Below are 142,047 nucleotides of genomic sequence, written 5' to 3' on the forward strand. Positions count from 1 at the left end.
GGCCTGGAAACAAAGAATAGGGGAGGGGGCCAAGTCCCTGCTTGCGTCTCCCGGGATCGGCTGCCTCAGGTCCCGTCCCCTCACAGGTGAGTCTCTGCTATCAGTGGGCAGAGCAGGGCAGGCTCAAACAACCAGACTTGTTAGGGTTGTCAGGGTTGGAAGACGGAGTCCAACCCCATGGCAAGGCAGTGTCACCTCGAGCAGGTGACACAAGAACACGTCCAGGTGGGTTTTTAATGTCCCCAGATAGCGAAAATCCACGACCTCGTTGGGCAGCTTGTTCCAGTGCTCTGCCACCCTCAACGTAAAGTTCTTTCTCACACTGAGAAGGAAATTCTCATGCTTTCAGTTACGGCCACTGCTCCTCGCTGTCTCACCGAGCACCACTGAAAAGAGTCTGGCACCATCCTCTTGGCACCTGCCTTTGAGATACATTTACACGCATTAACGAGATCCCCTCTGTCTCCTCGGGCGCCATTTCGGCAGGCCCAGGCCCCCTCCTGTCCCTTCCCCGGGCCGGGCGGCGGCAGAGGGCGCTGGCCGGGGCGGCCGGGAGGAGGCCGACAGCCACAGCCTTATCAGCGCGCCGCAGGCCGGGCCGGGCCCGCTCGGCCGCGGCTTCCCGGCCGCCGGCCCATGGGCGGCGGCGGCTGCTCGGAGGCGCCTCCTCCTCCTCCTCCTCCTCCCGCCGTAGACCCGTGCAGCGCGGACCTGCGACCGCAGCAGCAGCAGCAGCAGCAGCAGCAGCTCGGGTGCCGCGCCGGCTGCATGGCGGGCTACGCGCCGCGCCTGCCCTGGCTGCTGCCGCTGCTGCGCCGGGCGGCGCCGCCCCCCTGGGCTCGGGGCGCCGCCGCGGCCGGCGGGCTCCGCGCCCCCCCGCGCCCGCCCGGCAGGTGCGGGGCGCAGCCGCAGCCGCCGGGCTCCCCGTCCTCCCCGTCCTACCGCCGCCTCCTCCCCGCCGCGGCGGTGGCGGGCGGCTCCCCGCGCTCTCTGAGCACCGCGGCGGGCGCGGAGCCGCCTCGCAGGGCTGCGGACGCTCCGCCGCGCTTCGAGGCTCGGAGGCTGCTGGCCCTGGCGCACCCCGAGCGCCGGAGACTGACAGGTACCGGGGCCGCCCCGGGGCTTTGCCCGAGCGGGAGGGGGCGGCGGGCGCCCCGCAAGGAGGGGGTGCGCGGCCGGGATGCGCCCCCGGACGCCGGGGCGAAGGAGAAGGTCGTGTTTCCCGGGAGAACCGGCCCTGCTGGCAGCATCCCAGCGCAGCGCGGAATCTTGGAGCGAGCCTTCCATACGTGTGAAAACCTAAAAACATACATTCTCCCCACTCTTCTCACTTTTCCATCTCTTAATCTGTTGGTTTTTGAAGGGAAGGCAAAAGTTTTGGAAGTTAACAGAACTCGAGAACTCGGTTCCGTTTGTTTAATATCTCTGTGCATGTTCAGCGCTGGCTTCACAATCTGCCTGCAATAAATTTGGGCCCAAGACTATATGAAATTAAGTAAAAAGGGGAACCTGATGCGTTTACTTTTTAAAAATAAACTGGAATTCTGTCCCTAAGTAACTTTCTTGCTTGAAACTTTCATAAGATGTTTTGAAAATTGTTTATTTTCTAGTGTCTATACGGTGAAACCAAAACACTGTGGTTGTATAAATTATACCCTTAACGCTGGTATTTTCGACAGTATAAACTGAATTTTCTTGACATTGCTTCTCATGGGTTAGTATGATAATAGCTGTTGGTAAGAAAACAATGTGAAATTATTATGTGCTTTGGGTTTTCAAGGCATCTTTATTGGTAGACAGCATGTGCATTGTCTCATGAGTAAGAAGCCTGTAGTCCTCTGTAAAAGTTTAGGTTAGTTCCCATGGAATGGGTAAATGGTGTTTGAGAGGAGAGGTGGGGTAGTTAGACATATAAAGAGGTGGTTTGTAGAATACAAAACACTGCACAAGATTTTATTCACAGTGGATATTTACAGAGTTTCATTACATGTTGGTGTTATATAGCCAGCATAATTTGGATCCAAATGAATGTTTATAGATTTTAGACTACCTCCTGGTTTTACAATGAAGTTTTAAAAGTCTGTGGTTTTCCCATTTAAATTTCATCAAGTAAATAAATCAGTTATTTTAAGTCTGACTTTTAGGACCCAAGGCTTCTAAATAACTGAAAATTTAATTTAGTTCACTTTACTGGGCACTTGCTGCCAGCTTGTTTATCACAGGCAGGGTATGTTATTCTTGTTCGTAATTATGTTTTGAAATAGAGCAAAGTATCCTTAATCTGTGCAGTCTGCTGATGGTTTTATCTAAGTAATTGGCTATCACAGTTACTAAAAAACAGCTACATGCAGTTTTGTCTTTTGAGATAACAAAATGGCCTGAATTAAAGTTTGGAAAAACCCTAACACAACAACTTGATGATATCAAATCATGAGGATGGAAAAAATATGGAAATATAATAAGTGCTTTTCAGTGTTCAGTTAGTCCTCATTCTGGGAGAGGTGTGAATTTATGTAAGATTCTTCTTTATTAGCACCCTGCTTAAGGGAAAAGTTGTAGTTAAGTTGTAATTAGGTGGGTTGATGGAAAAGCTAACGGGAAAATGCTTTTGGACATTATAGGGTGCAGGGATAACAAATATGGGTAAAATGCATTGTAGGTGGTTGTAGGGAAATTGCATCTAAAATATGTCGCATTTTGTTCCTGTTGCAGCTTTGTACCGAGAAACTAGTCCTTAAAAAAACTAGTATGTTTGGGTTTGCTCCATTCAAAAAAAAAGAGGAAGGTTAATGGTTTTGAAACAATGAAGCCAGGGTAAAACATTTAATTTCCTTTTCAAGTCCATATAACCAATAAGCAAATGACGTGAGATCTCTTCAGAGGTCTACAGGTGCTGTTTAGTTCTGCAGGAAGGTTGAGTTCTTCCAGATTTTTTGTATTTTATAGAACAGGTGTCTGGTAAGATAGGAGTGTAGCAGTACCAGTGTGGAGTGCTGTGTACCTTTTCTGGCATTCCACCTGGCCCATGAGTTGTGATGGTCTCTGTCTGCTCCTTGCAGCTGAGAGTTGAAATTCGCAGTCACAGAAGGTGAAGCAGTTGCCGTGAGGACAGTGGAAGACACTGGGAGGATGATTTATGGGGAAGTTGAGCAAGACAAACTTCACCCATCTTGGTGCACTGGGGAAGTGGTGTCAGCTGATGGGGTGCAAGTACAGAGGTGAAGGTGACCTGGTCCCCTGGTGATTGGCACCAGAGGAGAAGGTCCCATCTTGCTCTGTGCAGGGACTCTCCACCATCCAATGGCTCAGGAAGAAGCAATGTGCTCTGGCTCGGACTTCCCGTGTGCTGGCACACAGCACCTGTTGCAGAAGGAGCTTCTGACTCTCTGGAGGCTCCTGGGAATGAAAATAATTGTATCAAATGTCACACTGTCAAAAAAAAAAAAAAAGTATGAGTGTAATATGTTTCCTGTCCAGTTACTTCTACAGCAGGGTAGAGCTATGAATATATTTGAAATGAGGCGTGTGTTAAATTTTGTTGTTTGCTATTAAAGTGGTAAAAGGAAGCCCAAATACTATGGTGGGAATTCAATCTATTAGTGACCATGGTTCTGTGTAGTGATTAGGAGTTTGTAAATCCCATAATACCTCCCAAGTTTAACAAAGGAGAGGAGTAGTTGCAGGAGTTCTTTGGCCAGTCTGGTGTAGTCAGATAAAGTAAACCTGCATCTTCAGTTAAATTCAGTCCCTGGGGAAGAGGACAGGGCCATTGTTGGGATTATTAAATCCTGTTCTGTGTGTGAGACCACAAAAATGCCTTTTGAAAATTATCCTTTTTGCATCCTCCTGCCTCCTTGTTTCTCCCCGTGAGAATCTGTCTGTTGCACTTTATCCAAAGCACACTCGAAGGAAACAATATTGTATTGAATTGTAAAGTAAGCACAAGGAACTCTGAAATTTTTAATCCCATAGGAAAGTGTGCCCTATCCCTCTATTAAACTTTCTGTGTACCGCATAAGGTTTGTTTTGTCCTCTTTAGAGGCATTCAAGAAATGTTATTTCATACGTTTTATTTGGTAATTTTTGGCAAGTTTGTAATAGCTGCTTTCCTAAGGATTAAAATTTCAATTAAGTCAGAAAAGCACTGCCTTATTCATAATCAGATTTTTTTTTACTTTAAAATTACACCAGGTGATACATTTTGATTTTTTTACAAGGCAATTCTTGTGGTTTCAAAATCGTAATTCATGCATATATATATACATATATATATATATAGAGGTATCTTACTGAGTGTTTTCTCATATGTGGCACACCAATAAAATATAGGCTAGGTGCTTTTTGTTGTTTCTCCCCCTAGTTTTTCTTCTGATTTTGTCAACGTTTGGTATGAAACGCACAAAAGGTCCAAGGAGCTTTGTAGCTTTATCGCAGAAAGTTTGTTTTTCTGTGCCTAATTGGTGATGGTTGTTTATTTTAAACTGGTGGTGAACTGTTAACGAAGCTACTTAAGTAAGACATTACAGAAACTGTAGCTGCTTATCACTGTGATCAGTTAGGTGCTTGGACCTTAATTTCCTTGGGGGATGTTGTTGCTGCATTATTTGTGTGAGCTGTGGACATGGAAGGAGTAATAGCTAGGTTGCTCTGACATAAAGACTCTCCTATATAAGGTAAATATGAACAAGTTAATGCTTTACTGTTAAATGCACGATAGGAAAAAGAAGCCATACTCTCTCCTCTAAACCTAGAGTTATTCTGTTACTTTCTAGCATTTTGTGAACTGTATTTTTTTTTCTGAGCACAGTTACACAGTTGTTCTAAACAGTGTAAGGAGGGTGGTTCTAAAAGGTTCTTGCATAATAATAGATGCAGTGCAGATGCCATGTATGAATTTACTTTAACACAGAAAGAAAAGCACTGCACACAGTGAACTCTGGAAGAAGATTTTTATCTTGCAGTAAGTGTTTGCAGAGCTGACTCTTAGCAGAGTTGATACCCAAAAATATTGTGGACCAGGGTCCACCGAAAGGAAATGAACTTTATTTAACCAACAAATATAAAATTTACCAGTGCATCTTTCTCCCATAAAAGAACAGCTGAAGAGCCCAATCTTCCTGAATGCACATGATAATGTGGTAGGTTTCATTCATCATTCCAAATGCCCTTGTGGAAAGCCAGTCAGTGTTAAGCTTAAAAGTTCTCTACATATGAAATAAAACTGCACAGATAAGAGGTAAAAGACAGACATTCATTGTTACTGATAGAAGGATATTTCTCACAAATCCAAAGCTTGCTTCTGACCTGCCAGCCCCCCATATTTAAATGAAACCAGTACAATACCTAAACGTTTTCAGGAGGTAACATTCATAGCTTATGGAATAGTAAAAACTAGCTACTGTGACCTGTTTCTGGGTTACTGTGCTCTGCTAGATCTCGTCAATACCTCATTTTTTTTTTTTTGTCTTTTATCCCTGATTGGCTTAGATGATCTTAATTCATCTGAGGTAAGATCCTTACGTATTTGTCTTCAAAGCAGCCTCTCACCAAACAGACTTGCAAGTATTCTGTCTTCATACAGTTCCATATACTATACTGCATGAAAAGGGTGCTCTGGTAAGAACCAGCAAAATTAGAAACATTCACTGCCTTGGTGGTGTTTTTATGTGTAGAAAATTAATTTATGACTCTTTGGAGTCACTTAGTCTATGCTCTGAAGAGAGGTTTCTGATAGCTCTGCCTAGTTATTGCTTGTAAACATAGTGGTTTATCAGTTGGCAGCCTTGTCCTCCAAGGAAGTTGCAAGGAGTCAAGAAGCAAGCCCATGTCAGCCTTAACAGAGAGTCTGTTGATCTTAATAGTGATAAAGGCATCACTTTGTGCAGTAATCTGGATTTCTGTGCAAGTAGACAAGCAAAATGTTTTCCAAGAGGGGTTGCTCAGCTGCTGCTGCAGCCGCCTTTCCTTGTCGTTGCTCCTGTTGCCACTTTGAAGTCCTGGTTTTTTATATGTTCCACTGATCTGCCTCACATTTTCTTTATTGTCATCTCATAGTCTACCAAAAAAAAATTACTTCAAAAAGTAAAAGGGTTTGTTTGATGTAATTTTCTGGGTAACAGAGTAAGCCACGTGAAACTAATACTATAGAGTTTACTCTGACTTTTTTTTTCTATCAGCAACAGCCTTCAGTGTCACTGGAGTGTCTTCATATCTGGTTGCTGAACACATTGAACTCCTCCCTTCAGCCAGTTATCACCATGACAGCTCCTTTGAAGGAGGCGATGCAATGAGTGTTTGCTGGTTCTTATTTTTTCAACTAGTCAGCATTTTAAAAGAAACAAAAAATAGCAGCCACTTGGCAACTGCTATTTTTAGTGGGTTTGCTGGCACAATCAGCGTGAGAGTTTCAATTTGGGAACCTTATTTTGCATGTGATTTGTGATTAAATTAACGAAGACACGTATGTTGCTTAGTTCAGTAGTTTTCAGTTTGCTTTAGGTACTAGTATTTGCTCTTCATTCAATTAAGGCTGTTGGAAGTAATTACAGTGAAACCCATGCTAGTTTCAATGAGGAAGAGCTGAAGATAAAGTCAAGCTACTAGACAGAAACATATGGGGGGTTTAGCTATACAGTCCTCTTCCTTCTGTGAATATTTATATCTGAAGTTCATATGTACTGTTCCATCCATAACTGAGAAATTGTCTGGTCTAATGGCGATTGAGTTGCCATGCAGTACTGTGCTTATAATCAATGCTTTTGTCCATCTCCAGCTGCCTTGGAGACCAACCAGCTTTTCCTGACAGGAAATATCCTGGATTTTGCTGGATTTTTCCCTGCTACTTCAGAGGTTGAATATTCCAATGCTGCCAGCCTGTTAGTAAGGTCATTCATTAATTTTTAGCTAATAAGTAATATCCTCATGAGAGGTGCCTATGGCATAGATCAATTAGTTTACACCAGATAGTTTTTCACTTTCTCCTCTGGTTTCTTGTAGTTTCTATAGCTTCAAGTTGAAGATCCAAATCCTGTATCTTTCACATGCTTCCTGGCCTGACTGTAACACAAGGCAAAGATTGCAAACAAGTCTTGACTAAGAAGCACAGGCTGCAGCTGTGCATTTTTGTACTCTGAATTCTTCCTTATAAATGCACAGCTGTATTTACACTTCAAGTAAAAACTGAAACAAAGCTTTCCACGTGTGTGAAGGTGGTAAGAGGCATCAAACCATCTGTGTCAGGTGCTAGAAATACTGCTTACACCAGTGTGCAAAAGGGAGGCTGGCTGCTGTCTTTGTCATAGAAGCGATATAAGGAGCTCAGTAGAATGGAACGGATCTTCAGGACTTTCAGCACAGTATATTTTTGTCTTCAAAGGCATTATTTGTTAGTAGTTTTGCAGCAATGCTATGAATGGTTGCTTTAAGTGTGTAGTTGATTCTTGGAAAATGATGCTATATAAATGTCATTGTTTTTGTGGTTCAGTGGTTTTCATATCAAGTTTGTTCGCTTTTCAGTTAAGATGTGGTTTATTCTAGCTCTCAGCCATCCAAGCTTGGCTTGCCTTTTTAGAAATAAATTGTGGTTTTGGCTCAAGAAATTTCTTTGCAGATTTAAGCTCAAAAGACTAAGTTTTGGTCCAATGTGAGTTTCATACTTTGTGATATACCTTCAAAAAGCTACACAGGCTGTTCCATGGGTGGTCCTACAACTGGAATTCAAGAGCTCAGTTCATCAGCAAATGTACTTCTAATTAAGACATACACTATTTATCTTTTAGACCAACAATACTAAAGAGTAAAACAAAATGAATGTTTATAAAATTTATCACTTAAGAGAAAATCAAATTTGGGTAGTTTTTTTTGTTTGTTTGTTTGTTTCTGGTTTGTTTGGGGTTTTTTTTCCCAATAAAATTGCATGGCTAATTGATTCTCAGATCAGATCTTTACTTCAGTCCATTGTTATCTCAAAAACAGGCAACTGGAAGCTTCCATACAGTGACAACCATGAATAATAAAACCCAAACCAAACAGGAGTTGAAGGATTGTGTGTGAGAGTTTGGTAACTGTCAATGCTCTCTAAGGGTGACACCTGTGAAAAGTTTTTTTTGGATGCTGCTGTTGAAGATTAGACAAGAGAAGCGATTCCAGGACTGTGATTGTATACAGAGGCTTTTCAGAGTTTTAAAATGTGCCTTGCCTAAGTTAATTTATACAGTGGCTTAAAATACCCCTTTCAGAACTGGGTGCAAAAGAGTGCTGATTATTTCAATTGGCACTTGCCAGCTTAATAGAAGTTTCAAGTGAAAAATCATTTAATTTGTACTATTAACGATCTTGTAGGTGCAGAATAACTTTCCTTTTTCTTGTTGATTTGCAGCTGCTGTTGGCTTTCTGGCAGTTTCCAGTGTCATTACCATGTCAGCTCCTTTCTTTATGGGGAAAGTTATTGACATTATTTATACAAATCCCAGTGAGGATTTCACTGACAGCCTGACCAGCCTGTGTGCCTTGCTGAGTGGAATCTTTGTATGTGGTGCTGCTGCCAATGCTACACGTGTCTACCTCATGCAGACTGCAGGTAAAAACAGAAGCAAAAGTGGTACTTAGAGTCATCTTGTTTATCACAGCCAGGATATCTAATAATCTTAAACAAATTCTTGGCAATGGCCAAGAGATGATTTTGGAATTGGTAGCTTATTTTAACCAGAGCAGAGGTAAATCAGTAGTGCAAAGATAAGTCTGCTGGAATGGTTGCTCATTTTTATTTGCTCTTAGGTGATCTTAAAGGAGATCTTAAAGATCTCATCTAACACATCTTACCAAACTCTCTTCCCTGTAGTGTGCCTTGTTCAGTGCTGTGCAAGCCTGTGATTTTTATATTGTTGATGTCTGTGTGAAGCCCCTTGTGTCATGCTTGACTGACTTATGTTTTTGACAGGACAAAGAATTGTGAAGCGTTTGAGAGCAACCATGTTCTCCTCTATTGTGAAGCAAGAAATAGCTTTCTTTGACAAGACCAGAACAGGAGAGCTGATAAACCGCTTATCTTCAGATACAGCCCTTTTGGGCCGCTCAGTGACTGAAAACCTTTCAGATGGGCTCAGGGCAGGAGCACAAGCATCTGTGGGGATTGGAATGATGGTATGGTGGTCTCTTGCTTGATGCTTCTTGTAGTTTCACATTTGTTTCAATTCTATTAGGTGAGTGTGAATCAGTCCAGGAACAATTGTGTGCTCTTGGGTATGAATATATTTCATTGATTGTCTACAACAGATGCAGAGTATTGCAAGAGGTGATATGCCTGTAGTCAGCCACTTGATGTTTACTCACAAGCAAAATTTGGAGGATGATGGATTGACATTAACGACTGTTGCTACCCAAAGTTATCAAGCAAAATGTAGTAGGCTAATTGCTGAATTCCCTTCTTACTGAAGATACTAAAAAAAAAAAGATAACATTCCCATGGTTGTAGGTAAAATACGGTATGAAATTGGTAGGTTCTGTTAAAGCCTGGGTGAGCAAAGGCAGCACTGCACATCTAATTAATGCCGAGGATTTTTACAAGCATTTGTCTTTCTGCTTTAGTCTGTCAGTGAAAAATATGTTTATGTAGGAACCTTGTTAATGAAGGCTTCAGTGCAGGGCATCAGTTAATATTCCTTGGTGGTCAGTTGGATTACACGAACATCTGACTTCTCTTGAGGGTTTTTTTGTGGCATTAATTTTTTTATGTTTTGCATTGGATGCAGTTATCTTAAATGAAGGTGTAGTATTTCTGCTGTCTACCTGGAGTTAAACACGGATAGCAAATAGTCTCCTCATAAAAATAAGCATCCAATATTGTCATTATTAGAAAGTGTTAAGAATTTCCACTATGAAACTTTAAAGCTTTACTGTTTTGTCACTGATAAGAATTGCTGATAAGAATGGCTTTCTGTACTGTCTTACAAAGGGAGTCTGAGGTTTTATCTTACCACAGATAAAATGAGATAACTTTATATAATGCATTCTGCTCCAAAACACTGCCATGAGATGGCTGTAAGAGGTGAACTATAAAAGCTTGCCAAGAAAAGAAAGAAGATATTATGAAATAATTGTAAAGCCTGTCAATTATGTTGATTTCGAATCTTTCTAGAGATTTTTGTTTTCAATACAGAAAGCCAGTTGAAATGAAAACACATTAGATCTAATGTCAGTAAATCTTAATAATAGAACCTCTTTAGGTGCTTTGATGATGATCATTACAAGCAATAAGTTGTGCAGCAATAAATCAAATAGCTGTTCCACCCATTTGTGGGTGCTAGACAGTACTGGTGACTCCATCTGTTTGTTCCTCAGTTACCCAGAAGTACTGTATGATATTTCTCTACTCAGAGTTTCTGTATTACACAATCCATTTAATAGTTGTGAAAGCACTTTGAAACTGTGTAATAGCTTATAGCTTTCAGCATCCCCAAGAGATTTCCTGGTAGGCCTGTTTAATGGCAGGTTAAGATGCTTGACTAAGACCACACAGTGAACCAGTAAGAAAACTAGAAATTAAATCCAGACAGCTTTGTTTATAGTCCTTTGTTCTAACCTCCCAAATGCTGTGGAAGAATGGATATTTTGCCTGGAAAAAAAAATTAAAACATGATAAAGCATGGCAACACTAAATCCCTACTAGTTTTAGAAAAGTAGCAAGGGAAGTTGCACTTCAGTACTCCAGGGATTATTTTTAATCTGAATGCTAAACTCTGACAATACCTTTTTCTTCTAGTTTTTTGTTTCCCCTAGCCTTGCTGCATTTGTTCTGAGCGTTGTGCCACCGTTGGCTGTCGTGGCTGTGATTTATGGCAGATACTTGCGAAAGCTTACTAAAATGACTCAAGATTCTCTTGCAGAAGCAACACAGGTAACCCTTCTAGTTAACTTTAACCTAAATGTATCAGAGCAACTTTGGTATCTCTAAAAGTTATACATCTTCTGAAGACAATTGTACTGTTAGTTCTGACCCTGTAGTTTTGTAGGTGAGTAGTATGAAAGGTGAATGTCAGTAACACTTATTCACAGATCTCAAAAACAACCATGCTTCCTTTGTCCATAACAGTATAATACAGAGATACTAGACCTTGAGAATCTGGAAATATAAGAAATGACAAGGAGCTTAGGCTTTAGCTTTGTGAGAGCATAAAAAAAATCAGCCTATGAAGTCCTGTGTAAGTTGGTACCTAGATTTGAAAGTCACTTTTCTTGGATTACAGTTTTGAGCTTGAAGCTTTCAGGAGCAGCCCAGATGAATGCTTCCTTTGCTAGCAAGCCTGTTTCTGAAATGCACCCCTGATGTTTGACCTAACTGTCAGCTCTTAAAAGTTTATGGGGCCTGTTTCTTAAACATTTTCCTCAAAGGCTTAGGGTGGGGAAACATTATTATAAAGCATAGAAATATAATTAGGAAAGCTCTAGTTAAAATAGTCACAGATGTTAGCTGTTATAAACATGGCATGTCCTTTTTAGAACTGTGCGAAAGGAATATTATCCCTCTTCTGTTTGTCCTCCTTAGACTGTATTGGTGGGAAGCTCATGCCTTTGTAAACCAGGTGTGGGACTTCATGTGAACAAGCAATTGTTGTATTCCATTCAAATTTTCAGGTTGAAAGGGAGATGGAAGAAGGAGAATTATATTTTTGTATTATACTTTTACTTACAAAAGCAGAACTTGTGTTTTCTAAGACCATCACAATGTCCATTAACAACTTAGTGTAATTGATAAAAATTAAGGTATTTTAGAATTAATACTTTTCTGTTTAAAAGTTGAAATATTGAGTTGAAATGAGACATTAGTATTTGGACTAAATTAATTTCCAGCATTGCTTTGATAAATGAGTGGAACTGTTTTAGGAAATAACTGCGGGCTTTTTTGCATGGCTTAGTATGAAACAGAATATTCTTTATTTTTTCCCTTCCCACGTTGTTATTGCATATTGTGAATAGTAACTTCCCTATGGGTGTTGTTCACACCAAATTTTTTAACCCTACTTTTATATTTTTCTGTCTCTGCTAGCACTTAAGACAATCTTGAGGTTTTTTTTAAAACTGCCTGGGCATGCAGCTTGCTTTTAACTTAATAAAATTTTAAAAAAGGGGGTTGGGGTGGGGAGAGGAAGGAATGAGAAAATTTCTAGTGCTATCCAAAGATATGTAGATTAGTGATTAGGTTTAACTTTCAAATGTTCTGTAATGTGAGCATTTCAAATTGCGTGTCTCTGTGGATCTGTTTTATGCTTTGCTTCAACGCAGTTAGCTGAAGAACGTATTGGAAACATCAGAACAGTTCGAGCTTTTGGGCAAGAAGTGGCTGAAATGGAGAAGTATACAAATAAAGTTGATTATGTGCTACAGCTGGCTAAAAAAGAGGCAGTAGCTCGGGCAGGCTTCTTTGGAGCAGTAAGTATATTTAATGAAAGTAAGCCAACCATGTTATGCAAAGTGTCAATTATTTTTAAACTCCCAAAGATACTTAAAAATCTGCAAGTAAATGATTGAGAATAAATTGAAGCTACATAAAACTGTGGGAAGACTGGACTTAAATCAGTCTGAATTGCTGTGAAACTGCATCTCAAGATAAAACAATATGATAAAGTCATCTTAAGCCTCTATTTCTGCACCATGCCCCATAGCTGGGGACTACTTAGCTGAGGTCATACCTTCTATTTAAGGAATTAAACCAGTGGAAACCTTCCCCTACCCTTAGCATGTAGAGGTTTGGCTCCCCAGTGAGAGGAGCATCAATGCATAGGAAGGTGGGGAGTGCACAGGTATGGGAGGGAGGCTTGGATTTTTCCATAACTGTTTGTCTAATTGAATTCTAAAACTGGACCGTAACTTCAGACTATCAATTCTTCCTTGATAAAGATGGCTGAGAATAATGTTTAATGTTCCTTTCCACCTTGGGGGAAAACAAAAAAGCCAAAAAAGAGTTGCTTGCTTTTTGAACACTTGTTGGATAGCACAGTGCCACTGGATGTCTGGCTGGCTGTTGGCTGACTTTATATTAGAATTGTTGAATTTACTACAGTCCTCCAAAAGCCTAGACACCTATAATGTGAGAGTTCTTTTCATTACAAGGAAAGTTCTGAAACAACATTTTAGGGGATGAAATTCAAGATGTATGTGACATTTAAGATGCCTTTTCCTTTTTCCTTAGACTGGCCTTTCTGGGAACTTAATTGTCCTGTCAGTGTTATACAAAGGAGGATTACTAATGGGCAGTGCCTACATGACAGTTGGTGAACTCTCATCTTTCCTAATGTATGCTTTCTGGGTTGGCATAAGCATTGGAGGTATGGAACTGGAAATTAGATTTTCTTCACTTCAAAGCTTTACAGTCATTATAGGGATGGGAGGGAAGAAATACTTAAAAAATCTGACTTTCTTAAAAAGTCTTCCAAATGAACTTCTCAAGAAATCATAATTATTTTTTTTTTCTGAAGAATTAATGAAAATATTCCTCTATAATTTAATATAAACCTTCTTTTTCTCCAAAAGAAAGGTTGTTTTTTTTCAATGTGTGCATGTGACAGTATATATTACTTTAATTTTCTTTAGGTCTAATTAAGATACTTGCTGTATTGTGTAAAGCAAAAAAAAAAAAAATATGTGCGTCTATGTTAAGCATACTCTTTTTAGAAAGGCACGTAACATTTAGCTGTAATTCAGTATAGAGTGTCCTCAGCTGGAAGAGTAAACAAAGTGCCACCAAAATACTGCACTTGGTGCTAACCTTCTGGGTTTCCTTACTCACTGACTTCTCCTAGAAGCTCACAGTCTGTAATCTACTGCCCCAGCAACAAGCTGTTCATCTTTTTGACAGAGCTGTCTTCATGGCTGCATACAGGCAAAAATGAAGATAAGTTGCTCTGAAACTCTACAGCTTATTTGAAGTATTCTTCTTTAATATGAGTCTGTTACTTCTGATAAACTAGGAGGGCGATGCAGCCTTTTAAGACTAGGCCTGATATCCCAGGGAGCACAAAGATGTGCTTGAGGGCAAAATTTAACAAACCTGCTTCCTTGTATACCAAAATTCCAGTGGCACCCATTCCAACTATCAGCCCCCTTTCTTCTTTGCTTAAGTCATTGAAGTTTGGTCAACAGAGATACCTGGCACTTTGAAAACATGGGACAAGCTAATATTAAATAAATGAAGATTAGAAGCACTGCTAAAAATATAATTGAATTAACTTTTATTTGCCATAAAAAGATATTTTTAAGTTCTAGTTCATATTACTGTAGAATGTAGTTCTGCACAGAGCTCGTTCTCATGGGGGCTCTGAAGCAGAGGTGTCTTGCCACAAGAAGCCTTCCTGGATGCCTGTAAGGCATATAAATCTTCCAAGTGCTAAGTCTTCTCTGTGTATGTCATCAATACATATAGGAGTTGATGCAACAATGGTGAATTTCACTACATAATCTGTGACTTTGCCCCTCTTTGTTGTGCTTTCTTCCAAACACAGAACATGGGTTATGAAAAATAAAAACATTTTCTAATTTGTATTTGCTGTCCCTATTATATAATGTTTTTTTAATGAGTGAATTTGCACACCTCAGTGTTTGAGTTTGAAGTTGCTCTGTGAGGCTTATGCCTTCCCCTACTATGCCCTGCTCTAGGATGTGATGCTTTGGCTCTTTTTTCCAAACAGACAGCTTCTCACCATGGCTAGTGTTGCAAACTTTCAGATAGTCCTCAGCAGCAGCATGATGAAATACTCTGCCTACACTTATAGACTTGTGACCTTGAGCTGAACTTCTTGCTTTTCAAAAATAAACCAGTAAATCCATAGATAGATAGGTAGGTAGATAGATAGATGTACATATTTTTATATGCACCTTGGTTTTTCTGCCCTCCTGAAACAACTCTTAACACTGTAAGCACTTTGAAGTGTGTGTTTATTCTGTTGGATTTAAAGATCATTAAATTGGTGTCTTTCTTTTGAAAGGCAGACAAAAATTTAAGAAATTGGACATTTTATATCCATGTACTACTCAATTTTTAGTTCTGTGTTGGTTTTTGTGTTTCTATTAGCTGAAAAGCCCTTCGGCCAAGCTACCTTCAAGATGATCCACGCAGTGCCAAGAGCTGGGACCCAGTATTGTGTGCAGGCCGTGTCCCTAGCTTTTGCTTTCTCAAGTACTGTTTGACGTATTCTGGCATGGGAGAATTTATTTTCCATTGTCCCCTCTCCACATACCTTCTCAAGCATCACTTCAGCCTTAGGTTTTGTGCCCTCTTTCCTCTTTGGCTGACTCAGTCATGCTCCCCTGTATTAGTGTGAACCTATCTGACAAAGAAGAGCATTCAAAATGCTCTGTTCTGTTGAATGATCTGGGAATATAGCTGGTTGAATGCAAAGCCATTTTCCTAAATTTGAATGCTGTTCTTCCTGACAGGTGAATGAAAAAGGGCATACCTAAGCTGAAGTGTATTAACATTTTCTTTCTTCAGAGTCATTTGTTTTGCAGATATAAATAAGAACGGTGAATAAGGGTTATTGGCAGCTCTCAAATGAGACTAGATAGGATTTAACACATTTAACAGTTTGTTGGAATAAAAGATCCCCTACACATCTGATTCTTCAGCTCTGCTGCTGAAAAGTATAATGCTAATTTTATCTCTTCTATGTCTTCCATTGCATATAGATGCATAATACTGTTCTGCTTTCTGTTTAGGTCTAAGTTCCTTTTATTCTGAGCTGATGAAAGGATTAGGTGCTGGTGGACGTCTTTGGGAACTTATTGAAAGGAAGCCCGAACTTCCATTTAATGGTGGGTTCTTGGTTTGTTACTGTTTAAAGGTTGATTTTCTCTTTTGGGTCAGCAATACTTTAGAAGGATGTGTGTAACACTTAAAGGTAGTACTGACTTAGATTCTCCTCAAAAAAACTAGATATAGTCATAATCCTTCTGACTTTACCAAATTGCGAAACAGATGATGAAAAATTCCTTTAATAAAAAATTTTAGAACCCAGAAGTTTGGCTTAATTAAGTACTTTTGGTTTAATTATTTTTTATTTATTTAATTCATAATATGATTTTGAATCATATTATTTTCTAATTTACATGACTGAGGACATGGTCATTTCTAGCTTTTTGGAATTTTTTGTTGATGTCATCACTAGTTCCTCTTGATTCAGCTTTAGAGAGAAAAGAGTGGAAAGAAGAAAAAGGAGAGAGGAGGGAGGAGCTCTGATAAGGCAGTATCTCATATTTCCACTGAAAGGTTTACTGTGCTCATCTCTAATGGCTAAGAAATGATAAGAGAAGCTTTCAAAACCAGGTGCTGTTCATTAAAGAATATTGCACGCTTAAACATTTCATACTAAGCCAGTGAAATCAGCCCATAGTAAGACACGTTGATATGAATCCTATCTTGCAAATACACAGTTTGAGGCCTTTCAGCAACACATACTAAACTGAGTTTTTGAGTTGTTTTGCCATAGGAGTGGGCTGAGCCATGACTGGGGAATAAAAGGAAGTAAAGGGTAGGACTGATAGGGGGACTTCTGATTCTTGGGATAGTGTGGATGTGCAGCTACAGCAGGTGTTGCTTTTGGAATGATTTGCACCTTTCTCCTCACAGTAATACTACCCACATTTCTTCCTTATTTGGGGGGAAAAGATTTTATTTTTGCAGAACTCTGGTTGTTGCTGGTGACAACAAATATCTCAGGAACAAATAATAGTGTCTTTTTTCTCATATCTAGAATCCAAACAAAGAGAAAAGTATGTAGCTTTTAGATATTTTTACAGTGATATATAGAGGAAGGACTTGTGGTAGCAGACTTCCTGTATTGCAGTAGATTCAGTGTTTCAAGCCATGGATAGACTGTGCAATAACTGGAACTGATACTTAAGATAAGTAATTACTTGTTACCATGGTAATAATAAGGATTATGCTGTTAACACAGGATTTAGCAAATATATTTCTTTTCCCAAAAGGAGGTTTACAGGCTATTGTGGAAACATTAGAATGTGTATGTCCATAAGTTAAAGGAAGGAATCTGGAATTGTATCCTCTTGCCTTTTCAATTCTAAAGCTACCATCATTAAACTGAAAGTCTGAAGAAATGGAAACATGATTAAAAAAAGAGCAGAACTAGTGAAATCTTGATTGCTACTGATGGGTGTCTTTGTTTCTTATCCACAGTTACCGTTTAACCAAACATTGGCATGTGCTACCATGTGCTGTGGCTGGTTGGGAGTTACTTTAGTGCTGCATCTGAAAAGAATTAAGGGTTTGAGCTGTGCTTCTCCAGCACAAACAAACATGACTCGGGTATTGCTGTAGTACTGCCAGTTTTCACAAATTCAATGGGAACTTCATCTTTTGGGAATGCAGCCCCACTGTCAAATTAATTTGCTCTGTATGGATATGTGTCACTGGGTTTTAACAGGGCTTGAAGAAATTTTTTTTCTTTGTCTTAGCTATTTATCAGCTTTTTATAGTAATGATATTAAGATACATGTTTAAGTCAAGTGCTGTGTTCCAGAAAGAAGCTGGTTTTATTTAACTTTGGTAGTTTTTCATTCATGGAAAATTTCTCAAACTGAAATTTTCATTTCAGTGACCTGTTGCCTAAGAGGTAGGCCTCTTGATTAGTATTTGAATTTATTAAATATGCTTTCCACTGAAAGGAGATAATAAAACCAAAAATTGTCTGTTAGTGCAACAAACCTACCAGCAGCTTTATTCCAGTGACAGGATCTGCTCTTGTTCAGAGGAGAGTGCTTCAGGTGACTTTTGTGGCTTGGTGAAAGGGCAGTAAATGATTTGCAATGTTTACCTTTTTGTGTTCTGTGGTAACGGGACTTTGGCCTTCACCAATGTCTTTTTATTTCATTGCTCCTAATTGACAAAGCTTAAATTGTTCATAGTATGTTCATTAGTTCAGATAATTCTATGAGATGTGATTGTTGTTAGTGGTTAGGTATTAGCAAGATGCAAATTCTCCCTCTTGCTGTAGGCAGCCTACAGGTTCATTGCTGGTGAGCAACCTTAAATTGACATTCGGGAATGATTGGTATACCACACTGATTCACTTATGGCTGAAACATAACCACTGTGGTCCTGAATTGTGGCTTGCAGTTACCCATAGATTGAATGTGGAGATAGATACTTCTATTTAGTGTCTGTAAAGCAAGTTCTAGGCAGGCTGAGCTAATTTTTGTTTCTGTTCACATTTCTGTATTTTATTCTTTGTTATATAGAGGGAATCACATTAGACAAAGACGTATTCAGAGGCGCTTTGGAATTCAAAGATGTTGAATTTGCATATCCAACACGTCCAGAAACATCAATTTTCAAAGATTTCAGCCTTTCCATTCCAGCTGGCTCTGTTATGGCTCTCGTTGGCTCAAGTGGTACAGGGAAATCAACAATTGTATCCCTTCTGCTGCGGCTGTATGATCCTGTCTCAGGTATGGTTTGTGCGTTGCTGTCATTTGCAACAATTAGGCCTTTGCATCTCAGATATACCTTATAAACAGTTTGGGTTCCTGTGCTTGAGGTCCATGTTTCCTTCTGGGGGTGTATGGCTACACTGTGGTGGTGCCTGCATAGCTTTGCATTTCTGATCCACCACTACATTGCGTGATTCCCCAGGGGCTGTCATTAGCTGTTCATTCAGATTCTTTTCAATATGTGTCAAACACAATGGACTTCCCTGTTTCCTAACTTAAGGTACTATCACCGTTGATGGCTTTGATATCCGTCAGTTAAATCCACTGTGGTTCAGGACAAAGATTGGAACAGTAAGTCAGGTAAGGAAATAAAAAAATATCCAGGTGGATGAGATAATTTTGTGATCAACTAGTTTTGCTTACTTTCCTTCTTTTTAAAAAGACATAATCTTGCTTCTCAGTGAAATCCTTCCATCTCACTATAACTGCTGTTGCACATGTTTTTTCTAAAAGTATTTAGAACTAGTTCTAGTATTCTTGTATCTGTTTTTACATAATCACAGACATCCAAAATGTTAGTTTAGAAAAGTGTTCATGTGGAGACTGGAAGGTAAATTACTGGAAATCTTGTAGATATAGCAAGCAACCTAATGCTTGCTATAATTTGTTTAACAAAGATCTTAACTCTTAATTTTTGTATTGATGGAAGTCACACCATCATATTTTACACAGCCATTTAAAAAACTGACCATCTGTGCTTTGAGTAGTTTCCAGGAAAACATAATTCCATTAGGAAAGCATGAAAATACACCACAGTTGGCACTTACTTTTATAGCGCCACCTTCCTAGCAACCTCTAGATTCTGGAAGTCAAAGGTGTTTTAAAAATAAACTATTTCATCAATTAAAATGTTCATTCCCTCGTCTCTCCAAATACTTCACAGTGCAATCAACTGTTGGGCTGATGTTCTGGTTAAAAGCATAAGAGTAACTGAGTATTTGTTGCATTTCAAAACAACTTCTTTATGTAATAATGCCACCAAAAGCTTTTCAGTAGAAAATATTTTCCTGCTGGCACATTAGCACTTTTCTTTTTGAAAGATTCTATTCCATTTAAATTACCAGTAGGAGGTCAATACTGGTATTCAAAGAACGTGACTCTACTTTTTAAACAGAGCTCACTTACCTTGTTTCAGACATTTTCCCTTTGTACATCACTTGTCCTATCTCACAGTTCTCTGTTGCAAGCTTGAGTACAAATTAAATGTACATAATGCCATAAAATCTGTGTAGAGATTAAGAAAAGAATCATCATTGTTGCAAATCATAGAATAATTTGGGTTGGAAGGGACCTTTAAATGCCATCTAATGCAATCCCCCTGCATTGAGGAGGGACATCTTCAACTAGATGTGGTTGCTCAGAGCCCCATCCTTGAATGAGCCTGACTTAGAATGTTTCCAAGATTGGGGCATCCACCACCTCTTTGGGCAACCTCTTCCAGTGTTTAACCACCTGCACTGTTAAGAAGTCTTCCTTATATCTAAACTGACCCTCCTTTAGTTTAAAACCATCACCCCTTGTCCTATCACAACAGGCCCTGCTAAAAGTTCTGTTTCCATCTTTCATAGAGCCCCTTTAAGTCCTGAAACACCACAGTCAGGTCCCTTTGGAGCTTTTTCTTCTCCAGGCTGAACAGCCCCATCTCTCTCAGTCTTCCCTCACAGGACAGGTGCTCCATCCCTTCCATTATGATGATATGTGGCCAAGCACAAAGGAAGGGCTTTTGATGTTTGAATGTATAGCTCTTCCTAAAATATTAGGAATTGAGAGCTAGTTTTTTTCAGTTAAAAAAGCAACTTAATTTTTAATTGGTTTTCACTGTTCATTTTGTTGTTAGGGGATGAGGTTTTTTATTAGTCTTTAATTCAATTAACTCTAGCTTGTATATTCTTTGTATGGATATTGTAAGTAAGGTCTTGTAAGTAGGATTTATGTTATCTGACATAATAGAGAACACATGCATACAATTAGAGATCTACCATATTAGTTATGTGTTTGCATTTGTCAGGAACCAATTCTCTTCTCCTGTTCCATTGCTGAAAATATTGCCTACGGTGCTGAGGATCCTTCTACTGTGACTGCAGAGGAGATTCAGAAAGTTGCTGAAATAGCTAATGCTGCTAGTTTTATCAGAGATTTTCCAAAAGGGTTTGACACTGTAGTTGGAGAAAAAGGCATTTTGCTTTCAGGTATGTCTTTATGTTGCTTACGTTAAAAATCTTGATGCTACTGAGTGATGTAAAAATTCATTTTTTGTTACCACTTTTTCCTCCAAGCTATAGCCTGCCATAAGTATTAAAAGAATCCACCCTTCACCTCCATTCCCCACTAAAGTATATGGGTCTAACTCTGCTCAGCCCAGGCATTCAGTTAAAATTACCTGACATCTGTTTTCCTATTTCAATTTACTGATTCTTTTTCCCCAGGTGGACAGAAGCAACGAATTGCAATTGCTCGAGCTCTGCTCAAGGTAAGCCAGCACCCAAACAGCTATTTAACTACTTGGGGGAAGGCAGGAAGGATTAACAAGGAGGAGGTATTTCAATGGGAGAAGTAGGAAAATATTTTAAAAAGGGAAAACTGTATCTTCTATGTTAATGAATTTGAAAAGGCTGAGTGGCTTACCTAGTGACAATTTTACTTAATGTCAGTGCTTCTTCCTATCTTTCTGCCATGTCCTTTGGTAGTTCTTGACAAGACTGATGTTAAATCATTGTATGATGGCCCACTTCCATAAGATGAGGTCAAGGATGAAGGAAGACATTAAGAATGTGGTGCTATTAAAATACGCATATGACATGTCTGTGATCAGATCTCTATCATTCATGGGTTAATTTTTCTCGGTTGCAGTTTGCTAGTACTTCAGATGCCTTATCTTGGTTTTGAGGAGAGGAGGTCTAGATTTGGGACAAGGTGTTATTTCAGGCACAATATAGTGTCATGTTTTTCTTCAAAGATGTGTATGGGTCAAGCTTCAGGGCAGGCTCTGTGCTGCACCAATATGAGTGGCTTTCTGAGGATCAGAACAACAGAGAGTTTGGTTCAGGGACAGCCTCTGGGCATTGCAGGGAGGCAGTTTGGTGCTGATGCTGGAAGTTTTGATCCTTGCTGAACGCAGTTTACACTCATGTTAAGCCACACAGGTGTCTGTAGCATCCTGGCATGCCCAGTTCTGCTAGATTAGTAGGAATTCCATTATACCAGTTCTCTTTTACCACAAATGCTGAAAAGCTGAGTTTGTTCCAAGTCATGCATTTTATACGGTTCATGGGATTAAGACTTTATTTAGTGGAAGTAAAAAGGTTGAAAAAAATAAATGAGTAGTTGATATACTGGAATAGCTGGTGGTACAGGGGAGTCCCATCTGTCCCAGATGAAGTTTAAAGCTTTTTCTCTCAACTTTGTCAAGGAAGTTTGGGTTATTTTCTGTAATTCAGTAGTGAATTCTTCTAAAGGATTTGAGTGCTGGCAATTTATTTTTTTTAATAATCTAACTGGGAGAAGTTCTTAAATTCTAGCTCTTAAGTACTCTTGTGTTCTACCTGAGAGTGAAATACTGCTTGTTGGTAGGGCTTTGTTACTTTCAGTTACTAAGACAGTTTTATATAGCACACTGTCTGCAAGCAGAGGGGACCTGAGCCTCTGTGAAAGAGCTCCATAAGAATGTAGAACTTTTGATCACAGTGCTGCTAAGAATGCCTTGGCAAAATCATCTCCCCCTATTAGTTAATATCTCTCAAATGGTTATCCAGGAATAGTATTCTGCTATTTCAGTTTGGAAAATTTGAAAATGGAGGAAAGTTTTTTTCTGTTTTGTCCTCTTAGCATTTAGATTTCTTAGAAGTAATGCTTTAAATGACACTCAGTTCTTTTGATGGAGTAGGTACTCTAACTTGGAGTTTTAAGCTATATGAATCTTGTTCTCTATTGATACTAATACTCAGATCTTGTTTAATTGTTACTATAATCAATTTTACTTTCTTTTTCAGAATCCTAAAATTCTTCTGTTAGATGAAGCAACAAGGTAAGAAATAGAAACATAGAAATTATGTACCTGTAAAACTCAGATTTGGAACTGTTCTCTCTTCTTTCTTTCTCTCCATGTTGTTATACATTATCTAGCCCCTTACTGCTTTCTACTCACAAAAAAGAATGTGCCTTCAAGAATGTGTGACTTGGTTAGGAGACCTATAATAAAAGCTGTTCATGCAAAGCAGAAAGGATAGCTGGTACATTGTGATTTTTTAATTTTTCAATAAAAAGTTAATTTTTTAGGATTATTCTGCAGTAATTGATTTTCTTTTTTCTGCTGACTTCATTTGGTTTTTTTTCTCCATGCTTATTTTTGCATATGGGAATGTGTAATACTTGTTACTTGGATGTGAGCACTGAGCACATTCACAAAACTTTTCCTGCAGTTCCAGAGGTTCTTCTTCACCACAAATAGAGAGGGTATGCAGTTTTGGCAAAATAAGCCTCGTGCATACAAAACAAACCTTTCCTACAATAAATAACAAATATTCCCCTCTCTCCCATCCCTACCCCATTTGTTACTAGTGCTTTGGATGCTGAAAATGAGTATCTAGTGCAAGAAGCTCTGGACCGGCTGATGGAAGGGAGGACAGTCCTAATAATTGCTCATCGTCTGTCTACTATTCAAAATGCTGATTGCGTTGCAGTCCTTGGCCAGGGTAAAATTCTTGAATGTGGGAAACATGAGGAACTACTTGCAAATCCAAATGGACTTTTCAGGAAACTAATGCAGAAACAAGCTTTTCTTCAAAATAATGATACTTTTGCATTAGATTTACAATCCAGAGAAAAGGATGTATTAAAAGAAAATGTATGAGACAATGTATGAATGATGGAAACTTATAAACGACAAAGACTATAACTTATGTTTCAGTTATGTAAAGTAAATGTTATATTTTTCCAAAATGTACAAAATATTCTTTTGAAATTTAAATGTGTTTAAACTTTTTATTGAAAGCTTTTTAATAACTATTGTAACTTTTAAAAGTGTCTGTCAAACTGTGATTATTTCAGTGCATAATTTTTCTCCATGTGTTACTTTGAGATTGTCTAGAATCTTGTTTGCTGTAATGCACTGTGTGAAGATGTGCTCCATTCTCAAGTAAGTTCAGTATTGTAAAGGTAATTAAATTACAATATTTTAATTTTCATATCATTGTCTCTCTCTTTCCAAGGAACTTCCATGTTTTGTCCTTGTCAGTAGTCTTAAAATACTGGAATTCAAAAATGCATGGCACTAACACACTCTGAAAGTTCTGTCTGACTTCCACTGCACTGTCCTTCCAGTTACCGTTTGTTCCAGTGTGATTGTGTTCTGAACTTGACTATGATCCCCATCTACAGTTCTTGTAGAGAATTACACATGAAAACATATTTTAGAGAGTATGAAAGCGTGAGTTGGGGGAAAGTTCTTTAATAAAACAAACAGCCCTATGGAAAAAAAAGGCAACCAAACAAAATAAACTTAGTTTGCATAAGGACAAAGGAAGTGTATTTCTATATGAAGTCACATAGGAAAATCTAAAATTTGCATGCATTTTCCTCCCTTTTCTATTTTCCCATTTCTTTAGTTTCACTTCCTTTCTAAGATGACATCTGAAAGAACATTCCGTCCCATATGTTTTTGTCCTTTTTAAAGGCATATGTAAGTTTTGTATTGTTAATTAAAATTTCAGTGATAGAAATCATGAGTTTTGCCTAACTACTTTATTAGAAACAACTAGTAAACAATCTTCTCAAGGACAACTAGTAAAATAGCAGTGTTACGTTAATTTGAATAACTGCAGGGGGATATGTCTGGCAGTGAAGAGTTTGCCTCATGTTTCTGATTGAAGAGTCTCTTTCAGTAGAATCTCTGAAGATGCAAAACCCCACAAGGAGATTTAAAAAAGCTACAAACTTCTCAGATCACATTAAAATTCATCCATGCTAGGAAAACTTGTTGCTGGAAGACCTCATTGGCAATAGCTGAAATACCTAGTGCTGGGCAAGCTTAAAATGTTAGTGCCATTAATGGCACCTTGTGGAACATAGTGAAAGTATTAGAGGATGAAAATAAAATTACATCCAGATGTGGCTTTATTTTCAGATAAAATTTGCCTAGAAGCATATATTGTAGTCAAGATATGCAAAAAATACTCCTGATCCAGTTTCAGTGCTGACTATTAGTCAATGTATTTAAAGGGGTTTGCATCTTTAATCCTCACTCATGTAATTTCTCCTTACATGAGATCCAATGAGCCCCTTCATTCCTGTATTTACACGGTTTGCAGGAATTAGTTGCAGCTGAGCTGAATGAGTGTTTCATGTCTTTTGTCCATTAGTTATCCTGTCAGGTATTGCAGCCGACAGAGAAGTGTGAAAAGCTGCACAAGAGCTCTAGTCTACCGAAAAGCAAATGTTTGTCATAACAGGTACATTGGTTAGCAGATGTTATTTGAGTTACAACCACTCAAAAAACTCCTTGGGATATTTATGGGACAGTTAAGAACTGGTTAAGTCTCTAACTGGTATCAGTAAATATATTTCTGTGTCGAAAATGAGACTTCAATGTTGAATTGTATCTCTCGTGAAGATGGAGCTTCTTACAGGGCTGGGACAGCCAAAGGAAGCAGACTAATTTTCTGAAGAAGTGAAGCCTGCATATAGATAGGGTTCAACCAGCAAAACACAACTGTTCATGCTGCACCATTTTAAATGTTTTAGGAACGAGCTGTGAAAAGGAGCTTTCAGTTTTTAAAATAATTTTAATGTCATCAATCGTGAATGTTGGGAAATGTGGATATCAGCTTGAATTTTCTTCTGTATCTGCTTGCTTCTGTGTGCATTTCCTGATTTGGTTTGGTTTTGTTTGTTTTTCTTGATGAAGTGACAGTAACATGATGATTTAGCATCATATGTATAAAGAATATGTGTGTGTGTGTATATATATATGTATAAAGAAGGCTATACAGAAGGATATTATATTTATTTAACAATATAGGGAAGCTCCACCAAATTTTGTTATTTTGCTTTTTGCATAAAATCAAAGCCAAAGGAGCTTATTTGAATGAAAAAGACAAAGCACTGACACCGACAGGTGCCTCATACTTCAAGTCCTGCCAGATGAACTGTCTCAAGTTTTTCTCATCTGCACTTAGTGTCAGTCATAGGGCACCACAATCCACACAGAAAGCCTAACAGCCCTGAATCTATTATCAAAGAAAACGTTTTTGAAAAGTTATGCCATTTCTTTTTATGATTCTATTTTTAGTTAACTTTATCTTAAGTGATTTGCTTTGTTGGTAATATACATTTGACTCAACTTCTTCCCCAAGAGGGTGGTACATACCTTCTGAAAGTTTTTTCATGCAAACCGATGTCACTGAGCATTTAGTTCCCCTTGAAGGCTAAAATCTATTTTTATACCACAGAATAGCCGTAGTGCGTGGTTGTAATTCACCACAGATGTGAAACATATCGAGGTTTGCATGGAATATGGTTTTGCGTATCTATTTATTAAACTAATTAGAAATTTGGGGACAAACACAGGTACACACAGGCTATTTTAAAGATAACTCTTAGTGGAAATACATCCTTCCAAATGGTCTTTGAACAGCTACTTTTTGATCACATCCAGCCTTTACCTGCTGGCACTGGTTAGTGCCAGCTAATCGCACGAACTCGGTGAGGAACAGTACACCTAAAGCCACTCTTGCGAATGCTCCGCGGAACGTCCCGAAGGACCAAGCACAGCTTCAGGAGCAGCTGAGCGAGAGAACCGCGCTTCACTTTGGCTCTGAGGGCCGGCGGCGCTGGGGAGCAGCGCGGGGATGCCTTCACCCCCTGAGGGGCGGGGCAGGTGCCCTGCACCAGCAGCCGCACGCCTGCCGCGGGGTTTCCGCCGCTCGCCGGCAGGGGCCGCGCCGCGCTCGGCTCCGCTCGGCTCTGTTCGGCTCCAGCCGGTGCCGTTCCTCTCCTCTCGGTCACGCGCGGCTCCGTTCGGCTCCCGGCGGCTCGCGCGCGGCCCCGCCCCGCGGTGACGCGCTCAGCGGGCGCCTGGCGGGAGCGCGGGGCGGGCGGCGCTCCCACATCCACAGCCATGTTCCCGTCGGCTCCCGCCTCCCCGCGGACCCCGGGCGGCTCGGCCCGCAGGACCCTCGGCAGCGCCGCGCCCAGCCCGCTCTCCCGGCCGGGCGGCAAGAAGGGCCTGCCCGTCGTGGCGGCAGCCGCCTCCCCGGTGCTGTTCTCGCCGGCGGCGCGGAGGAGCGGCTCCCTCTCGGCTCGGTGAGTCCCTCCCCTCGTTATTAGGTGCTGGAGCCACTGTGGGTTACATTATAGTACTGTACATTAAAGCCGTAAATATACAGTACCTCCTGTTCAGCGTTATGAATATCTCTTTGTTGGTTATAACTCCTATATCATATGAGATATAAGAACTCCTGTATTTAAAAAGAAGATAAAATATCCAAAGTTCATACATTTCACGCCGACCCCTCTCCCCAGCATCTTCCCCTGTTTTCCCCCTTCCACACGGATCAAAACTGAGATACAGCATGAGCCCCAGATCAGTTTCAGGCTTCATAATCTCTTAGGCGTAGCAATTTGTCGTGTTGTTGAGATAAAGAGGATTGCCCAGGTTCAGTTTTGGGGAACTTTTACTTCAAGTCTACTTTATTTTTGGAAACCGTATGTCAGGATTGTCTACTAGCTATGTATCAACGTTTGCCATTTCACACGGGAAGGTCTGAGACATCATTTCACTTGTGGGGTGAAATAAAACGAGGGCATTAACTTCTAAAAGCAGAGAAATTTGCCCACCTAATTGTGTTCAAAAGACAACAGAGAGCTGTGCTGTTCCAGAGAGAGAAGGTGAGGAAAGATGCAAAGCAGCTTTTATAAATGGTATTGTGAAAGAGGTAGGCAGTGCAGTCTCCACAGCAGACTAAGGGTGGTAGAAGTGCTGTTGGATCCAAGCTGCTGTGGGTGTTTGAAGTGTTGCACAGTGTGTACTGCCCAGCTGTGCTTGAGTTAGGGATGGAAGTAGGCCCTGCAGTCAGGGAAGAGCTTCTGCTGAGCTTCTCCTGACATTGTGAATGTCTTCATTCTGTTGGTAACCTGAGTGTAGGGAAGTTGAGTTTGTTGCTGGTGGAGTAATGCCTATTCAAAGTCAGTTCTTTAAAGAATTTGATGATTACAGGCTAGCAACCTGTAAGGAAGTCACCAAATTATTGCTTTAGGTGGTGTTCCCAGAGGAGGCATGTTTATTTTACCTAAATCTTTCTAAATAGATACTCATGAAGTAAATGTCTGCTGAAACTGATGAAGGAGCAATAAAAAGTTAACTGTAACTTTTTGTTTTGTTTAAGAGCAACTCCTACCAGAGTTATCCAGCTTCCTACAGCAACTGAGACTATTAACTATGATGTTAAGGCTTTTGGATCCTCTCTGCCTGTTAAGGTTATGGAAGCCCTGAAGAAGGCTGATGGTAAGAATTGGTGTTCTTTTTCTCCATGAAAATTGGTAGGTGAGAGAATTCTTAATGTGTTGTTGATGCCACTGAAATGCTGACTTTAGAGGGGAAGCTAAAATGTCTGTGCCTTGCTTTCAATCCAGCCTGGTTATCTATATAACAATAACTATTACCCACTCATGTGGGTGTGAATGCATGGAAGTACCTTTCTGGTGCTGCTTATGCAATTTATTGTAAAAAAACAAGGGTTTTTAGTAACATTTACTTATTGCTTCTTTCTCACCTTTTTTACTTGTTTTGATTTTGCTGTGTCCTAAAGTGGATGCTTAATTTTTTTCTTTATTTCAATTCCCATTTGTTATCTCTTTCAAAAAGCCCTTGTAATACGAACTTTTCCCTGAGTTCAATAAATTGGTCTCCTATGCAATTTTTTCTCTGTGAATAAGTTTTTCCTTTATAGTAGATATAAGAGGAACCAAATATGTATCTTAAAAATAATAATTGTTGAGCAATTTACAAAGCTGTTATAATCTGCTCTAAATGGATGGAAATGGATTTTAGGGTTGTCTTTTCATTCTCAGAGGCTGAGGGTTTATCAAATGGATTGTTAAACTAGATGTAGTAATTCGATATGTTAATCAAATAGATGGAAATTCTAACATGGAAACTAATCTAATAGAAAATATTTCTTATTTTCGTATAAGAGTGAAAGTTTATTGGTTTAAAGGTTACTCTACAGTGTTTTAAAAATCTGTATGCTTTAAAAAAGTTACTTTTTTATGCAGCTGATGACCAGCTGAGCGTTCAAGTGGATGAATGTGGATGGGCCTGGCTAGTTCATAAAGAGAGGCTGATTATTTGGAAGATTGGTCAGTCTGCAGTAGCTAAGGTAACTGAAGGGTCAAGATGGGAAGTCTGTATTTTCTGCTATTTGAACTGGTTTATGCAATTATGGGGTTGGGTTTTTTTTAAAAAAAAAAAAAAAACAAACTGGAGTTTGTCTGGTTTCCCCCAAAAGCCAGGAGGATTGATATGAAGTCATGCTAACAACTGTTACTCATGTAAGTAAGTAACTGGAATTCAAGCTTTTTGAGAGAGCTTAAAATTTTTATATTCCTCTGTTCCGTTTTAATTGTCACCTCGTTAATTAATAAGATTAATTCTTCATATTTTAATGGGTGTGGCTCTTAGGTTAGATAGTCCTGATAAAGCTTACTTTGATAATTAAAATCTAATGGATATATTACAGATTGGTTTAGATTGATCTGGGACTGATTTTCAACTTGCAACAAACCCCAAAAACATGGTTAATTTCAGAGGTACTGAACATATGTTTCACCTAGATTTCTTACATCAAGAATTTTTGTATCCCCTCTGGACAGTGTTTCTTTCAGTGATGGTCAGAGAAAAACTGTAGTTACAAAATCAGTTTCTTTCAGTCAGGACAATGCATGTTATTTATAAAGATCCTGCACTTACAGGAGAGTGTCAGATATACACATTCTGACCCTTGGAAAGATTTTACAAGGAATTAAAATTTTTCTGGTTGTTTAACTGCAAAGGCGTAGGGGAGTGAGGAGCATTTCCCCATTCTACCCTGTTAGTACCTAATAAGTTTTCTCAAGCATTTCTAGTTTAATTTTTTTAGAATATTTTATTAAGAAGTAGTCAAATAATCTCCAGTAGAAATAATCCAATATTGTAGTGCTGTGAGAAGCATGCAGAAATAACTAAAGAAAACCAGTGATATTTGAAGATGTTTCTTAGCTGTTTGCTGGTTGTGACAACCTTGTTGAAATTGTTTCATGACATTTTTTTGGTTCCCTTACGCAGTGTCTGGGTTAGCTGAAATGTCATTTTTAGCAGTCTAAAGTCTAAAGATTTTGTGGCAGTGGGATAAGTTCTTCCAGTCTCATATTTATTATGACATCTCTTTCTTTCTTCCAGCTATCTCTGTGCAAGGAATTGCAGCTGCCACCCAGTGACTTCCAGTGGAGTTCTAGTTTAGCAGCTATATTTTGTCTCAATTCTTCAGGTGAAGCACCTTCTCTTCAGGTGATCAAATTTTAAATTTTAGTGTTTAAAAGCACCTTAAGAATAACTTTGAATATATCCTTTTTTATCAAAAGGATATATCCAAAATATTTGAAAGCATTTGGTGGTGTGTTATCTATTCAAAAGATCAGGATTGATAATTGACAGTAAATAACTTTAAAGTAAACAAACTTCTGCTAGTCCTTTTAAATTGCACCATGTGCATCTTACAGGAACAGATTAAATAATAGTTTTTCTTAAGATTACTTGATGTGCTTTCATAACAAACAAAAATACTGTAAACCGAGAGGTTAACAAACACCAGAGCAATCAAAAATGGGGTCTAACCAAGTGCAGTTTAAGTGCTGGCTGAAAATGTTCTTCGGTGGATTAATTTCCAGTATCCATGGATGAGAGGTAAACCCCAGCACCCTCCCTTGGCTGGTCCTTGTAAAGGAGCTGACACTGGAAGGACAGACTTAATCTGTCTTGACTGGTTGGTTTCCTAACTGGCGTTTTGTTAGTTACTCTGCTAGAGGATGAGGTTCGAAGATTGGTTCTGTTCTGAAAGTATGTTAATGATGATGCTGTCATTCACAAGAAGAACCTCTCATTTTCATCTTAGAGTTCAGTTAATATATGTGGTGCTCTGATAAAACTGGCTAAGAAGCTCTCCTTGGAAGTAAGGAGCAGCACAGAATATATAATGCAATCTTTTCTTTTGATTTGTTGTGTTACTCTTCCAGATGACAGAAACCAATTTTAGTATTTTGGGATTATCTCATGAAACCTGAAATGTTCTGACTTAGTCATATCCAAAGAAATTTAAGAGGAAGTAATTCACCTAACCCTAATACTTTTTTTATTGTATTTTAAAATTTTGCTGTCCTTTAGCTTGGTAACTGAAAGTCAGTGTCTAGTAAAAAATTGGTTAGAAAAATCCAAGGATCTCAATAACTCCCAGCTACAGTTCTTCCTTCTAATGTTCTGTAATTTTTACATTTTTTTTAACAACCAGTAGATAAAGTACCATGCTTTTCTCTAAATCTCTTACCTGAACAGTCTCTTACTTCACACTTTTAGTTTGGTATCTGTGATTTCCTGAGTTATGCTTATGCCTGTGCCTTTGAAGAGAAAAGCCACCATGTGATTTGATATTTCTCTTAAAGACACTAGAGCAGTTTCTTTGTTAAATTATAGTCTGCAGTTGAAGTCTTCCATAGTAGCTTTTAACTCTTGGCATCTGAAATTCTCCACAGGCTCTTTTCTGTTTTACAACTGTAAGTTTTGTTTGCATTTTAGCAGCAGACCCTGAATTATTAGGAATAAGAGCCAGTAGAAGATATTCATTAGGAAAATAAATAAATGAGTGTAACAGTCCCTGCACAAATTAAGATGTGCTGCAGAATGTTTTTGTGGTTCAGTTCCAGATTTGTCAGTGTGTATCCATATGTATTTATTGCTTTCTTTTGTCTTTGTCACCCACAATCTTGATATGTAAAATAACATGTTTTAGGTTAAGCTGCAGTCTGATTTAATATTATTATCATCATCATCTTGTCTGTTCTCTTAATTACGTTTTCACTTCAAGTCTCTGGCAATAATGGTTGCCACCAGTGAAGGCTCTGTGCGCTACTGGCCCAATCTTGCACATGAAGGATCCTATACAGACACTTTCACAGACTTTGGAGGCTCTCTGTGCAGTTACCTCACAGCAGTAAAGGTAAGCCAGTATGATTTATATTAAAATGCCAGTTTTATTCCTAATCTAAAGATGGAAAAGTATGCTCAGTTTTAATTGTCTTAAATCTGCAATAAATGTTGTGAAGGTAACGTTGTTTTTTATCATTAGATTCCAAGGATTACGTGAGAGTTTAGTTCTGTTGTTTAACTGAAATTAACTGAAACTAACTGAAACTTAAATAATGGATAAAAATGTCATATGAAGCTAAGAAAATTAGTCTCTGCCCGTGCTAAGTACCTGTGAGATGTTTATTTTTTTTCTAAGGATGCCTTGTCTTGTTCAGTGTTTACCCATAAGAGCTGACATGAAGAATTTTAGCTGACAGTAGAGTTTTCTACAATGTGATTTTTATTTTTCTTTAATGTAGTTGCTTTCTCTTTTTATTAGGGAGGAAGCTTTATTTTATCATCTTCCAGAGGTCAACTAGTCCGGTTGATACCTGATAGTTCTGGCAAAATTCATCAACACGCCCTGCCACAGGGACAGGGCATGTTTTCTGGAATTGGTAGAAAGGTTTCTTCTCTCCTGGGTATATTGTCTCCTGGAAACGATGCTGTGGTAAGCTTGAGAAATATTCATCTCTAATTTCTCTCTGTAATTTCTAGCCTGTGTTTAAGAAAGGAAAAAGAAAATATTGTGTAAGGATGTGTGGTGACAAAAAGAGACAGGAGTCACTCAGCTCATTTTTGTTACTTATATTTCTTTGAAATTTGAAACAAAGACAGAAACCAAATAAATCAGTATGTTTTATGAAGGCAAATGCTGGCTTACTCTTTAGATCTGAATAAAAGGAGATTTTGGAATAATAGTCCTTCCTAGGGAAAATGAAATGGTTGCATGTCCTACCCCTTTCTAGTGATAGCCTCATTACTAATTGAAGAAACAACCTGTAATTCTTTTCTGATTCAGCACTGCCAAGGGTTGATGATTGGGTTGTGTTTTGCCAATGAACTCCACAGAAGCTGGCAGGAAGTACAAGAAATGTATTTATTATGGATGTTCTTTTATCTATAAAATAAGGCTTCTCTTGGAAATTATCATAATGCTCATCTTGAGTGCAGCTTTTGGAGATTGCCCAAGGAAGTTGACTCTTCTTGTGGACTGAGAGTGGTCTAGATTATTCTATCCAAATATTCAGGCTTTCCTTTAACCTTTTTAGCTTTTTCATTTTTTAAATGCAGATTTCTAGTGTTCTTTGGGATAGAGAGAGATCAAGCTTTTACATGCTAACAAGTTCAAATCTAAACAAATGGGAGATTGATGATTCATCAGAACGTTACATTCTCAGCTGGGATATCAACAGGATCCTGAAAGAACATATTACAGATGCAATTTGGGTAAGAGCCAGTTCAACTGGAAAGGTTTAGTGTGTTCCTTTTAATTGATAGTCTGTTTATATACAGTTACACAACAGATGTATTTCTTTTTTTAGGGGTCTGAAAGTAACTATGAAGATATTAAAGGAGGAGTAAATATACAATACATGGATTTGCAACAGAACCGGTAAGGGAGTATGCTTGCATCTGGTAAGACCTTCATTTTTGAGATAAATCTATTCTGTTTTCCTGCAAAAACTTTATGTAAGCAATTGCAGTTTAATTTTGCTGGAGTGGAACTGTTGATAAAGTAAGCACCTTATATTAGGTGATTAGGTTATCCTATATTTCATGCTATCATCTGTTTAGCATTACGAATCCTTTACCTGATAATAATTCCCCTTTACTTTTTTTAGTGTCATTTTATCAGGATTGTGTATTTGTTTAGTCTTGATTTTACAAAGACAAAAAATAAGCACGGTAACTTGTTCCAGCAGATGCAGAGAATTTAGAATCTCTTGCATTTGATTTAATTACATGAAATTACAGCCACCCTAGTTCAGTTTTGTACTGCAATATGAATACTGTTAATAAAGTAACTTGAAAGAACAAATAGCAGTTTTTCTTTCTAAAAAATAAAAGATTGACCAATATCTAGTTGAGACTGTAGTAAGGTATCTTTTTCTTTTGAGAGCTAGTGTTTGAGCAAGTAAAATATGTAATGATCGTCTCTCAGTGGTGTGATATCTGTTGTTGAATAGTGACGGACTGGTCATACTTGCTGCAGCATGGCATCCTGGAGATCGTCCATGTCTTGTCTACTACACTCTGATAACAGTAGAAGATAAAGGCTGTCAGATGTCTGATGATGTTGTTGTGGAGGTCACACAGTATAATCCATCTTTTCAGGTATGCTAATGGAGGTTCAGATACCAGCTTAGGAAAGTTCAGTGTTTCAGAGTATTCATGTACATAAATCATGTGTCAGGTTTTTGTCTAAAGGAAAATCAGTTTCCCCTGCAAGTATGTATTTGTAATTCTCTGAGGAAAATGTGTACCAGCATCTCTTAATGTTTAGCACCAACAGTATGTAAAGTTTATGCTTTGCTTTTTAAGGTGTAAGATAAAACCCCCAAAAATAAGTCTAATCTGACTCCTATTGATTTATTTTCATTTTTGTGCTGTCTGTGAAAGTTTCTACAGAGTGATTTTATCGTATGCTCTTGTAATCCATTTAGAACAGATCTTAAACTCTGAGACTTATTGCAGGACAAGGAATTAAGAGATCTGTTTTTTGGTCCTTGCTAGACAGCTGGCTTACTGGGAGGGGAGGACACATTGATTGCCTGTGCTGTGTCTTCTGGAAGCATAAAGCTGGGGATTAGATTTCTTTGGTAAACTTCTTCCACTCTTCCCCCTCTCCCCACTGCCTGTAATGGCATCTTAAAGCTCAAAGGTGGAAGAAGAGTGTGAAAACTGTTGAATAATTGATCTGTTTACTTATTGCTCCCTGTGAAATTAGAAAGAATATAATGTATATGGAAGGGGGAGAAAAACCCCAGGATCTAAAATTTTAGGGCAAAACGATTTTATTAGGTTTTTTAGGTTTTAAGTTGCATCCATACCTCATTGTTAAAAATTAAAACAAGTTCAGGCAACATGGATTAGCATTTAAAATTTTTAAATGTTTAAGGAGTTGATTATATATGTGATATTGTTTGTATTCAACACTTTCAGTCAGAAGATGAAGTGTTGTGCTGCCTGGTAGTCCCAGATTACTTCAGCCATGCTGCTTACCTTTATAAGGAAGATGAAGTCTTTGCTTGTTCCACTGGAACTGGCAGAATTTCCTTACCACAGGAAAAAATCATATTTGGCATACAAGGTAACTTGCTGGGGAGGGAAGTCGCATTTTGTTGGTACCTCCTAATTCAATATTTTACAGTATTTAGATATCTCAGAGAGCAGTGTCATACTTGTGCTCTTTTATTAAATGTTTCAAGTTGGGAATTTCTCTTAAGTGCATGAAGATGTGACATCCATTATTGTTACTCTACAGTGTTTCAAATGAAAACGAAACAGATCCCTGTTCTTGATATATGAAAAAATGGGGATTTTGCTTGTGGGGCTTTTTCCTTGCTGTTTCTCTTTTCTAACTTTCACTGTAGGTTGATTTTTTTCCTTGAAATTAACTCAGTGCCATGTGTCTCTAAGTACGTCATCCATGACCTTCAAAGGTGTTTTCAAGTATGGCAGGAGCATTGGTCCTTAGGTAGAATTTGAATTAATCAAATCTTTAATTATTTTTTTTTTTAACATTTGCAGTATCTGGAAGTCTACATCTAGAGTAGCAAATAGTTACACAATTTTTCCAAGTGAGGTCCAGTTATCAATTACTGTTGGTTGATTAATGACAAAAGTCAATAATTGTCTATGAAATTCTTAAGTTTTGGTTTTAAAATGTAGTGGTATTTATGTGCTTGCTTTTTTTCCCTCTCCTTATTTTAGGAGATAGTATTTTAGGAGCAGGTTCCTGTAATGGCCTTCCCATCTTCTTTGCCAAAAAAAGTGGACTTCTCACTATCTTGTCCAGGGAAAATATTTCTGTGCTTCCTGAAGACCTTGAAGATGCCCTGTCCTCTTCTATTGCTGGACCAAGAAGTGAGGTAATGGTTATTTGCTTGCCTGGTTGAAAACAAGGTACAAGAAAAGTGGTTTTTTATGTCATTTTTGAATTATCACTGTGGAAATCCTGGCTTGTTTGGGTTTTAAAGTTTTGGGGTTTTTTTTAAATAGAGACTCAAACACTTGTAATGAAGGTAGTTTTCAAGAGAAAATTTTTTACATATGCCAGTCTGAGTAGCTTTTTTTGCTTTCCTTTGTTTCACAGTTGAGGTTTCCATGAAATTTTTTCCTTGTGGCTGTGTTGCTGTTTATCACTAGGCCTAATATAACACTATAATCAGTTGTTATTATTAACTAGTATTTTAGTGGAAGGCCTTTGTGTGATTGCTCTGATTAAACTGTTTTTCTTAACGAATTTGTTTCTAGTTAAGTTTGTCTGCGGTTAAACCATTTTAGTGGATGGTAGTACTCAGGAATACCTTTAAAATCCTATCAAAAATGGTTTGTCTGAATCTTCAAATAACTATCATTAAAAAATCTGATGGGCTGAATAAGTTGGTGTAAGTTCCTTTGCAGATGGTGTGAATTTTGGTCAAACCTCTGTGTGACTTTCACTGTAATGTATCTTAGAGGTTTGTGTTTGACTTAATAAGCACAACTGCTTCCTGGTGGTGATTTTATTTTAAATCTGTGGCATTACTATTTAAAAATTCTGTTTTGATTTCATAATGAAGATTAATATTTGTCTTTTAGCTGATGTTTTTATTTTGCGTTTCCAGAGTCCTGCATTTGATGCAACTGGTAGGCTAGAAATTATAGCTCAAGAAGATAAAACCAAATTACTGAAAGCTGCTTTTCTACAGTACTGCAGGTAGAAATTGCACTTTGTTTTTGACCCTTTGTTTGCTGTTTTTGAAGGCACTGTTGCATTTGAGTAAGAGATTGTCTTGGGTAGGATATTCCTGTGTTATTTTAGTTGTAGCTATTTTAATGACACACATCTTTATTAGGAAAGTGTTAAATACACCTTGGGCTAGTGAAGAAGGGAGATGTGCTAGAAAGGAGCAGACTTCTGTAATTTCAATCATTTGTCACTTTGTGTAAATTCTATGTGTACATTTGTGCCAGTGAAACAACTTTCAACTTTGCATTTTGTCTTCTTTATTCTTTAGTAAGTAGTGTTTTGTTGTTGAAAAAACTTTTTCATCCTCATTTTTATTTGCCTAGTTGTTTTCAGTATTACTTTTGAATATACTTATGGTCATGAAGATTAACTGCTATGGCAGACTTTGGGCAGGATGATTTAGACAAATTCTGCATGTGTTCAGAAGTGTCATTAAACAGAAGTGCTGCTGAAGACAGCTGGAATAGCTGTGGTCTGAGAGCACAGCTAACAAACATGATCTCATTGAGGATGTGTACAAGGGAATTGAAAACAAAAGGAAGTGGGAGGTAGTAAGGAAAACAGTGTGAAACAGTATGAAAGTTGGAAGTTATTTCAATAAAAATCTGGGTTATATTTATGAAACTAGAAGAAAATAATAATTTTATGTATATAATAGTTATTCTGAATCTTTCTTTCAGAAAAAAATAGTCTGGTAAAATGAATGGAGCAGTCTTGCACAGAACAGGTGTAGCAGTGGCCTATCCAGATGGCCAGTGAGTTGATGCAGACCAAATAATGGAAGGTTGTGCAGCCACTGGAAGTGTAAAGTATGCCAGGTGTTTCAGCTGTACAGTGAGCTCTGGCAGCTTTACAGACCTCGTGATCTTTAGAGGGGATAGGAAGTTCTATGGAAAGATCAAGTTGACCCTTTTTGAGGGTGCTTCATGATTTGAAGGAGTTAATAAAGTCCCATGTAATTTCCTTAAAAACACATCCTGTTGTGTAGTAAAGATGGGACTTTCATTTTTAACAGAAAATCCAGTATATTCCAGTTTTTCAAAAGTATCCTTTGCTTTAGTTATCTTTGTGCAATTTTTGGATGCACTGCTGGGTTGGTTTTTTTAATTTGTAGACATCTTAGTCATGTGAGCGTTCAAACTGAAAGTTTCAGGAAAAATATAAATACTTCCAGTATTGGACTCACAATATCCCTTCTCGGTCGGAATACTATAACATTTTAGTCATAAAATCAAATCCCTGGGTTTTGTGTATATTGCATAATTCTTACATAGAAGTACAACTTCATACCTTGAAGATCTGTATTTGCTTGCTTCTTGCTTTTTTACTTATTGATATGAATAAGAGAGGATTCTTTGAATTTATAGGAAATAAAAATAATGCATTTTACTGGCTGAAGCATTTTCCCGACAAGCTTCCCCCTCTATTGCCATTAGTACATTAGTGGGGGTGATTGAGAAAATGGAGAAAATTTTAAAGCAAGCAGTAGAAATTTAGTGACTTAACTACCAGATGCATCCAGGCTTAGCTTTGTGTGATGAGTCTTTTCTCTTTAATAATAATAGAGGTAATAAAAAAAATGTTCCTTGACTCCTGGCTTGTGCTCTTTTGATTTATAAGTTGTGCAGCCTACTTGCTTTTAAAGAATTGGAATGCTTTTTATCCACAGTTAGTTTAGAGAGAGAGTGCAAAAAATGTTTGATGTGTATAATCTAAAGCACTTCACAAAAAGTGTATCAGAAAATCCTGATTAGCTTCTTTTTTCAATAATCTTGTCAGTTGATTTTATTTAGCATACTGTGTTTCATTTATTTCAGAAAAGACATAGTCAATGCACAAAGCATGGTAATTGAGGTCTTTCCAAGTAATGCGGATATGGATTCTGATGCTGAACTGGATAGAGCAGTGACTCAGATCAGTGTGGACTTAATGGATGATTACCCTGCCTCTGATCCAAGATGGGCTGAATCTGTACCTGAAGGTAAATGTAATTTGTTGGTTTTTGAGCTTTTTGGGGGTTTGTTTGTTTGTTTGGGTTTTTTATTTGCTTGGTTGTGGGTTGGGGATTTTTTGTTTTGGGTGTTTTTTGTTGTTGTTGTTTTGGGTTTTTTTTGGTGTGGGGATTGGTTGGTTTTGTTGTTTTTTTTCCTGAAAACAGTATCTATAATATTCTAAATAACATTATACTTTAAGCTTTGCCAAGAAGGAATAGGTGTCCCTTGCCCTCTATCACCACTAGATACATTTCAGAAAGACTTAAAGATGATAAATTATGATATTACCAGATAAACTTGCAGTCTGCTGTGATTAGTTCTTAACTTCATACGGTAAGCACAAACAGCAAGGAAAACATATTTCTGAGAGAGTACTTTGTGCAAGGATCAGATCACTTTAGTATTTCCAAGATCTCTTGTGTAGTTTTGAATCATTTTCCAAAAAATAGATGTGTTAAGAGAGAGCTTTGTGTTCATTCTTAGCCCTTTTGTCAGTGTAACTGCACAGGTTCTGCTCACCTTGGATCCTGGGTAGAATGAGCTGGTGTTCCTCTGGGGCTTTGGTATTTGTCTGCCTAAAAAAGAACTAGAGAAGTTGGTTTACAAGTATTTGTTGTACATAAAGGATTAAAGCAGGCATGTTTTCAGCAAGAAACTTCTTTGTTCAAGCTTTGGTGTCTCACCAGTTTCAATTTGAAATTGGCCTCGAACCTCTAGGTGGTAGTTGCCAGTTACAGAGTAGAGGCCTAATTCGAAAATTCATGTAAATAGTTGCAGATGGATGATGTTTCCTGTTGTTGTTTGTGTGGGGCAGCCAGTTGGAAATTGTCAGGCATCACATCCTCACTATTTTCTGAATCAACTTTATTTTTAATTTGGCAGCCTGTCTGTGTTTATTTCTGACTAAAGCCAGAAATGAAAATTGATAGCTTCTTGGAAATTGTCTTGCTAATTTTGCTCAGTGGTAGTTCTTCAAAGTTTTTTATCTTGATATTATAAGCACACAGTTTATAAAAAAAAATCTGGATGCAGAGTTAATTAGATAAAAATTCCTGTTAACGCTAGTTACTAGTTTCTAGTAGCTGTGGTCTAGGGCATAATAAATTTAACAATAGCTAGTCCACCATGAGGATAAAAATATGGGTCTGAATCCTACTAAAACTAGAATATGCTCATGAGCTGCTATTTTAGCAGCATATTGGGTATTTCAGAATAGTACTAATCTAAAGATACTTTATTTCTTCTAAAAGCTTTACCTCAGTCATGATAGAGTTGAAAAAACCTGATTAAAAATAGCATGGTAAGCAGTATATAAATGTGTGCATCTACTGTAAAAGGTACCAGTGTGATACCACTGTAAAAACTGACAGATCAGTTTACCTCAGAGGCAAAAAACATAGTTGTCCAGAAATGAAGATATCAAGTGCTCTGACCTAAGATTTTACTTTTTTTAGAAGCAGCTGGTTTCAGCAACACATCTCTAATTCTTCTTCATCAGCTAGAGGATAAGACAAAAGCGCACTCCTTCTTCATTGAGTTTCTTCATCAGGTAAATCCTACTGTTCTGTTGGTATTAGCACACATAGTTTATTACTTCGTCTTGATTCCTCTAGAACACTGTTTAAAGTGCATGGGGTATTTTGTTTCGTTTTTTTTAAATAAAAGGTTGGTGTGTTTGAACGTCTGGGCAGTTTTCCAGTGCGAGGGATGCCGATGGCCACTCGACTGTTGCTCTGTGAGCATGCAGAGAAACTGGCAGCAGCTATTGTTCTCAAGAATCACCACTCTAGGCTGCCTGAGCTGGTGAATGCTGCTATACTGATTGCATTAAACAAAAGGGAATGTGATATTCCACCAAGCCTTACCCCTGCGGATGTGTTCTTCAGGGAGGTAAGAAACCTGTCCTTCCTGAATTACTGTATAGCCTTGCATGTGATAAACATTACAATGCTTTGAAGTGTACTTTGAAACTTTTCCCTGTGGAACTGTAAAAATCAATTCAACTTTACACAACTACCCTTTAAATACGGTTAATGTGATAGTGTTTTCCTCACTTTTTGGTGTCTGCAGCTGAAACATGAATTTCGACAAATTTTAGTAGAAGTAAAGTTGTTACAATTTCCAACTACTCAACATGGATGAGCAATGGAAAAGACAACTGAAATTCTCTGACACATAAGAAGATGCATGCTAAACTATAATTTTTAAGGGATGTACTGAAGAGTATGAAGCTTTCCAGATAGGAGAGCTGCTTTGATGAGCTATCCTGGATGGAATTACATTAATTCAGTCTCTTCTAATTTTTGTCTTCTCTAATATTAGTCAAGCTAAGTTAGTTCTCAGTTTATGCTGTGTTCCAGTCAAGTACTCCGTCTTTATTTCTTTCTTCCTTCTTAAGAAGAACTATGCACAAAACATTTATTCTTAGGAGGTTTTTTACTGCAGAGAACAATAGTTGCTAAGGGAGAAAGATAAATATAAAAGAAAACAGAAATAATAGTCTGCTATTTTAAAGCAGATTTTTTTATCCAGTATAGTTTATCTAACAAAGATTCTACTGCCAAATATTCCAGAAAATTATAGAGGAATATGCTTAATGGAGTGCATGGAGTTGTCTCCAGAAATGAGGATTTTTTTTTTTCCGTTTTAGTTTTAAGTCCAAAAAGAAGGTATTTGTTTATAGTTTTAAATATTGTATGAGCCATAAGCTGATGATCTCATTATGCATTAAGGTAGTTGATAGCTTTTTTATATTTTTTGCTATTTATGTGGTTTATGCTAACGTTCTTATTTTTCTATACAGCTCTTGGCTTTTAGGTATCAGCTGATAGTGGACATGTTTGTGTTCAGTGTAACTTTTCTTTCTGTCTTCAAGGTATCCCAGATAGATTCCATCTTTGAATGCTTATTAGAAGAGGAGGAACAAATCCTGAAAGATATGCCTATTGAATCAATTGAGTGGGCCCAGATAGTTGTCAATGTGAACAACATCATTAAGGTACAGAGCTGCCTTCACCAAGATGTTTGTGGGAGGGGAAAATAAACATTAAAGAGCACAGAACAAGTGTAGCACATCCGAGTTACTGACATGAGAAGAAAAGTGAATGTGTTTTCACATGTCCAAATACAGTAGGAAGGAAAAGACAGCCTTGGGCAGAATTAGGGACATTCCTTTTCCTCCTGAGCCACTGTTAAAGGTAATTGAGAAGCTGCAGCTTTGTTGGAAGTTGTGAAGTCATGAATATGTAGCAAAATGTTAAGTGCTTGTGTTTGAGCACTGAGGTTTCTTCCTCAGTCAGAATATTCCCTTCTGTCCAACTGAGAAAGTGGTGTAGAAAGTGTGTGGATATTAAAAGAAGGTTTCAGAATTACAAAAGACAGCATCTTTTGTGGTCGGTGTATACTGAGGTAGACTTTAAGATTCTCACATCCTTACCTTTCAATAGGATATGCTACAAGCTGCCTGTCAGTATCGTCAGTCTAGAGCCTCTTTATATAAAACAGGAGAACTTCCAGAAAGAGAACCTGAATATATTCCATGGACAGGTGAGAAAATACTATTACAAGTTCATAAGTTTCAGAACACATGAATTTAAGTTGGAATTTTAAACTCACTGTTAAAAGCTGCCACAGGGTTGTCAGTGAGAGTAAGTGAAAATGAGGTTTTCATTGGGGGAGTGAAATGGGATGAATCAATGAAACTTAGTTTGTCCAGTACTGATGATGGCTTTTTAAAACTTGCATTGCAAACTTGGCTATAAAATCACAAGTTTGGGAAACTAATTTTAGAATGTTTATAATTTTTTTTTAATGCATTGATTCTGGTTGGCAGATCTGTGGGATACATAACATTAAAATAAATTATCAAATATGACCAGTAGCTGTTTTAAAAGGACTGATGATTCTTTACTTGCTTAAATGTGTTTTGTTTTGATGGTTTAATAGTGTGAAAAACTATCAGAACAAATGTTCTTAGAAGCAAGCACTTTCCAGTTGGTGCTTAAGCTTCCTTGTAGCCTCTACGTGTAAAATGCATTTGTTTAGTGGTTCCAAGACAAAAATCTTCCAATCCATATTCCTCCTCACAAAAGCAGGACCCATGCAAACTCTTTTGTTCTTGTGTTTTGATGACCATATCAAAGTATTTACATCACGTTAACAGAAGTTACTTTTTCCTTGTGTGTATTCTCTTACTTTGCCCAGAAATAGTGCAAGTAATTATTTTCTTCTGGAAAAAGAGCTGATGTTGGTAGTTGGCAGCATAGATCTGCATAGCTCAGGCTTTTTGTTTACCACGTCTTAGCCCAGTTTACTATGTAAAAGTAGATGGGAGTAGTCGTTTATTGCAGGGGTGGAGTTATTACTTTGATTTTCAAAACAAAAACATTTATTGACTTTTTTCCATTGTATTTTTTTATTTTTTAAATTATACACAGTAATGTTTTTCTTACGCTTTGCCATAGATTGCTGTGGTGATTGGAGTATTGCTTTAATGTTCCCTGTGTTGTTTTCCCAAGCCTCCAGTGGCCTCCGCGCGGCAATAGCGCGTCAGCACGGTGTCATCCTGAAGGTGGTGTATCCCCAGGTGGACAGCAACCTCCGTAGCATCGTGGCCGAGCAGCTGGTGGCACTCCTGGATTGCTTCCTGGATGGCTACGTGGCTCAGCTGAAGTCTGTGGATCGTCTGGCTGATCAGGAGCGGTACAGCAGCGTGGAAATGGAATACGTCCAGAAAAGATCGGAGCTCTTGTCCCCTCTCCGTGAGTGCTCTCCGTGTTCTTTAGCTCAAAGATTAAATGGTCTGTTCAATGAGGAAATGACACCGATTTGATAAAGTAAATGGCATCTGTGTATGAATTGTGCTTGCTTTACACAGCTGCTTTCAGAGTACAAATGACTGGTGTATGATCTAATGAGATAATTACAAAGTAAAAGCAGGTTACAAGTTAACATCCAGGACCACACTTCATGTTTGTGCTTGAATTTTTGTCTACTGCTAACTTGTTAGCAGATATTATCTTGTGCTGCCTGGCTGAAAGCAGCCTGTAAATGGCTTCTAAATGTTTATATTGTTGCAAGTTGAGATAAACCTGTTTGCCTGAAAGCTTGTTTGATGTTTATCAGTGAACAGTTACTTTTTGAATCCCAATTATTTAACAACTGTACCTATTGTTTAACGTGTTGGATGTGGTCAAGTCCTGAAAGAGTAAACCATAGAAAAGCTCCCTTTTAAAATGGAAATGAGTTGGTGTAAATGCATTTTAGTAACTTTGGAAAGTTTAGTTTTTTTACTGAAGTAAATTATATAGGTAGAATAATCTAATGGTAGTTTTTGAGCATTCTTAGAAAAAGCTAAAATTATCATTGTCCATTTTCCTGACATTCATGGGCCCTGTTAGCTTATAAATACATTTTGCATCATTATGTTCTACCTAAGGTTCATATTCCTTACAAACAAAACTAAGTCTTCTGCTGACTCTTACATATTTAACTGAACAAAAAGGAAGATTTTCAGTAGTTTCTCTTTAATGCAAGCCCAGTTGTCCTTATTTGTCCTGCTCTTTTTCAAAAGCCTATGGCTGCTGCTTTTTTGCTTGGTTTTATTTAAGTGGCTGCTACTGTAGAGGTCAAGTCATGGGTGGAATTCCCTCCCCCAGTGCAAATAGCAGATGATGCTAAGTTCCAGAGGAAATAGAAAATATGATGCCATTTAGTATTCCCTTTTTCCCTCTTGTGCTGTGGGACAGAGGAGGTAGGTCTGTGAGTGTGTGTGTGCACGGGAGATGTACGCAGGAGGGGAATGTTTGTTTGGGTATGTGTGAGTATCTCCTTGATGGCAACACTTGACACTTGCTTTCATTTTTCTGGTCCCAGACGAAGGTGAGCTTGTTCAATAAAACTTCTTTTTTTTGGTTCTCAGTTTCCCTGGGACAGTACCAGTTGGCAGCTGCTTTAGCAGAGAAATACTGCGATTTTGATATCCTGGTGCAAATGTGTGAGCAGACAGACAACCAGGCCAGATTACAACGCTACATGACTCAGTTTGCAGACCAGGCAAGTCTCTTCTATTTCTTTTAGATAGTGTTTTATAGTAAGTTTGCCCCTGAAATGTTGCAAAGTTTATTATTTCTTTCTGGGGTTTCTTTTCCCTTTTTTTTTTTTTTTTTTTTTAATGCATATGTAATTATGTATACATACAGGGGCAACGTGGAAAATTGAAGTTGTTATTCACTGTAAAGTATTCAATGGAACATTTTACATTAGGAAGGCAAAGCTAGCCAGCAGAAATAAAGGTGCTACCTGTATAAACAGTGCCTTTTCATGGGACCTTTTTGTGCTACAGAATGTTTTCTCACTCTTAACATTTTTCAGCATTTTCTGACTTCTTCACTCAGGTGCTGTTGTCATTACATTGTTGTTTCATTAAACTAACATAGTATAAAATGGAGGATAATTTCCAAAAGAGATGAAATTGTTAAATGTATAGATAGAAAAGTAATTAATGTATAAATAGAAAAGTAGTTAGGAAGAGTAGGAAGGTGGGGCTCTTGCTTTGGGGTTTTTTTGCATTGCCCTGCTACATATATGTTGGACAGTTTTCCCACTGTCTGTTAAAATCTAGTGTAATAACTAGGTGTGCTGGAATATTAGAAAGCTTAAGGAAAAGGTGGTAGAGATTACTTGAAATGTGTGGGACTGGAACAAAAGAGTCTTAATTTGAGAATTGGTGAGATGAATTTGTTTAGCTTTCCACAACTATTTGGGATAGAGAAATCCTGCAGTCTATGTGTTTCCTAGTAAAGAGAATACATAACTGTTGTTTTAATAACAAAAAACTAGAAGTATCAGTAATAGACAGAAATTATAGCAAGCTTTTTAAATAGTGCCTATTAAATGCTCAGCCTGGCTGTCGAAGGGGATAAATTATCTTTTTTTTTCCCCGTCTTCACATGCTTTATTTTAAAGGGGAAATGTAAAACTTCCCAAAAAGAAGTTACTGTGGCAAATGTAGAGCTGAGTATGTAAGTCTAATGGATAGACTGATGGCCTCTTCAGACTTCATTTTTTTAATTTGTTAATGCAATTAAAATTTAATGTTACTCTAATATTGTCCTGAAAAGGCCAAATTTAATCTCAAACAGAAGTCCTGATTAGTTACTTCACATTCAAGTTTTTGAGGATAAAATAGGGTGTTTTTTCTCTTAAAAAGACAGGTGTTTTTTTAAACAATGTCTGAGAGAAGGAAAGTTGCAGGTTAGCTTGTAGGTAGGAGGGAATGTTTCAAAAACAGTGACAGCTGAAGTAAGCTTGCTTATGAAAGGAAATAGTAAGCATGGAGTTTTGAGTGGGGGGGGCAAAGGAACAGGTCTGAAAATGACATGAGAAAAATTGTGATTGATGTGATTCCTGTTCTTGTGTTATAAAGTGAAGAATTTACTTTTGGCACTTCCATCACTTTAACTGAAGGATTCTGTTTATCAGCATCTGTTGTAGAGAGCTCATGAATGTTTTAAACACTTCCTATCAGGATTCTTATTGGGATTTTTATCAACACTATTTTGTGTCATGTGTGTGGGTGTCTGGCTTTCTCAAGCAGGTTCTTACTATTTTCTTACCAACTGTATTTTATAGTTTATAAATTTATAAATTAAATTTTATAGATTTATTTATTTATTTTATTATTTTAGAAAGCACTTAGAAGGTAAACCGATACTCAAATGTATTTTAAATATATAAATATTTAATTTTATATTAAATATATTTTAAAATTTGTTCATATTTCTGTTATGTTCAGAACTTCTCAGATTTCCTGTTTCGCTGGTATTTGGAAAAAGGAAAGCGAGGAAAGCTGTTATCTCAGCCTATTGCTCAGCATGGACAGCTGGCCAGTTTCTTGCAAGCACATGAACATCTGAGCTGGTTACATGACATCAATAGCCAGGATTTGCAAAAGGTAGGGTTTCTTAAATGCAGCCAAGTGGGAACACATGTTGAACAGGTCAGGTACATGTTCAAGTAGGTCATTTACTGAGTTATGACTCTTTCTTGTCAAAAGACAGCTTATCCAGGTAATTTGGGGGAAGGATGGCAGATAATTAATTTGGTACTTTTGGCCAAAAGCCTCCCTTCAGGCACCATCTGGTATCTCAGGTAAGCCACCGCACAACATAATGGAAATCAGGGCTGGTTTTCATCCCTGGCTGGTGGCTGGTACATTTTATTGCGGAAGTTTGGTTTGCCTACATGATCACTACTCTGTTGGAATTTATATTGAATTGGAATATATATGGAATTGGATTTATAGAGAATATCAATAGCATTTTAATGTTATCCCACCAGGGGAAAAATGAAACTTCTCTTTCAAGACTAACACCTTAAAGCTACAGAATTTGGTGGTATCATGAAAGTAAAAAAGCTATTGATAACATTTATTGCTTACGTTCGTAGTTTAAAGTGTTTTTAGTAGCAAATGTGCATGTGGATAGATTAATGTGACATTGTTTTTAAACATGATTATTTGTTGCCTTCTGGGCTTTCCAGTTACATCCCCTCTTCTTGCTGGTCAGTCTTTCCATCCTTCTGCTAGACTTAAAAATGTGTTTCATTTAACAGTTAAAAGTATTTCAAATCAGAAATGGCTTCTTTCAATCCACATACTTGTTTGCTAAGAATGAAAACCATGGAAACATTTCTCTCATTCTAGGTTTATAATGCCATATTGTTAAACAAACAAAAAAGTCCCACCCACCAACCCCAAACAAAACAAACAAAAAACACTGAGAATATTGCAATATTCCATTTGTGATAATTGAGGTTTTCTGTGTTGTGGCAAAGCACTTTGAAGAGGGGGTAGGGATTCTAAAATACACAGTTAATTCAGTGTAGATAGTTTATTTCTGAGTAAGTGCTCAAAAACTGTTCCTTTGTCTGATAAACCAATTCTTGCCTCTGTATTTGGTTACTGCAGCAGTTATACACAATTCTCTTTTTTCAAGTTCCCGAATTAACAGGTAAATCAACCTGCATGCAGAAGTGTTCTGTCAAAACATATTTGCCTGGCTTTTATTGCAAAGTATTGAATTAGATCCTGAAGATACAATGGGTGAAGTTGCAATTTATCCTTTGAGAATGAGGTAGGTTTTTTTGATTAGCAATGAAAAGATTTTTAAATTGTTGAAGGAGAGAGCCTCTTCTTGAGGAGTGTAATGCAGAGTTTCACTGTGCAAATTCTACAACTTTTAAAATTAAGGGTTATAGTGTTACAAACCATAAATAGCTGTGAGACTTCTGTTCAGATAAAATCCTTGTCTGTTAACCTTCTGATCCTAATTTACAGAACTGATTTCTAGCATCTTGATTAATTTTAGGCTCACAGAACGTTGCAGACTTTAGCAAATATGGAGACAAGATATTTTGCAAAGAAGAAAACACTTCTTGGCTTGAGCAAATTAGCTGCACTAGCATCAGACTTCTCAGAAGACATACTACAAGAGAAAATAGAAGGTGAGAAATAAAAACAGGGCAAAGTGAAGAAAAGACTTACTAAATTAAAGAATTGGAATGTCACTGATTTTGGAGATTGTTGTTTTTTTATGTTGAGGGTGCTGACTTAGTGTGGTAAGAATAAATAGGCTGATGATTTTGCTCATTTTAGGAAGCACAAAGAAGACAGCATGAGATGCTAACCTCAGTATTCACTTTCACATGTGAATTAGGACTATGAGCATGGCAAATTTGTACCTTTCCATTTTTTCTACTAACATGTAAAATATTGGCAAAAATAACAAGCTGCACCTGTACTTTGAGAAGTGGCTGAAAGTTGTCAACCATTCACACTGAATGTATTTTAATGAATCTGCATTTTATATTTCAGATGCAAGGTAAAAATTAATTAATTTCTTAGGGCCCATTTATAGAATTGCTTTCACTGTTGAATTCTTCTCTAGTCATGAGGCTCTTAGGCTGTACAAGGAAATCTTGTAATTGTGTTGTAGTGCAGTAATGCAGCTGCAAATAAATACAGTTGTGATCAAGAAGTGCTTTCTCAGGATTTTGCTCTCTGTATCTAAGAAGATTACCAAGACAGTGTTTCCTTGTACTCTCTCTGAAATGATGTGAACAGGAAAAGTACAAATATCTAGCCTGCTTCATTACCAAATGCAATGGTTCCACTGCTCTGCCATTCCTGTCCCTTTGGAAAACACTCTGCAGCACAAGTGCTGCGAGTTTGAGAAAAAACAACTTTGCACTACTGGTTGAAGGATTCTGGCCGCCAGGGGGAAGCTTTGGAATATGACTCAGGGTTGCTGCTCAAGCTTACTTCTGTTTATCTGTGTATTTATCCATCTATGTAACGAATCGTTCTTAAGTCCTATTGAAAAAGCCTGCTAATAATTAGGTTAACTAAGTAGGCTTTAAAAATTATTTTTAGCTCATTATAATACTGTATTATCTGCCTTTTAAATTGTATAGCATTGCATGAAATCTTGAAGTTTAAATTTGTTTTTTTATCACTGTGAAAATGCCTTTGCTGATGTGAAGAATCTCACCTTTAAATAGGAAAATTTAAAAATGACAAATGAGATAATCAAAGCTTTATTATAATGGCTAGAGGACTGTCAAAACTGTTCTGGACTTTGTTCTGCCACACATTTCTGTGTGGCACATGATGTAGTTTTTAAAACTTAAAATCTTTGTGTATCACTTTCCTATTGATAAGGAAAGACTAATTATTTCTGCCACATTTTGCTTATTTCTCTAAAGAGAGAAAATGCTCCACAGAATTATTTTCCCTATTCCAATATGCAATGGAAGTTGTTGGGAAGGGCAGGGTTCATATAGTGTGGTTGATATTATTCCATTTTGAATGTCTCAGACTAGCAAATTTCTCATCCTAAAGCAGCTCATACTGGCAAGTATAAAACAGTCAAAAATTGAACAGTTCACAAGATGGAGCATGTCCATGGCACAGCTTCTTAAGAATTCACAGGTCCTTGCAACCAACTCATTTTCCTGCACAGTGCAACAGCTTCCATCTAATCCTCTCTATTAATTTTGAAGTTTTGGGGCAAAATTCGAGTTATATGTTTTCATTACACTGGGAACATGAGTGGAGAGTAAGAACTAGTTCTCTGGGATAGCAGTACTGAAGTGGAAGTATTTCTGTGCTTTGGGAACGTGGATGAGAGCCTAAATAGAATGCTTCACAACAAACGCTTGTAGGCTTGAATAATACTGTGACTTGACAGTTATTGTTGTGCCACAAAATTTATTATTACGTTTTAATAACATGAAACATTCATTTCCTTAAATGACTACAAGAAATATCAGAGCAGGAGCGCTTTTTGTTACATCAGGAGACACTTCCCGAACAGCTCCTGGCAGAGAAACAGTTGAACCTCAACGATATGCCAGTGCTGTCTGCATCTCAGCTCATTGATGTAAGTGTCTCATGTTTTCTTCGTTACACAGGTAAACTTCCAGTATGTTTTCTGCCCCTTTGTGATAAAATAAAGGAGAAGGTCACAGCTGCCTTTATCCCTTATATGACTTGCTAAGCACATAAAGATCTGACATATGAGTTTAACTTCACTTAGTTTCTACCAGCAAACATCAGAATGATGGGTTTAGTCCTAGTTTTTTCTGTTGGAGTGCTGCTATGAGAAAAAGCAGATCAGATCAGTGCCAGAAGTTGATTTACTGGTCTAAACCAGTTTTTGGATGTGAGATAGTTTTTACCTTCCTTTACACTCTTGGTAGGGCAGAACTTGGAAGGCAGAATGAATAAACAATTCTACCTTAATGCGGAAGGATGCTACAAGATAGAAGAAGGAAGTACTAGAAGCAGGAAGAGGCTTTTGGTCACCTGTTGCAAAGAGGCACCAGAAGTCTTTCTACTTTTGTTTTCTTTTGCAAAAATCCAACCTGTAATGAAACAAAAATTTGAACTATTCCAGTACTGGGATAAGTAATAGTGCTGACTCCTTTTTCCCCACTCCTTTCTGGTATCATTCAGGAACCAGTAGCCTTACTGATTCTGCCTTGTTTGCCCAATTTTTTTACCATGATGCACACAAAAAATACTCCATGAATGACAGCAATACATTGTAAAAAAAGTCTGGGTGTCAATTTTTCTGTAATTTTCTGTAATCCTGTGGAAAATCAAAAGCTAGCATGCTTGTTTACATTCTCATCATTTTCTTAGAAGTGTGCTAATAGCAGATTGTGAAGTCCTTACCTGTGTCTCTATAAGTAAGGCTGTCTGTAGGATTAGGGAAGGGTAGGAAGTGTCAGTCATGACTTGGCAAGTGCTGGCACCACAACAGTTTTCCTTCTGAATTCTCACTTATTGTCAAACTAGTGTTAATATTTGCTACTTGTAATGCAAAAATGAAATTCAGAAAGTGTATATTAAAAGAGTGTTAATGATAATTTTTCTTTGAAGTACCAATTTATAATTGGGGGATATTAAATATCCCCAACAAACTTGTTGTTTTTAAGGAGTGAAAGGCGGCACACGTGCTAAAGTACTGCTTTGAGCTTAATTACCGAAATAATTCAGAGAGCTTATTTGTGGAGCTGAGCTCTGGCAACAGTAGTCCAGGAATGTTACAGCCTTAAATGGCACTTAAATTTGAAACCCAGCAGCCTTGTATCCAGTATCATTTGTCCACAGACCATTGTCACGTAGGTGGAATGCTGCTCTAAAACCTTAAGTATATTCCTTACTATAAAAATACTAGCCTTTGAATCAAGACATATTTTCATGAGAAGGTCATGTAAATAGAAAGTACGTGGTGGTCTTCCCATAGTGGGTCGTCCCTGATACCAGTTACATTAGTTTGTAGGCTAAAAATAATTCTCCGTGTTAATCTCTGATTTCATAGATGTTCATATGTGATGAGAACAGAAGAGCCAATGAATATGACTTCAAGAAAGCACTTGATCTGCTGGAATATATTGATGAGGTAGAAAAACTTTTTAAAGGATTTCTAATCTAGAGACTTTTTTATTATTATTTAAGCTAGAGTAGTGCATGTGTAATTAATTGACACATTAGCTTAATGTATGGTAATTAAAGCAACCTCTGATGTATTTTGTCAGTTTGCATTTAAGTCACTGGAAACGTAATACCAAATGTGGTTTAGATAATTTAAGAAAAATTGCATTCTTCACTTCCCATTTATAGTCTATAGTTTCTTTTTAGGGCCCTGCTTCCCTACAGGCTGTCTCCAAACAGGACAAAGATCAGTTTGTTTTAGTAGTTTAGTTCTTGTGTCTTTCCTCTTGACAGTTTCAGTGATAGTCACTGTGGGATAGTCACCACTTTCTAGCATGTAAATAGCTTTGAACCACAGATTTACCATCTACTTTTTTTCCAACTGTATTTTTTTTTGTCTCAATAAAATAAATGTTACCCTAAGCCCATGCAATTTATTTTTTTTTTCCCACAGATATTAAAGTTTCTAACAACTTGTATAGAACCATTCAGCACAAGTTGGAGGTGGTAGTTTCTATGCAATGAAGAAACTGCCCTTTTCAAATCAAATGTATATCTTTGAAAACATTTACTGATACATTCATGAAACATATATCCTAATGTGGCTACTAGTGCACATTAGTTAGCTTGGCCATACTGAAAAAAGAGCTTTGACTCCAGTCATCATTTAGCACATGGTAAAATAAAATTTGCCTAGAATATAATGTTTACAAGTTTACAAGTTGGTATTTTAAAATGTGCCCTTTTACAAACTGTGTTAGTTGGTCTTCAGCAGCCGAGTGGTGATGTAGAACGTCTGAATCCATGATTTCAAATGGAAACAAGCAGTGTTTGGTCTTTCAACTGTCCAATCAGATCATCTGTTAAAACAGCATGTGTTAAAATAATGTTTGATGATTGAAGAATCTAATTCATTGGTGCAATCTGTGTGACAGAGTGATTATTTTTTTTTGTAAAAAAAATTTAATTTGCCTATATTTTCTCCTTATATGAATTGAAGGAAGAAGAAGTGGATGTAAATGATCTTAAACTTAAAATTCTCTGCAAGGCTCTCCAAAGAGATGGGTAAGTATAAATATGAGTTACTGAGACACAGCTTTTCCAGAACTATATTTTAGTGTACTATTCTCTAATTCGTCAAAACCACATTCATTTCACAGGTTAAGGTTAGTAAAGTATAATGTGTCTGATCAGAACACGTATTCTTATTTGTAAAGTGAACCACAGCAAAAAAAATCTGCAGTACTTTGTTGGTTTATCTCACTGGCAACCTACTATGCAGTCCTGGCATCTGACACAGAAGTGAACCCATGCAGCTTTTGTTCTTACAACCTTTCCTGAGGTGAAAAAGTGACCAATGCTGAACTTTTTTTTTTTTTTTCTCCTTTGAAGCATCTCAAATAGAAGCTTTTTAATAAGATAACATAGGCAGAGGCCACTCCTGCCAGCTTTTATTTCACTTGGGTTTTGCCATTGAACCACACTGGCAATTTCATCACCTTTTTGAGTTAAAACTGCATTCTTGGCTGTTAGAGATCAAAGCCTAAATAGTGCTTAGAAGAGTCACTCTTATGGATGTTCAAAACCAAATAGAGGCAGAATCCAGTTGGTCACAAGAATCTTCTCATCAGTGATGCTGGTCTCTCCCAGGTTAAATAATGCAAATGGCATTTCCTCCCTTTCCTTTCTAACTTTCAGAAGTCTTCAGGCTTTCCTAACTCCCACCTATGCTCCAAGATGGACCTAAGGGAAAAAAGAAGAGGAGAGAGTACATTCCAAATGCACTATGCCATTTGTGATTAGAATGGAAATAAGCAGCATTTGGATTCACACTTAGGCATAGTATAGATTCCAAATGGCTGTGGTGTCTAGGAAGTAATTCCTAATTGCATGACTAAGTTACGTCCACATATAACGCAAATAATAAGCAGAAAGAGGTTCACACTATTCCAAGTGTTTTCCCTTCCTGTTATTTTAAAGACAGAAGAATTCAGAACTCCTACGTGGCACCTGTCCAGTTACTGGTTTATGATCTATCTACCCTGGACAAGCACGGGATTTTGAATTTGGTATTTTAACGGTTCAGACACGTACAATGCTGATAAGATTTTGGTCACTGGCAGCTAACCAGGGGCAATTTGAGATGCACAGTTTCCACTGAATAGTGGGGTAGAAATCTTGATGTCCCAACTGAGTTTCCAGTCCAGCAAGGCTCACAAAGGCTTACAGAGAGGCGGTGTTAACTTTCATCTGTGTGCAAAAGTAAACATTTGAGATGTGACAGAACTTACTTTTAAGGATGACCTGTGGTTTCTAACTTTAGGGCTACAGATGGTAGTACGGTTCTTAGGTAGGATGGAGAGTCTTGCTGAGTGTGTTCCTGATGCTCTGCTAGTGTCCTTACTATCCTCCTCTGTGCCAAAAAGAAAATCCCCCTTCCCTCCCTCCTTTCCTCACATTTTTCTCAGTGGAATCAAAGATGTAATCCTAGACATTTAGGAGCTGAAGAGACATCCAGGGTAAAAACAGTGATGTACAGAGGATTTGTCAATAATAGCTTCTGGATCCAAGTCCAGATCTGTTACAAGTATGTCCCACGGGCCCATGGCAGTTTAGGGAGTGATATGAGAACCAGTTTTGTCTGACAGCTTAGCACATGGAACAGGAAATTTTAACAACTGAAAGGTTAGAACCACAGCAAAATAAGTTAGATTGGTGTTGACTTGAAACTGGTGAATATAAAGCTCTGCAAGGATGAAAAATTGTCATTTAAAACAATCATCCTCTTAAGAAAATCTGTTTGGGATTTTTTTTTTTTGTATCACAGATGAGACTGATATTCATAAGTCTTCACATTTAATCACAAAGTAGATAAACTTTTTGTTTTATGACTGTGTGTGCTGTTACAGGCCTGCAACTTAGAATTTGCAGATTTTTTCCCCATTTCTTTTCTCAGTATTTGATTTTTGTTTTGATTTTTTTCCACCTTAGAGCATTTCTTCTCTTGCTTTATTCTACCAAAAAACTAAATCTACACTTTCATCACCTCAGTTGTAAAATATAATTGCTGAGAAGAGGTAGTTCTTATCTCAGTGGATAATACTTTTATTTTATCAAAGAAATAATGTTGTTTGGTTTGGATTGTTAGCCATTCAGAAGATGGGAAACATTGCTGTTCTCTTCCGAACTAGAGTACATTATAGTACTGCAGTTTCATTCCAGTTTTACCTTTGGAATAAAGACTAATGAACACAAGGTAGAAAAAACCTCTTGCTTTGAGCTATAACCAAGCACATAATGGTTCCATAAGGACATGTATTAATCATCTTTAATAATTTTTCTAATCTTCCTGTGGTTTTTTTTTCCCTGGTAGTTTTCCTGTTATTTTGTCTGTGTAATTATTTCCCAAAATTATTCTTTGACTTGCAGATGGTCCTGTTCAGATGGTAGAGACGATCCAATTGAAGCATCTAAAGATAGTATATTTGTGAAAATACTACAAAAGCTATTGAAAGAAGGTAAAGTGTATTTAAATATAATTAATGTCTTGAAACTGATGTTTCAAAAGCTGCTTAAGATGAACACCAATATATAAAAATTAGCATTATTAAATTCTCAGAGTAATAAAAAAATCATTCCATTAGGCAGTTAAAATCATCTGGAGCTAATTCTATCTCTGTAAACTGTTCAGGGGAATAAGAGATTAACAGATTTCTTGGTTATAATCCTTAAGTTATTTGCTCAGTGGGGCACTCAACAGATTTTTAGGAGTTGCTTACTGTACAGTAAAGTAGGTTTTCTGGTGGTAAATGTGTGTCTTCTGTAAGATACAGGATAATAACTAATCAACTGTCTCTCAGTAGAACTTAATCTGTTCTAGCCAAATTTTTTTTTTTTTGCTTTTGTTTTCCCTCTCCAGAAGCCAAAACAAAAAAATATACCTCCCATTCTCCGCTTACAGCTAGTGGGTAGTTATGGCCATGGAATTTACAGCTGGAGGAGGGAGGGAGAGAAGGGAAGCAACTGAGGGTCAAAGCCTGGTTTAAATATTACTGCATAGGAACTTTTTGCAGATCACATAAGGCTTCATGTGAAAAAGACAAAACTTAAGTTTTTCTCAACAGTTCCATTTTTGTGTGTTCTATCCTATTAATTTCCTTGCATTTGTAAGACTTGCACACCCTACGCTGGAACTGTTGCAACTGATAAATAGTTATTGTAGAACTGAGCTTTCTTTTTTCTTTCTTTTATTTAATATTTATTTTTATTTTGGTGAAGTGTTATTTGAAGACTTGAATTTTTGGTTTAATCATTAAATTACTGAGCTCTGGATAAAAAAAAATATTAACTCTGTTTTACAGGCTACTTAAGCTTTATTGTATTTCTTGACGTGTATAAGAGAATCAGTGCTTCTCAATTCCATAAGAGTAATTTAGCTGTGAGGCAGGCATAGGTGTTTACTTAAAAATTATATTAACTGCTAATGCAAAGTACCTTAATCAGTGTTGTAATAAATGGTTTTGTTTTGTAGGAGTTCAGTTAAGTGAGTATTTACCAGAGGTGAAGGACTTGCTTCAAGCAAATGAACTTGGCAACTTGAAGTACAACGCTTACTTTGAATTTGTGTTAAAAGCAAACTATGAACTCTACGTTCAGGGACAAGCATGATTCTCACTGGGGTTTTAAAATACTTTTTTTAAAGAACTGTTGAATTCATGTTTACTTTTTTATATTTCATTTGGTTTTCTGCTAAAACTTTGTGATAAAGTCTGTATGAGTAATATACTTGGTCTTAAATGTATAGACATTGATGCTTTAGTCAGGGGACACAAAGTTGTGTTTTCAGGCAAAGTAAAAATAAAGTTTTCATTTTCTGTGCTTTTCATATACTTGTTGTTTTGTTCTGTATTTTGCTTAGAACATTTCCTGTCTGAGACTCAAAGCTACGCAGACACACAGGGTGAAATAAATCCAGGGACCCTCTCCTGCAGAGGGTGGGGAAACTTGTGTTGTCACCACTGGGGCTGTGCTTTCAGTTGAGAGAAAATACTGAGCACACTAATGCGGGGTGACTGCATTCATTACTTAAGAAACAGGTTATTCTGTCAGGTAACTTCACTCTTTCTTTGTACAACACTTCCTGCTGTAGAAACTAGGTTATTTCAGTTTTTGCATTAAAGGTTACTAGCACAAAAACAGAAACTGGCTTGTCACTGATCCTTCAGTTTGTCTGTGTCAGAAAGGAATAAAGCGCAGCTCTCGTTCAAAGCCTTCTGGTCCAGTAAATACTCCGTTCTTTCAGTTCCTATCTGTTGAATTAAACTTTTTCCAAGCATTTTAGTATTGTATCCATTTAACTTCCCTTTAAGCTATTTCTAGCATACATGTAAAATGGGATTAGCAGCTCACCATGCAGTCATTCACAACAACTGCTTGTGCCTAGGCTCAGAAGAAACCTCGAAAGCAGTTAGGAAAGTGTGGGAGTACAGCATGATCTTCCTTCCATGCCTTGATCTCTACCAGTAGGCACTACTTCTTTCCTTTTTAACCCCACTGCCTCAGTTAGTTATCTCTGACGTGGGAATAATAATAATAAAAAAAATCAGTTTCTCAATTGTCCTGATTAACAGCAGAATTTAGTCTTTCAATAAAAGTTACTGCAATCTGATGTGTTGCACTTTTCTTTTGCATGTAGCTCAAGAGCCAGAAACTGCAGAGCAACTTTGCACACCCTTACGTTTTACTTGTCTGGCTCCACGCCTGCTGCAACAACTTGATCTAACAGCTGAGAAGGTCAGAAGTTAAATTGGTTGAAGAGAATCCAGTTTCTAGTTTTAAAAGCACAGCTCCCCTTCCGTGGGTTCCCCTCCTCCCTGTACTAATACAGTATGCTGGGCTGAGAGTCTGAACATGTTTGGAAGAATAGATTTATGTAGAGGTTCAAACTAATATGGGAAAGAAATGCACTAGCAGTCATCTTCTAAGATTGTTCTAAGCAGCGAACTTTGCTCTTCTGCAATCTTGCATGGCTGAGAAGTGTGAGCATAACTCCCAGCTCTGGCTTCAAAGAAGTTGCTCGTTTAAAGCCTTGGAGGAGTTCCACTTGTTCGCCTCAATGGCACTTTGGGGGTGGTTCCACATCAATAAACTTACCAGAGTTTTGGGAGAAAGGGACTAATAGAATAAATGATTGCTTGCCCCTGCCAAAGTATGTTCTGCCTTAACTTTTCCTAGACTCTTAAATTTTGATAGAAGAGGAATCTCTTTAACTGGCTGTCCACCATAAATCACTTTGGGGATATCTCGCATCTTCCTAGACTGTTGGCCAGATCTGTGTTCTGTCAGGAGCGGTAGGGCAAGCCCTGGAAAGCTTGCTCCAGGTGCAGGCAATTCTGATCACCCTTATCCAGTGTTTCAAAATACCTGGCTTCTCTGCTGGTGATGTTTTTAATGGTTGGTGTAAAAGCATTCTCCAGGTTTTTGGGGAAGGAGGAGCTGTGTAGGGTTTTCAACTGCTTCACTGCTGGGTTGGGAGGCAGTTGGCATTTATACAATGGCTTTCCATCTGACCATTGCCAAAACAGAAGGCTACTTGCAATGAGTTTACTTAAACAAAGCCTCATTAAAATAACTTCCATGTCGAAACAGATGTTTAATGTCCTTGTACTAGTAATGTTGAACTGGTTCTCTATTCTGTTGGAAAGTTTGAAGAGTCTGGGATTCGGGGCTATTCCTCCTCTCTGTCCTCTGCTTCATTATGTAATAAGCTGTGCTGGTGCAGAACTCTGTCTCAGATTACTGCTCCAGGAGGATGCCTTCATTTACCACTGCATATGGAAGGTGGCAAATGCCACAGCTCTAGGTTGTTTCTAAGTGTAACAAAAACAAACTTGTGACAAGAAGACGAGGGTTAAAACTGCCTAAGGGGGATGGATAGCTCCTCTTGAATAAGGATATACGTTGTTTCCTTAATAGTTCTTTTTCTCAGTAATGGGAGCACACAGAAGTATGAGCGGTACATAGAGGTACATGTTTGCATCCTTTGCTGTCGCTAGAGCAGCAGGAAAGTTTACAAGTTGTCATTTGTGATCGATTTCAGGAGCTATGCATGGTGGATAGTGAGTTCTTTGTGTGCTGTATTGAAAACTAACTCCAACTGCCTTCTGATGAGACAAAAACCACATTCATTTAGTGACTCCAGATAAGCATCAGATCTACCTGCAGAAAATGATATTTTACTCAGAAGTGGGAGGATTTAACATTGCCATTTGGGCACTTTGCTGTAAACTAGATTGGGGTAGAGAGAAAATAAAAGGGAACAGGGGGGATAGAGAGGGTTTTTGCTTGCATCATGTTTCATTGCAGGATTAAGGATGTTTATCTTTCAGCGACGTTAGGGTTTCTGTTACTTGATTTCTGATTCAACACAACTGATCGTATTTTGGAAACCACAACGAAACACTATAGTTCTGTAAATAGATTTGGCGTCTGTGATGCCTTTAAGTGCTTTCAGGCTTCAGATTTTTGTGCTGCCCAATTGTTGATGACAGAGCTGAAGGATAATACAAGTTGAGGAACAGAGCGAGAGAAGAGCGCATTTTAATTCAATCACTTGACAAGAATTCAAAATCTATAGCAGAAGGAATTAAATGGCTGCCAGAGGTAAAGAGGAGTGCTGCCAACCTGGAGGATGCTGAAGTTAAACAGAGAAGGAAAGTTGCTTCTCTGTTGAGCTGTCTGCTCTGCCATGCAGTGGAGGAAATCACCTGCAGAAATACCGTCGCTCACAGGAGACTCCTCACAGCACAGTGCTTCTAGCGTACTATTCTTTATTGCCCGACTCCCTACACTTTCAAAGGATTTACACGTGACCAATTGTGCCTTCAGAGAAGATCTTGAAGGTTGATTTGCATCAACATAGTGTCAGGGCTGCAAATCCGCTTGCATTGCTGCCTCTTCTTTCAGTTGGAAACCAAGTATCTGTAAAATCTTCCAAGCGTCCCACATGGAATCTCTGCTTAAATACCCGTAGCTGAAGGAGATGAACTGTTCCTTTTCACTTGCATAGTACCTTCAGCTCGTCAGAGATGACTTGTCTGTGAGAGTGTGCTCCTTTTGGAAAGGGTGAGCCACAGGGATAGCTGAAGGGTTCCCGTGCTGCCAGCGGCCAGCAATGGGCACTCGTAATGGCACCAGCATTCGCGACTACGTCAGGCTTCTGGGATCAGACCAGGATTAATCCTTTACCGGGCTTCTCTTCAGGCATTTGTCTGACAGATGTTATCCCGTGCATTTATTTTCCATTTTTAAATCACAGCAAGGAAACGACGCACTGTTTAACCTGATGTGTAAATTTGTGGGTTTTGCACGGGCTGTCGCCGCGTGCCCTGCAAACCAGGGATCTACCTTGTCACTTCTTCTCTCCCAGTTCACTTTCTGCCCCTGGGCTCACCTATAGCTATGGGAAAGACCCGGGAGAGAAGCGCTTCCCTTCGCAGCCCCAAGCCTCGGCACGTGGTGGCGGCGGAGCCGATGGCCGCTCGCCTCCTGCCCCGCTGAGCCCCGCGGGGCTCCCGGCCGCCCCCACCTGCTTTGCCCTTAACGGGGCCGGTGGTGCCGGGGGATTATTTCGGCCCCGGCCGCGGGCGGTGGCGGGGGGGGCTCGGCAGACGCGCCTTATACGGCCGGGCCCGGCTCACCTGGGCCGGGGCCAGGAGCGCCTTCTTTGGGCACCGCCGGGCCGGGGCCGCGCCGGGCCCGGCGCCCAAATATGGGGACGGCCGGGGCCGCATTCCTGGGGGCCGGTCGCTGCCGCCGCCCGCCGTGATAAAAGGCTCGGCGGCGGCCGCGGCGGCCACGAGTGACCCGGCGAGGAGCGGGAGCCTCTCTCTCTGCCCGACGCGCGGAGCCCGCAGCCAGCCCAGGTAGGCCCCGGCCCCGCCGCCAGCGCCCGCGGCTGCCGGCCGGCCGTGAGGCTCAGCCCCGGCTCCCTGTGTCCCAGCAGACACAGCCGAGACCATGTGTGACGAGGACGAGACCACCGCGCTCGTGTGCGACAACGGCTCCGGCCTGGTGAAGGCTGGCTTCGCCGGGGACGATGCCCCCAGGGCCGTGTTCCCCTCCATCGTTGGCCGCCCCCGCCATCAGGTACGGCGCGCTCCGCCCCCGAGCCTCCCCGCACGCCCTGCCGCAGCCGTGGCTGCGGATCCCTGCTGCCCCCCAGCCCGCCGCATCCTCCCGTCCTGCTGGGGAGCCCCGTGGTGCTGCCCGTGGAGAGGTTGCTGAGCCCCCCGCTCTCCCCCCCTGCAGGGCGTCATGGTGGGTATGGGTCAGAAGGACTCCTACGTAGGGGATGAAGCCCAGAGCAAGAGAGGTATCCTGACCCTGAAGTACCCCATTGAACATGGCATCATCACAAACTGGGACGACATGGAAAAGATCTGGCACCACACCTTCTACAACGAGCTGCGCGTCGCCCCAGAGGAGCACCCCACTCTGCTCACTGAGGCCCCCCTTAACCCCAAAGCCAACCGTGAAAAGATGACCCAAATCATGTTTGAGACCTTCAACGTCCCTGCCATGTATGTGGCCATCCAGGCTGTGCTGTCCCTGTATGCCTCTGGCCGTACCACTGGTGAGTGCTAACTCCTGCTGGGCCCTCTTCCCCAAGCAAGGACACCCAGGACTGGTCCCCCACATCTGACGAGCGCTATGCCCCCCCAGGGCAGGACCCTCTGTGGGCCACATCTCTCAGACGGCTGCTTCTTGTCTCCCCAGGTATCGTGCTGGACTCTGGTGATGGTGTGACACACAACGTCCCCATCTATGAAGGGTACGCCCTGCCCCATGCCATCATGCGCTTGGATCTGGCCGGCCGGGACCTCACAGACTACCTGATGAAGATCCTGACTGAGCGTGGCTATTCCTTTGTCACCACAGGTAAGCACCATTCCCTCCTCCAAAAAATTCCCTCTCGCTTCCAACCCTTGCCCTCCTAGAGATGCTCTTACCCCACTGCAAGTCCCAGAAACGGTCTCTGGTGGGAGCTGATGTGTGGCTGGTGGTCTGGAGTCCCAGCAGACCTATGGAGGCTGTGCAAGTGCTCCCTGCTCCTCCTCCTCTGCAAACACTGACGCCTTTGCTTCCCCCTGACAGCTGAACGTGAGATTGTCCGTGACATCAAGGAGAAGCTGTGCTATGTGGCGCTGGACTTTGAGAACGAGATGGCCACCGCTGCCTCTTCCTCCTCCCTTGAAAAGAGCTATGAGCTGCCTGATGGGCAGGTCATCACCATCGGCAATGAGCGTTTCCGCTGCCCAGAAACCCTCTTCCAGCCTTCCTTCATTGGTGCGTGCCCCCCTCCCTCTCCCTTCCCTCGGCAGCTCTCCCCTCTCCCCAGAGTCACCACGCGGAGCTCTCGCTTTGCCCTTAACTTGTGCCTGCCTGTTTCCCCCCACTGCCCCCAGGTATGGAGTCCGCAGGTATCCATGAGACCACCTACAACAGCATCATGAAGTGCGACATTGACATCAGGAAGGACCTGTACGCCAACAACGTCATGTCCGGGGGTACCACCATGTACCCAGGTATTGCTGACCGCATGCAAAAGGAGATCACAGCCCTGGCCCCCAGCACGATGAAGATCAAGGTAAGGCTGGAGCACGAAGGTGCTGGGAGCAGCCTTCTCCTGCTGCCCTGCCTGCGGCTGTGCCGGGGCTGCCGCCCGCAGCAGAGTCGTGTTTGCTCACCTCAGCTCTCTTGGTGTTTTCCAGATCATTGCCCCACCTGAGCGTAAGTACTCCGTCTGGATCGGCGGCTCCATCCTGGCCTCCCTGTCCACCTTCCAGCAGATGTGGATCACAAAGCAGGAATACGATGAAGCTGGCCCATCCATTGTCCACCGTAAATGCTTCTAAACATGTTTACATGATCACTTTGCCAACCACGCTCAGGATGACAACCTTGAAGGTTGCAGGCGGCAGAGGGCCTGCAACAGCCATGTAACTTTCTATTTTGTAAGGATTTCTGGTTACTGTTGCTGCAAAGCTCCACGTGACACAGTGTATGTAAAGTGTACATAAATTAATTTATTTTATCTCGTTTTGTTTGTTTTTAAAACCAATGCCCTGTGGAAGGAAACAAAAAACTTCAAGAAGCATTAAATCATCAGTCATTCTGTCACCCCCTGATGCCGTTGTCTGTCGTCATTTGCTCGGGCTCTTCCGTCGCTTGTGGGCGTAGCATGAGGGCGGTGGGCAGTGGGGCTGGGCTCCCCAGTCAGGAGCAGGACTGGGGAGGGGACAGGACCCCAGCCAGCTCTGTGACCCCCTAGGGGTGCAGGCTGCTGGGTGGCACTGAGGGCAGTGAGGGGTGGCTGCATCACGCTGCTGCAAGGGGGGTGCCCTGACACTCTGCAGAGCGCCAGTCCCGGCCGGGAAAGGGTTACCTGGAGCCTTTGCTCGCAAAATAATTCTTTTGGCTCAGCCTGCCAAAAAAGTAGCCCTGGCATGCTCCCGAGGAAGGCAAGGCTGGGGCTGAGGGCAGGTGGCGGGTGCAGGTTAAATAAAGAGCTTTCCACTCCACTTATGGGAAACCCACCTGCCATCGTGCTGTCCCTGGGGGCCTGAGGGCAGCCAGGGCCACTTCCTCACCCTGCCTGACACGCTTGCCCTTGCCAGTGGTCACGAACGAGGAGCTGCTTGAGAAGGGACCACCCCCTCCTCGGCCCCTCGAACCAGCCCTTCCTGGGATCACATCCCGTACTCAGGAACTCCCTAGGAGCAAAGGAAAATCCCAGGGGCTTCCCCTTGCTGGGAGTGTTTGCCGGCCCTGGCTGCCGATGAGGAGGCAGAGCAGAACGGGAGGAGGGAAAGATGCTCCTGGCCTGTCTCGTTTCTCTCTTACTGGGGTGAGGGGGATCCGGGACCCTCCTCTATTTCCAGCATTCATAGACACACACACACACACACACACACACACTCCAGGTGTTCTCTCTGGGAGCTTCACTCCCTCTGGGAGCCATCCTAAAGCCCCACCAGGCTTGGCACATCTTCCTGGCTCAGGGCATATGTGCAAGAGCCATGAGCCTTTGAAGGAGGAGGACTTCTGGAGCACAGGACCCTGCAGGAATTTTTATTTGCTCACAATTGTGATTTTCTGGGAAGAGATTTGATGGTTAAATTGGGAATGTAAATTAATATTGCAAAAGGTGATACAAAGGCTAGTTCTGTTGTACCTTTGTGTCAAATGTCTGGCAAGGCCTATGCTAAAGTGAACCCAGAAGTGTGGGCAGTCCCAGGGAAATAGGGAAAATTAGATATGGAGCCTCTCCAAATTAACCTGAAGCAACCAGGACAAGAGGTGTCTTAAAGCAATACCCTGTTCCAAGGGAGGGAAGGAAGGGCTTACAGCCTGTTAGTGAGTCCTGCTAAAGGCAGGGCTTTTGGAGCCAGGGATATCTCCCTATAATGCTCCTATCCTGCCAAACAAGAAATCAGATGGAATCCATAGAATGCTGCAGGACCTAAGAATAATAAATGAGATGATTAAACTGAGCCACTCTACTCAGTGCCTGAGTTTTGGGGTGTTCTTTTGCTGTGGGAGACAGCAGTACCAGAGGAAAAAAAGATGATTTTCAGATCAACTTCTAGCCCAGGAAGGTTTTTTGCTCTGCTGTGGCTATGCTGAGGGTGCATTTGTTTTGCATTTTGGCTGGTTTTATTTGCATTAAAGTGAGAGCTGCACACGAGTTCACTTTCTTGTTTAGCACCATCCCAAAGCGAAAGCCTGTGGGAGGAGCTGCCCTGGTCCTTCCCTGGTATCTGAGGACAGAGAGGGCCACGGGGCAGCCCTAAGGGCTCTCAGGGACTGGGGATGGACTGGAAGCCAGTTGTTTCCCAAAAAACAGCTGCTTCTCAAAAAGCAAACACAAACTTTTATTGCCATTTGTGTAGTGGCACATACTCCACCAGTCAGCTCCCTTGGGATTTTGAGAGGTGCCTAACATTAAGTCCTCAGTACTTGACCCCTGATCTCAGGTTCAGCTGTGGCTTGGGTGGTGTTATGAAATGGATTTTAAGACCTGCTTCTGTTATTTAATTAAAAGACTGTTTTAGAGACACAGATAAAAGTTAGCTTAGAATAGTAGCCTCATGAGTTAGACAGCATTCACAGACTCCACTTTTTCACCTATAATTTTAATTTATGGTCCTAAACCCACAATGGAACCGGCTGAATTTTGAAAGGGGGAGTGATGCTGAGCCAGCCACTCATCTCTAGCCTGATAAAAATCAAAGGGATCAGGAGATGCTTAGTCCTTCTGAACAAAGACCTGTATTTTGCAGTGCCAAACTTGGGTTTAGGACCTGATGAGCACAGATGTGGGCAGAGGTGAGTCCTTCAGCAGTCAGGGTGTGGCACAGGCACTGCCTTGCATTGAGAGGCTGATGCTGCCACTGTCACATCATTGTCTGCTGCCTCTAACAGCAGCATTTGCTCTCACTCTGACCCCCAGCATCAGGTATTCCCAGCAGCCTCAGTGCCAATTTCATCCAGTTGAAGCTAGGTCCCCTAAAGTACATTCTTAGAAATGACTGCTTTGTTGTTTTTGCTGCTTAATCAGTGAGCAGGGATGTCATGAGTCTTAAGCCTATGAAACCACCCTGTTCAGGTTTTAATTTCAAACTTAGACACTCTCTTTATTCTGAAACCAGCCTTTTATTTGAGCTTGGGGTTTTTCTTAGTATTTGTAGCAATTGAAGACGAGATTGTTTGGAAACAGGTGAGTTGGATTTTCATATGGCTCACAAGCCCCATTATTGGGAAGGTGTTTTGGAAAATTTTGCTTGTGCACAGCAGTCTGGGTTGTTGCACAGTTCTCAATAATTTCATTACCCTCCCTGCACCTCTAACAGTGCTGTTGGCAGCAGGCAAAGGATCCCCAGGACCCAAAGGATCCCCAAGACCATCATCCTCTGTTTTGAGAAAGGTAAAGGGACAAATGGGACATCAGAGGAGTAAAAGGGGATAGAAGGAAGGATGCAGGACACTCAGGTACTGTGGGAGGGAGGCTAATGAAGGGCATTGGCTCTTGCCTGCACCAAAAACATCCTCTGGCACTGCAGCTCACTACAGCCATATGGACCAGGGCTGGACAACCCTCCATAACTTAAGTCTAAATCCAGCAGGCAACCCAAGAAGCTGCCCTTGGTCCAAATATCACCAAAGGATGGAAAATCTCGAGAGACGAGGAGTCCTTTTAAGGACAAAAATTATGTGGGGCTGTTTAGATGAGCTTGGGAGGAACAGTCATGACTGGGTTTTGGTGTAAGCTTCCCCCAGATCTGCAGATGCCTGGGCCATTACCTCAGTTATATAAGGAGCTAAGGGAAAACCTGGGCTGTGAGGGAAAGTCTTGAGGGAACCTGTGAATGAAAGAGAAAATGAAATCCTGGAGAAGATGAGCACACTAGAGGGGTTTCCTGATTTTATTTTGGTACAGATTTTGCTAAAGTGGAAATCTGCATTTGCACAGAGACCAGAATGTGGCCCAGGATGGGCTACCCTCCCACAAAGGTGATGGCTTTGTGCAAAGGGAACTGGCACCCCAGCATGCTTCTCCCCTTGGGTTCCAAAACTGCAGAAACAAAAAGTGCTTTGACCCACAGTACTTACTGGCCTTGGCTTTGCTGAGGGAATCAGACCTGACATCAGTGCAGCCCCACTGTTCGTTCCTTTGACTGTGTGTCTCCCATGTAATATTTATTTAATGGGTTTTACTAAAGGGACAAAATAGAGGCCACCTGAAAATTATCACCACTTCTCACAGGAAACTCCTAAGCAAAAAATTCTGTAGCAATCTTTATTTCTGAAAGTGAGGCATTAAAATGAAGGTCTTCAAAGAGTCAAATGATTTTATTTTATAGGAGAATTTTGTGCTTTTTCTATTTTGTTAATCCACAGGGAAAAAATAATTGAACAGAACATTTCTTGTTAGGGTTTATTTGCTTATTTATTTATTTTTGAATCAAACAGGCATTTTTCTTAAAAAAAAAAAAATCAAAGAGCTATACAATTGTATAGATTTTCATGGCTCATTTCCTGGGGCTGGAAAGTGGAGTACACAAGGGTGACTGTAACCTATTGATCAGCCAGTGGATAACTGCAGGCAGTGCTGGTGTGCAGGGCTCCCACGTGGGGCAGATGCCAGTCAGCATCGGCTGTTTTAGCAACAGGACCATTTAGAATGTCCCCCAGCCTTGCACACTTCCCTGGGAACTGCTGGCAGCTTTGGGGATCCTCTTCAGACCCTCATGGCCAGAACATATTTTGGAGGGACCAACAGGTTCTGGCTGCAGGCTTTAGGAAGTAGTTGTATTTGCAGCTTGCAGACACTCCGTTTTTCATTTGTCCAGGTTCTGAAAAATAAAGCAGCTGCTGATTGCAGTGCAGCAGGGAAAGCCAAAGCATTGCTGGCTCCCACTAGGGCTGTGTGCTGTGTGTGCTGGGAATGAGCAGATGTTGGAGAAATCCTTAATTTCCCCACTTGTCTCCTTCTTCCCCCCCTCCAGGGCACCCTGTCAGCCTTGAAACTCCCCTGCCCTGTGCAGAGCCTGGGCCAGCAGTGTGCAAACCCCCACACTGTGGTGACTGGGCAGCTCAGTCTCTGTGCCTGCAGGGACCACAGCCAAACCCCGTCTTGTCTCGGCTGCTCAAGGCCACGCTCTGAAAATAAAGCTGCAGCTTGGAGGCAGTTCTGGCTGTTGATGTTCAGGGAGTGCCACAGGCAGCTCGGGAATGAGCCTCTATGTAACCCCACCTCAGGGAGCTGCATATATATAGCTCCCTGGAAGCAGTTTTCTTCCTTGGCACATCACTCTCACCCATAACTCACTCCAAACAAACACTCCCTGCTCCCCTGTGCCCTCACTGCTTGGCTTCCAGCAGCTTCTCTCTCTTCCAGGGTAAACAAGGCTTTAAAGTTGAGAAATCTGCTGCTGGAGGGAAGAGGGAAAAGGGGGATGGTCGCCTTGAAAGAAGACTCTCACACATGCTCAGCGATGAGCAGCCCAAAGTCAGCATCAGCAGGCATCACCCTTGAGCCTGGCTCACAAAGGCAGGAGAACCTGGGATGCATTTGCCGTGGAGGTCACATCTGCTGGGCTTTTCTCTGTCCAAAGCAGAAGTGCTGTAAGGCCTCAGGTACAGTTGTGTGAGGAGATCCCTGCATGGATGTAACTCTGCTCTTTTCCCCAGGGAAGAGCTGTCCTGGTGCCTGCAGGCAGGGACAAGGGTGCTCCCACGGGCAGACTGATCACGGTGGTGTCACCGCCCATCCCACACCACTGCTTCCTCAAACCCCCTGGACACAGACACCATCTCATCGATTTGAGTGCAAAATAAAGAGAGCTGACACTGCCAGTTGTGGTGGCTGAGCTGCTGGTGCTGCCTTGGGTAGGTCAGAGCTGGGAAGGGGACAGCCAGAGAGCAGGGAAAGCGCTGGAGGCTGGAGCAATGCAAGAACCACAGCACTGCCAGCCGTGCTGGGGGAGCAGACAGCGACAGAACAGTCCTGCCCTTCCCAAACCTCCCTGTGGCTGCCTGCAGAGGGAAGGACGGGACCACGCAATTGGGAGGAGATCTGAAGCAGATCAACACAAAAGAAGCCCACAAGTTTTCTCAGGGCAAATGTATCTGCTCCGTAAGGCTTTTTAATTCCCTCCAGCAACAATAACCATGAGAATTAGTTACAATAACAGAGGCATAGGAGTCTAAACCAGATTCAGGTTGCTAGCACTGAGCAATGCTGTCACTGGGCTACCTGCCTGCAGATCACAACCGAAGGGCACTGTGGGGAGCTCAGCCTGTCCTGCACTACATTCCATGCTGAAAATTAGGAGGTTCAGGTGCTAAAGCTGCCCATTTTCTTGCCACAAGTTTTTCAGAGTGTTATGGGGAGCCCGAAGTACTTTTCCAAAGGCTGAGTATTTTTTCTATAAGGGTTTCTTGTCCTGGAACCCCTTATTCTCAACACTAGGAAAAAAAAAATCAACTAAGAGCTACCAGAAATTCCTTATCTAAATAATTGGGAAGTAGTGATGGTGTTATTCCTACTGTGAGAAATGAACTTGTAAAAATTCGTAGAAATCTAAATAAATGTATATAACAATAATGATATAAAATATAAAGTACAGTGTGGCCCACAAGCCCTTCCCAGATCTAGTCGCGAATTCCCACTCAAAGGATAACGATCCTAGCCGGCGCCCATCAACGAAAAAGAATAGACAGGACATGAATCATCAGGCTAACAGGGAAAGGCTCCGACGAGATACTCATCACCGGACCTGAACACCCCGCCTTGCAGGCCACCGTTGGGGGAAGCCATCAGGTAGACAAAAGGAAAAAGTCCAGCCGAGATATCCATCAGCTCCAACCCGGATCCAACCATCCCATCCAGATGGCCTGAACCACAATGAAATCAAGAACCACCCAGAACCTCTTTACATATGAGGAGACTCTGTCCGGACGTCCATTTGACTCTATTCTCCAACGCCAGGAAATCAATTCATACAACAATCAAGGACCCTTGGTGAATGGTGCCTGCCTGGAATTTGGCCTCAAGGCTAAAAATCCCTATAAAAACCCCGGACAGTCTACCCTCCTTCGTGGATTTGGGAACACCTATACCTTTGGGTATAGACCCCTGTCCACCCAGCGCTGCGCTGTTTGTTTTATTGTGGTTTTTCCTCATTGTTTATTTTTTTTATAGAAATTGTTTTATAATAAATTGTTTTTTATTTAACCCAAATCTGCCTTTGCATTTATAACACTACTTAATCCCAGCAGCACTGCAGAAGGTGACAGTCCCTGTTTCTGTGACTGCAGGAACCAAGCAGTTCAGTTTGGAAAGTTGGTTTTCTTCCTCCTTTCTCCTTTCCCATACCAAGCCTCCATCACAGTTTTCCTCTGTGACCATGAGCAAGTCAACCTTCATAGCTCTGTTTGTTGCCAGCAAAGTGGCTTTTCTATTTTCCATCTCAAAGGAAGATAAAGAGGAAGAGCAAATGCTCATGAAGGGTTTTGAGATGTTGTCATAGAAGGTGTTTGGGGAATGTGAAATACTTGTGATCCTAAATTTAGCTCTGAAAGTCATGCAGCCCTGTTTCCTGGCACAAATACCAGAGAAAGTCTTGAAATCTGAGCATTTTCCAATTGCAGCCACAAGCTGGAGGCTACAGTAGCCACAGGTGGTTCTGGGAATCTCTGGGTGTGCCTCCCTGCAAATCCTTTGTCTTGCTGAGAGCCCAGACCTGCCACTTCCTCCCAAGCTGTTCCCACCAGCAACCCAAAACATCAGCAATTTCTGTCCTTGTTCTGGGTGTGACTCCTTGATATTGGGCCTCCAAGAGCCCTTTGTGATAAGATTATTCTTCAAACCTAATAGAGGTGGCAAATTGAGGAGGATTACAGTGTTCAAACCAGTACACTCAGGGAGAATATGCAAAATCTTTCTTGGAATAAATTTTTTAAGAGAAACGTGGTGAAAGATTTTAGACCCATCTACTCTGAGATTTATTCCCTCTTTCTTTAATTTTTGTTAGACTGCTGAAGACAGCCTATCCTGGCCAAGACTGCATGGTCAAGGTGTTACGATTCCTCTTTTCACATTAGATGGCTTAAATGCCAGACAGGTTAATAAAGAAGATTGGTTCTGCTTAGACAGCAAAATATGGTATTAAGTGGAACTCAGAGCTAAATCCCAAAGTCAGCTTAAAAAGGGTGTCATTCAATCCTCGAGGTACTTAGCTTCTGCTGACACCTTGCTTTATTTTCTTTTAGTGCCTGCTGCACAAGTTCCAGAGTGGAGAAGCAATTGTTTGACAGAAAGTTAATGTAACTCCTGTCACAAAATCTTGATCAGAATCCAGAAACCAGGTGTAGCTCTGCCCAAACTGGAGGTGCTCGGTTTCCTCCCCAGTTGCATCTTCCCGTGGCAAAGGCTGCAGCAGGACTACGGGCAGCCCAGGGAGTGCACCTGCTGAATGTGCATCACCGCTTAAAAATAAAAAGGGGAGAGAAAAGAACAACATGGAAAATACTGCAAGGTCAGCAGATGGCAGGGGAAAGGCTCGTGCCTGGGCAGGGGGTTTGGGCAAGGACAGGACAAACACTGGGATGGAGGCATAGCCACGTAAAGAGGAGGAGTCTGGGATGTTCGGCAGCACAGAAGTAATGGAGAAGGCTCCGGGGTGCTGTAGTGACATCACACTCAGTATTCATTTCTACTATTTGTGCATGTTGGATTTGCTCTATTTCAGCATTGCAGCAAAGTTCCAGCCCGTGTACCCAGTCTCAGATCCCCTCTGCTGCCATGCAAGAGTGCTGGAGTTGATTCAGCCCCACTGAAGCTGTGGGGGGACCATCAGATTTGGTTAATTTTTAAGTTCTTTGTTGATCAGATCCCAGATTAAGTTAAAAAGCCATAGCAATAAAAGCAATCACAAGAGGAAGCAGAAAGAAGAAAGAGTGAATAATTACTTTTGCTGCTGTGGGTCCAGAACCTGGCACAGCTTGAGGCCATGGAATGTATAGGATGCATGTATAGGATTGTTCTGTAGAGATTTTTTTGCTCATTTAATAATTCACATATGTTTTTTCTCCATTTTCTGTGGAAGAATCTGTCTGAATTAAGTATCAGTTGAGAGAATGAGGGTATAGAAGAAAACTGAAGAGCAGTAAGACCCAAGTCTGGGCCACAGGTGTTCTGTAGGAGCTGTAGTTTTGATGAATAACATACATGGGTGGAAAAAAAAAAGCATTAAAAGAGAAAATGTTTTATGGCATAATCGTTATGCCATTGACTTTGTGCTGGGAAAGATTGCTGAGTTGCAGTGCTGGAAGCAATGGCAGGCTCAAACTCCAAGGAGGTATTTTTCTTTCTGACTCTGGCTTATCTCTGACCAGCACAAGGGTAAGTGGCTTTGGAATAGCTTTGGAGAAAGTAACATAAATACACTGGCTGCATATGGGAAGGGTGTTTTTATATGGGAGGTGTAACTGTAAGGAGGGTTTGGTACTGCTAAATGAATATTTAAAGCAAATGTCTGATAAGTTCTTCACTGGCAGTTTCACTTGTGAGTCATGTTGCACAGTCCCCAACCATGCCCCTCTCTATTTATAAAGTCATGCCTTGCTAAATCTGACTCGCTAAACAAGCCCTCCAAGATGTGGAGAGGATTCTAGGGGCATGGTGTGGGAACAAGGGAATAATTTGGAGGAGTGAGGGAACTTGGAAAGGACACGACAAACCACTGCATGCTGACTGCCCTCTGAAGAGCAGACCAAATGTGCTGCTAGGCTTTTTCCCCATGAACAAGCCCAGGAGGCGGAGGTGGATGGCTCCAATCTGCTGGGCACAAGGTGGAGAAAGAAGAGTAGAGTGAAGATTTGTCTGAGCCAAGCCCCTGCAGGTGTCCCAGGATGTGTGGAGGAGCAGGGGGAGGTTACTCTAGGGAAGCATGCCAGCAAACCCAGCAGCCAGTGGTTTTCTCCCTGTGCCCAAAGCCTAGAGGGAGGCTGGGGAGCTGCAGGAGCTGCTCCCTGCTGCAGCTATGGAGTGGAGACTCAGTGGGGGTCCCTGCTGGCATCTGCCCTGGTCCCTGCCACACACGGGAGCCCTTTCCGGGTCACTGCCCCCGGCTGGCTGCAGCCGTGGGGTGCCTCGGTGCTGACAGGGCTTAGATGTGCAGGTCAGCAGGGACACATCTCCAGAGCTGCATCCTCCTCCCCGGGGCTCTGGCTGGAGCTGCAATAAAACATATGTTTCCAAATGCTGATAACATAGTGGTTATCAAGTAGGTCCAGCACGAGGGAGATGAGGCAAAAGGATGTGAGGAATGCTGTGGAAATTATACTGGGAAGCACAGCAGGGGTGCCACTAAGGGCAGAAGGAAGAGTACTGACCTGTTTTGTCCATATCCTCTTCACAGACAATAGGCAAGGAGGGACAAACACATGCAAATTGCTTTTAAAGAGTGGTTTGGATGAATGCATGACCTTATTCTTTCCCTGTCAGTCATTTTTCCGTGGTGGTCATCTGCAAATGACTGGGAAAATGAGAGATGAGGGCTGAATGTGGGACACACGTACATCCTGAGTCTGCCCTTGCAGAAGCAGGGCCCCATCACATGTAATGGTTACCTGGAGAGACAAATGCCATCATCCCCAATGTCCCCCTCTTCCTCCTTCTTCCTCCTGCTTTATATACTGACATGTTGTCATGTGGTCTGGACCATCCCTTTGGTCAGTTTGTCTGTCCTGGCTGTGTCTGCTCCCAGATTTCCATTCTCCCCCACCTCCTCTCCAGTGTGGCAGAACCAAAAGCAAAAAAGGCCTTGGCTCTGTGTAAGCCCTGCTCAGCAATAACAAAAACATCTCAATATTATCAACCCTGTGCTCAGCACAAATCCAAAACACAGCCCCATAGCAGCCACTGTGAAGAAAATTAACACTACCTCAGCCAAAACCAGCACCTTGGAAAGCAGATCAGTGGGGTTACAGCATCCTCTGGTTCTGAGACATCAGTGACTGAAGGAATTTGTTTTATTTCTGCTCACCTCCTTCTGTGTGCAGGAGACAGCTGCTTTCTGCTGGACATTCAGTTTGGCTCTGAAGGACTTCACAGGAAGACAGTTTCTTTCCTGTCCAGCTCAGCAAGGCAGTGCTGCCACAGTGTTCATTCACCTATCCTGAGTGCCTTCCTCCAAAGGGGCTTTGGAGCAGACAATGGGTCTCAGCACCACGGGGACAGCATTTGGAAGCAGTCACACAGGGTTGTACAACTACCAATGTATGAATGTTTCATTAGTTTGACCCAGAGGAATATGTTTCTCTGGTCTTGCAGGGCATGGGGAGCAGGACTGTGGGGTTGACAAGGATGCCCCCACAGCTGCGGGAGTGCCAGGAGCACAGGCCAGAGTCCCAGACTCCCAATCTCCTCTCTCAGGAATAAAGCCAGCCACCTTATCAGCCACTGCTAGCAAAATGCCCTGCAAGACCAGAGAAACATATTCCTCTTGGCTGAGCCAAGTTTTTTATTTCTGTATCCCCCCAGTTTCCTCACAGTGCCCATCATCTCTGACCCACAGCAAGTGGGGCAGCAGGTGAGTGTCAGTGCTGGGGCAGGATCTGACAAGCTCCACAACCAGCTCCTTTTCTGCTCCAGAAACAGCCCCCTACACCACCCTTGGCCCCCTTCAGTGGCAAAATCAGCACATAATTTTCCAGAAGCAGCCTGGATGATGTGGTGTTCTGGACACGGATGGCCACTTTGTGTGGGGTGGCAGGGACAAAGGGGTCAGGGCACCATGGTGGATTTTTGCAGGGAGAAGTCTGGTTCACAGAAGGCTCAGCAGGCTGGGGAGATGAAAGTCAGCCTAACACCACTCTCCAGAGCCAACAGGTTCCCCGTGCTGAGCGTATAATTCATTATAAACCATATATGCAGATGTCAGCCCTCTGCAGGGGAGCAGCTCACAAGTGGTGCGCAGGTTCTTTTCAAGAGCATCCGTTTGTCAAAACCATTCTCAAGACAATTTCTGGTGCCTCGGAGGGATGCTGTGTTTCAAGCTGGGACTTTTCCCACGGTGCACAGGTTTCATTTGCTCCCCATCCTCTGAGAACCAAAATCTGGGTGCCAAGCCGTGTGAAAGCAGAACTGAGGTACCCTTCTTGCAGGGATGCTGCAGGATCCATAGCTGCTTTTTGGCTGCAGCTGGCCTTTTTGGTGCCTGTCCTTGTGAGGAAGCTGCTTTGCTGGAGTGGGTTAGGATGGAGAGCACTAGAGGGGACAAACAGGTGCCTGGAGACAAATGTATTAAAACTGTAATCTGGAGAGACCTGGAGAAATGGCTGTAGTGTTTGCTCTTCTGTATTTCAAATCAGCACCGGCTTTGCTGAACAGCTGGGTTTCCTGCCAGAAAGTGCTGAGGAAACCCTTAAGACACGATGGGCGATTTTACAAAATGCAGTGCGACGTGAGGGGCCTCAGATACACACCCTGCTCCCTGCCGAGGTCGGCTGCTGCTTTAACTACACAGCTGGAGGAGGCTTGGGCTGGCGGCTGCGTGTCGCCTGCTGGCCATGCGGCAGGGGCAGGGGGTGCGGGACAATGCCAGACCGCAGGCCAGGGTGGCTGCCATGCAGCTCCGATGGCTTCACAGCGGTGCTGACACAAGAGCTGAGCCCTTGCCGCAGGGCTGTCCTGCCCCCGGCAGCCACCAGCGGGTCGCCGGCATGCTTGCTCCTCGTCCTCCCCCGGCTGGCTCGATTCTTTTCCTTGCCTTGCAGCAGCTTTTCTTCCAGCTGCCTACCACAGGCAGAGCCGGGGGGAGGGAAGCCGAGCTTATTTACCCAGACCCAGAAAGTCCTTTTCCAAAAAGAAAACTGCAAATCTGGCGAGCGGTCGGCAGTGCTTAGCACGTATGTGTGTGCCCAGGCTGCCGGCCGGGGCTGCTACCAAGGCAAAGGAAGGGGCACGATAAGACTTTAATCTCCCTCCTCACTGGGGGATAAACGAACCCTGAGTGCCGTGGCATTTCCCAGCCCGGTAGCCAAAAGGCTGATCACACGCCTCTCTCTCTCTAGCTGCCGAGAGCTGCTCTCAGGGGGTTTGCACATCTTCAGACTCCAAGGGGTTAAAAATAGATCCCACCCCACCGATGGCACATTTTATGTCCATTTAAAGGTGTGCCATGCATTTCCATCCCAACAGTCCTCCGGGAGACCTGAGCAAATGCCTTCGTGGTGCTGACATTTTGTTCAAGGCTCTTTTCTCTTTCCTTTCCTGCGGCTGCCCAGGCTGGCTCCCCACTCTGAGCGCTATTTCGGGGGGCTGCGTTTGCCCCCCCTGCCCTGTTCCGGACGAGCAACTGCAGCGTGATTGCTGGCATGGCTGTGGTGCTCCCGCCGCAGCCCTGCCCCGACACACAGCCACCAGATAATGCCTTTATATTTCTGAGCAAGTCAGGGAGCTGCTCTCTAAACGAGTCAAAAGTTTTTCACTTTTCTTTTTTTTTTTTTTGATAAACCAGAGAATTACCTGTTCGAAAAGCTCCATCCTTTCTGCTACGTGTTCACGTTGGCCCTGAGGGATGGCTGTGCTGCCTTTTGGGCTGGACATGCCAGCAGTGAGCCGTCCCTGGCACACGCCGTCCTCCAGGAGACCTCCGCGTGTGCTACGGGAAACATCTGGGGCTGGATCTCTGTGCTCCAGCGGCCCCAGCTCGTGTGAGCCCCAGCCCTGGCCCTGCCCGGCCCCGAGGGCTCGGCTCCCACCACGTTGGGGCTCTGGCCCCGGGCACTGGGCACATTGCGGCCCTGCTGCAGGTAGGGTGCAGCCCTGGTCAGCACAGCAGCTCAGGGAATCTCCCACACGCGGCTCCTGGGGCCAAGGAGGCTGCCTGGGGTGTGGATGGGGTGATTACAGCACATAAACGGGCACCTGAGCACGTTTGGAAGAGGCAAAAGCAAAGAGGAGCTGCTGCGGGTTCTGCTGTGGGGAAGAGCAGTGAGCAGGGCTGGCGTGGTGGCACTGCTGTGCACCCTTTGAGGCACGGGCTGCTGCAGGCAGGGAGAGGGGGGCAGAGAGCAGGGAGCATGGCAGGAGCCCATAGCAGGGGGATACCAGCAGGTTTCCTTCCAGAGAGATGCTGGCAGGAGCCGTGTGCTGCTTGGAAAGGGGCTTTCTCTGCTGGCATCCGCCAGGTCACGCACAGACCAGGCCACCACCTCATGCCATATGAAACCCAAGAAAGCTTGGATAATCTCCAGAGGGTGGATGAAATTCCCATATCGAGCAGGGTTCACTGAAGCTCTGCTGAAGTCCAGGGAGGTTTGCCTTTGTGGGAGGACCTGGGTACTTTTATAAGGGGCTCCATTCCTCCCCCAGGAGCCCCCAGCCAGTCAGCGAGGCTGAGACCATATTAGGGACGCCTCTCTCTGAGTCTGAGCTGCGTGTTTCCACCAGGTTCCCCATGGGAAGGCTCCCTGCAAGGTTCCCCCCTGCACAGTCTAAAAGAGGCAGTGAAGGCAGCATCTTCGGGGTGGGAGGCAGGGACAATGGGATCCCATTGATCATCCTCTGAGCCAGCACTTATCCCAAATGGGCATAAGTGAGGACAAGCCAAGGTGCCAGCAGGGAGAGAAGGGGGAGCTGCCAGCCTGTGCCCAGCCTACTGCATGTGATTTTCCAGCTTGCCTTTGCCTTCTTTACCACCATTCCCTGTTGTTTTCTTCTGCCTCTGTGCAATTTTGAAAGCAGTTTAGAAACTCAGCTCAGCAGCTGAGCCTTACCCCTGCTCAGAGCTGAACTCTTGATGTGACTGGGATGAAATTTTGCAGGCCCCCACCAAGAAGCTGGGGCTCCTGCTCACTTGCAGGGTACTGCTGAGGGCAGGTAAACCCCTCTCAGGAGCTCCCTGCACAGTTTTCCTCTTGTCCCCATTGTGGCATCCTCCTCCACCCTGTGTGCTCATCAGGAGCTGCAGGGTCTTTTGGGACTGCTTCTCAAGGTGGTCAGGGGAAGAACTTCAAAACATTAGATTTTCTGAACTGGTGCTGGAGGTGCTTCAGAAAAAAAGGAGATAGCTGTGACAACCTTCAGTGAACAATCTCAAGGCACATGGTCATGGCACTGGGATCCCTAAAATGAGTTTATGTTCAGATGAGAGGTTATTTTGTGTTGAAGACCCACTTGTTTCCTGGGGGAAGAATAATGAGATTGGGTTACAAAGGTTTCACAAACTGACAGTGAAATCAGCCCAGAGTCAGCACTGAGCTGCCAATAATTTCTGATATTTAAAACCAGATTCGGTATTATGAACTTGAGCCAGCCTTGTTCCCAAGCCTTCTCAAATTCTTGCAAATTCTGTGAAGTTTTTTCAAGCATTAAATTGTTTTCTACAGATCATTTGTTATCACACATCAATTTGCTGCTGGGGAAACAGATCCATCACAGTGCAGGCTGCTGTTAGATGCAGGACTGGCACTGGGCACCATATGGGGAATTGTGAGGCATGCAGGTTCCAAGAAACATCCCAAAGCCATAGAAACAGCCTCTGTCCCCATCACCCAGAGGCTGACTCTAGCCCAGCAGTGGTGGTCTGAAGGACTGACCTTTCAGAACTCATCATTTCAGCAGCACTCCCTTACTGCTGGGAGGTAGGGAGCAGGTTACAGCGTGGGTTTTGCCCCCAAAATTTATATTCTCTCAGTGACAGATGTAGCCTTTAAATGGTGGAGATTATGAATCCCTTGCTTGTGGCAAATGCTGTACCAGCCTCTTGGGTGTCATCCAGGGCCAAAAGAAGGAGAGGAAGATGTGCCTGGGATTGAAAAAGGAATATGAGCAGAAACAGGAGCAAAAGTAATCCTGACCAGTGGCCAGAAGGCTGCCCCAGGGCTTCAGAGGGAAGGGAGTATGAGCCAAGAGCAGCTTTGGGCAGCCTTATGAGCTTGAGATAAGGCTGAAGGAAAGTGTGTGGGCTCAGATACATCTCCATCCCCTATGTCTCCCTGAGTGGGTGCACTCGGGCTGCCTTCTGCCTTGACTTCTGGAGGTGGCATCCTGCACGTGTTACTGAGGCCATGAATTCCACAATACCCTGCACATTGCAAGTGACTGTGTTGGACTCTGCCACTTGGAGCATGATGCAGGTTTGCCTTGATGACTTTTTTTGGGAGCAAGATCCCACCACAGGGTGAACTGCCTCAATCCCTGTTTGTCCTTTCTTTCAGGGGAATTTCATAAATGACACAAGTTATTCCTGACAGACATTCAAAACCCAGGTATTTTCAGACTGGGTTTCTTTGTTTTCAACCACCCCCTTTAAGTATGGTGAAGGAGGGGTGGATGCAGATGCCCACAGTGGCCCTAAGCCTTTAGCAGAGCCTTTAGGCTGGAGGGAATGCATGTGGAATTTTAGAGAGCAGCCAGCTCTGGACTTACTCCCAGTTCACCTATCCTCTTGGGAAAAAGAGATGTGGTGAGCAGTCACCTCCACATGCCCACACCCCACTTCTTGTAAGGAGCTGTGGGAAACCCACATCCATCATGAGAAACACTCAGGCTGCAGCTGGGAGTGTCCTGCACTGGCCGTGGAGCTGCACATCTGGAAGCCAGCTCTTTGCCTTGGCCACGGGACACACAGGGGGTCACCAGTGAGCCTGCCAGTCCCTGGGTCTGCTCAAGCAGGAGACAAAAAGGGACAGGTGGGAAATGTCTCCCAATTCTCCTGCCTCTTAGTCAGCTGGCATGTAAACTTGGGTTTTTATCAGTCTGAGTGGGCAGCCTGCAAATGTGTTGCTGGGGACAGTGCCTTGACAAGCACCTGGTTACTGCAGGCTCTGAGTTCTGCTCCCTTGCCAGGACCCACTTGACCAGTCAACAGTGGTGGGCAACCTTGCAACCTTAAGGGGCCAGGAAAAAAAAGGGGCCAGGAGAAAAAAAAAAAGAGCTGATGCCAGTATGGGCTTTATTCTTTGCCACTGCAACAATTTAAAATTGGGAGCTGAGCTGTGTTCACACCATGTGGCGTGAGCTGCCAGCCTCACCAGGTGCCCAGTCCAAGACTCCAGTGTGCAGAAGACAGAAGACACTCGGGGGTGGGAAATGCCTCTCCCTGCTCCTGGCCACATTCCTAGCACACAATCCAAGGAGCTACATCTCTCTTTTCATCTTTCAGCGAGGTGGATGGAAGGTGTGGACCTTTGACAAGACTCGGAGGAGCTGCTAAGGTTGCAGTGAACTCTGCTGCTGTGTGTGCTTGGAGGCACAGACACACAGCTGTAACAGCAAAAAGCTTCGAGCTGCTCCAAGAAAAATGTGAGATTTGCACAAATAATGGGATTTGTGATCAGAGCTGCCAGAGAGGGGTTGCAGAGCTTCCCCAGCAGGTTGCAAATCACAGCAGCTGTGGCCAAGTTTCCCAGAATGCTGGATACCAGGATCAGGCAGTTCTGGGAGACTTCTGCAGCCATGTGCACTTGTGCTGACTAACCTGCCCATAGGAGCATTTGAACCAGTGCTTCTGATTCTTCTCCCATGACAGCGTTATCCTGTGGGCAGCTGGTGCAGACCTAAAAAGGATAATATCCCATGAAACCAAAGAACCTGCATCTGCAGAATTAACCAGGCTGCTATTAACAGCATGGTGGCTTTTTTTGTGAAGTGACTGGGACAACTACCCCCAGTATTTGGCAAAGATTCACTGATCTAGGTGAAAGCAGAGTTAACAGCTCTAGAAAGATTGTGTTTTTCCCTATCTGGCAAAATTTTCTTGCTGATTTGGGGTTTATGCTGTTAAATACTTTAAAAATTCATTTCTCTTTAAGAAGCAGCTTATTTCCTTTCCCTGGTTTCCTTCTACTCCAGACTTTACCCAAGCAAACTCAGCAGCCCAGTTTCAGACTCTGACAGCTCCTGATTTGGCTGGAAGCCAGTCTGTGGATCTGAAAGATGTGTTGACATGTAATTTTTCCATTCCTATTGCATATAAACTGTCCATTATTCCCCTTATTGCCCGGAGCTAGGGAGAGATGCAACAGCAGAAGACTGCAAGTCAAAACCAAACTACCAATGTGATTCCCAGTGTTTTTCTGGACCATACTCTGCAAAATAACACTCATATTTGTTTTTCATTACCTGCTACTTTTTGCATAAAACTCAGGATATCTCTCTGCTCTTGACTTTGCTGTGGTTATTTCAGACAGAAATAAGGCTGATTCCAGCCCAGGCTGCTGTCCTCCCTGGTGGGAATGGTGCTCACATTCAAATGGGGGTAGTGGAAGAAACTGGCTGGGGTTTGGCATCAATCCCTCATCTGTCATGGATCTGGTCAGAAACTCTTGACCTACCTGGCCACCTGTTTTGCTACATGTAGAAGAGCAATAATAGGGATTAAGAGGCATAAATAAGATCCTCAAGGGAAAAGTGCTTAGAATGTCAGTGTTATGATTCAAATGGTGTCTTTATTTCATTTTTTAATGAAGGCAAAAATGTAGCAAAGTATGCAAGGGAGGAAATTCTAATGTTAGTATCAGCCTCATAAATGTTGTACTTCCTCCTTTAGGAATCATTTAATAACTGGCTATTCTCAGTACATGGAAGTCTCTGCCATGAGGCATTGAAGCCAAAACTCATTAGGATTAAATTAATAATAATGTTTATACAGCTACACTGAGGCTATCCAGAGCTGCTGTGTCGAGGACAGGGAATGATTCTCGTCTGGCACATACAGAGCTGCTTGGCTGTAGCTGGAGGGGTGAGGGAGGAGTTGCTCTTCACCCTGACAGTCTCAGCATCCTGCTCTGGAGCTGCCTATGGTCTCTGGAGCTGGTTTGGGATGCTGGGCCCCACTGCCTGGCGACTCCTGCACTGTTTGTGTCCAGATTAGATTGTGGAGGGGCATGGGGGGAGGTGCCTGGCAGCCACATCCAGACTTTTGCTTGCATCAGCCTCAGGTAATGTGTGAAGTGCAGTATCAGCTCTGCTGGGTGTCTCTGCACACTTCTGTCACAAGTCTTTTCACACAAGTCGGTTTCCAAGCCTTGCAGCTGCCCCTTCCCCAGGCACTGGGGCATGTACATGCAAACTGTTGGATTGGGAGGGTTGCACTGTGAAGGAGAAACGCCAGCAGGAGTGTGAAGGTGCAGTTTACCGCACACCACTTGGGCAGCTGGGTCCTCACTGTCTTGTCAGCAAGAGTGCTGAGCCTGTGTGGCACAGTGGAGAGGATGGGTGCAGGCAGCTGCTAACAACACTGTCCTCATCGTGAAACCCTGACACCCTGCAGGCTGTTGTGAAGATTAGGTGCCTCCTCTGAAGAGTGCAGAGTTCAGGGAAAAAAAATTGCAGAAAATGGGAACTTCACAGACTGTGTGCCAGGATCTGGAGCCTGCCATAGTGGCATTTCCTGTCTGATGGACGGGGCATGGATTAATGACTGAGCAGTAGATTTATGAGCACCCCAGGAGAAGTTTGGTTCTGATATCAGAATCCCTTCCTGACAGAGAAGCCATCAGAGAGCATCCAGCTGTGTCTTTTTAAACTGGTGCCATGGTTCAACCCCAGTTGGCAACTCAGTACCGTGCAGTCTTTACTCAATCCTCTCACTCCTCGGTAGGATGAGGAAGAGATACAGGAGAAAAGAATCGGTAAAACTTGTGAGTTGAGATAGGAACAGCTCTATAATTGAAATGAAGTAAAATATAGTAATATTAATTAGAATAATAACAGTAATAACATATAATGATAACAAAAAAAAAAATGAGAGGAAGAGAGAGCTAAAACCCAAGAGAAAGCAGTGCTGCACAGTACAATTGCTCACCATCCACTGACTGATGCTCAGCCTACCCATGAGCAGTGATCAGTGCTCCTGGGAAGCTCCCCCCAGTTTATTTACTGGGCATGATGTTCTGTGGTGTGGAATATCCCTTTGGCAGGTTTGGGTCAGCTGTCCTGGCCGTGCTGCCTCCCTCTGGTGCACCTGTTCCCTAGCAGAGCATGGGAAACCAGAAAGTCCTTGATTTAGAGTAATTAGTGTAATTAGTGTATTACCAACATTACTATCATACTGGATCCAACACACAGCACTGTACCAGTTACTAAGAAGAAAGTTATCTCAGCTGAAGCCAGGACAGCAAGGAACAGAAGTCCTTTGGGAAAGGAAAGATTGATACTATAAAATATGTGGAAAGAGCAGCAGCATTTTCATAACCACTAAAACTGTGCAGGTCGGTTCAGAATAATGTTTTGTACAAAATAACATTTTATAAAACGGAAAGGAAATTCTGCAACTTGACCAGACCTTGCCTGTTTATGTGAAATCCACTTACATCATCTGCTCGTGTAGACTGAGCACAGTATCAGAGTAAGAAACCAGAGTCCAGGTTAACCGGGGAGCAAGCTGCTCCCCTCTTGAGACAGCACTTCTACAGCTGCTTTATTTAGTGTAGTCTTCAGCTACAGGTGTTTTTAAACCTATTGTTCCCTGTTATTTTCCAAAGCCTACTCTCTGTTACAGCAGGTGTTGCTGAGGACATGGCTGGACCCCAGTGGGACCGTTAAAGGCAAAAGGAGAAGGTGACAGGGACAACCCATATGCCACTGGAGCCCTCAGTGGGGAAAATAAATGAGCGAGGCAGCTCCCAAATATAATCCTCAGGACAGGACTGGGTGGGGGGAGAAAACTGCTTCATCTGCCTGGTTTTATTCCAGTGAATTACACAGGCAAGGCTCCTGCATATCTGCTTCGGGCAGGGTGCCGTGAGTGTCACGGCATGGAGAGAAGGAGCTCTCAGAAGGAGTTCTCTGTCGTTTTTGAGGCTGTTGAGTGGGGGTAGGTGTCCTGCTATTTCTGTGCCTCTCTTTCCAGTAAATACACTGCCCGGAGTCTCCTCCCTGGTCGCCACCCACCCCTGAGAGCAGCAGGCAGAGCTGAAGGGAGCTGGGGAAGTTAGGACGGGTTTTAAAATGGAACTTAACAGGTTTGTGGATGCAGATCTGCAGGCTGCGCCTGCCTGCAGCCCCAGGCACTGGGTGTCACTGCAATTGACCTCTCCTGACTGCATCTTCCTGAATCTCTGAGGGACACACTGGATTTCTCCAATATCCCGCTGTCACGGGGCTGGTGACATAACTGCAAGGGCTGGGCGGGCTGTGCAGGCTGGAGGGAGATATCCAGGTGCTTCTGCAAAGGTCAGGCAACTTTTCTGTCCCCCTCACTCATGCCTGGGCACCGCAGGGTTGGAAAGCCTGAGCCAGTACACCCAAAACCAGGGCTAAATACTGCTCGATCGGAGCGTCGATTAAACGAAGTCAATTTGGTTACGTTAGCTGTATCGAGGATTGCATCACTGGGCGCAGGCAGAGGTGCTGTGTGTAACACCCGCCCCCTCACCTTAAAGCCACCAGCACTTTTGTTTCACTGGAAGAGCCTGGGCCAGCGTTTATCATCCCAGGAATCCTCGCCAGCTTGTGGGTTTTTTTCATTTGTGTCAGTCAGGGGACACACAGGGCAAGGCGAGGAAAAAAGGCTGTTTGCTTCCTTATTAGTTTAAAAATAAAAATAAAAACAAATAAAAATAATTTTTTTTTTTAAAAAAAGAGGAGCGTTTCCTAGAACTGTTTCTGAAAATCCGTCAGTGCCCCCGTGTGTCGGAGCAGGGGCTGGCGGGGAGGCCGGAGAGCCTCTGTGCAGAGCCTGCGCATGGCAAGGGCAGGCGTGTTTGCAGGTGTCCAAACGCGGGCACCCGTGGGGCAGCGGGGGGGGCTGCGCGGGGGGATCACGCTGTCCCCTCCAGGCGGGGGGGCTGTGAAGTGACAGCGACGCTGTGAAGTGGCAAAGGCTCTGCAGCAAACCATTTTCAAGGGCAATCGTGTCCCACAGGGGCACGATTCTCTGCAATGCCCTAAATACGGTGTGTGCGGGAAGGAAATATCCAGAAATCGCTGAAGAGCCGAGAGTGCGTGTCCGTGTGCGGGCAGGCAGGAGGGCGGAGGGCGGCTGCAGAGACCGCCCCGGTTCCTGCCTTCGTCTCTAAAGTGTTTCGTATCCCCAGAGACGGCTGTCATCCAGCGCAGTACTGGATTAGGCGAATCCTGTTCTGCCGACGGGTTTTTAAAGCAGATTAGTGCAAAATGGAGAGAGAGCTCCCTGTTGTTGCAGAGGCGCTCGCCTCCCTCCGGCCGTGCCCGGCTGGTGTCCATCCTTTGCCGTTGCAGGAGCAGATCGGGAGGCCGCAGCTCCCCGCGGCTGCAGCACACAGAAGGCGCTGCTGCTTCATCAATCCTGACGCACCGCACGGGCTCGCTGCGTTTCAATGCGCCCCGACAGGCGCCGAGCAGCGCTAGGCTGCCCCCAGCCGGGCAGGAGGAGGCTTTCCCGGAGCCCCACTTGGTGCAGGGATCAGCCGGGCCCCAGCACCCCTACTGCTGGGCCCAGAGCTGCGGTGCTTTGGTGTATTTATGATTTATTTAATGTTTGGTTTAATTTTCATTCTATCTCGTCCCATTCGTTGTGCCTCACGCTCCCGTCTCCCCCACCAGGCATCCCGCCCCGCTCGGGGCGGGGCCGGACGCCGCTGTTTGGATTTAAACGTAGCAGCGGGAGGGGGCGGGCTCGGCCGGCGGATCCCGGCTCCCGGCTGCGGCTCCCGGCTGCGGCTCCCGGCTCCGCCATGGTGGTGCCGGCGCGGCGAGTGAAGACGGAGTACATGAAGCGCTTCAAGGAGCCCAAGTGGGAGTCGTGCGGCGCCTGCTACCTGGAGCTGCTGCACTACCGCCTCAGCCGCCGGCTGCTGGAGCAGGCACACCGGCCCTGGCTCTGGGACGGCTGGGAGCAGGACAGCGGCAGCGGCGGCGGCAGCACCGCCGGCTCCCCCTCGCCGCCGGGCGCCGGCAGCCCCGCGGCCCCGCGGGAGGAGGAGGAGGCGGCGGCGGGAGCGGCAGCGCCGAGCGAGGCGGGACGGGCGAGCCCCGGTAAGGAGCTCGGGGGAGACACGAGTGCCCGGTGCGGCCCGGGGCCACTCCCCGCGGCGGGGCCGTGCTGCCCTGCCCTTCCCCGCCGGGCTCGGCACAGATGGCTCGGCCCGGGCCGCCCCGCCGCGGTTTGGGGGCCGATCCCCGATCCCGGGGGTGACCGTGCGGGGGCAGCCGGCCTCCGCCTGGCCCGTCTTGCCATCCCCCAGGACACGGCCCGGGGCTGGAAGGACCCATCAGCCGGGCCCGCTGCCTCCAGCCGGATGGATCCTGGCTAGGCCTGCGGAGAAGCCATGGCTGCGGCATCGGAGGTGTCTCTGTAAGGAGCCAAGTGCTGGTAACTCTCATCCTGAGTCACAGCCACTTATGTAAACTGTTGCCATGGGAGCCGAGCATCTCTGCAATTATATAAGCAGGTTCTCCGGCAAAAGCAGCGGCAAGTCGGACTATATGCCAGTGGCTGGCTCTTAACGCAATTGCTTTCCTGGATGTGCGCGTGTGATCTGTCTCGGCTGAGCACTTGGTTCTTCACAAGGCCACCTGAGGTTTGAACTTGTGTGCGCAGCTGAGTGCGTCCAACTTCGTAGTCTGAGCAGGTGCTGAGCTGGTAACATTTTGTTCTCTTCCAGCACGGAGTAATTCTCTTTTGATGTTTCACGATCTAAGAGAACGGTTAGGCAGATAAAAACCTGGTCAAGCTTCCCAAGCTGTTTTCTCTTTTTATCCCATAAGATTTATTTTCTTACCTGTAGTGAAAGAATACTGTATCTGGCAGCCATCGATTAGCGTTTTGAAATGCCTTTTGAATCAGCTGTGCCTCTGTTGTACAGTAGCAGGGAAAATCCTTGAGAACTGTTCAGTCAAGCCTCATGCTGCCTGGTTTTGTTTTTTTTTGGGAGGGGAGGTTTGGTTGGTTTGTTTGGGATTTTTTGTTGTTGTTGTATTTTTTTGTTGTTGTTTTTGGTTTTTTCATTCCCCCCCCAGTGTTAGATGTGCTTCTTTGGAGTGGGGAAACTAATCTGATCCAATGTCCTTTGCGGCCTGAGCTTTCCAGAATGATCTGTATTCTGATATTCAAGACTAAATTGCATTCGTTGACCTTAAGAATACCACATTACACAAAATCTTTAGCTGTGCTGTCATCTGTTTCAGAGCACATTAGTGATGATGTGGGGTTCTGCAGTCAGCTGGGTGGGCCTGTGGTACCCAGGTCTCACATGGGGTGCACATAGCTGCTGTGGTAATACACCCCACCTCCCCTAAGCTATTCTGATTTCAGCTGGGATAATTTTATGCCTGCTAGCTGGTACAGTGCTATGTGTTGGATTCAGTATGAGAATAATGTTAATAACACACTCATGTTTTCAGTAGTTGCTCAGCAGTACTTAGCCTAAATCAAGGAGTTTTCAGTTTCCCGTGCTCTGCCAGCCAGCAGGTGCACCATAAGCTATGAGGAAGCACAGCCAGGACAGCTGACCCAAACTGGCCAAAGGGATATTCCATAGCCAGAAGGTCATCCCAGTCACCCAGAGTATAAACTGGGTAGAGCTGCTCAGGAGCCACCAACTATGCATCACTGGTTTTTCTTGGGTTTTATTCTTCTGTTTTCATTCCTACTATTATGTTTTACTTAATTTTAATTACTGAGCTGTTCTTATCTCAACCCATGAGTTTTTCTATTTGTGGTTCCCATCCCACCACAGAGGGGAGGGAGTGTGTACCTCTGTGATACTTCGTTGCTGGCTGAGATTAAACCACAACAGCTGTGCAGTGATGGAAGCACCCCAGCTCACCAGTGTGTAACAGAGTATTAGTGGGCCCAGCTTTTGCTTTCCTCAGTCAGGCCTTGAGGAAGTTAGACTGGGAACATGTATGGAAGAACTACATAGTATCTTAGTGAGAAGAGCCAAGGAACTGCAAAAGATCCAAAGGAGTGGTTGCATGGGAAAAAGCGATGCTCTCTAAAGATTTGGTTTTTTAGTGAGAGAAGGTGGAAGCTGTTGAAGCTGCACTCAGAACCTGGCATTCCCAACTTTTCTGATGAACTTTGAATATGTACAAGCCTGGGGCAGTTGTGGTAGGGACCTGAATTTCTTTTCATGCTTCTTGTTGAGCCTAAGGATAGAGCATGCAAACCTGCTACAATCCAATGACATCAGCAGCTGCCAAGGCTGGAGACTGCTGGCCAGGGTGCCCTGCTCTCTGATTCCTCCCCTGACTCCTCTCTAGGGAAAGATCCAGCTGCAGTCATTTGCTAGTCTGATTCTGGTTGGGATTTGGCAGGGAATAACAGCTTGCTAGCTGTGCAGGCACTGTCTGTGGTCAGTGATGGTGTGTGTGACTATCCAGTGCATCCAGCTGTGTCCTCAGTCCTGCAGCAGTGGCAAAGGGCCTGTGGAGAACCAGTGGCCTGCCATGCTGCAGGGTTTGGGGCAACTGTGCTTCTGCAACTGATACACCTTTGCCATGGATGTTGTAAGAGAATGCCTGAAATTCTGCTAGGTCCTTTCTTTCTTTTTTATGCTTAGGGTGGGAGACAAATCTATACTTCATTCACATCTTTGCCAAATGGCATAGGATAAACATTTTTTAACTTCTGCAAGTATTTAAGAGCTTTGCTAAGCCTTTAGCAAAAGGACTGAAAACAACTCTGCTTAGGCAGCTGGATTTAGTGGATATTTATTGTGTCTTAGTGCACATATAATACATAAGGAGGTGACTCATTTAGTATTGGACAATCGTAAGGATGCATTTTTCTTCTGCTTGGTGGCTGGCTAATTAAGGCATGTGCATGTGGAGGAGATAACACAGAAACTACCACTCTGAAGCTTCTACTATTAAACTGCCTTTTTTTTTTCTTTTTTTCTCTTTTTTTTTTTTCTTTACTCTGAAAGAACTTAATTATGCTGAAGTGCTGTGGGAGTAGCTGAGTGTGCTCATGTTGATGACATCTTTTGTCTTCTGAATCTGACATCCACCCACATGCTGGAACATCCTAGCTGTTACCTGGCTACTGCTGCTTCCTGCTGTTTTGAGTGGAATCTGATTTCTGCCTGAGTGGTATTGACAGTGCTGGCTGGTCAGCACTAATGTTGTTTAATATCTGAGGTAAACACAATTCATAATGGCATGTGGGCATGTGCTGCCCTGGTTTCCTCTTTCTCTCGCTGGAATGAGCCCATGTGTGTTTGTAACTGCTGTGAGTGTTTCTGGTGTGTGAAGAGAAAGTGGATTTAGGCACCTTGGCTTTAGTGTTCAGTGGTGTTGGTCTGGAGCACTACCAGTGTGAACCCCTTGGGCAGCACGTGGGACAAGGTGCTTTGTCACTGCGTCTTGCACTGAAGCCATGGCTGAGCGATACCAAGGTGTGCTTGGAGGCACCTTTGGGTTAATTCCTTCTGACCCTCCACTTGTGGCAGCTGTTTGTGGGATTGTTCTGTGGAACGTGCCAGGGCACAGATGTGCTTTAAACATAATCCCACAAAATCTTGACCTAAATCAGCTGGTGTAGCTGTGGTGTAGACACATCCTCAAAGCTATCAACAGAACCCAGTGGGCTGGTAAGTAGAAGACAAGCTCTTGGCAGCAGTGCTGCTGTCAGACCTGTTGCTTGTGAAATGACACTGTTGCACACACGTGCAGCATGAAGGCATTTTTCAATCCTTATTGCCATTTTGTCTCCTGCATTTTTGTGCAGGGCTCTTAAGTGACAGCAATGACGAGCTGTCATCAAAGGAGTTGCCTCAACAGTATTTGGAAAGTGACTGATCTGGATTAGAGGAACTAAATAGAAGATCCAATTTCAAACTTGTTCCCCGATCTTGTCTGTCATCGTGTTGCAGGTGCATTTGCTGGCCCATGTATGTGGGAAGGAGCAGCTTGTGGTGGGGGAAGAAGGCAAGGGTGTCAAATTCAGTACTGTTTATTTATATTAATTTATATTAAATTTATAGTACTGTTATTTCAAGTTGCTCTCATTTTTATTTCTTTTTCCCTTTTGGAAACAAGCTTTGCTATCAAGCCAATCCAGTAATTACTTTCCAAACTCTGCTGCAGATAAAGATTGTGTGAATCTAATCAGCTCTGAGTTGCTGTGTGGCTGCTAGCTCCAGTATTGCCTCACGCAAGATTTGCCTTGAAGAAATGATGTTGCAATGTGTTTCATCTGTGGTAACTAACTTTCTACCCAGCTGTAGTTTGCTGATACCCTCAAATGGTTGTGGCCCCTTCAGGAGGTGTAGGAGACCTGCCTCATTTGGGCAGGCGTCGGTACAAACGCAGGAAACTTCCAGTTCTGCCTGCAGCAATGCAAGCACGAAGCGCTTCTCCTGATGCCGAGGAAGTGCTGTAAGGAGCCAGCATCTCTATAAAGAGAGAATACAGCTGAGCCCGTGAGCTGGACCGCGGGTCTGATCAGAAGGCTGTTGATATCTGTAGCAAGTCACCAGGGCCTTTGAAATGGGGATCCTGCCTGCCCCCAGGTGCAGTGTTGTGGGACAGAGCAGCTCCCCCGGAGCCCTTCCCACCCGAGCCAGGAGCGGAGCTGTTATGCAAGCGGGGCCGTGCAGCAGGGTTTAAGTGACCTCTTCTGGGCAGGAGCTTTCAGCAGCCCTGTTGGGTGGGCCTGACGGACTCGTTCTGCCTGTTAAGCACTTAATCCCCTCCTGTCCATCCAGTGTGCTCTGCTTAGCATCCATGATGCAGTTTCAAACGTTTCTAGCTTTTCCCTTCTCCTCTCTAATCCCTGTAATGCTGCAAGCCGGTCAGTCCTGAGTTTCCTGTGCCTGCTGGAGCTGGTGCTCTGTAAGGGAAGGAGAAGATGGGTGGGAGTTGCTGGTGCCTGGACTTCCCCCAGAGCAGCTGGGTCTAAGTCCTGCTGTCACCTACTGCTCTTCTGACTTTTCGTGTGAAAAGCGTTGCCTAAGAAAAAATGGCTTGGATATAAACTGTAGTTTTAAATAAAATGCTTAAATAACTGTTAGTGGTCTTGTGCCTTCACCAGCTGAGTTCTGTATAAATGCACTGTAGCAGTGGGTTCATGGAAATACCTGCTCTAATAGCAGGTGCTCAGGGTGCTACAGCACACTGGCATACAGAATTTACTGTAAGGCTGTGCACAGGACTCTGTGTGCCATTTACCCATATGCTTTTATTGCTATTTTAAGCTGGCTCAATCATTTCTGGACCAGCTGGAGCTATATCCTGGTGAGCAGCATAGCCAGGCATGGCTGCTGACTTGTTTTTTAAAGCTGAACTATCCATGTAATTGCAGAGCCCCCACTTTCCTGTATTTTTAAGTTTCTAAATGCCACTTCTGCTGTTTATGAAGTCAGTGTTGCTCCATCCCCCTTTGCAGAGAAGGAAGATGCCATTTTCCCTTGAATGGAGGATGGAACAGCTTTTCAAAACGAAAGCACTTTTGCTGCAGAATTGACAGCAATATGTTCCCTTTCAGAGTTTAATTTTCTCAAAACAGTGCTTCCTTCTGTTAATGGACCTAGGCGGTCCTTCCTGTGGAGTGGCTGCGTAGGGAGATGCTCAGATAATATTTTGTAAGGGGATAACTCTGTGCTGCCTGTTTACAGCCATGATGAATGAGCTTCCTTGTTTCAGAGGTGAAGCTGTGTGTCCCAGAGCCCAGGGAAAACAAGTCTAATACCACACTGAGCTCAGTGCTGTCTTTTACCTCCCTTGTCTATAATAACTGAAACTGCATCCAGCCAATATTTAGGTATCTAAAATTCATCAATCCATTTTTACTCTCAAAATGCCACTACTTTGGCTTTGACAATTTTTATTTTGTTATTTTGTGGTGTCATTCAACTAAATTCTTAACAAATATGGCTCTAAATATTTTAACATAGCTGGCTGCTCTTTACCAAATACTCAGCTGTACTGCAGCATCCCTGTAGATGAATGCTACACCTGCACATTTTGGAAGATGAGTATAGGCAAGCCTGCACAGGGCCCAGCACCACAGCCTCTGTGCTGGTTGGCAGCACCTAGAAACCGTGCTGGCCAGGCTAACAGCTAGCAAGAGAGCATAAGGCTTGCCTTAGGGGATTTCTGGGGCATGGAGTAAGCCTTGATATCTTTACCCTGCAAACATGGAGTGAGTGCTAGAGTAAATGAATGCTTAAGCAGTATGCCAGGCAGGTAACTTCTATTTCATCAGAACTGGATGGATGCAGAATTGAGATTAAAGCAGTGTCAGATTGGGCATGTACGTGCTTGAAATCACAGCAATTAACAGGAATGGTTGCTATCTTGTCACAGAACTGGCAAGCCCTTCTGCTTTTAATGATAAAGACACCTGGTTAAAAACTGCACTACTTGTCCATGGTCAACCTGTCAACATGTAAGCAAGCCCTAAACCAGAAGAACTCCCTATGACAGAACGAATTCTTCCTGTGCCTACCAGTGTATGCTGGTAGTGGCTGAATGTGCTGAGACTTGGAACAGAGGTGGCTTTGAGCTGGTCCCCACCAGAAGCAGAAAGAGATGGTGTAGTAGACTTGCAAGTTTGGTGTGTTTATGTCAGCAGAGTTTGAGTGATCACTGTGTGTGTGAGTCAAGCAGAAGACAGCATTTAATGATCAGACTTGAAAGGAATTGGTTACTATTGGACTCCTATGCTCTTAGGTGAATAAAAGGCTTTAGTTGCCTGACGCATAAAAAGCACGGTTGGCCTAAAAGTCACAGAGATGTCAGATCACAGTGCCTGCCCACAATGTTTAGGGATCATGTTCAAAGTCTAGAATACACTTCCAGCTTGTCCACACTATTGCTGAAGATTTACTGGATGGAGAATGAAAACAGAGTTCTTTGTATGTACTTTTTTCCAGTCATATTTCTCTTATGTACTGTAAGGGATATATTTGATTAACTTGCTCATTATAGAGTAATGGAATTGTTTTGGTTGGAAAAGACCTTTAAAATTGAATCAACCATTAACATAGCACTGCCAAATCCACCACTAAGCCATGTTTCAAAATGACTCATCTACATGTCTTTAAATGTCTTCATGCGTGGGGACTCAGCCACTTCTCTGGGCAGCCTGTTCCAGTGCCTGACAATACTTTTAGTAAAGGCATTTTTCCTCAAATCTAGTGTTAACTTCCCCTGATGCAACTTGAAGCCATTTCCTCTTGTCTTGTCACTTCTTACCTGGAGGAAGAGACCGACTCCCACCTACAACCTCCTTTCAGGCAGTTGCAGAACTGAAGAACAAGAAGGCAGGTACTTCAAGGTCTCCCCTGAGCCTCCTTTTCTCCAGACTGAACAACCTCAGCTACTCCTCACAGGACTTGTGCTCCAGACCCCTCCCTAGTTCTGTTGCCCTTCTCTGGACATGCTTCAGCAAAGACCTCAACATCTCTCTTGTAGTGAGGGGCCCAGAAGTGAACACAGGATTTGAGGTGTGGCATCACTGGTGCCACAAACAAAGGAAGACCAGTTTCTCCCATGTATTATAGGGCAAGAAGATTGGCTCTCATGGAACATTTGTTTCTAAAAAAAAGAAAAAAATAGTTTTATTCATTTTTTATAGAGTACTGATTCAGCCTTCAGTGATGATCTAAAACTGCAGTGATTCAGCCTTTAAATTCTCTCTCACAAACCCTATTCTCCATACCCAGTGCCTGGAGGGCTACTGCTGGCCCCTTGCCATGGAATGTGTGGTGATAAATGAGCCTTGGAGAGTAAAGCCTGCAGAGTGTGGTACTTTAAACGTACAACACAATTCACCAATCAGGCAGCAAAGGTGATGTCTACCGCTTTTTGGGTTTTTGCTTCACACTCCCCTTCATAAGCAGAAAACCATAATAGAGCTGTATGTATAAACAGGGAACTTGAAAATGAATCACCTTTTTCAGAAGAAGATGATAATATGAGGGATTTAATATTGCACATTCTCTTATCAGACTTCATCTCTGACTGGCTAGCAGCATCTGTGTGGCATTCAGTGCTCCATATGCTTGCTGTCTGAGAGATGCGAGGATGAAATAGTAAAGACAGAAGATCACTGGAAACAGTCTTTAAGTTCTTCTGCCTGGGGCTGTTGGTTATCTGTAACCTCACCAGTGAAAGGCATTTTTAAGTATGTGAAAGCTGTATTGTAGTCGCTGCAGAAAGAATGAAGACATTTAAGCAAGGTATATGTCTGTTGCTAAGGAAGCAATAACTTCTTGAATTTCTAAAAAAAGCACAACTTCAATGATGTATTGAGAGGCTGTGCAAATCAGACATTAATATGTTGTCATTGGGAGCTTAAAGTATAACTTTTCTTTTTCCTTAGAGAAAGAAAAAGAAGATCAAGAAAAGCAGGAGAAGGAAGAGCAAGAGAAAGTTGTAGAACATGCTCCTGTAAAGGAAGCAGACAAAACCAACCGTACAGGACGACGTCCAAGTCGAAGTGCCTTGTCCAGTCGTAACGATCGAAAATCAGCCAAAAGTCCCCAAAGGACAGATGCACCAAAGGAGAATAAACATCCATTTGCTCTGTATGGGTGGGGAGAAAGACAGACGGATACTGGGAGCCAGAAAACTCACAATGTCTGTGCTTCTGCTTCAGTGAATGAGGTAAGTAAGAGCTTCTGTTTCATTAAAAGGCAATGACTACTTAGTGCCTACAGATATCTTAATATCCAGGTAAAACTTCCTAGGGGTCCCTTTATTTGAATGCATGGTGATTCCAATAGCAGATTCTAGCAATAAACCTGAAGAGTCTTGAGATGTCCAAATAAGAGCTCTTTACTGTTGGTTTGGAAACTTCCTAGGTTTGATGATTACTTGGAAGGTCTAATTAAAACCTGGCTGTAGTTTTGTTTCTGGCTGTCACAATGTTACCAGGAAAACTGGCTGTTATAAAAGTATTTCTGCATTTTGAACTTCCTGAGAACAAGAGAAGAGCAGACAGCACCAGGCACCCCACATCAGGCAGGTGTATAAACACTGAGGAAGTGCTTGTGCAGTGAAAGAGTGAATTTTGCTGGGGCACTTCCTAGACTAGGAGCCTCACTGAGATGGTACAAGTGCTTTTCTGCTGAGATGTCTTGTCTAGCAGCCTATTTTGGTGGCGTGCCAGTAGGAAATGCTGTTCGCAGCAGCATGGTCTATCATATGGCTGATGGATTACAGGGCTGGTGTAAATATTACCAAAATAGCAACAATTTAGTTCATGTGGTCATGGACAGTACCAGGATTCTGCTGTACTGAGGCTCTGTTTCTCTAGCTTAGAAACAGCAGGGGAGTGTTATAACAAATCCATTTCTTCCTCCTCTATAATTCTCCTAGGCTGGTAAAACATAATCCTTAATGCATCCCTGCCAGTGTTTTGTCCTTATCTTACTACTAATGTAGAGTCTGAATCTGTGACACAAGATACCTGAGGATTGAGGTGGGGGGGTGGTTGTGATGTGCAAGATGGAGGTGGCCTTTGATGGGCTGCTTTGGAAGAGGTTTGAAGCCCAGGCATTTCCTTCCTGGACAGCTCAAACCTTTGAGCACAAGGAGGAACTTGGGCATTACACCTTTAGAAAGAAGCTGCCTTTCCTGATAATGGACACTAATGCTGAATTGATAAACTTTGGTCAGTGCTCAAAATAGTTGATTGATGCTTTATGTTGAAGCCTAGAAGAGGCCGAAGCCTGACTTGAGCAGATATATTTATACTTCATCTTAGACTTTTAACATTTCTTTATGCTACAACAGTAATGGAGCACCTCAACTTGGGTCTTGAGTTTGGACTGAACAAGCAGAACATTTCTAAAGTGCTCCCAATTACGTAGTGTTTTGTCACTGAGGATGTTTCTTTATGTAGGAACTGACTAGTGCCTGCTGAGGTTACTTTTTCTTGCATGTTTGAAAGGTGTTACTTTCCCCTAATTGAGATGGGAGAGAGAGTTTTCAATCTGGACGCAGAAGCAATCAAACACAGAAACTGTCTCTTCATATTAAATTTTTGGGGAAATATGATAATTTATTAATATAAAAATGTATGTAATGGTGTATTCAGCACATGGTTTAAAATTAAGATCTTTAGTCTCTAAGGAATCTCTTGGGTTTAGTCTTACTAATATGGCTTAGGTTTTAAGGGATGCTTGGGCATATTGAGGGCTGGTAAAGATTTTAAATTATAGAAATAGAGAATTGAAGTTTTTAGAATATGTCTGTGTAAGACTATGAAATGTTCCAGATTTTTCCAATCATTTAATAGTTGCAAGTGTGAAAGATAATGCAGAAGAGAATTGGAAACATTTTCACAAAAAAAATATAAAAATATCTGTGTTCAGTTAGTGGTACAAATTAGAGAAGAAAATCTGACCTCGCTCACAATCCCTGTTCCTTCAGGATGGGGACTGGGACAAATGAAAAGTGATCCTCATCATTCCTGAGGGGCTCCTAGGCTGTTCTCCTTCCGTAATACTAACTCTGGTCTTTTAGATTCACGAATCTGCTCTACGAGCAAAGAACAGGAGACAAGTGGAGAAAAGGAAGCTTTCTCAGAGGCGGGTACGGTCGGCAGAGGCAGAAAACACTTGGCGAACAAAGCCCTCCCCAGCAGACAACCCCTGGATGACAGAGTACATGAGATGCTACTCAGCAAGAGCTCTCTGAACCTGGATTCCCTTAGGCATCCTCAGAAGAAGTTACGCATATCAGGACACTGGTGCAAGGAACCAAACCACTTATGCAAGGTTTTTATAGGGAGTTTCCAGCTGTTAAAATATTTGTTACAATGTTTTTATCTTGGCTACCTACCTCACAGTGGGGTGTATTCTTGGAGCCATAACATTTGAAGAGGCTTTTAGATATAACTACCCAAACTTTTAAACAATTCCCCTTTTGGGAATTTTTCTAATGCTTCAGTTAGTTTGTTTTGAGGGTGGGAGGGGGAACCTTTGCATAAAGGGAGTCAGAACAAACACTTTTTTGATCATGGTTTCAAATAATCTGTAATTCCCTTATTTAAAGTACAAGTCATGGGGAGATGGTATTGGGGAAAGACTTTAAAGGAGTGATGGAGGTGCCTTTGTATTTATAAAACTATATAACACTTTTATGAAAATAAGCATATGAAGACAGGTGACAGGAAGCCAATGTGTCTGGTAATTAACACTAATAAGTGTAGATGCTTTAGGTAGGCAAATACCAAGTATTGTCTGTACACAGAAACTTTAAAAACAACAAAAAACTCCAAACAAAACCAACCTTGTTTGATTAGTAAATCTGCTGATGCTAACTTTTGTCACTGTTTCTAAGATCATTAGAACAAACCACTCATTTTCAGGGCAAGAAACAGTTACAGGATCATTTTGCTGTAGCTGTTCCTGTTGTACCAAATAACTAATGTAGACAATCATACAAGCAGTTACTTGTTCACAAATATAGAGTTGTACCACTGTACTAAGCTCGTGGTCACACTTAGTTTGTACTTAATCATGTAAATGCATTTATTGAAGGAGAGGGCTGGCTCCTTTCTGGTGAGGTCTATTTTTAACACTTCAGAGAATCTATTATGCTCAGTGGGGGTCAGACTGCAATATGCATTCCCCTTGGAGGTATTGTACAAGTATACAGTTAAAGGGTTTAAACTTGAAAATTGTGTTGATAAAACTTGTAGATGATGTCCTGAGAAACTTGCTGCCTCTTGAAATTGGTGCAGAACCCCTCACTTATGGGGGGAATGGGGAAGGGGGTAAGGGCTAGGGAAAGGAGGGGTGTAACCTTTAGTAAACAAGAACATATAATGAAGTTTGAACATTTTTGTTTTGTAGGTCCTACTTCTACATAGTAAGACAGTCATTGTGATATCCTTGGTGGTTTTGTTTCCCTCAGGTGGCTGTAAATTATCTTTTTTTTCAGTTTGCTAATTATGCTTTAGGCAGATGATTGCTGTAGTTGTGAGCTTCAAAGTTTTGTTCAAATCTGTTGTGTGTTAGTTACATGTGTTGGTTATCTTGGTTTAATTGTTTTGAAGCTTGTGTTTTACAGGCTGGACACGTTCCCACAGGATGCATACTTGCACTTCTGCAGCAGAAACCTGCACTAGTTTTAGCTTCATTCCACAATCTCAGTAAGGAGGACTCTAGAATTACTATTGCAACAGAGTACACACGCATAGTGAAAAGTCTGATTGTGTTCTTGAAGAAAGTAATTGTGCAAAGGGTCCAAGCACTGCTGCCTCCTAGTGTCTATTACATCACTATAGATTTTATTACTCACAATTTTAATTTTGTTAAAATGTCCAATTTTTTTTTTTTTTTTAACCTGCCTTTTAAGCATAAAGCTATAAAAATACAGATGACTCTTGCTGAAGGCTACCTATTGAAGATCTTATAGCTTTTAAGTCTGGGAAAACACAGCATGATTAAGAATGTTTTATATGCAGCAAAATCCCTGTATTTCAACTGCTAAGTAAACCACAGGCTAGAACTTTCTGAAACTTTAGAACAGTGCCCAAAACTGGGGAAGACTGCTCCAGAGAATGCCTTTACTCCATATGAGATTCTTTTGATTTCCTTTTATGCTGTGTTTTCCTCTTTAAATAACTGCTGTGAATATGCTTAGCTTGCTTCTGATGCTGTTGCAATTCCAGAAGCCACCCAAGCTTTGCATAACAGTGTCAAAGCACCAACTCAGTAGTGTTTAACAGCCTTATTCAATAAAAACTTGCCTGTTCCTGTTACCCATAGGCTTTGTAGGCTTTATGTAACCACAGCAGATGGATTGTGCCCTCAGTGCATTTTGTCACATTCAACAGTTTCCTTGACTGTGTGGGGCAGGACTCGTCTTGCCACGCTTTTGAAGGTAGCTTCTACAGTTCTCTCTTCCCACAGGGGATGGAGGAGCCAGGATGACTATGTTGCCTGCCTTAAGTACCCGTGTTTGGATAAGATGTATCTCCCATTAGGTCTTGGTGTTTTCAATAATTATTGGGAGCCTAAGTGTCTTCCGCCTTGGATCCTGGGAACCAAACTTAAAACTTATCTCCAACAGGCCTGTTCAGGTGTTCAAATGAGAATTTTCAAGAGCATTAAGGCTGCTGTATACTGAGGAAATTGTCCAGTCCTAATCCTTGTCTGATCAAGAGCTGTTCCCCACTTACTAGAAGACAGCAGAGACACTAGTAAGATCGCGTGAGTCGTTGTACTTTTTCAAATGGTCTGTAGCCAAAACAATCCTGGGTGCTATGTTGGTACTATCTGAGTTTAAGTAATACAATGCCTGAAGTAAGGGGTAAATTATTCTGCAAATCAGGTAGCCTTCCTGCATTTGAGCATTACTTGACTAAAAAAACTACTATTTTGCTTAGACTATATGAAATAGTGTAGTTCTGATCACTGCAAGCTCTATGTGCGAAGTATTTGGTCTGGAAAACTGCTGGTGTTTTGAAGTTAACAAATGAAAAGCCAACTGAATTGTAAAGCAGAACTTTCCAGATGTAAAAGCTTTAAGTGTATTCCATAGATTCCTACAGGAGGTGGTTATTTGCTTCAAACTGGACTCTTTGAGAAGTAGAAAACCTAGTGAATGTCTCCCTATCAATTAAGGAATTTCTGAAATTTGTCTTGCATGGACTCTTGAATTTAGCCAAGTGGTGAACACTTCTCACTTCTTTTAGAATTAAAACTTTTTGGTAAGAACACAGTAAATACTCAATTGTCCAAAGTCTTCATTAAATTGACTGTTTATTCCTTTGTTTCTGAGAGTATTTAGCGAAGTGAAGCAAGAGTTTTATAATGTGTAATGCTGCAGTTTAACTATAGTGTTGTGAAGACTAGTGTTTACAGTGTAAAATGTTACCATGAAAACTGCTTAAGAATGTCCTGTAAAATACAGTAGCATGCCTGTTCAGTCACTGCTGTCACATCTTTGCAACTATGAGATACAGATGTTTTCACAGGAAGCTGAGATAGTAGTCAAGGTGATAGCTAAACTTAGAGCCAACCTAAAAACAAGCCTAACAAAAACCAAGGGACCGTTTCTGGTAAGAATCTTATCCAGGTAGCACATGCAAATTTAAATTGAATTTTTAACACATAGGGGAGTGTATCTGTTCTCATTTTTTATGGTATAATGTAGTGCCACTGAACTATAAAGGCCTCTCTGACATTTTTGGTTTTTTACTGTGATAGGGACCAAATGCTAGCAATCTGAGGGCCTAATGTATGGTAACCTGGATATTCCAGTTTCTTTTCCAGCTCAGTTACTGCACTCAGCAGCAAAGCCATAAATGGAGCCTGACTCAACACCTTGACAAGTAGCCCCATGAAGTTAGGGGTACAAGCGAATGGGAAGCTGCCTCAGCTATTGTTAGCACTGAATTCACTTTAAAAACAATAGGGAAATACCATCTAAGCTTGAAGCAATATGTGTTTTTTAAAGTTTTTAAACAGTATTTGTTTTTAATGCTTCTGTATTGTCTATTATTAATAGTGTAGTGTCAACTTGTACATGTGAATAAAATGAGTGACACAAAGTGCCTGGACTGCTTGTACTGTGCTTTTTGGGATCTTGGATTTTTTTTTTTCCCCCTCACAGGGTACTTTAGTCCCTGCATGCAAACTGTGGCTTCTGCTTGTCCCAGATAGTCTCTCCTGGAATGTAAGTGGCAGGCTTCTGTAATGACAAAGGGTGGGTATGAAGGTAGATTACAGTTACCATTCCAGCCTCTTGCATTCCTCCTGCAACTCTCCCAGAGATTCTTAACATCCTTTCCCAACCTGAATCACCTTTTCCCCCCTACTATGATATACTAGCTATCTGAAATGCTATGCCTTTGAGAATATAAATGTAAAGCTTTGGAGGAAAAAGGATAACAAACAGGAAGCTGTATCATTAAGAACAGGTATACTCATGCAAACAGGAAAAATTAAGCTTTTAAAAGCTGGCTACCCTGAAGTTCTCTATGCCATGGGTTCTTCAGTAAATGAATGAGACTATTTTTACTCTGTGGATTTATAATGTATTTCTTGAGATTTTTATAGTGTTAATTCTTCCAGCATATAAAATGTAATGGAAATGAGGTGCACAGACTAATCAGATTTCTCTATGGCATTCACTTTTTATAGGTCTTAAGGGAACTCTTGAGCCATACTGCATACTATTTGAACACAAAGGATGGCTAAGATGAGGCAACTGTGAATTCTATGTGAGTTGCCAAATAGTCATTTTATTGACTTCACTTAACAGACAAAGCTTGTACAAGTAAACAGGACTTGCTGGAAGAAAAATCAAGGAAGATTCTTTATTTGGTGCTAGATACAAGCATTAAATGAAATAGTGTAGGCCAACAGACTCATTTAAAAGGCAAGACACAGGCTTTAATAAGACATTTAAATGGGCTGAACACCTAAAGCTCCACATCCAATGAAACCTCAGATATAGGTACCTGGTGGTATTTCACGTAAAACTCCCATCCATCTTGCTTTGGTAAAGTAAGAATTTTACCCTAAAAACATACGTAGCCTATTTATGACTTACTGTTCAGGTGAGCTAGGTTTGGTTTGCTGTGTCAACTATAATGCTTGAAATCTACTCCAGGGCTGATATTGGCATGATGTTTATTTTTAGAAATAAAAGACCCTCAGAGGAGCAATAGTAAACAATAGAGTTTGCACTACTGAGAGCTATTGCTTCCAACAGTATTTCTCTAAGAACTGCAGTTTTAGAAAATTTCTTTATAGAATGTCAGCAAGATATGCAGCATAAAAGGCTGAGATACTACAAAACATGCACATTAACCAGGTTAATGTGTATACAGTGAGAGTATACATTTAAAAATGGTAAAAACATGTCCCAACTCATTATAATGACACTATTCTTTCCTTCCAGGGAAGAAGGGGACAGCTTTAAGACAATTACTGAAAGAAAAAAACCTGCTTACTGCTTTTTAAACTGGAGACACTTGACCAAAATGATCATAAGAACCAAGTATAAAAGAGGCCTTGTATGTAAAAGGGATAGAAAGAAGTAGAAGAAAATCCCTGTGAAACCCCTGAAATTTCTATTTATAAGCAACAGTCCTCTGCTCCTTTCAACTGCTACTGTAATAAGGGAAAGAGGTTTTGATCAATAGCCAACACCCCTTCCACCGCCAGGTGGAACAGTGACAGGAGAGCAATCTTTAGCTCTGCTTGTGCTGTGTCAGTGCTCAGCTATTGTCAGTGTGCCAAGAAACCTGACTGGGTTGTGGAATGGTGTGTGGTGGAACAGACTACCCAGTACCTCATCTTTTCCCAGCATTCCAGAACTGGTTTGGAGTTTTGGAACTACCAGCCTCCTCAGCTCTGGCAGACAACACATTCCAATTAATAACTGTCTATTTGGAGGAGATGGCTCCATCCGACTTCCTAGTCCAGAGGACTTGCTTTTGGCAAGTATTTGCATTTCTGGAAGCCAAAGTGAACTGAGCGAGGATTAAGACAGGTAAGTTTCTTTGGAGTTCTCTGATGTTCTTGAAAATACAGTTATGCCACTTCAAAAAATGCTTCACGCTCTTACCAGGAAGAGAAAACCATTGGGAATAATTGTTACCAGTTCTGTAACAAATCCAATCCTACAACAGTCAGAGGAGTGATACAACATGAAAGTTTTTGGACCCAACAGCCTTTTTAAACCTAAACCCAGGCTTTTCAAGTACAAAGCATGCTTAATTCCATTTAATTCAGAGACAACCTAAGGTGCATACTTTTCAGATAAGCATCCATTTGAACCGTGAAAATGTCAGGAGAAAGGGAATAAACAGAACTCAAATTTCATGAGAGATGGTATAGCTCAGTGTAGCATTCTTGCTCTGGTCTTGTGCTTTTAACTTGCCTTTTCCAACTTGACGTATCAGGATACAGAAGTATGGGTCATAACCACACGTTAAGAATTGATCCTGTCAACAGCTTGTTAGAATGTGGCAAACTGAGTAGGAAAAAATAAACCAACAACCTTGCACTGACAGTTGCCAGTGGTTTTATAATTCAGGTTGTAAATACAAACTATTGTGCAACAAACAAACGTGACAAAGCCTACCTCAGTTAAATTTGTTTATATGATAAAAAAATAAAATATTAAACTGCTTATAGTGCAACATTCTAATAGCATACATAAGTATACCATGCTTTGTAAATTTACTGTTACATTATTTACAGTACATTGCAATGCTTTAAACTAGAGGTGAAAGAACAAAAACAGGTAATGGAAAACATTTACATACAGGTATGAGCTTTAATATTGTCCACCAAACTATCCAGTTCATTTTGCAGACTTGTGTGTTGTGCACATTCCTGCCCCCTACCACAGGACACCTTTCTGTCAGCAGTGGTCTGCTCTGTTTGTAGATAATGGAAAGATGTTTTTAAAAACTGCATAGCCTTCAAGCTTTTCTGTTTCTTCAAACACCATTTGCAAGGACAGCTGTAAAATACATAATAACTCCATTAATTACCCATATCTGATCAATCTGAAAACTGAGCTCTTGAAATAAGATCAATAAGTATTCATTTCTGTAGATCCATACCAAAGCTGAACTAAATTAAAGCCCTTTTCTAGCAGTCTCTTAGTTGAAGAATGGCATTTCATAGGAGGAAAGCAGTTCAAGGATTCCTATACATTATTTAAAATTCTGAGTTTTAATTGGGAGCTAAGCTCCCAGAACACAGGAAAAAAAATGAGGATGTAGAATTATGAGCTGCCTTTTTTAATGTTCCATAAAGCTTCTGCTGTGTGCACTGCTCAAGCTGATGAATGAATATAGCAAAAATGATGCAGTAGCTATGCCTGCAGCACCTATTTGATATCACTGTCCCTGTATTAGAGAAATAATGATTAATTATAGCAGAATAATTAACTACACTGGGAGAAAAGACTGTCCTAAGAGCCACTGCATGCTGCAAGGAGATATGTAAAATCCAGTGACTACTGAGAAGTGTCTTAAAGACAACTGTTTATAAGAAAGAGTAATCACAGAGCTGTTCTTAGTAGTTCATGTGACTTTTCTCTTTCCCTGCAACTGTTAAAGGGAAAAATTCTTTCCTCACTTTCTCTGAAGAACATATTTGGAAGAGTTTCAGAACACTGCACACCTCTTTCCTAGGCTGCGACAGCCTCAGAAGAGCTACTTTAGTTGATAACACCACTTAAGCAGCAAATACTACTATTCTCTTGTTTACATTTCTGCTAACAGGAATCAGAATAACTTCAGGCTGCTTTTAGGTAGGGACAAAAATGTCACTGGGAGTTTGAAATTTAGTGTTATCTTTAATTTTTGAGTCTCAGTGTTTAAGCATCGTTTTTCTGAAAAGACTTTATAATAGCTTAGTACAAGATACTATACAATATATTATATATATATATATACAATATATATATGCTTACTTCTACAAATGTTTCTTCCCAGTGCAACAGAACTGGTTCACTTTCTCTGCAGTGCATTAGGTAGTTATTAGGCCTATAATGCATTTCAGGAATAGAGAATTTTAAAATGTTTTCAGAGTAAGCTAAGATTTAGAAATACTTCAGTAAGAGCACTAGTCTTCCCAGCAGATGAGAGAAAAAAAGCTGAAGTATAAAAACTCCAATCCATTCCACTGTGCATTATTTCAATAAATTATAATTATTTCAATAGATTCTCTGTAACTTTACAGGCTAACTGTGAAAAAAGCCAAGCACCCAATACAGCACATTTATGAAATATGCTAATTTTCCCACCGCCCCAGGATTTCTGTAGCCTTACCTCCTGTATCTAAAGTAAGTATTTGGGATTTTGTGTTTTGTTTCTCTAACACCCACACTCTTGAGCACTTTGTGCTTGTGCTCTCCGTGGTGATCTCAGCTGTCTCAAGGCAGCATCTCCATACTGAATACCTGAGCCCATTCTTTCTGGATCCAATTCTCCTGATGAGAAACAAAATGGTCACAAGAACATAGATCATGTGCAAATAATATACTCCAAATTAACTGTTAACATTAGATTAAAAAAATACATAATTATAGTCTGATCTATTTATGGAGAGATTATCTCAATTCTGTCCACTTTTAGGCAATTTCAAACCTGAATCATTTTCTCCTCTAATTTAACCATATGCCCTTGACCATGATGACAAAGCAATCTGTCCCACAGTTAGGCTGCAAACAAGAAATGCATTTGCTCTACTTTGAACAAAAGATAGGTCTAAAATGTTTTCTGTGAATACAGTTAAAAACTTCCTGCTTTCAGTCTCATAAGCAAAGAAAATAGTACTGTAGATACCAAGCCAAACAAAAATGGATCAATCTGATAGAAGGATTCCAAAAATAACTGCCCCCCAGGGAAAATGATCAGAGTCTCCAACTTCCGGTATCCCTTTCTGCCTACCTCATACGCTGTGCCTTCAGAACTGTTCTTATGGCTGTATGGTGGTCTGGCCAAGAGAGACCTCCAAAAGTTCCTTACACTCTCCATTTTTGCATGATTCAGTGGATGTGTGATGGCACAAAAAAAGCCAGGAGTAGTTCTCAGAAAATAAAACTTAATTCTGTGGTGGCAGTGCCTCTTACAAGCAGTCATCAAACTACAGTATAGTGAGAAACTAGCTACATACTGTTTTTTCATATGGGTTTTAGGTTTGATTGGTTTAGATTCATTTTGTTTGTTTGTTTAAAATGGAAGCTGCTGTTTGGCATTGATTTAATGCAGTAAGCAGAAAATTCCTATGAAAATATCATATTATTTTAATCTAAAAATTTGTGTTTGGCATTAGAAACATGTAATTAGAATCCGAGACAGACTTTTCAGTATGGCCAGTACTTAAAACTTTGAAGATATCAAGCAGCTAGAGGAGAGAAAAAACTGGAATGCAAATTAGCTGTAATGACATCTAACACATAGGAGTCCGTCTCCAGCAGAAACCTGCCCACTTGTGTTGAGAAGCTTCTGTTATATTTCTAGATCTGCAAAAGTAAAAATGATTTCAACGGAGAGGCAGGAAGGTCACTTCAGAGAAACAGTTGCTAGGAAACATCCCTGAAATTTTTAGTGTTACTGTTCATACTTCTTGACTGTATTTCCTGTTACATATCAGAAGCAGAATTTAAAGCTATGACTGCCCTGATATTAGGTTTTTACTCTGGACTACAAAAGCTGCCTAATGTCAGGCTTAGTATTTGTAGGGATGCAGCAACCCACAGAAAACAGAACCTACACTCAGACCTGACTGTTAAGGTAAACATCACCCACAGTTCACACCACCACCCCTCTTTGGATATACAGATCTCACTTAGATATCCATTACTATTAAAGCATAAGAAAAGCAGCTATAAAGCAAATAGGTTATTTCAAACAAATGGGTTATTTCACCAAAATGAAATTTTGGGGTTTTTTTGTTTAATTCTATTAAAGGACTTTGAATGGTGGTATTTCCATGTGCACTTTTATTAGTTTTCAGTTAAAATAAAAGATTTTATAAATATAAAGCTTAATTTACCTGATTCAATTTTATTGAGTATTTTCCTTGCACACTGTACAAAAGCCTCTTCAACATTTTCCCCCGTTAGAGCACTTGTTTCCAAGAACATCAGCTCTGCATTTGACACCAAAAAAAATCATCCTCAAAACAAGTCTGGAATACCAGGTATAGTAATTCAAAGCATGAAAGCCAGAAGCAATAAAAATATTTTTACAGAGATCTACTGTCCAAAAGCATGGTCCAGAAAAACTAACTTTTGATGGCAAAACCACAAAAAACATCCTCTAAAATTTACTCGGGGACCCTAGAAAGGTGGAATCCAAAGATAACCTGGGCTGTGCATGCAAAACTGCACTTGAAACCAAACTTCATAAAGGTTCCCATTAATAGAGGTCATATGCAAAAGCAAAGTCAGTAACCAGAGTTAGTAGAAAAGACTTTAATTGATTTATAAAAGCAAAACCAGATTCTGCTGATGGCAGGACTGCAGCACAGAAGCTCAGACCAAGACTGGTTTTAGCTGACTCAGAATCATGTCCTCAGACTGGAAATTCTGAATACCAGAGACTAGGTTAACAGTTCTCTGGATCCATGCCCTGCACTGAACTCAGTTTTCAGTGAGTAAAACTCATTGCTTCAAACTGCAGCACACCCCATACAACTTCGTCTATTATCTACAGAGTCTTTAAGATGCTGAAAAATGGGAATTCACGTCCTTAATTTTCTCCTCAGCTGTTTGGAGGCAAGGCAATACCTGAAGTGGTATTACATTTCCTACAGAATACATCTCCACATAGAGGGTATTCTTAAAGGAGCAGCTGTGAGTGGAAGAGCCACTGGTAATGAGACTTAAGTAGTACATGTAATTTTCATGCACTGCCTCTCTGGGCCTCAGGTACTGACAGAACTCTTTTCTGTAGACAGGGTACAAAGTACAGCCTAACTGCACAAAAATGTAAATGATTTGAAGTATTACACATCTTTGAATGTTACTACTTACCATTTTCCTGTGCAAACCGGGATGCTTCTAAAAAAGTGACTTCACGATCTGCATCAAGATCCTTTTTGTTTCCACACAGTATTATCACAATATTTTGACTTGCTAACATTCTTGCATCCGTCAACCAATTAGTAAGTGCATTGTAGGTTTCCCGGCTGCACAGGAAAGGAAATCCTTTATTAGGCCACACTCATTTATCATGAACAAACAAATCATTGAACCAAAACTCAGACAGCAAAGCAGTTTGTGGCAAACAAACTGCTGGTAGTCAGGCAAGGCACCTACACATCTCAGTGTGCCAGTGATGAACAGGGAAGAGTATCAAATTCCTTCATGAAACTATTTAAAAGCTTGAGTTTTTAAAAATCGAAATGAAATTAATCACAACATATAAACACACAATTATAAAATACTGTGTTAATATGAAAAGCTTATATGTTAAGCTCTTATCTAGTTTCAACCTTTTATGCATGACATTTTGGCATAACAGAATGAGATACTGTTCCACTTGGAATTCAACTGATACTTGAATTACCAGTGGGATTGTAAGAATTTACGAGGCTTGTGTAGATGTGCATGCCTGAACTTTCACATCGGTGTCAGGACCTACACTGCAGGCAGTCACACTTGCCATTGTAGCAGTGGTCAGGGAGAAAGCTTTCAAGCAGTGAACTGACAGATGACTCCAGCTGACCTTAAGCACAGAACACAGATTTCAGAGCCTGCTGAGAGAACTCTTCACTCACAGAACAACAAGCAACAACCAAGTGATCCAACATTAACCACGCCTAAACTCCTCTCACAATTATCAGTTAATGGTGGCAGGAAGAATGTGAACATGTATAATGGTAAGGTGTTTTACTGGCTGCCTATAATATTAAAATATCGAAAGATGCAGAGATGAACAGAATTTTGGCCCACAGTTAAAGAATGTGTAGGCAGAGCTAGATTCTCCAGAGGATGACTTGCTATCCCAGCACACCAATTAGCAGTTTCCACAAGAAAGGGTGCACCACCTTGGTTAAGGATGGCTGAAGTCCACTTTTGTTTCTGTGGCAAAGCTTGCTGAGCCAGTGGCTGCACATAGTCCACCGTTATTAGATCAGCTGGGAGGCCAATCCCCACAAATCTGTGTAAGCCTTTAAGATCATTCACATTTGACATTCACAATATCTCATATAAGTAAATTCCAAAGTTTAAATATGCACTGAAACAGAAGTACTTCTTATACTTTCTCTTCTTCCTGCCCAATCTTCATTATAGCATTAGGTACTTGGGGAAGAATTATTGTGCATTAATTGAATCTGGAAGTCTATGAACAAAAGAGCTGCTGGCTTTCTTACCTGGTTATATCATAGACAAGCAAAGCACCTGCAGCCCCTCTGTAGTAACTCCTTGTTACAGACCTGAAATAGAATTACAAATACACATTTCTGTGGTGCCTTCACTTTAAAAATCTGGGTTAATATAACACAATCTGTATTATGGAATAGAATTCTTATTTACATATTTAAAACAAAACATGTTTTTTTAGACAATGTTATCAGCTGTGCAGCAGCAGACTAATTACAACAAGGATTTTGATGAAGGACTTTCATTAAATATAGCTGTACAAGGATTCTCAAAGTCCATTATGTCCCACGTGGTGCTGAAGGTATACAAATCATCATAATACATGACCAGATAGAGAACTGGAGGCTGATATCTGGCCAACACACTGCAGAGACCTCGTTAATGAAGACTACATATCACAGCCCAGCTTTATTTAGTCAGAAGTATATCCAAAGGACTTGTCTGATAGAAGACATTTACCTGGAGTGCTGTCCATTACTCAGACTTCTACCATCATACCTTTGTTAACCAACCCCTCTCCCAAAACAAAGTGACCTCAGACACATCTGAGCTCACACCTCAGCTCTATCCCCCTCAAAATATATATATGTAAAAAAAGGATGTCCTATTTGATGATGAATGTGCCCAGGAATCCATTAGATTTTTACTAAGTTTGATCTATGCCTCAGATGTAGAACACTTAAAATACAGCATTAAAAGCACACTGATTGTTATAAACTGACAAATTGTTTTTTCTCTAAGAAACTTAAGGTATCTCAGTCTTTCTAGAACTGTATTTACCCTGATTTTTTTCTTCTCTAATAAAACTGTATATAATTATACTGTGAATCATTTTCATGCAGATTTTGAGCAGCTTACAGCTTCCTGACATTTACTTATTCCAATCAATAGAAGGTCTTCAAAACATAGAGTTAAGTGCATACTCTTAATTAAAAAACAATTAGGAATTTGGCTGGTGAGCAAGATTTTAGCCATCTATTCCACTCATATACCTAGCAGAAAATACCCAATGAAAGAAAGGGCAGAAACTCAGGTCCTGCAAGGCAGCATTGCTCTACGGAAATCAATGGATCTGTGTTGCTGTGTCCAGGTTGGAAGGTTAATATGAAAGCAGACAAACAATTCCACTGACCAAAAAGCTTTGCCTACTTGCAAGCAGAGATAAATAACCACTCACAGCAGCAATTATAACACTTAATAAAATGGCTGAAGAGCGTACCTGAACCGTTCTTGTCCTGCTGTATCCCATATCTGCAATTTTACATATTTACCACCCACATTTATGATCTTTGAACCGAATTCCACTCCTATAGTATGATTTGAGTCATCTTTGACTACAAAAAAAGAAAGAAAAGAAAACAAAAAAGATATTTGAAGAATATTTTGAGTGAATAGATTTTACATAAAACAATTTAGGTAATATCAAAACTCAGTGTTTGAATTACAAACTTCCTGAACCGTCAAATTCAGTGCTGCTCATAAGCTCACTGCCACCACACAGAAATGAATGTTCTTACAGTTTTTGACAGTTTAGTCAATTCAAACTTACTACTAGAAAGCCCACTATGAGTAATTTCCTGTTCTCTATTGTAAGTAGCAGGATACTTTTTGTACACTTTTTTCCAACTGTGTTTCCTAATACTTCGATGCCATTTAAAATCAAAATTAATGGGAATACACACAGTCTTGACCATGAATATGCAAGAGCCAATTCTTCTTTAATGCACAAAGTTAAGATACTTGCTCTATGCATGCCTGTTGATATCACAGAATCTCAGTAATTTACAGCTGCCCTTACTAGAAGGGCTTGTTTCAAGTTTACTCAGAATCAAGCCATGTTCCTTAGCACTTACACATCATTATCCTTAAGTACTCCTCAAGAGATAAGATGAATTACTGTTTGGTTGAGAAAGAAACAGTCACCTTAGATTTACAAAGGTTTCTAAATGCATATTATTTTTGTTTAATCTTGATGTCTAATGCACAATCCAACAGAATTTTTTCTGTTATCTGCTCATCTCTGAATAACATTCAAAACTGAATATCAGTATTTATCATAGACCACAGTCCTTAACAAAGAAAAGAGTTACTATTTATTTTGAAAGATGCTACAGGATTTCTAAATCTACTCAAGCAATTCAACTTTTCTTTCATTATTTTTTCTAAAAGATCCAAGTTTCTACTATATATCTAGGGAATCTTGTAGTTCAAATTATACCTCTTACAGAAAGTAAGTCTGCATTTTCACCAACATCTTGTTATATTTATTTGAGAGGAACAGAAAATAATGCTCTTTATTAGGTTTTAGATTAAAGACAAACAGTGAGCAATAAGAATTTACAGCACAGTTCTGAACATAATTCTTTACTAAAATCCTCACCTACACAAATAAGAGAATTAGGGGAGCTTCCATACCCATAAGAGGTACTCATGTAGGCAGAGCCTTTAGCTGTGGTACAAGGCAGTGGAGAGCTTTCACTGTCCTTCACATGTACTTACATTTCTTTTCAATAAATTGGTGTAGCAAACAGGATTTCCCAGTTCCAGCATTTCCTATGACCAAGAACTTAAACAGGAAATCTGAAGATTGAAAAAAAAAAAAAAAAAGTTAAATTTTAGTATGGACTCACGTTTTTGTTACAAGACCAAGTTCACAAGCCAACTATTCTCTTGTAGCTGTCATTTCAAAGAGAAGGGAATAGATGACAAAACTGGCAAATAGCAATAAATCCGAAAAATTATCCAGTGTCTACAGTAGTGATATTACACATCAACAACTAAGAATTCTTCTTTATGGAGAGGCAAGAAAGACAAAAGAAAGCAGAAACAGCTGCATCTGAGTTCAGTTAAAATAAACTGAATAACAGGTAAATGGTTGGCTTGTATTCCAGTAACGTGTTTTAAGAGTGTGTCAGCTATTAACTATAGTCAACACAAATATATAACGATAACATTTTACAAAATCTACAATTCCAGAGAGAGGTGGTTGTTTGTGATGCTTTTGAGTTTTTTTCCCCTGGTTTAAAATTTACATTAATTTGAACTTCTCTATTAACAGTTTAATACTCATACTTTGTTTTTAATCCTTGTACAGCTGGGACAACTGCAGTATTTCACTGCAAAATTTAGAGGGGAGAAATAATTTTTATTCTGGGATGCCTGGTTTGACATTTCCTCCACATGTTAAATTAATATACATGTATTTCTGTTACCTATTTATGAGCCATTTATATCAATGTTCATTGGTAATACACATTTTCAAGATTTATGGTCCATTTCTATTGTTTTAACAGTTACATAAAATGCTTTAATGCTACCACCACAAATCTGCTTTCAGTTTTGCTAGACTGAAGAAAGCTTCCCTGTCTTACTGCTCTCAAAAATTATAAACTGATTAGAAAGCTTACAACTGCTTCCCCTAATATGCTGCCACCAAGGGAACCTCTACAGCTCATGCAAGATTCCCTATTTGTTATTCTACCAGCAGCAGATTTTTTTACTCTTTATTGCACCTTTTCTCTAAGAAACAGACCAGGTCTCTAGAAGCCATCTGGTAAGCATGCAAGGAAAATTATTAAGTTTGCAATATCAATAAAAATAAAAACATTAATTTTCTTAAGTGTTCAAAGCTGTCAAGTGGGCTACACGGGTATTGGCCTAGGGAATGGCAGAATAAAAACAAAAATAAATGATGCAAAGTAAGTCAAAGAACTAATAAAATCCTCTACCAGGACCTCATTTGAGTACTTAGTTTCAAAAATCAAATTTAAGATGCACATAAATCTGTGTGCCCATTCCATTTCATGAAGGAGTTGCTTGTTATGGTACATCATAAACTCTCCCTAGCAATGGCAAAAGGAACAAGCAAGTTTCTCAAATGTTAAGAAGACTCCCACTGTTAAAAAGACAGGGCTCTGAGTCCTGGAAATGTCTACTGCTCTTTATCTTCACCTGTCTTCTGGATTTTATTCATATTTAAAATGAGGTAATGTTTTACTAATGATTTTTGCTTTTTTTTACATTTTGCCCTTCTTGTTTCAAATGCTGCAACAAGCCCAGAATAGATTCTGAATTCTACACTTCTCAGAGGATGGCTGTTTCTTGCTCACAAATATGACCATTTACATGCTCAAAACTTTCTGTTCCAAAATCCTTTCATTTGTCACGCCCCCACCCAGCTGCTCATGCTTTCTGGATTAAAAAAAAAAAATAGTTACAAAAAGGATTTTCCTTCAGGTTGTGAAAATTTTGTGTTAACTCCTCTAAAGAAGGGCCCCTCATATCTCAACTGCAAAACACACTGAAGCTGAGAACTCTTCACTCTATCAAGTCTTCACTGTTATGGAATGTAGATATCATAAATAGCCTAAAGTGTTAGGTTAAGAAAAAATTTATCTCAAAGAAAGCCAAGCTTCAATTCTTATGGATCAAATATCACTGTTTAGCTGCCTTTTACACCATTTTGTATACTTAAACGACTCTGTGTGTGTGTGTGTGTATAATCTTACTGGTTTTATCACTTTCAGAGTACCTCAAAATGCATGATATTTTGAGACACAGACAATTAAAATAATCTGTTTCTGATTCTGTCATTTTTCCAAACATAAATCTGAAATCCAATTAAAACTGGTTCTACTTTGTATCTGGTGAATGCCATTTGTCAGATTTTCTCATTAAGAACAATTATAAAATTCAAGTTTGCCTTCCTTTTTTTTTCCCACGGAAAACTCATGTTATTGACAGTAGTACAACAGCTACTGCAAACCTAAACCAGGGAAAGACTAAAACCAAAACTCTATTCCCCCACTGATTTGCACTGCAACTGCAAGCACCGGTTGTCAAATGTGGCTCACAAAGGCGTATTTGTACCACCCACAAACCCACAGTGAGCAGCAAACTTAACACCCTGCTCCCTTCTGCACAGACAGGCTGCAGGCCAGTCAGGCCTTGGGACAACCATGTCACTGCCAGGGACTGATCTGGAAGAGCACCTTTTCCCTGAGGTGTTTTAAGTTGAGGCGCTTTATATTTGCTCTGAAAGCAACAGTGCTATATGGGGATCGTATATTCATGTCTTTAAATTGATAATATATTCTAGCAGCGCTTCATAATAGACTCCTAATTCCTGTTGAGATTCTATTGTGCCAGACAAATTTAAAAGGGAATCTCTCCTACAAATAAATCACAAAAATGCCAGTTCAATGCCTGCTTACTTAGGAGATAAAAAACAAATTTTCATCTGACAAAATAGCAAACACGCTTTTTAAGATGAGACTTGAAACTAGCTACAATTCACTTTTTCCACAGTATGAAAGTAAGAGAAATGTGTTTTATTCCACCAAACTAAGAGAAATGTTGTAGTCCACTTCATAAAATGAAAATGTCAGTCTTCTAACATAAAAATTAAAATCTTTCTGCACCAAAGGCAGCAATGTTTCCAAATGCATGCAGACTCAAAGACACTGTTACATTCATTAATATAACCATGCTTCTATGATTTTAAACTCCAATTTAATGTCAATTATTTGAACTACCAAAAAGTTCTTAGACTTATGTTATCAGTTTATTTATGAGCACTGGATAACATGGTTCAGGAATATATAGAATACTCTGCACATTTAATCAACTGCAAGGAAGGACAAGAAAAAGGCTTTGCCAATACTAAATGTTAAAAATACCAAGATTTAACAAACTATTAAGTTCACAGCCTAGCACATTAACAAATAAGGTAATACCAGGTAAGAACAGGGAGCACATTTTTCATCTTGTTATTCTGCAACTTCTTTCTTATAACATCATTCTGTATGACAACTGGTACCATATCAGCTACATTTTTATTACTTATTTTAGCACATGGTTTAGGACATTAAATGTTTTCTCTTTAAGCTGTACAGATGTGTGTAAAATTTAGCACAGTTTGGAAGCACAGAAATGAGATTGGGCAGTCAGCTTCTTTTAGACCATCACTGTGGACTCAAGCTTTGTACATTCATCTTTTGCAACTACAGCAAATGCAACTCACATTCTAGTGTTTGCACTACTGCTTAATGGCTCTAGTTTTTATTTTTGGTGTCCTGTTCCCAGAGGAGTTAGTTCACTTCATAGCTTTTTTAAAATCTCCTTTTTTTTTTCCCCCTCGATTGACAAAGCAGCTCAGAGCTCCAGCATTCCATTCAGCTGCCAACGCTGTCACCCTAGAGAAACTTTTCTTTTGAATTCTGTTGTTCCCCCTCCTTAGAAAAGCTGAAAAGCAACATCATTCAGATGTTACAAATGCTTGCTGCCATGCTGGCTACTAAAAAGGTCTAGAAAAGTTAAAGCACTTTGCCTTTAAATAAGATCATCTTTATACAGAAGGGATTTAGGATCAAGACTGAACTCTGTGCTAAAGGGAAAAAAGGTTACAAAATAAGCACTACAGAAATCATAAGGAGATGAAACACAGCACAGCATGGCTGTTAAAGGAAATAAGGCATTATAAAGAATCAGCATACTCCCCTCTGAGAGCTACATGCATCACCTGATCCCAAATTGGGCAGGGGGTAGAGGAAATAAAACTTACTTTCTAGCACAGCAGAAAAGGAATAAAATTGTGGCTTCGCCCTAAAGATGCACCAACAGCACAAGCTGTTAAACTATATAAATTACATAATGTCTTTTGTGTTTGCTTTTTTCCTTTTGGGGGTGGTGGTGCAGTGTGAGCTGAGGGGAAAAGAGAAGAGAGACAATTGTGGGCTTTGACTCAAGCACCAGCAAAAACAGATGGTTGATGTGGCAACCACCCCCAGACATCCAACCTCCTCCTTTGACTGAAGTCTGCTCCAGCAAAAGAAATAGTCAAACAGCTTCTGAGATGCTGTAGCTTAGTCTTTAAAATGCAATGAGAACTAAATGGTTTCCTTTACAATGCTAATACAGTAGGGTAGGGGGGAGACCAAATTATATCCCCAATCTCAGTTTGAAATCCTCCCAACTCCTTGCTAGAGAGCAGCATCTGACCCTTTGGAAACTCCCTCATTCATGGCATAGGGCAGGAGGAAAGAGTGCTCTGAAACATTCCTACTGGCACATGCTGCCTCTAAATGAAAGGAGGAGCTATTCCCACTGTTCACTCCTTTCTTTAGCAGAAAGTTAACAAGATAAACAGGTAGAACGGATCAACCTGGCTCTATTCCAAACTCCAAAAAGAGTGCTTCAAAGAGGGAAATTCTGCTTCCTTACAAGCAAAAGACCTATGCTCTCTAAGGAATAAAATCAAATTTGAAACAAACTGAAGACCAGGGTGATAAATGCAAATACTATCAGGTAAATGGCAGGGGATGGGATGGTGAGAAAAGGACGAATCAAATTGTCCAGACCAAAAAAAAAATATTTTCAAATGGATGGAAAGACTGTGCATTCTCCGCCAATGACACAGATTGGTAAATTTATGTGAGCAGACTGGGATTTGTAGATGCTGGTGGAAAAACACAAAGAACTAAGGAGTGAAGAGATTTGACCTGAATCTTACACATTGCATTTATTCAATGCTCATACAACTTCCATGCTTCTGCCATTTAAAATCCAAAGGTTGCTTTGCTTTTATTTATTAAGTATAAGCAACTTTCTGCCAGGCTGTATTTACCACAAAAACATGTATATTTTGCACTGGGAAGCAAGCTAAAACATGCATGTAATGTGGCAATTATCTACAGAAAGGCCATTACATCTCAGAAAACTTTGAGTTAAAAGAGTTTTCCTATGAGTAACAGATCTGTTTCCAGTATTAAACGTCAAACTTCTAAAAGAATGACCCTTTTTTCCCAAAAGCAGCAGGAAAATGTCCTTTCTAAACCCAGTCTCAAAATTCATGGAGTTACCTTGTACTCATGCTTGGTTTGGTTTTGGCACCTGGTATGGGAAATAAATTGAACACATAAGAATTGAATAGATATTGAATTGAACACATAAATAATTGAACAGATAAGAAAGCTAAGAACAAAAGATACACAACTGATGTAATTTCACTGCAGGAGTGAAAATATGAATTGTAAGCAAAATTTAGTGTGAAGACTGAGAAGCTGCAGAACTTTGTTTGAAAAGAGGGAAGAGACAAGAATCTCAATAATGGACAGAACAAGTTGTGAAAAGTGAGTGACCAGAAAACCTTCAAAGAAAACAGATTTGACATAGAGAAAGATACTAAGGGAAGAAAAAAAAAACCCAGGAGGCATGAAATTAACAGTGGTGGCCAGAGGAAAGGCTCTTTATTCCCTATGCATTGAGAAAAACATAAAAAAAAGAATCCCCCTTTCAACAGAAAGAGAAATTGAAACCTCACAGCAAAATTAAAGCCATATCAAAGTCAGACAGCAAAACGACATTGGGAAGAAAAGCACCAACCCAACCACTAACCAGTTTCCTGAGCATAACTATATGGGATAAAAAGCTTGAGGTTACACAATTACAATGGGTCATAATTCAAGTGACAAGAAAAATCTAATTCATGACTAAGCATTTACAAGCTATAGGGATTCCAGGAGGGGGATACAGTAACCCCTAGTCTCAGTCACCCAGGGAGAAACTGACCTAATACTTCTCCCATCCTCCACGGCCATTTTAACAGCTGGTCAGCAACAAACCACTCTTTGTTAGGACAGTGAGCACATTAAATCCAGAAAGTTCATCAAGCACAGAAGATCCATAATTTAATCACGTGGTACTGTTAACTTTGATCTGTCAATGGTGCTGCTACATATGTGGACAGGACACTGCAAAATTAGTTACTGACTACAATTATGGTCAGAGATTGTAGAGCCATTAGTTAAATTTTATGGTATAACTTAGCTTTTATTCTGTGTTCTCCAGAACTTGACACTCTCAAGTGTTCTAGCTCTGAATTTTTTGTAGCCTGTGTGTGCATAGGACAAACATGGAAACTCCAAAAGGTAATATATCATGCAAGAATTAAACAAATAGCAGGAACAACCCACAACTACAAAGGTTCCATTCCAAGGGCTTGTTTTCTAGGATACCAAAATAATCAGAAGGCATCAAGAGCTCCAGTGGGTTTACTATCCCTATTCTGCGTTACTGGAACAATGCAAAAAATGTTTAAATGTTCTGGTTTAAGATACTAATCATCTATTTGGCTTACCTAATATTACAGCATCAAAGGAGAACTCCACTGAAATGCTGTCATCTCTGGTTTTCTACCAACTCTTTTGCACAGAGACCACCGTAAGTATAGCCAAAGTAACAAGATCACAGGGGTACAGAGCATGAAGAACTTGTTTAAACTCAAATCTAGATGGACAAAGCACACCTCCCTGGTTTATACATGTAAGTTTTACATGCTTCTAGAACAGATGGTCAAAAGAAGTAGGGTTAGAATATCCTAATGCTAGCACTTCAAGGGCTGCCCCACACTCTTGCCTTGTTTTGCCCCTCAGTTCTGTGCATTGACTGTACATGGAAGCACTGACCAGTAGGATAGAATATCAAGCACTGATGACTACAGTATTGAAAATGACTTACACAGTAGAAACAATCAGGTCATTTGGCCTGCTCCTGATGGACATCCCAGCCTCCAAACAGTTTCCAGAGTTGTTGTGTCCAATTTTGCTTTCATTTTTCAATTATTCCATATTCAATTCTGATCCTACTCTCATGGACTATGAATATGAACCTATTACACGGCTTTAGAATATGTTTATATGTACAACAATATCTTTATACTGGAAAATACTACAGAACTGTATGGTATGGAAAGGGTAAAAGTCTATTCAAAGCAGAGTTTCAAATAAAATTATAAAGAAAAGAAGTTAATGCTATTCAGTTGCTTCTCATCACCTCCACCTAGCCAGCAATACCAGCTCTGCTTGCCTCTTTGACTCCTCACATCTCCTTGATGCTTCCCAGCGACGCACTGGACACACCCTGTCAGTGCCTGCACTCCGACTTACTCCATCGGATGTTTTCCTACCAGCAATAATCACACACCCAGGCCACGACAGGGACATACGAACATACCCACTGATCTATTTCCCCACAACGCAGTCAACTCTGACATCTGCACGTCTAAGACACCAGGACCGAAACCTTAACTTGCCTCGCAGAAGCAGCCGCCATCTCCAAGTGAGGGAAGGGGCAGCTTCTCCCAGCGGACATGCACTGCAAGTTTCCTTCTGGACTCCCCGGACCACAACAAGCGGCGCCCAAGCCGGTCCCTGCTCACCCTGAAGGATAACTCGGAGCGCTCCTGCCGGGCCGGCCGGGCAGCCACGGGCGGGGCAGGCGCTGGGGGCTCCGGGCGGAGGGACCCGCCCGAGCCCGGAGAGCCCTCACGTCATACCGGCTCCTTCCCCGCTCCTCAGGGGGCACTGCCCAGCCCCGGGCCCGCTCCCCCGGAGGGGAGGAGGGAGAGGGAGATCCCCTCACCCCGCCCTCGGATCCTACCGTAGGTCTCGGACATGGCACTCTGCGACATCCCGGGTGGGATGACCCCCGCCGCCGCTGCTCGCTGCCTGCCCCGCCCAGGGTCGGCGCCGACGGCGGAGGGAACCGAACAGGCCCCGCCGCCCCGGCCCGGCTCAGCCCCGCCCCGTCCCGCCCCGCCGCCGCGCAGGCGCGCCCGGGCCGTGCGCGCGCCCCGCCTCCCCGCGCCGGCGCGGAGGCTCGCGGCGGGGGCCCCGCCCCCAAAACAAGGCGCACGTGCCCGGGAGGCTCCCGCCCCGCTTCCCTCCCGGGGAAGGCAGCGTCGGCAATCCGGCTGGAATACGTGTGCAATCCGGCTGGAATACGTGTGCAATCCGGCTGGAATCTGGCTGGAATACGTGTGCGATCCGGCTGGAATCCGGCTGCAGTACGCTCCCCGAGCGCGGCCCCCAGCGCGGGCTCGTTACCCGTGCGCACGCCAGTTCACACAGCCAAGCGCTATTCCCGCGGGTCTCCGCGTTTTATTCCAGGTCGCGGCAAGCAGGGAGCCGGGCGGTGGCCACGGAAGGCCGGCTCCCCGGTCACCAGAACGGTACGCTGTTTATACATTTTAACAAACAAAGGCGCCAGCGTTCCTTGGTTACAAATTACATAACTTTTCTTTCAGTTTGTACTCAAACCCCTATTTTCTCGTCGTTCCTCTCCTTTCTCATGGCAATTGTTCCGCAGGCTCAGTTCTGCTCTCCTTCCGAGTCTGGGTTCCGTTTTGAGTAGGCGGTCAATGAGTCGGTGGTCGTGATCTCCCACTGCCGGAATGACCTTTCCCCCAAGTACTCCTGACTTCACTCCTGGCATGACTCCCGTCATCTAGACAGCCCATTCATCCTGGGATTGTCTTCCCTTTCTTTGTAACAAAAGATTAGCCGAGCATACAGCGTTCACAGTGCAACTGCTTAATCCTAACTGTGCAGCTATAGCTAGGCTAACCACAAAAAAAAAGTTGCAAAGTTTTGTTCAAGTCTTCAGGGGCTCGATAGCAACAGTGCCTGGCCTGTATTATTCTTTACTGGATGTCTTAACTCCCCTGCCAGCCCTGGTTAGTCTGACAGCCAAGGGCACTACAGCTCCCAGCACAACAGCCTTTCCATCTATGCCCTTCCTGTGTGTCTTCCATGTTCTCCTTTCTTCTAATCCTTAAAAAAATTCCTCTTATTTCCTCTTCTGTTATTTCTGTTTTTTTTAAAATCTCGTTGCTCACAGCTTCCCATCCTTTCCCCTTCTCCTTCATCTCCCAAGCTGTAGGAAAAACTTCCTCTGCCTGTCTCAGCCACCTCCCTGCCAAGTCCTTAGCTGGTCAGAGGTCAGCTTTGAAGTTCCCATCTCTAATCAGTGCAACAACATGTGCTGAGCCAGCACCAAGAACCCCTCAGAGAATCTGCTGATTATTCTTCTTGTTGTGGGTGCATACAGACAAAGAAACTTGCCACAGTTTACAAAGAACCAACTCCTTAATGAGTTCATACTATTAACAGTAATTGGAGGTTGTATAAACAGGTCCCCAAAGTTAGCACAGCCCTGATGCACAGGGGACACTGCGGCCTGAAATGTCACATGTGAATGTTTCTCTGGGGCATCTGATGCCCAAAATGCTGTGGAAAGCTGAAGAGCCCTCACATGAACTGCAGAGACCAATATGTCACAGATGTGAGCTTTGTGTCTGAAAGCTGTCCCCCAAAGTGGTGCATTCTGAGGCTCAGTTTGGGCTTTAAATAAGCTGGCTCTAACATCACCAAATCCCTGATAGATGTTGGTTATTTTTACTCAACCCCCCCATCCCCAGAAAACAAACCAAATTAATCAAAAAAAACTCCATAAAGCTCAAATACCAAACTGAATGTCTTAACAAAAAAAAAATCCCCCTAAGATACTGTAGTAAACAGATTTTACTAGATTACTAAAAATATGTTATGTTATATCAAAGTTATATGCAAGAACAAGGAGATTTAGACCACTTACACTGTAAAAACTTTAGATTAAGGGGTAAATCAGTATTTTTATTTTTTTTTTATTCTGTGTCTCTTACAAGGTGACTTTGTTTTATGGAGTTTATATTTGATAAATGTGTCATGGTGTTAATACCATATTCCTTTGCTTCCAGTCACTCCTGATAAGTTTACATGCACCTACCAATAAAGTACATTAAAACTGTAAAGGTGTCCATAAAAGCTATTAGTTTAATACTGAAGAGGAGGGCAGAGGTTGGAAGAATATTAAAGCAATGAGAGAAGAACATTAGGGATTAATAGTATTTAGTGATTTAGAAATTTTGCCTTGAAGAATAAATTAGAACAAATAGTAAAATTCAGAAATAACAGCGACTGCACTAGGCTAGAAAATATATACTCATACCTCAGTAATTTGAGAATGTCAGGCCTGTATGTTAATAAAATCATTCTTTCTGAGTAATAAACAGTAAGTAGCTAGAATTGGCCTTGTCAGTGTCTATCTTGAATACAAAGGTGAAAAAACCCCCCGAAACCTAGTGTTTAATTCACTTGATTTATGATTTCTGTTGATTACATTTGCTAGAAACTTTTGGCATATGTAAAAAGAGATGTTAAATTGGATCTGCACATCACGTACTTCCTTAAATTACTTTCACCACAGTTATTGTGCCTCTAAGTGGTTGTGGTTGTAAAACTGGTGCTCAGGAGGTCATGTTAAAGGTTTCTCTAAAAGTGCTAACCTAATTTTTTGCTAGTTTTTACTGACTAGTAATAGGAATGGAAGGGGAATCAGACTCAGGGTGGGTTATTCTGTGAAATCTCTGCCGAGATAACGAGATAAAATAACATGACTCAGGACTTTTCAGATTTGGACATGGCCCCTAGCACTGCAAGCCAGATCCTTTTGTTTTCTTTTGCCTTTCCTTTTTATTGTAAAGGGAACAGAGTTTGTAACTGAAGCTTGTTTTTGATTCACTGTCACCGTGGGCTGCTGTCTGGGACTGGAGCACAGCTGCGGGTGGGATGGGGCTTTTCCTGGAGGGAGCGCTAGGGATGCCTCGCTTTGCTCTGAAGGTGGCACTACAAGGCTGTGTGTGTGGAAGGCACTACAGTAGTGGCACTACTTGTCTCTGTTCCTTGTGGTGGCTGTGTGACATGAGGTCCCACCTGGCATGCTCAGCTAAAATGATGTATTCTGCTGCTCTTCCCTGTTCCTTGTGTGCTGGATATGGAAAGCAGCCCAGTGTATGTGGCAGCCACTGGCTTCAGCTTGATTGAAGCAGCAATGAATGTGATTCCAGCAACCCAGCTGGAATCTGAAGACAAGTGATTGATACCCTGAGGAACCTCTGAGATTGCCGCGACCTCCTTGTACGCAGACTACATCTGAAAACAACTGGGATCATCTGAACAGTGCCATCTTCAGCTTCCCCAGGAGCTGCCCTCAATCTGTGAACACGTCTGCCAATGTGAGCACGTGCAGCTCACACCTAAGAACTACTAGTGCTGAAATCAGCATTTGCTTCAAGCATGAAAGTGATATCCATGTATTTTAAATAACAAGAAATGTAGCAGTCTTTCTCGTTAGATTAGGACCTTGCTTTTTAGAAGGACCTCGACCCACTTCACATGGTGTGCAGGTAGTCTGAATTCCTGATCCTCAGGGATCAAAGGAGAATCTGAGGATCCTCAAGAGACCAAGCACCTGAGAGGTGTAAACTGGTTCAGTCCCACTTGCCACAGCAGTGCTGAGGGGATGAATGTTTATGCTGGCACCTCACCAGGGAGAGGGTTACCTCCCATTGTACCAAGGCTGTCACCTGCTCGTGGCCATCCCGATGCACAGCAAGGGAATGATTAAACCAGTCCAATACCACGGACTCACCCTGCTGGGATTACCAGGGCAGTCTTTAAAGACTTGTAACTCCATGTTGCACCACTTGAAATATCACAGCCAGAGAAATACGATATATAATTGTAGTTACGTAAGGAAATTTATCGGTTGGATGCTTCTAAAATCATGGGCTCATCCCTCCACTGCTAGGCCAGAGTGATAAGAGCTGATGAAGGACACTGCAAAGGTACATTGGTGCTGTAATTGAACTTTATCTTGCCCCATGGTGAACTTTTCCAAGAATAAATATGAAGACCACAAGCAATGCTACTGGAAACTGGTGACAGCTATAGAATGCCATACTGTGTGCTAAACATCTGCTTTATTCTTTCATCATGTTCTCTTCACCAGCAGGTGTAGGTAGTAGGAGCCACACTGTGCAACCTGATATTGTAAAAAATTACCACAACACCGGTTAAGCTCATTTTAGGATAGCTTTATGCTATAGCACAGGCAGATACAAATTTGCCTTGATGTTGAAATGAATACTATGTATTTTTTTTGGGCAGAACCTTGCTCTAGGTGTTGTATGTTTTATGTAGTATGTAGGTAGTATGTTTTACTAACAGAAAGCTATATGGATATGCTATATTTAGAAAAGAAATGCACAGAATAGAAAAAAAATAAAAGCAAATCAGACTATAGGCCACAGCTTTTAAAAACAGTTAGTGATTTAGATTTTCAGGAACCACATAAATAGAGTGAAGGGACCTAAATACTTATTTCAGCATGTCAAGAGATGCACAAGAAAATGAAGACAACAGAAATCTGGGACATGTAATTAGCCTACATAAGTAATTGCCAGCATCTAGAATACAGACAGATTGGTTTGACACCCATGTTTCATGAAGTTAGCCTCATGGTGTCACCAGTTAACTTCTCTATTGGTGAAATGATGATAGTGGGATGTAATTGGCTGCATTATGTTCACTTTTAGCAATAGGAAATGGCTGAGGGTTTTTATATTTTTAGTACCATACACTTGAACTAGAAGATTTGTTAACTGGTTTCTCAGAGATAAGTGAGGTCATGTTCATGGTCTCCCTTTCACACTCAAATCGGTTCTCCCTGTTCAGAAGAACTCATATATAAGGAAAATGTCTCTCATTTGGGTCCTGTTTCTCAAGTGAACATCCTTGAAGGTGCAATATAGCAGTCTGGATTCAATTCTGACTCTTTGGTTTCATGGGAATGCAGCACCAGGAGGCAGTGAAGGCTTTCTGGGAACTCTCTGTATCAGTGCAGAATGGGAGGCAACTCTGGAGAGGTCTTGAGCCCATGGATCACCACTGTCTGTCTGAGGACAGAGTGGATCATCTTCTCTCCACTGACTCTTTTTTAAGTGAGAGCCCAATGCAGGCTTTGAAAAACTAACACAGCCACCTAAAAGTAGGAACTACCAAACCCTACCCCAGGGGGTTTGTTTTCATCTTCCTTTCTCCAGTCCTTGCTTATGCTGATGGAGAAAGCCCAGTGATGGTGGGGAAAACCCATGGAATTTCCTGAGCCTTTTTCTGTCCCCTGTCTTTTTGCCTCCCTAGTGGCCCATTGCTGCTAGCATGCTCTCAGCAGCTTCTGCTTGCATCTGGTTTTGCAAGCAGCCAGGATGTGTGTTCATTCAGCTGATGTTACATTATTTTGCAGCTTTTCGACTTGATACTGGCAGTTCATAGTTCCAATGGAATTAAAATGGGCAACCTTTTGTTCATGTTTGGTGAGCAAAGCCAAATTTCAATATGCTTATCTTCCTCTCTGAACTCTGTATCGTGGAACGTTCCATGATACATGCAGCCTGTAGTGGCATCCTTGCCTCTGAAAGCTGTTTTCATTAAACAGTCTAAACAGACTGTGAAACTCTTGGAATATGTTTGTTTTGTTTTGTGCACAAATGTGATTAGAGGGAGACCTGGTGGGACACAGGCTGGCAGTGCTGAGCTGTGGAGAGTGCTAAGTGGAGAGAGCTGTCTGACCAAGAGTTTTCTGGTCACAAGTGTCTGTGCTTTTCAGCCTCAGTGTTGTTAAAATAAGTTGCAACTGCATGTAATGCATTCCTGATACTGCTCTCCCTCATCAAGGTAGTGATATGCAGCCACTAAAGCAGCCATGCATCCTGGGACAGGCCAGCTTCCATGTAAAGAGGCCAAAGAATGTCACACTGCACATCTGTCATGGATGTAAGGAGAACTCAGCAGCTGGAAGAGGGCTGGGAGAAGAGAAGACAGTCGTGTGAGGGGATGTCCCTACACCTAAAATCATGCTGTGGTTTTTCCTGAGCCTGGAGATGTGATCTGTGCCAAGATGGTTTGAGAAGACTAGTCTGCAGTGCAGTGTTAAATCTTTCATTGCTAAATATGTGATAAATTTCTCCAAAGCCGCAGAATATTTGTGTCCTAAAAGCTGCAAGATCAGAATTTTCCAGGTTGCTATTATATACTTATAAAGCATTCCACAAAAGAAAATATCTTAGTAACTGATACATTTTATTGGATAGGACTTTGGATTATTTCTTTTTTAGGTACACATAAAATTCATAATACCTGAGGTCTAAAGTGGATTTTTTGTACACAACAAATTTTGCATAAAATAAATGTATTCACCTTGCATTTGATAGGACAGAGATAATTGAGCTACTCCATGTGCATGAGGTGTGCAAACTCCCTTGTGCTACAAAAAGGACCACCAGACATGTTCATGAGTGTTTCAAGGAAGAATTTGTGCCTAAAAATAATGGTATCTGTGTAGGAAGTGAGTCTCAGTTCCGAAGATGCAATTCTGTCTCCGGTAATTCATGTCATTTTTTATGATGGTGTTTCTGCCTGGTTCACTTTCACTTGTAGACAACCTTGTAGTTAGTTTTGCCTTGTAGCTATTCTTTTCTATAGTCTTTTTTTTTTTTTTTAAATAAACATTTGAGAATACTTGCGGCTTATGAAGAAACTTCCTTGATTTCTTCTTTTTTTGAAAAAGGAATTCTGACGTGTTGATTGAAATGAATGGGCATGGATTTCCTCCAGCCTTCGGTGCTAGTAGCTGAATATTGCTATTGATGGATTATATGAAATGTGTTTCATAATCTTATGTAGCTTCCAGGTTGTTACTGTCACACAAAACCCACACAGATCCGTTATCATCAGTTTGAGGAGAGGTTGAAGACAAATGAGACAGATATGTTTTTCAGCAGATGTTACAGAATTTGTATGTCTGTCTTGAGACTTGATCCTCAATGTGTTTCTCTTTCAAAGTCAGCTCCATGTTTTTGTTCCCTGTAGTCTTTCAAGTGCATTTTATCTACAGCAATGCCTACAAATGGGTACATCAGAGGCAGCAGCTCTTCACAAATGACTCTTGCTATTACAAGTGTCCCAGAAGGGCTGTACCAGTTTTTGCTAGTAGAGTTCATTTTCTTCACAGTGGCTGGCATGGGGCTGTGTTTTGGATTTGTGCAGAGCACAGGGTTGAAAATATCGAGATGTTTTTGTTATTGCTGAGCAGGGCTTGCACAGAGCCAAGTTTTCTACTTTTCGTCCTGCGACGCTGGTGAGGAAGTTGGGGGGGTGCCTGAGAGGCTGGGAGGAAACACATCCAGGGCAAGTGATCTCCAATGACCAAAGGGGTATTCCAGACCATATGACATCCTGCTCAGTATATAAAGTGGGGGGAAGAAGGGGAAGGTGGGTGGATGTTTGGGTTGATGGCATTTGCTTTCCCACATAACCATTATGTGTGATGGGGCCCTGCTCTCCTGGAGATAGCTGAACACCTGCCTGCCCATGAGAAGCAGGGAATGAATTCCTTGTTTTGTTTTGCTTGTGTGCTTTTGTGCTTCTTAATTTCCCTATTAGTCTTTATCTCAACCCATGAGTTTTCCAGCTTTTAACCTTCCTGTTCTCTCCCAGTCTCACTGGCTGGGGAGTGAGTGAGTAGCTGTGTGGCACTCGGTGGTCAGCTGGGACTAAACCACTCCAAGAGCAAGTACCTTTCTCAGCCATGAGGGCAGGTATATTCTGCAGTCCCTCCTTCTGCTTAAAATCATGTTTTTAAGCCTGATTCCTTTGTATTAAGGTCCCTTTGGATCACACTGGAAATCTAATTATCCTGGAAGCAGGTATAGGTGAAAGACTCAGAGTCCAGAATTGAGCTTGTAGCTTTTTTTCAGCTGTACACCATGTGGGATCAGGGATGGTGCTTTTGTTCAGTCATGGCCAAAGAAATTCAGAGCAGATTCCCATTAAGGCATCCCAAAACAGATACCTGCCTACATCTACTTGGATACTTGCACATGTGCCCATCTGTCAGGATGGCAGTGAGCCCAGAATTGTTGGATCCTCTTCCCAGGCGCTGCTGCTGTGCCAGACATGGTGATTGGTACCTGACCTCTGTAACCGGGCAAGTGACTCCTCAAACAGCTACCCCATACCTATCTGAACAATGTCTTTTCACTCCTGACCACACTTTCCCTGACTTCCCCTGCAGTGAGGACTGATGGGCCATTTGCCAGATACATGGATTGCCTTGCAGTAGGCAACTTGAAAACTCTCACATGCCTTCTCCTTTTAAGGGACAGGTAGCATTTGCTAGTAAAGGTCTTGGGGCCTTTCCAAGGAAGGTCATGCCACTGTCAGTCCATAGCAATAGGAAAACAATGTCTTTTAAAAACAAATAGAGAAAATCATGCTGAGTTCGAAGCATAAATGGAACTCTTTGATTGTTGTGTGGATGAATTGTTGCCCGAGAATATAGATATTCTTGTCCATAAGCAAAAGAACAGAAGAGATTTTCTGTACTGGAAAATAAAGTGAAAAAGACATGGAATGGAAAAAAAATTTAGTTACACCTGAAAATACCAATTGCAATTGATTATCTATGGGAGCACCATCATCCTTTAAAGCTATACAAATACATATCTGTCTATTAAGCCATGAAAGCTCTGTGTGTTGATTTCAACAGTGTCTAGATGGAGAGTCAATTAAAACAATCCAGTGTAACAGAAGCAAGGTAGGTCAGCTTCTTATGGGAGACCAAAGAGGATAATTTTCTGACATCACTTTGCTGATGGGGTGATGCCCATGCTCTACATATCACCGACTTTGCATAATATTTTGGCTCAGGATTAAATTTTACTGCTGCTGAGATTTACAATCCCTCTCTCACTTCCAGAAATCAGATTTAGGTCTGCATAAGGTCCTTAAATATACAGCTAATGTAAACGGTGTAGGACTTAATGGAAATCCTATAAATGTATAAATCCAGTGGATTTATTTCCTGAAGCGGTAACAAGAGTTAGTTGTGCAAAAGCTACAATTGATCCAGCATACCTGACTATGTTTTGTAATGTGTCTTTTACAACAGCAGTGTTTAAGCACCTCATACATCAAGGAGATTCACACTGATTAAGACGGAAGACTGATATAAATTCCTCCTTTGGAGACCAATGCAAAGTTGCTTTGGATGATCTCCTAGATGGTTTCTGCTGCATACATGTAAGAAGATAGTCTGCATGATGGGATAAGGGTACATAGTACCAGCCTGCTCTTGTTTCTTATGGGGGAAAACTCCACAGCGGGGATGCTTTATATTGTGTTCTTCATTCATCTTGTGCATGGTTGAGCACCTTTCCTTTGCAGAGAATGGCTCAGAATATTTTCATTAATAGTAGTTAAAATGTCACTCCATCTGGTATTGTAAAAGGAGATTTTGGAAGATTTGCCTATAGCCTGTCAATGCTAAAATTATATTGAAAGGCTTCTAACAAGATTTCAGTTCTTAGTCTGGACTTCCAGTTGGGATCTAATAGGATAACTCAAATGATGCTCATGATCCATAGTGATAGGAAAAGGTCCTGCATCTGAATAAACAATTTGTAGATACTTTAAAAATTCCAGACACAAATCAAGCAGAAGTCCAGAGCCAGGATACTGAAGCTTTCTCTGTTGGAGACCTTAGCAAAAATTGCACTGGATCATACTCAGATTAAAACCCCAGCCAATTAACACCTTTTGCCTTTGCCAGCTTAATTTCTGATTCATCATTGAAAAATTATTAAAGAAACCTCAAGGATTCATTAAAACATAAATGGAGAGTTCTTTATATTCTTTATTGCTATCAACAAAGTGGTTGTTTGCCTGGGCTACTCCAACACAGCCAGGCAGTGCTGAGCAGTTCAGAAGTGTCATTGTTAGGAGAGTTTAAAAGACCCCTGCTCCTAAATATGCTGTTTAGGCCCTGCTTTCTTGATTTTACATTGCCCCTTTGAAATTAACATCAGTCAAGGTGATTAATGTCTTGTTGCTCTGCAAATGGTTTCCACAAAATAAAAATCACAACCATATTTTCATATTATCTTGTCTTTGTGACTAACCAAAAGGAATTCTAGTATTCGTACAAGACATATTTATTTTCCTTCCTAGCCTGGGAAATGGTTTCTTTTGACTTTTCTGAGTAGCATACTTGCACACTGTGCATTAAAATTCACTGAGTTGGGTGAATGTCTTAACTCTAAATATTACCAACCTGTATTTCTGAAAAATTAGAATATTCCTTCAGGGTTGGGAGAGTTCTGGCTGATAATAAGATTACACACTGATAGGCAGCCTTTTTTTTGAATTAAATTCTAGTACATCTTCAGTGTTTGATACTGTTGGTAACAACTTTAGTCCTGTAGTACTAATCAGATTTTCTAGTGGCATGTCACTGTTAATTTCTGTTATTAAAGTATTTCTATTCAACCTGTTAATATTCCTATTTAAATCAAAACTTCTGCAGCCACAACACACTTAGGGATTGCTAAAAATTTCAGTGAAAACTTATAGTAGTTGCTGAACCTTTCTGTTGGGCTTTGTTGTATTTTAAACAAGCATGTCAATGGTACTTTTACTTGGGTCTTTCCTTGCCAGGTTTATTTTTTTGGGGGGGGGTGGGGCTGGGGTGGGTATATCACACACTGTTGACCGGAACGTTTCTAATTAAATTTTCTTAATATTGGTTTTCTTTTATCTTGCACAGTTTGTCTTTTAGTTGTGCCTCTAAACTCAGTACATTCATGTAAAATTCAAGCTGGAGAGCAATGCTTGTATGTTCACTTAAAAGAGGCATTTAATTAGTCCTTGGTCTTAAATATGCTGGTTTCAAAATCACCATAAATGAATGATTATGCATGAACAGGCAGAAACTCCAGAATGTCACAGACAGGGTCTTCTTGTCCCAACAGCAATAATCATGTTTGTATAAAGTAAGAAGGGTTGCCAAAATGCAAATAATTCTTAAATTATGAGCTGCAACAACATGGCAGATAATAAAACTGTATGAGTGTAATTATATTTTAAATTATTTAAATAGGTAATAAAATTAGAAAGCGATCTTTTATTCTTGTAAAACTTTAGTATATTATCTTAGCTATTATAAACTAAGTAAATTATTTATTTCCCTGTCCATTTATATTTGGCTAAATAATTATTTTAATCCCCTTTCATTATTCAGATGCTGTATTATAAATGGAATCCATTACAAGTTTGTCTTTTGTGACTGATGTATTTTACACATAAAACTTTGCTGAATGATTTTCAGGAAAGGTTCTTCTTAAACAGAAATGTATACAACAGGTTTTCCTATCTAAAAACCTTCTAAAATAAGCGGACTGTATAACTCAAAACCAATCTAAACTGAGAATTTTATTCAAAGGGCACTTACTGGATGTCTTGGTGGTTTTGCCTCAAACCTTTTGTAGGGTTAAAAGAAAACCTGCCCCTCAGGTTTTCCAATAATGAGCGTCTTTTTCCTGTTTCAGGCTCTTCCAAGTATTTCACAATGTGTAGGCTCTTAATACATGTTCTTTGTATTTGCCAAAATGTAGGAAGCCCCTCCCTTGCCCCAGCTCATGCTGAACATGTACATTCCAAAGTCTGGATTCTTTTTTTTTTCCCCATTGGTGACTTTGATCTTAACAGCAGCCATTGAACAAGGGAGTTGGGCTAGATGATACTCAAAAGTCCCTCCCAGCCCAAGCTATTCTACGAGTCAATGAAATTAAATAAACTTAGGCTACCCACTGATTGCTTCAAGTAATCATCACAGAAATCCTTTGGGCTTCAACTTGCAACTCCTTACAACATTCTAAACCAACATCATTATTAAAAGAAAAATATTTCTTTATTTCATTCCTAACAAATTGTATAGAATTATAGTCTAACTTCACTGCTAAAGAATAAGTTGGCAGCAGTAATTCACTCTTCAGAATTTCCACACCTCCAGGCCAAGTGGCTATAAATCATAGTTCATAGGGGCTGGGCTGGCTGAGGCAGCTTCTGAGAGGGGCATTCTCCATCTGATACTATTTCAATTAATTAACACTGGAAACTGTATCCATAATGCTTGCTTTTAATAGCCCTAATTGGATTCATGTACATCTCATGTATTAACGACCCAGTGAAATTCAATAATTTGTGGACATTTCATACTTCTAACTACATAAACTGGTAATGTTACAAATCTTTAGCTTTCCAAGAATTCTCCCACAAAAATGTGTCAAAATAAATATTGCTTTGGCTTCTTGGGTTTAGCAGGTGTGCTCAAGTCAGATTATAGCAACTTCAATTAATTATCTCACTCTCCCAGGACCAATAACCTGTGCTTGCAGTCATTGGTTTCCTCACTGTTGTTTGAATAATGTGATTAATTTAATCCATCCTTCTGAAAAATAAGGTTCATAGAAAACAAGTAATTTACACTGGGCTTCCAGTAGTTTCAGACATCTGGCCAGTATGGGTGGAATCAGGAACCATTATTGTCACCCCTAAAGAAAAGTTCCTCAAATACCCCTAAAAATGCTCCCAAGCTTTTGTTCCAACAATGCCTCAGCTATGGCCAGGAGCTGTTTTTAAAGGCCAGGCTTGCCTTGTTTGTGTATAAAACATACAGAGCTCCCTGTGTGGATGCATGTAATTATACATATCTTCTAACAACACTTAATTTTCAAGTAGAAAAATCGTAAGTTTATTATCAACTTAGTAATCCCTCGTTAGCATCCTAATGAACTGAAAAGTGTCTAATGATGTTACATTTATCAAGAACAAAAATGCTGCTACCTCAATCTCTTGTTAAATATAAATGTCTTAAACAGAATGTCCTTCACAAATCTGCTGGGTCTTGCCTCCTGAAAGGTTTGTGGAAATTTATGAAATGTAAAGATATTTTTTTGGTTGTACCTAATAAATAACTTATTCATGTGCAAGTGGAGAAAAACCTTGAACTACAGTCTACTTCTTCTTTTATACAATTTTACTAATTAAGAGAAAGTTGTGAAATTCCTAGGAGAAAATTTTTCTAGCCTTTGTGAAAGCATATACAGCATATGGATCTGTGAAATCCACAGAGTGTTTGTATTTAGTCAATGTTATTAATTCCTCAGAAGCGAGGCTGTGGGAAAGCACGAGACCTGCTCCTCCAGGGTCTCCTCACTCCTTGGCTGGCCAGCTAATGACTGGTGACCATAAATCAGACAAGGAAAAGGAAAAGGAAAAGGAAAAGGAAAAGGAAAAGGAAAAGGAAAAGGAAAAGGAAAAGGAAAAGGAAAAGGAAAAGGAAAAGGAAAAGGAAAAGGAAAAGGAAAAGGAAAAGGAAAAGGAAAAGGAAAAGGAAACAGCTGCCACAGTTCAAGAAATTAAAAAAACACCTTCCACAAATAACTCAGCAATTGTCTTGAATCAGCTATAGTGGGAAGTGTTAATTGGTGAAACAAAAAGCTGTGGTTTTTTAGCAGGTTTTTTTGGACTCTGCTGGATGAGGGATGTGTTCCAAGAGCACAGCCTTCCTCTTTGGGGGCTGAGTGATAACTTGCTCTCAATGAGCCTGCAAGGGGTATTGCAGGGGGACAAGGCCAGCTTTGGGATACTGGGCACTCTTGGATACTGTAAGGGATCTGAATAGTCAAAGCAGATACTTGGGGCAGAGGATGGGTTATTTACAGCAAAGCAGAGGAAGAAGCGCTGTGGCTTTTGACAGATAACTGTTTCCAAGTCTGGATGTGTGTCAGACAGGCAGAAAGGGCAAGCTTCTCACTTGACAAAGTTGTTTTCTGGTGGAAGTAATATTTTCTTGACCACACCACATGCTGAGCATCCCACCTGCTGGAAGAACACAGCACCTGAGTGCATCCTCCACACAGACATCACCTGCAGATCCTGCTGGCTTGAGGCCACCAGCACACCTCTGAAATGTGGGTTTTTCTGTGACAGGACCTTTTACCAAAAAAAAGTAGCAAGTGATTTCTCATCTTCTTTCTTAGTGGAGAAGACTGTTGGTTGTTAGAAGGTGTTATTTTAACAGTTCTGGTGTGTCTTGCAGATTTTGGTTCTTAGAACAACTACATCTGTTCAACTGGCATCGTGTAACTGCTCTATCATTTTTCACCCTAGTTGAAGTTATTGGTCTGTGATAACTTCTTGCTGTTATAATTTAATACAGAATCATTTTTAAGGAAGTTTATTTTTGTTTCTATTCACTCCTATATGACATTTCTGTTGTTGTGTGTATTCTTATTTCTCATGCAAAGGAATAGAAAACTTCCCAGTATCTTGCAAGGAAAAATAAATTGTCTGAGTAAAGTCCACAACAAATGTAAATGACAGGTATGTGCTGGGGGAGGACGTGGACATGTTAGGAATGCCATAAATTATCTTTTTCTTCTATTTTGACCCAGAATCTCCTGCAAGGTTTCAGTTATATCAGAGCACAAATGCTTGAGGGTTTGAGCCACATTTTGTAATAAGAGTCAGGATTCTTTCCTGCACTGATTTTAATTCACTGCACCAGCCTTGTACCTGAATTATATGCCTGAGCATCTGGTTTTCCAAAGCTCAGTGCTCCTAAAAATGAGTGAAGGAGGTTTAGAAAACATTATTGTTCCAAATGTCTTTACACCATATGAAGATAGACTGTCCTTGTATTATCCCACCTTCTAGTGATGTGGTACAGGGAATGGAGCCAGCTGCAGGAGGAAACTCACTGCACACAGTCAGAGAGGCAAGAAGCAGCTACTTTTCTTTTTTGATGATGGCCTAGGAAGTCATAGATGCTGAACAGAGAAGAGGCAAAGCCGAAATATGGGGGTCACAAACGTGTCCTAGAGAAAGGCTTGTGCTGGAGTCCTGAGCCTTCCTGAGGGCTCTCATCTTGAGCAGGGGGAGCCTGAGAGTCTGGGAGTGATTCTTCTTCAGAGGCAGAGTGATGCCAAAAGCCAGAATGGGTATTTGTTCCACGTGGCGTGATGCTTTGCATGGCAGAGCTCCAGGCCTCAGGGCACAATGGCACTTGTCAAATAAAAACAAGAATCATTTTTTCCATGTCCTGTTCAATGTAGAGATTTTCCTGTAAGACTTCCCTGTGATGTGAGGAAGAAACAGAACAATGCACTGTGGTGGCCCAGGAGGGCTCTCAAAGAGGTGTGAGTGACACATTGGCATTTGCATCCAGCCACACTTTCCAGGCCGAGGCAGAGCCAGTGGACCACATCCACACGCATGTTCACTTGAGTGCACCCTGCATTTGGATTTGTGTCCAAAGAAACAGGGTTTGACCTCTAACTGCTCCAAAGGGATTTCTTCATATTCTCCCATGCCTCTTACTCATGACTTTTATATTTAGTATGGCCACACACTGGGGAAAAAAAAGCTCCTTCTGTCACGTAAATCTCTTCCCTCCCAGTTCTCTCCCTCCTCCTGGAGTATGCTGGCCACATATTTGGGTGAACTCTGTGGAGGTGTTTTCTGTGTTTGCTTTCTGACATTCTCTGAATACCCATACAAACCCATAGATTCATAAAATGTACATTTTGAATATGTACACATGCCGCTGACACCATTATTTTGGCCAGCAGCCCTTTTCCCATGACAACGTTAGGGAGCTCTCCCTCTGTGCAGCTCCACTTGAACTTTGTTCACTACCCTACGTGTCAAAAGCAAGAATGTTCACTTCTGGATGAAAGGAATGAGCTAAGACACAAGCCAGAGTAAGTATGTTGATCTGCATGAGGGCACACTCTTGTGTAATTTAGGGAGAGGACAAATGCTTCATTGACCTTTACTCTGAAATCTGTTTATTTATCTGCTCTAGGTAAACAGCCAATGGCTATAGCTCAGCCTCAGCAAACAGCAAGTCCTGTCAGTGCTGCTGATACCATTTGTTGCTTTATTGTATGGGAAGGAAGGAAGAGAAGGAAGAGAAGGGAGGGAGGGAGGGAGGGAGGGAGGGAGGAAGGGAGGAAGGGAGGAAGGGAGGAAGGAAGGAAGGCAGGAAGGCAGGAAGGCAGGAAGGCAGGAAGGCAGGAAGGCAGGAAGGAAGGAAGGAAGGAAGGAAGGAAGGAAGGAAGGAAGGAAGGGAACGTTGATTGCCTTTTAATTACTGCTTTCAGGGACACCTCACTACAAGGCCTGCTTTCCTCTGCCCTGGATGTTTGGAGCTTTTATAAACTTGTCCAGATTTTACCCTATGGCAAAACTGTACTCTGAACAAGTTCCCATGCATGTTTAACATTTAATGAGACTGACAGCAGTCAGCTTTAGGCTTAAAGACAGAAATAGCAGATCCTTATCTGAGCTCCTATGAACTGGGTGAGGGAAAAGCATTTTGGTCTGGGTCACAGATGGAGATTCCAACAAGTTCCATCTTGGTTTCTATAAGGCTAGCATAAAAAGATAAAGACAATCTTTGACTACAGCTTTGGGAGTTTTACCTCTGTTACCTCAAATGCTGGTATAGCTAGGCCTTTATTCTATTAGTTGCAGAGAGTACAAAGCAAACCTGTCCTATGCAACCAGTTTCTCATAACATCAGTACCAGCCTGGCATGAGAAGGGTATTTTCTTTTGAATTTCTTGGCTCAGTTAATGTAGTTTATTTCACACACGGAAGACCTGGATGCTAAAACTTAGCATGGGAGGAATTTAATTTCAAGCTTGAACACAAAATGTGGTGCCTGGTTCTAATTTCCAGCTTGCTTTAACTTGTGCTCAGCACCACTCACTAGATTACTGTAAGCACTCTTTCTCTTGGTGCTCCCCTTACTTCTGTTTAGGATGAATGTGAGAAAGAATCCTAAACACAAATGTCTCACAAATGTTGGGGTAAGTTTGACCTGGACCCAAAGTTTTCAGAGCCTTCTTTTTAAGTATAAAAAGCTTCCCTTCAACCTACGTTTTGGAGTTTAGCTTGACTGACCTCTTATCCTGCCCTGGTAGGGTTTAATTTCTCTACTCAATTCTGCACAGTCTTTTTTTTCCCCATCAGTATTTCGTATGGGTTTTGTGTCCAAGCCAAAGAGCACAAACACCTTACGAGGATGTCTTCATGGACTTCAAGCACAGCTTACATTAAGCTATGACATGTGCTTCCATGTGCCTTCAGTTGGGGGTTTTGACAAAGTTTTTAAGAAATTTGGTTCTCTCTTACTAAAAACAAGAAATCCTGGATTTGATTAGAGTCACTCTTTGCTTCCTTCTTCCTCTGCTTAAATGTTTGACAACTTAGGGATGTCCTCCCAAGCAGTGATAACTTTTCATTCAGAAACCTTCAGTAACCTGCTGATTGATATACAGCCACTGGCTAAAAAAAAAAGACACACTTTTCCTGGACTTACTCCAATAGCTTTGATCTAGAAACTTAAGAAATTTGCAAATATTTTGTAATAGGAAAGCAAAAGATATTTTACAGAATGTTTAGGAAATATTGCCCAAAATGATACAAATATTGCCCAAAATGAACGGTTACACCTAAGGCGGAGCGGATATATGCAATAGTAAATACACAGCAAAGCTGAATTATTTGTGAAGAAAGGAAATTGCCTGCTTACCTTTGCGTATGGAAATGTGAGTGAACCTAAGTTTTTTAAATGAAGTAAGTTGTATGATTTCAGTCCTCACCCTGTGGTGTGATAACACCAATATCGCGTCTTGATCTCTTTTGGAAATGCCTTATCTTTCCCTTTTCCTCTTCCCACAGCATATTATTGTAGTATTGTTGCTGTCAGCTTCTCATTCTGATGGTGTTTGCTGCTTCTCCTAAACTTAAGGTGAGCAGAATTGCAGCTGAGCAGGTAAATAAATATACAGCACCTCTGCTTGGTATTCAGTGGCAAGAACTGGTGGCTATCAGGTGACTGGTGGGTACAGATTTTCAATACCAGTGCAGGTTTAGCATGTTTATTTTCCCAGTTGAGTCTGTAATCCCTTGGTTCCTTGAGGTTCTGGGTGAAATTCTGGACATTTTCCCACCACAGGGTGTGCCTGTGTTTGCTTGTTGTGTCTTTGTGTGTGCATGGTGCACATGTAAGTGTACACACAGCCTACAGAGCACCAGGACTCTCCTTGAAGCAGGGATTATCACTCTTCTCCTCTCTTTGAAAATAGGATGGCTCCATGATGAGCTGATAAAGAAGATACGGTCTGATGTGAGTTTTTCAGTCTCAAAACTGGTACACAGACTGCTTGAACTCATCTATATGTATTGTCCTTCCTCCTCTGCCATGGCTCCTATTTTCTCTTTGTGACAATCCAAACAAACAGTTTAATTTCCTCTTCTCCCACTTCAGCTTGCACAGTAACAGCTCTCTGAGCCTAATTGCTGGCTTTGCTTCCTTCCTATCCTTGTCTCCTTCCTCTCCTCCCAGCTCAGTTTCTGGCTTAATTAATACACCTACTACCAGATGTTTCCACTGTGTAAGAGGAACTTCTACACACCTGCATGGGAGGCCTGTGTCCTTGCAGCAGGGAAACCTGTTTGTCCAAGCAAGGTATTAACTACACCTAAATATATATGCAGCCATAGGATTTCAAACATGAGTATCTGCAAGCCACCATTCTGGAAGTTAGGTTTTTGATCTTGTTCTGCTTTTTCTGACTATCTGCTGTCGAAAAGACAGCAGAGAATCACCTTCAAACACATTCCAACCACTGCTGGAAGATGCAGCCTGCCAGATGAGGCTGTCCAACACCTGATCTGAAAATTTTATAATCATGTCCCTAATTTAAGACAGATTTTAAACACCTTTCTATTCAGCATTAAGATGCTGTTTTCTCCTTAATGCCCGCCTTCAGGCTGTTGGCCAAACTTCCAAGGCTGTTTATGTACACTTATTCTGGGTTTGTTGCCTAGCTGGGGATGTTAGGTCTGGGGCAGAGCCTGAGTTTGTTTTTTTAATTACATCCTAATCTGTTTTTTTTAATTACACTCTAATCTGTGCAGTTCTCCAGAGCCATCCCATGGCTCCTGCAGGTTTTATTTACCGACACTTAGCCTATTTCTCCTTGGATGGAATTCTGTGTTCCGGTATCCCACTTACACCCAGCTGTGGTGGCCCAGGAGGACCAGCTGGCACTTGGGCATGGCTGCAGTGCCCAGGGCAGGGAATGAGCCAGCCAGCAAAAGGAGTTGTCCTCACCGACTGCTCACAGGAGCCAGAGGAGCATTTCAAGGCTTGCTGCGCTCCTTGCACGTCACGTTTGCAGGCTCTGCAGGTGCCAGGCTGTCTCAGAGAGCCTGAAGAGTGGACCAAGCAGGTGACTACTCAAGGTGAAGAGGGAATTATACCTCCCAAAGTGATCATAAACTGATGATGCCTCTAGCGTTAAGAACATAAAGTTAATTTTCAATTAAAAAATAACAGCAGTAATGTGGACAACAGTGCCTCTGGGAGTGAGGCTGCTCTGCTGTATGCTGCCAGGCAAACAGCAGAGGGAAAAGCACTGGGAAGCTGGCCTCGGTTGTACCTTCTTGCTAAACTGACATGAGGTGGCAGTATTTCAAAATTCATCCGCAGCACCAGCACTGCTCAAGCTCTCCACTTGTATCCTCCTACCAGGTAGAGATAATCAGTAACAACCTTCTGTAAAGGGTCATCTGCCTTCTGGTTTTCCTTAGGGTTTATTTAATCAGCCTCTTTGTGGGAACAGTCTCTAAAAATGTCTGATTTTGGAATCTTCCTTTAATGTAAATATATTTGCTATCATTTCAGGTTTAAGTTTATGGCAGTTTAGTAATGTAAGCTATTTTAATATGAGAAGGCCTATGCTGTTTTTTTCTCAATTTAGAGGAAATTAGGCTAAGACAAATAAAGCCACTCCTACAGCACTAGGATTGCTCAGTTGGAAGGCTCCTGTACAATAAAACGTTGATATAATCAGCAACTTGTCTTATGACGACAATTTTCTCATATCTGCACACCACCACATTCTCAGAAAGATGCTGTAAGACATTTGTCTTGATCATCACCCTCGGTGCTCTGTGAGATAGCAGTGTAAGGGGCATCACAGTGGGAGATACATCAGACAGCTCCGGTTCAAAGGGCCAACAGCTTTTGGTGGCCCCGTGGGGGAAGGCTGCCTTGTAGGGTGATTTTCAGGATGACTCGTAGGATAATTTATGGGGCAGTCCTTGTAATTGCAAGGCAGCATCTCCATCGGTCTCCCCCTTTGTGACTGTACAGGAGGGACACGAGGGGTTGGCAGCCCACCTCAGTAGTTCAAAATTTGTCACCACGTGTTACAGGGGCATGCTAGAGTCCTACATGTGGCATAGCTTGCAATGAGCAGGAGCCTTAGGTGCTGCAGGACTGGCCCCCACCTTGTGATCCTTCATTTTAAAGACCCCAGCATCAGGGAAATTTTCTTGAGTTATTTTAAACTAGAAATCTCCTGGTGAGAAGGACATACATGCTGACTCTGCAGAAGTTCTTTGCTGGGTAACCAGGAGAGGCAGGGGCAAAAAATCAGGGTAATATAAGATCTCTTCTAAAATGATCTAGGATTGCAAATATGAACCAAGTCTTGCTGGCTGAGGAGGCTGTTTGACTTGTAAATCAGTTTCTGTTTACAACTGCTGCTGACAGATCCCACGCTATTAAAGATGATGTCATTTCATAGTGAAGTGTCTGTTTTTCCCATGCTAAAGATGGATCTGTCACCCCAGATCAGACTTTTGGCTCATCACATCTTGTTTTCTGCCTCCAGGGATGGACAGTGGATAGCGCTGTAAAAAACAGCAGTTCACTTACTCCTTTAAAATTCATGTATCCTGTGAAACAAGGATATTTGTCTCACCACCTGCACATGCTCAATTAATGCCCTAACACATCAAGCTTCACTGCACTTCTAGTGTCTTGCATCAAGTCAGATCTTGCTGACAGTACAAAACATACTGAATTAGTATTAATTTCTGTGGAGCTGTACCACCAAAGATTTAAGTGCCTGGTTCCCTACTGGTCTCCAGTGCATATGCAGGGCTCCCCAGGAAACAGCAGCTAGGAGTTTTTATTGGATTTTTATTATTATTTTTATTAGAAGCCTTTGTAAGAATCACTTCTTGCGAGATCAGGAGAATTTTTCTCATAAGCATGTTGAAGAACGGGTAAAAAACAAGAATAGTCACACATGATTTAGTCAATTGTTAATGAAACATACCTCATTGACTCAAAGAAAGCATGCTCTTAATACCCTCACACACACCACAAAGATTCAGAGGGAGAAGACATTTTTTTACTTCTTGTCCTTCAGACTTCAGAGACATTACAGTTACACCCACATCCAACCACTGCATTGAGAATTTGGGCCCTGGGAATTCTGCCTCTGGTAAAGTATTTGAGTCTAACCCATTTTCAGTATACATTTAGGCTCGCTGTTGCTCCTCTCTGTATTGAAAACTAATGTTCCAGCTGGTTCTAACCCTGATTGGTTACTATCCCGGTCACAAAGGGACTTACACCTAGTGCTGTGCATAAAAGACACACAGAACACCTAAGATAACTTTGAAACAAAGCCCTTAACCCCAGCAACAGAGCGGAGAAAACCCAGACCACAACAAACTGTAAAACAATATGCAAATAAGAGAATAAGCATTGAATTGAAATTGAAAAAAGGGAAATGCAAGTGGCACCTCAAGGCAAAATCCTTTCCACAAGACAGCTGATATCAACACTCCATGTCTTGTGGATGTAGCCAGCTGATAAAATTATGCACTGCTGAGAAATATCATTACTCTGGAAAAGAAATAAAGATTAATGCTTAGAAATGAGGAAAAGGCTGCAAGTCTCTGGTGGCTGGAAAATGAAGAACAGCATCATTTAGGCTTTGCTCCTTGTTGTTGTTAACTCTCCAGGGAGACCCGGGCTGTGTGCTTTGTAAGCTTTATTGGAACTGCATTGGCATTAATCATATGCCTGAAGGCAGCATGGCATGTTGCTTGGCAAATGATGCTGTGTGATATGATGGGAAGGAAGAATTTTTTGAGTTCTTCCCCCTTTAATAATGTTCACCACACACAGACTCGATTCTGATCTCACACTGGTTTTATATAGTGATTTCACTGATTTATGCTGGCATGTAGCAGAAAGCAAGGGCAAGATGTAAGGGTGCATTCATATACAAGCAGTCATCACTCATTTGAAGGCATTCTGTGCCTTGCTATTTGAACAATGCTATGATTTTTGCTAATTGCAAAACTGAAAGAAAGTTGAGGAGAAATCAGAATGAAATAAAAATCTTTTTCCTGAAGAAGACAAACTTGCTTGTGCCACAGGAGAACAAGGTTTTATTCATTGTTTCCTGTGTTCATGCTCTGTGGTGTCAGTTTACACCATTATGAAAGGGGATTTATATCCAAGAGGTTTGTTAGAAAAAAAAAGGAGGCGTAATTAAATGCTCTGTGTCCCAGGTCATTCCCAACAGGAAACTTGGAGGCAACTTTTCTGCTGTCCTAGAAAGGGGAGTTTGGCCAGACAAGCTTGGGCTGCATTGGGCCCTTGTCCTCAGTGCCAGAGAGTAGTCCTTGATCCCTTTGGTTACCAATCTGGATATGGACCTGATGACCATCATTTAGGAGCACAGCACAATCTAAACAGGAGCCATGGAGTTTTCTCTCCTGCCCCACTGTTGATATCTTTACAAAATAAGCTGGGAAGCCCATGGATAACACAGGACAAGAGTGTATTTGAGTTCTGTAGAGGCAGGATGCTGTTGTACAAGCCCAGACATGGAGACAGCCTAATTAACTTGAAAATTTTGATTATTTAAGGCTCATTAACACCAACTGATTAATATGCTGCTTTTTTTTTTTTTCTGGATGACAATCATTGGCATCAGCCAGCAGTTCAACAGGTAGTGGCTAAAGGTGAAATGGTGTTACTAAAATTCTGGCTCCCAAATTTTCGAGTCCAACTTTTGGGTGGGACTCCCCTGCTTTTTGCCATTGCTGTCTGTCCAGCAGCAGCAGATGATGTGTTTTGGCAAACCTCACTCTGCTGAGGTGACTAAGGCCCCTGGGACCTGCATTATGTGCAGACTCCAGAATTTTTCAGGTATTCCTGTATTGTCCTTAAGACAGTTCCTTAGTCCTTGAGTGCAGACATTATTCTAACTCACAGCACAAAATTGTGCTGGTGCTGCAAAGTGACAGAGCACAGTTCTCTGCGCTTAGATGACTAACTGCCTTAATCCATCAGAAATAATAATTTTACAAGCAGTAGGATATGATACCACCAGGGAAGAATAATCAGATACTTTTAATGGTTACCCAGGGAAGCTGTAATGAACCCTCCCCAAAGGACTAGGAGACAGAGCTGGCCCATTATAATGGTCCCTGAGGAAAACAAGGCCTCCCTTGACATGAAAGACCTAGGCAGAGAACAAGTTTTTTGATGAGAGTGTGCAGACCAGTGTGTCAAAATCCTCATTTTATTAGTATATCCAAATTTTCAGAGCACCAGGAGCCATGATCATGGGGCACCAGAGACTGTTGCTGTACTAAGCCCACTCCCAGCATACAAAAC

At 41.5% G+C, this 142,047-nt stretch overlaps 5 protein-coding genes across 7 annotated transcripts; 4 read left to right on the top strand and 1 right to left on the bottom strand.

Annotated features, from left to right (window-relative positions):
• The first annotated feature begins 636 nt into the window (after positions 1-636).
• On the top strand, positions 637-23,681 carry ABCB10 (ATP binding cassette subfamily B member 10). Its single transcript, XM_014263321.2, has 13 exons — positions 637-1,102; positions 8,378-8,578; positions 8,939-9,141; positions 10,760-10,894; positions 12,280-12,426; positions 13,187-13,322; positions 15,709-15,804; positions 18,247-18,456; positions 18,719-18,798; positions 20,507-20,687; positions 20,925-20,968; positions 22,488-22,522; positions 23,056-23,681. The coding sequence occupies exons 1-13, from the start codon at positions 637-639 to the stop codon at positions 23,345-23,347; spliced, it is 2,226 nt and encodes a 741-aa protein (XP_014118796.2). The 3' UTR covers positions 23,348-23,681.
• A 2,881-nt stretch (positions 23,682-26,562) lies between these two features.
• Positions 26,563-56,486, top strand: NUP133 (nucleoporin 133). Its single transcript, XM_005518548.3, has 26 exons — positions 26,563-26,796; positions 27,879-27,997; positions 28,768-28,871; positions 29,930-30,037; positions 31,608-31,739; positions 32,148-32,318; positions 32,942-33,097; positions 33,193-33,263; positions 33,838-33,985; positions 34,814-34,961; positions 35,585-35,742; positions 36,481-36,572; positions 38,423-38,586; positions 40,054-40,148; positions 40,265-40,489; positions 41,475-41,597; positions 42,046-42,145; positions 43,117-43,359; positions 44,520-44,653; positions 46,395-46,553; positions 47,968-48,103; positions 49,922-50,040; positions 51,487-51,567; positions 52,600-52,664; positions 55,029-55,117; positions 56,131-56,486. Exons 1-26 carry the CDS (start codon positions 26,612-26,614, stop codon positions 56,265-56,267), a joined length of 3,462 nt encoding a protein of 1,153 aa, XP_005518605.1. The 5' UTR covers positions 26,563-26,611; the 3' UTR covers positions 56,268-56,486.
• A 3,886-nt stretch (positions 56,487-60,372) lies between these two features.
• On the top strand, positions 60,373-62,788 carry ACTA1 (actin alpha 1, skeletal muscle). 2 transcript variants are annotated; one of them, XM_005518545.3, is made up of 7 exons: positions 60,373-60,523; positions 60,601-60,746; positions 60,909-61,233; positions 61,377-61,538; positions 61,755-61,946; positions 62,066-62,247; positions 62,372-62,788. In XM_005518545.3, the coding sequence occupies exons 2-7, from the start codon at positions 60,618-60,620 to the stop codon at positions 62,513-62,515; spliced, it is 1,134 nt and encodes a 377-aa protein (XP_005518602.1). In that variant the 5' UTR covers positions 60,373-60,523; positions 60,601-60,617; the 3' UTR covers positions 62,516-62,788. The 2 variants fall into 2 exon arrangements, with proteins under 2 accessions (XP_005518602.1, XP_014118903.1); XM_014263428.2 differs by having other exon boundaries at positions 60,387-60,523; positions 60,604-60,746.
• Positions 62,789-84,794: 22,006 nt separating this feature from the next.
• On the top strand, positions 84,795-99,625 carry CCSAP (centriole, cilia and spindle associated protein). The gene is made up of 3 exons (XM_014263301.2): positions 84,795-85,134; positions 93,431-93,714; positions 95,578-99,625. Exons 1-3 carry the CDS (start codon positions 84,834-84,836, stop codon positions 95,749-95,751), a joined length of 759 nt encoding a protein of 252 aa, XP_014118776.1. The 5' UTR covers positions 84,795-84,833; the 3' UTR covers positions 95,752-99,625.
• A 734-nt stretch (positions 99,626-100,359) lies between these two features.
• On the bottom strand, positions 100,360-118,496 carry RAB4A (RAB4A, member RAS oncogene family). 2 transcript variants are annotated; one of them, XM_005518543.2, is made up of 8 exons: positions 118,363-118,496; positions 110,425-110,505; positions 109,145-109,259; positions 107,916-107,978; positions 106,573-106,727; positions 105,591-105,686; positions 103,862-104,022; positions 100,360-102,543 (listed from the first exon to the last, which is right to left on the bottom strand). In XM_005518543.2, exons 1-7 carry the CDS (start codon positions 118,391-118,393, stop codon positions 103,907-103,909), a joined length of 657 nt encoding a protein of 218 aa, XP_005518600.1. In that variant the 5' UTR covers positions 118,394-118,496; the 3' UTR covers positions 100,360-102,543; positions 103,862-103,906. The 2 variants fall into 2 exon arrangements, with proteins under 2 accessions (XP_005518600.1, XP_014119201.1); XM_014263726.2 differs by lacking the exon at positions 105,591-105,686.
• Positions 118,497-142,047: the final 23,551 nt, after the last annotated feature.

The sequence above is a fragment of the Pseudopodoces humilis genome, chromosome 3 (genome assembly GCF_049639895.1).
Source record: "Pseudopodoces humilis isolate 2021_Gansu_Grassland_sample_001 chromosome 3, ASM4963989v1, whole genome shotgun sequence".
NCBI lineage: Eukaryota > Metazoa > Chordata > Aves > Passeriformes > Paridae > Pseudopodoces > Pseudopodoces humilis.

What these genes read in the sequence shown, in the direction of transcription:
- ABCB10 (XM_014263321.2), top strand. Translation starts at nt 637, where the DNA reads ATGGGCGGCGGCGGCTGCTCGGAGGCGCCTCCTCCTCCTCCTCCTCCT. An exon ending in CGAGCGCCGGAGACTGACAG is followed by an intron (nt 1,103 to 8,377) that starts GTACCGGGGCCG and finishes GTTGATTTGCAG; the next exon opens with CTGCTGTTGGCTTTCTGGCA. An exon ending in TTGCTCGAGCTCTGCTCAAG is followed by an intron (nt 20,969 to 22,487) that starts GTAAGCCAGCAC and finishes TTTCTTTTTCAG; the next exon opens with AATCCTAAAATTCTTCTGTT.
- NUP133 (XM_005518548.3), top strand. Translation starts at nt 26,612, where the DNA reads ATGTTCCCGTCGGCTCCCGCCTCCCCGCGGACCCCGGGCGGCTCGGCC. An exon ending in ATATTACAGATGCAATTTGG is followed by an intron (nt 33,098 to 33,192) that starts GTAAGAGCCAGT and finishes TTCTTTTTTTAG; the next exon opens with GGGTCTGAAAGTAACTATGA. An exon ending in ATGGATTTGCAACAGAACCG is followed by an intron (nt 33,264 to 33,837) that starts GTAAGGGAGTAT and finishes GTTGTTGAATAG; the next exon opens with TGACGGACTGGTCATACTTG.
- ACTA1 (XM_005518545.3), top strand. Translation starts at nt 60,618, where the DNA reads ATGTGTGACGAGGACGAGACCACCGCGCTCGTGTGCGACAACGGCTCC. An exon ending in TTGGCCGCCCCCGCCATCAG is followed by an intron (nt 60,747 to 60,908) that starts GTACGGCGCGCT and finishes CCCCCCCTGCAG; the next exon opens with GGCGTCATGGTGGGTATGGG. An exon ending in CTATTCCTTTGTCACCACAG is followed by an intron (nt 61,539 to 61,754) that starts GTAAGCACCATT and finishes TCCCCCTGACAG; the next exon opens with CTGAACGTGAGATTGTCCGT.
- CCSAP (XM_014263301.2), top strand. Translation starts at nt 84,834, where the DNA reads ATGGTGGTGCCGGCGCGGCGAGTGAAGACGGAGTACATGAAGCGCTTC. An exon ending in GGCGGGACGGGCGAGCCCCG is followed by an intron (nt 85,135 to 93,430) that starts GTAAGGAGCTCG and finishes CTTTTTCCTTAG; the next exon opens with AGAAAGAAAAAGAAGATCAA. An exon ending in CTTCTGCTTCAGTGAATGAG is followed by an intron (nt 93,715 to 95,577) that starts GTAAGTAAGAGC and finishes CTGGTCTTTTAG; the next exon opens with ATTCACGAATCTGCTCTACG.
- RAB4A (XM_005518543.2), bottom strand. Translation starts at nt 118,393, where the DNA reads ATGTCGCAGAGTGCCATGTCCGAGACCTACG. An exon ending in CTTGTCTATGATATAACCAG is followed by an intron (nt 106,728 to 107,915) that starts GTAAGAAAGCCA and finishes TTTCCTGTGCAG; the next exon opens with CCGGGAAACCTACAATGCAC. An exon ending in ACTCAATAAAATTGAATCAG is followed by an intron (nt 104,023 to 105,590) that starts GTAAATTAAGCT and finishes GTTTCTCATCAG; the next exon opens with GAGAATTGGATCCAGAAAGA.